Below are 121896 nucleotides of genomic sequence, written 5' to 3' on the forward strand. Positions count from 1 at the left end.
TCGGGAAAGTTTTCATTGGGTGGTTCCTGCTTGGTCAACCTCTCGGCTTAACTTGAGTCACAGAAAACTCGACTGAGTTTCTATCCAGGCGCACGTGCACATTTGAAAAGTGACCACCAAAATAAGATCTGTGTGTTCTTTCTTTTCCCGGCACACACTCGTGAAAAAAAGAGACTACAGTGCCTTGCCCACGGGCCGCATCTTTGACTCCTGTGTTCTATAGGATTGAGGTTATGCAGCCTGCGGGCTGGATCAGGCCTGCCAAGGGTTTTAATCCGGCCCTAAACGCAAAGAAAAGCCCAAGAGAAAAACGAACTGCACTTAAATATGTTCATTTGATGTCGCCAAAGCTAGCCGCCACACAAAAAGCAACTGGAGCTGTGTTTCTCGCTCTCTCGCTTACTCTTTATTTTCCGTTCTCTCTCTCTCTTCCTTTCTATCTTTCTTTCTCTCTTTCCTTTTTTCCTTTTTTTTCTTTTTTTTTGTATCTCTGTCTCGCTTTTTTATCTCCTTTTTCTCGATTCTCTCTCTCTCAATTCATCTTTTATTTATTAATTTATTTATCTCTGTCTCTCTCTCATTTTGTTCCTTTCTTTTCTCTCGTTCTCTTTATTCTCACTTTCTCTCTCTTTCTTACTCTCACTTTCTTTCTATCTCTTTCTTTAACTCTTCTTTTTTGTCTTTCTCTCCCCTTTTTCTTACTCTCTCTCCATCTCTTTTTCTCCTTTGCTCTTTCTTTTTCCTAACTTTCTCTTTCTTTCATTTAAGTCAACATTGGATCATTCACAAATCATCCCGGAGCAGTTGACTGAGCTGAGGCCAATATTTTTGCAACACCTACTTTTCAGTTTTCCGTTGTATATATATTATAGATAGTTCAAATAATTTGGTTCAACTTCACGATTGTGTCTCACGTATTGTTGATTCTTGGAAAACATGTTCACCTTTTTAGCTTCAAATTTTTCGATGTTTAGGAATTTGACGGATCTCGGTATTGGCTTTTTTTGTCAACGAGCCAATTGTTAAGACTCATGCAGCCGAAACTCTCTCTCTCTACTCCTACTGCTCCCCTCCTCTCCTCTATTCTGCTACCCACACCGCACCTTCTTATTGGAGAAGTGACCTGGGGCTGAGCCGCTGAAGCAGAAGAGAGCAGCAACTCGGCTAACTTGTCCCGACATGCCTTTGTCCGTGATAGGAAAGCTTTTTTGCGATTTAAGGATAGCATAAAAAGTGTAGATAACTTGTTTCAGAGAGGTATGCTCAGGTGGAAACTAATAAATTAGCTATTTTCATAACATTAGTTTGTAAATCAAGTGTTTCTGTTTGTGATTGAGAGAGAGAGCATAAAAAGCACACTAATTTTGAAGGCTGACTGATTAGCTGTTACCATAACATTACTTCGTCAATCTGGCTCTAAAACAGGAGTGCCCCAGCTTTTCCATTTACAAGCTCCGTTGAAATGCCGTTGCACTATTTGTTTAAAGTAATTAAAATCACGTTGATTGTATTGTATTTTGTCTACTTGGGGTGTTGTAAAAAGTTTCAGGAAGCTATTTATGTTATTATGTACCTTGATACTAGTTGCTAGTTGCACCGTTAGCTTTTGGTTTAAGAGACAGATTAGTCATGTCAGTTGTGTTAAAATTCGAATTTATTTACTGTTGAAGGTTTCAGAAAGCTATTCAAGTTTTATTTGAATTTATGACAGATGTTTTCTGTTTCTTTTTGCATTAATACAAATTTATTTCGCCAATTGTTAAGCTTTTACAGCAAATGAATGTCGGCGTCAAATATCGGTTATTGGCCTTCTCTTAATACTAATAATCGTTATCGGCCCTGAAAAACCCATATCGGTCGATCCCCATCCAGTTGTTGTAAACCTATTGGCAAATGCTCTCTCCCCCCCCCAAAACGGAACCTCAGCGCTTTCCTTTATGTTTTCCTTTTTGTGCAGCTGCGCCTCCCCGCCACCCCCTTCTCACTGTCAGTTGAAAACACGTGTTTCCTGCTGAAAAATTGGCTGGGGAACCCGTATCGTGCCGTGCAACACACAAACAGGCCTTCATCAGGCGTCAACATATGGGCTTCATGTTTCCACCCTGTTTAGAGTGTGAGGCCTCGCTTGGACTCGCCTCTCCGCCTCCAAATTCGATTTGATCGTTTCCATATCCGAGCAGTCGCGTAAAATTAAATATAGTGTTCCCTAGCTGCTTCACTGTTACGGTATTGTCGGTTTACTTTATTTGAGAATGCAAAATGTATGTTTCTGTATGATTATGTTCCCAAAGTAGCTCACCATCACTCGGTCATTGTGATTTTCTGGTAAAGTTATTTTTTTGGTAGTTGGTTGAGACCCTAATAATCTTGTAGTAACATAGGAAAAACATAGTAATAACATGATAAGTTGTTATATTAGAAATTTAAATAAATAGATTCCAGTTCATGGGCAAAAATAATCTAGTATTGATAATTATTTTCAAGCAAATGATTAAGAGAATAGAATGAAATTCTATGTATTAAACACATGTATTTATTAATGTTTTTATTGATTTTTATTGCAGTACAACAAATTAAATTCCAGTTCATGGGTTTTATGAAGCGGACGAGCAAAAACTGTGCTGTTTTTTTTTACTAGCTATCAGGCTATCGTTTTAGCTTTGTAGCTAGCTATCGTCCTACGCTTTGAGCTATTTAGCAAGCGATCCAGCTAGATTTTTACATTTTTTGCATGCTATCTAGCTAATATTTTACCTTTTTTGTTAGGTCTCACGGTAAATTTGGGCCACATTTCTAGCACGCCATCCAACTTTTTAGCATTCTATCTGGCTATTTAATTGGCTTTTTGCTCTTTTAGCTAGCTATCTAGCTCTATTCTATTTTCAGGTGGCCCGAATCAGTAAGACAATGTCAACTTCAAAATGTTAGCTTTTTTTCAGTATTAGGCTTTTTCATCTAGCCTACATTAGAAACCTACCCTAAATATTATAATCAGGGATGACCAGGGATCTATTCTAAACACAATACATTTAACGACCTGCCAACACTACTGCTTTAAGCCTTACACCAGGGGTTGGGAACCTATTGCTTGTGAGCCATATATGGCTCTTTTCATTAGTACATATAGCTTGGAAAAAAACAGAGACTGTGCAATTCTTTAATTTCTTGTTAGATACAGAGCCGATTGTCACACATGCAAAGCCAAGACAATGCTTAGTGACTTTGTGTTCCGTCCAATATATAGCAGACAATTTTAACTAAAGTTTGAATTCAAGGTGTCACACAAACAGACCCCGTTTTGGCTGTAAATCGCTAAATAATCCTTTATACGCAATATCTTTAAACTAGCTACATAAGAAATTTTAAACACCCAGAAGCTCTAGCAAAGCACCCAGAACAGTTTGATTGAGTGAGCAAAAGAATTGGGTGGGGCTATACAACGGCGCCGTCTGCACTGAAAGTAAACACGTTGTTATCCTCGTTTGCAGTATTTTGTGACATTTTTACAAAATACCTTTGCTCTCACCTTGTTTTGAAAGCATTATTTTGGACACTTTTAACACTTTTAAGTAACTGTGGGATCATTATAAAGGAGATGATTATCTTAAAATCGGGCTATTGCTCAGTACTTTCAACCGCTACAGAATTCCCTTCTTTCCCCATACGGTTCCTTTTCTTTTGTGAATTAGAGGCACTTGAATTTCTCTTCTCAGCTATGTCTTTTGGTTCAATTTGATTTTCCTTGCTATGTAAATAAATCATAGTTTGTTTAGAATTGAACCACAATTGCAAAATCAATAATTTAAAGCGAAAATACGATATGTTTGGAGGATTGCTTCCTTTAGAATAAAATGAGACTGTATTTTGGGTACTAATTCGGGTGGAGAATCATGAACCCCATTTGCTGGTTGACTCTGTAACCACCAAACAGGTTTTATACAAAATAAATAAAATTTAAAGCAATTCTCCCAATACCAAAATAGTTTTTAGAGATATCAGATGATACCACTCTTTGATCGTCAACCAGAACGTTTTCCAATGAGTCTCTTCGGAAATACTGAATAAGCATAAACTTATTATTGATGGAAACTTAGTGTGTTCTGTCATGGTTTTTTTTTTTATTTTATTTTAGTAGGTCAAACATGACATGAGTGGAACAAGTGAAAACATCTTTGGTAGATCAGAATCCAGACACCGAGTAACAAACATTGCCACGGTTGTAGGCCAAACCAGTGTGGCGCATATGACTGTGACACACAGCTGTAGAAATATGACCTCAATTTGCAGTTGTTGTATCTTAAGGGATACCCAAATTCTAAAACATACAAAATGTGAGAGAAAAGTACATGTTTTTTTGCATAATATCCATATATATGTCGTTGGTGTATTCCAATTATTTTCCAAGATAATGAATTTTGAAGACAGTCTGTCTTGTCTTTGACCTCCTCAGCTCTGATGTAATGCACACGAGCACCCTAGAAAGCCAGTCACCCTATTGGTTTACATGTTAACTCGTCGAAAAGGTTTTGAGCGTTTTAAGAAAAGTTTTGGTAGATTTGTGGGGAATGTCTAGAGTTTAAGTCACAGGTGGGTGGAGCAATGGTACAAAAAATGGCCAGCAGCGTAAATGGGGCAAACTGGCAAAAATATCACACAGAGAGTTAATGGTGGCTAAACCAGTCGGGACACCGCTGGCTAGCCAGGATAACCAGGAACCAGCAACAAAAATCTACCACGGCAACAAACACAAACCCAGCCTCAAATATACCAAATGATTACGGCAGACTTGCCGAATGCTTTAGAGGACGAACCAGGTCTGATGTGAAAAAAAAAAACTGGGGTGGTTGACTGAAAACATGCAGTAAGCAGCCAGGAAAACCACGAGCCAACAACAATAAAACTACCACGGCAACAAACACGAACCTAGTGAGGGAAAAACTATGGGCTTGGCAGGCTAGCCAGCTAGCCGACTGCTAATGGGGCTAACCTAGACCAAAAAAAAACTTAAGGCCTTCGGGAGCCCGCACGCTAACAAGAAGCTATCTTGACAATATTATGATAATTGCTAGACAAGAGGCAAAAAACACATTAGGAAAAGTTACAATCACATACTGAAAAGGGGGCACAGCATGCGTTACAAAAGTAACGCATGCTGTGCATAACAGCAGGTAAACTTTTTGTTCCGCTCCCAAGCGGCTTCTCAGATTTTTTGTTTTTAAATTACATATCAGCAATAATATTAAAACAATTGTGCAGCAAATTATTTAGTAATTAGTAATTTCATTTGTTTTGCACAGAATCCCTCGGTAACACATGAAATATGAATTAAGTTAATCTACAAAAAAAAATGTGTAAAATACAACACAATTTCAGTTTTTTTACACACTGAACAGATTTAAGGTCAAACAACAAAACAGAGGCCCTGAAAATACCAAACACTTAAAAAAACTTTTAAATATTTTTTCTTCAGTGCAATGCATAAATGATGAAATGCAATCAAATTAACAATTTAAAATTATATTTCAACCGGTTTGGACACAGATCATCTGAAAGTAACCTAAAAAATGTGATAAAACTAAAGGCAAAAGATCAGCAGTCACTAAGATTGAACGATTAAATGCACTCTGCTTTGGAGCAATCAATATCATTTAAAATTCGTCCAAATTTGGTTCAAATTTCTGCTTTTTATACATACAATACTTTCTTTCTTCTTTTGTCTTGCGCATTGAACTCAATTATTACCTAACACCTATAAAGCCCTTTCCGTGTTTGTAAACAAGTGAGACGTAGCCAAGCTGCGGGTGCATTGTTGAAGGAGAATGGCAGAATTCCTGTCAGTTTATAGCAGCGCCTTGGCACAAAAAGATTGTTAATTCATAGCTGGGAACAGCTTGAAATAGAACAAAGTATTTGCTAGTGACAAGACAGTGATTTATTTTAGTATCAGTCAACACAAAAAAAGGTCTTTTGATTGGCGCTAGATTTCTTACTTTAAATGTACTGAAAAAAATGAAAAATTGGCCTTGAAAGTGCTTGAAAAGTGCTTGAATTTGGCCATGAAAACAGTGTACGAACCCTGTTGTTTTGTCGAATCATTTTTACAAAAAATATTATTCCTTTTTGTATTATGTGTATCATCTTTGTGTAGAGCGGGCCAAAGAGGCGCGGCATCTAAGTTGATGTGGAAAGTGATGCAGTTTAATAATCAGTCAGAATTCAAATTAAGAGTAATCAACTAAGTCCAACAGCTAAAATAGAAAATAATTTCACCTCGGAAACAGAGTCTTTAATGGCCAATTTTTAAAATAAACTCAACGTTTCTACTGGCCTGGAATGTCTGCCAAGACTTGACGTTGGCAAGCAAGTGCAATGATGACGGAGAGCTGAGGTTGTAAGAGATAGAGGTGAGAAATTCTTGCCTTTGCAGTAATGAGAACAAAATGTGGAAATAAAAAAAGAGTGAGAACGTGCATGGAAAATACGTCTCCGTTCAAAAAGTTAGCTCAAGTTATCTCTGTTTTAAGAGCATTTTCATTTAAATGTAATGAAAATAGTGATGGACAATAAGGCCCAAAATAAAAGAAATTTAGAACTAAATCGGTCATTACAATTGTAATAAATTTAAACAGCGAAGTCAAATTAATAGGCATCTCTTTAGGTCGTTTTAAATCGATTTTTATCAGCAACATCAAACCGATGTTTATTTATTTACAGAAAGTTTTATTGGTGAAAAAGCAATCATGCCTAGTAGAATGATCAAGCGATAACTGATTTTAAATTGGATTTTATGCAAAATTAGCACACTTACCCTGTGAACAAAAAAACAACTAGCACCAGCTTTGGGTAATCTAAATGACATTAAATCCTCCCCTTTTCCAATCAAGCGAATTTTCAAATTGTCGATTTTTGAAATGACAAAAAAAAATCAAAATCTTTTGTTCAATTGCTAAGCCCAATATACAAGACACGTTGAAATTAATGGGGCACAACAAGGTAAGAAATGAAGTACCAAGAGCCAAGAAGAGAACCGCAGGTTCGAGTGCGTTCTCCATTCGGGCCCCAATGTTGTGGAATGCTCTGCCCCCTGAGATGCGATCTGCAACCTCAGTGGAAATGTTTAAATCTAGGCTTAAAACACACTTCTATTCTATAGCTTATGAATGCGCTATATTTCCTGTTTGATGATATTGGTATATTATTTGTTATTTCAACATCCATTGCAGCCTGGCCATCCTGGAAGGGGGATTACCTCACGTGCGGTCCCTTCTCAAGGTTTCTTCATTTTCCTCATGTTGAGGTTTTTGAGTTTTTCCCTGCCGTCATGTCGGTTTTACATCAGGGGATGTTGTAATAATAGTCTGTGGTTTGCAATCATCTGTGGTGCCCTTTGATGCTCCTTGTGTTCAAGGGCTCAACAAATAAACATGACTTGACGTAACTTGACTACTAAATTGCATTCCTTCTCACAAATATTTTTTTTCAATGAGTTTTCAAAGATTTACGCTAAAATAGAATTCACATGATCTTTGGACTGTTTTATGGGTTGATTTATTTATTTATACATTTATATTAATATTAATATTAAGTTCTACCCAACCAGTGTTGCATAAAAATAACTAGTGCTCAGTCATAAATTACAGCAATATTGCTAACATATTTGTTACATGTCACATTAGCTTTTCATGTTTTAGGAATGTAAGAAAAGGTTTGCAAGTGTAGAACCTCTGAATGACCTAATAAAATATCAATTTAAATTTTTTTTTTAAAAAAGATATCGCCTACCAACCAACTAAAATGAAGCCTGTTGAGTATTTGTGGCCTTGTTATCTGCACTTGCTTTCCGTCCAACAGATCATAACATGTTTTTCGAACCCGTTCAACCTACCAGGACGACCGAAGCGTCAATTTGACCATTGTTCCTTTATACTCTGCCACAATATGCTATGTCAGAAAGCTACTTAGCAGGCATTATTCACTCTTCACAGTCATCAGGGCATGCTCCACTGCGCCAGCTCTATTAAAGTCCCACGGAACATAAAGCTTCTTTTGTTGAGTTCATGCCTCACCCCACACAGGGCTCAGTTTGAGGCTGACGAAGTGCCAACCTCCAGGTAAACGAGAGAGGGCAGAGAAAATGGGGAGATAGGACATCTGGAGATGAAAGGAGGAGGAACAAGTAAAAGGGGAGAAATGTGCCTTGGAAAGCATTACAAAATTATCTAGAGTCTCAAAATGCCAAAGTCCAGGTTAACAAGAGAGGGCAGAGACAATTGAAAGATAAGATATGAAGAGACAAGAGAGGGAGGAACAACTAAAGGGGAAGAAATGCACTGTGGGAAGAATTAAAAAAAACTCCTCAGATTCACAAAATGCCAACTTAAAGGCAAATGAGAGGGCAGAGAAAATGGGGAAACGGAACAATGAAAGGGAGAGGAACACAAGGGAGAGGAACAAAAATGGGCACAAATAAGATGTTGGTAGCATTAGATAATTCTCCAGAGTCATAAAATGCCACAATGAGGGTAGACAAGAAAGGGTAGTGAAAATTGTGAGACGGGACATCTGGAGATGAAAGGCGGAAAAAAGGAGAAATGCGCTGTGCTAGATTTTTTTTTTTCATCGAACATCCACTATACGTAGTGAATAGATTACAACGTCCAGGTAAACAAGAGGGGAAAGAAAATGGGATAAAAAAGAGAGAGAGGAACGAAAAGGAGAGGAATGAGTGAGAGGGGAGAAATGCTCCGTGGGAAGCATTAAAAAACTCCCCTGAGGTCAGCGTTAATAGGAATGAGTCGCCTTGAGTCATCTCATCTTCCAGAACTGCGCTAAGACAGATGAAGACATTGATGGCTTCAGATAAAAGCGCCGGATGAGCAAACCATCTCCGTTTTTTTTTTCTAGACTCTTAGCAGAATAAAAACAGTTCTTAGGTTTTAACCTGCTGACTTTGTAAATCACACCAATAATTTAAGTGACCATTGCATCTGGAATGCAAATACAAGTTCTACTTTGGCAACGTCAGTGTGTAGCAATGCACGCTATTAGGAAGACATTCATTGAAAAATGCAGGATCCTCAAAACTGATTAACAAAGCTGCAGAAAAAAATGTTTAACATTGAAAAACGAATATAAATGAAAATAAACAATTCCTCTGCTACGGGGGTGATAAACTCATTTGAGCTTGCAGCCACAGAGCAGTAAAAAAGGGAAGAGAAACAAAGAGTTGGAGAAAGAATGAAACAAATAAAGTGTCGGAAAGAGAGAGAAAAAAGCAAGGAAAAGAGAGAAAAATAAAGAGAAAGAAAGGGCGAAAGTGATAGAAAGAAAGAACAACAAAGAGAAGGAGAAAGAGAGAAGAGAAAAAGAGAAAGATAAAGAAATACAGGGTGAAGAGAAAGTGAGATAAGAAAAGGGAGAAAGAAGGGAAGAGAGGAAATAGAAAGCAAGAGACAGAAAGGTACACAAAAAAAAGGTACACAAAAAAAGATACACAAAAAGAAAGACGGATTAGAAGGATACATTTAAGTTAAACGCAATAAACAATCAATAGATAGAGCAATTGATGGAATTTGTTTTTGAGAGTAAAGAAAAACTATTATCCTGCAAATATTGTTTTACATAAAAAGTCAATGATTTAGAGCTTTTATCTGCTTTTAATTCTTTAACTCTGAGTTAAAGCTTTAACTCAAAAGTGTTTGACAGACGGAGGGTATCAACACATATTTAATCCCATTATATCACTACAAATTGTTGCTGTGATGAAAAAATAGCAACTTTTTTTGAGCATGCAAAAGAATATTCCTCCATAGCATTTTTCTTTAACATGAAGGTAATTATACATTTAAAATGAACAGTTTCAGAAAATAATTACTACGTTAATAACTTAAACAAACCTTAAAAGGAGGATTTAGATCAGAGGTCTCCAACGTTGAGCCCGCCGGCACCATGGTGCCCCCTAGGGACAGATGAGGTGCCCACGGACTTGTTCTGAAACTAGCTAACCAGAATTGGGTCATTGTCCTTTTCTAGTAAAACGATTTTTTTAAATGGTCGACATAGTTTACTTAACCCTACTTCCAGTAATTAACTCATCCACTGCCATCAGAGTTGACTACTAATTGTGAAACATGGAGGGTTGACGTCCAGCTCAGTCACTGGCACTGAATTAAAAATTGATTTTTGATTTCTGTCTCCATGATTGGTAGTTAACTAGATAAAAATGTAGTTACAAACTATCTAATTTATTGGGAATGTTATTTATAAGCTAACTAGTTCATTGTGCTATTTAACTCATTCACTGCCAGCTCAATCAACTCATTTCTAGCTTAGTTAAGTAGAAAATAGATGATTGACGTCCATACCATCAATAAAAAATTTAAAATGGATAGTATAAGTCTGTAATCAAAATGGGTAGTTAATGAGTTAAACTGCTAACAAGATAGCAAAGACATGATAAGTTGTTATTTTGGAAATGCCCTAATTAATCACAGAAATTATCTCTTGGCTTCAAAGGAATTGGAGACCCAAGCTTTAGACAATGTTTTTTTCACAAGAAGGTGACAAAATAAGAAATTCTGAATCCACATGTGCTCAAATACTGTTCAAATGGAAGTAAAATAGAGTTTGAATATTAAAATATTTCCATTTTGTTATTCCTTCATTATATATATATATATATATATATATATATATATATATATATATATATATATATATATATATATATATATATATATATATATATATATAAATTAAGATATGGGTGTCTGAACCACATCAAATGAAAGGGTGGGCCAGATCTGACCCTCTGCCCTCGAGTTCAACACCGTATGCAAAAAACTGCTGTTCATGTTGCCTATTCAATTAAATTATTGAATTTATTATTTGTAGCAAATAGCAAATAATTAAACACAGAACCCTTTAATAATCAAGTTATGCAAATAATTGAAAATAAATGTGCATACATAGTTGTGCAAGTGGAAAAAATCAATTGAAAAGAGTTCCCTTACCAGCTAACAGTAGACGATTACGAATGCTGGTTGGATGTCCTGCTGCAAGTGAGCTTACCCATGAGCTTGTTCTCACTTTTGGAGATGTGGGGAGGAGAGAAAAGAAAAAAAGGAGGAGAGGAATGAAAAAAAGCTGCCCAGTTGTGACCTCAGCGGGGGAAACACTGCTGCTCTGCTTGCCGGATGATGACGATGCAGCTGAGAAGGGGGCGGAGCTTACATCTCCACCACGTGATTTGATTGGCCCTCCCCAGAACATCTCCTAGGGTTGTGCAAGACACTTACAAAAAGTATTACTTAATGTTACCTGAGATCCATTCAAGATCGGCTTGCCGTTTTTCAACGATCCATTATAACATAAAAACATTAACTCAATTGCGACTATAGCGACTAAAGAAGTCAAAGGACCTTTCGAGATAGGATGCTGTTGACGACTATGAATGTTCAAGATCTATTTCAAAGTGGCTGTCATAGACATCAAATAACAATTCTAGTTGGGCTTCCGCTTTCTAAGATTCATTCTGGCCAGGCTAAGATTTCATAGTCATTAACTCATTCACTGCAATGGATGGCACTAGGCATCAAAGAACCATTGTTGACAGGCTGCTGTCACTGACTAGAAACGTTTGATATCCATTCTAGATCAGCTGCTGTTTTTTAAGATCCATTCTAGCCAGGTGAGATTTAAAAAACATTGACTCAATCGCTGCTGTAGTGAATAAAGACTTCAAAGAACTTTTCCAGAAGGGTTTCCTTTCTATAATATTGATTCTAGCCTGGTTATGACCTGAAATTCATTGACTCATTCGATACTATTGACAGCAATACACGTCAAAAAACAGTTCTAGATAGGCTGTTGTGGATGGCTGCAAACATCTAAGAACCATTCCATATTGGCTGCCATTTTTCCATGATTCATTCACGATCTGCTGCCATTTTTCCAAGATCCATTCTAGCCAGGCCAAGATTTAAAAGTATTGAACACATTCCCTACCAAAGACGGCTGTAGGTGTTGCAGAACATTTACATATCCATTCCAGATCAGCTGCCATAGACTGCTACAGTTGTCATAGATCTATTTTAGAGAGGCTGTCGCTGCAGTTGTATTAGATAGCTAGGATGCCGTTGACGGCTGTAGACGTCAAAGATTCATTCTTACAAGGACAGTATTTTTCAGCCACTGTGCCGCTGCAACATAATTAATTGTCCTACTGTGACGTGGGAAATTATTGGTTTAGCAAAAGCTAGCTTTCATTTGGATCTACTTTTACCGGAGATGCAAAGGAACTGTCAGGTGGTGTTCAGCGGGATTTTTTTCAATTAAAGAAATATGCCATAGTTCAAAATAGGTTGAAAAACACTGAACTAGGCTGTCATTGATGGTTATACATCAAAGATCCATTTTAGTTAGGCTGCTTTTGATGGCTAAAGACATCAAAGAGCCATTCCATCCAAGCTGCCGCTGATAGATTTGAATGTCTATGATTCATTCTAGATCAGCAGACGCTTCATTATATCAAATCTGCCAATGACGGCTACAGACGTCAACATTCTATTTTAGAGAGGCTGCCACAGACTGTTAAATAAGTCACATACAGGTTACCATTGACTGCTATGAATGTCTAAGATCAACGAATGATCAGCCATCGTTTTTCTAAGATCCATTCTATCCAGGTTGCCATTGACGAGTATAGGCGTCAAATAATATTTTCAGCTATGTTGCTGCTGACAGCTGCAGACGTCAAAGATGATTTTTTTTTGCGAGGCTGGCAGTCAATGAGTTAATATAAGGAGTGTGGTATTTAAACATATTTTCCACTTAATTTGAAGATGATGAAAATGAGCTTACTCCTTTTGTAGCTTCCTCAAAAAGTAAAATTCACTTCCTGGGTAAAAATTGAGATTTGTGGTTACGCTGATATGAACTTAGAATGTTTTAAAGTGATTTCACTGCCTCTACATGATTATTACACGTTTCCTTAGGGAAATCCATCCATCCATTATTTGCACCGATTATCCTCAGAAGGGTCACGGGGGAGCTGGAGCCCATCCCAGCTATCCACTGGGCAGGGGACACCCTCAACTAGTTGCCAGCCAGTCGCAGGCCACATAGAGACAGACAACTCACTCGCTCATTCACACCTAGGGAGAATTTGTACCGGTCAATTAACCTGACATGCATGTTTTTAGAATGTGGGAGGGAACCGGAGTGCCCAGAGGAAAACCACACAAGTACAGAGAGTACATGCAAACTCCTCACAGGAAGGCTCGAGGCTGGGTTTGATCCCATGACCTCAGAACTGTACTGGGGACACGCCAACCACTCTGCCGCCATGCCATCCCCTTCAGGGAATCACTTTTTAATTTTTTTGGGGAGCTCAGTGTATCTGATATGAGACAATACATCATAGCATCACTGTTCCTTTTTCCCACAGTTTCTTAAGTAGTGTCCAATTGTAATATTTGTTGATATTGTATTAATAAATGAATGTATTATTTTCTGTCACTGGGACAAAACATATCTCAACTTTTGCCCTTATTTTATTTATTTATTATTTAATTCTTCTAAAGTAAAGAATGATTTTGATGGTCCGATTTAGTCCCCGAGCATCGAGCTGGAGCGAGGGCCAGTGAACGGCACTGCACAGCGTGGTAGCAGAATGCTGGACAAACATAGCGCCGACATAAGTTGGGTTCCACGATGTAAACACAAATACAAATTTTTTGACCTATTATATTTCAATGAAAATTGGCAAATTGGGAACATTGGCATTAGAGTTCATGTATTATTGCTTAACTTTCAAATCAATGTTTTTTTTTCCTGGATTCAAGTTTTTTGTACCAATTGGAGGCGCTAAATATCTCATCTCATCTCATCTCATTAGCCGTACCGCTTATCCTCATTAGGGTCGCGGGGGGGCTGGAGCCCATCCCAGCCATCTCCGGGCAGTGGGCAGGGGACACCCTGAACTGGTTGCCAGCCAATTGCAGGGCACACAGGGATAGACAACTCATTCGCTCATTCACACCTAGGGACAATTTGGACCGGCCAATTCACCTGAAATGCATGTTTTTGGAATGTGGGAGGAAACCGGAGTGCCCGGAGGAAACCCACGCAAGCACGGGGAGAACATACAAACTCCGCACAGAAAGTCTGGAGCTGGATTTGAACCCACGACAGGTTCCCATGACATGAACTGTGCCGCACAAGCGCTAACCACTGCGCCGCCGTGCTGCCCTGGCGCTAAATATGTACCTCAATATATTTTTTAACACAATTCGCTTGTTCCTGAGGAAGTCCAACTTCAGATGGGCCGACTTCAAAAGTTCGTTTCCATCTGTGTTACATTAGAACTCCCTCTTCAGATTAATGACAGCTGTATTTTTTACATTATATCAGCTGGAATATACACAAGATGTTCTTGCTCCAAGATTGATACCAGGCTGATCTTTTTCGATTTTGTTTAACATGAATTTAAGACTGTAGTCTCAGTTTTGCAATAACGGGCGTGGCTGTTTTTTTTTTTTTTTTTTTACTAGTGACGTCTTCATAGTTGTGGTTTCATTAAGTTCTCATATGACAAGTCGAGGATTTAATGTAGTTATTATGTTGTTTTCTTTTATGCATTCCTGAAGATCATTCAGTCTGAAAATAACGGTCGCCCTGTTTTATTAAGTAAAACGTGTTTAGGATTACTAATAGCAATAAATCGTCACTGTGTTACTGAAGAGGGATAAAAAATATTCCACCCCAAAAAAATAATTCTAGAGATACTTTTCTATATTTTTTTATCCTGAAAGAAGTGAAACATTTAGTATTGACAGACATAGAAAATGATTACTTTATAATTTTTTATATCTTGGATGTCCCGCAAAAATAGGGCACTGCAGCGGACGAGAAAAACATACAGAGAGTAATCAACACAGCCCAAAAGACCATCAGCTACTCTCTGCCCAGTCTTGAGGACTTTGCCGGCTTGCGATACCGAAGTAGAGCCACTGACATTATAAAAGACAATTCCCACCCTGGCCACAACCTCTTTGACCAGTTTCCCTCTGGTAGGCGCTACAGGTCCCTCAAAACTAGGGCAAATGGGCTCAAAGACAGCTTGCTCTCTAGGGCCATCATAACCTTAAACAAACGCACAGAACTGAAAACTTGGTATTACAGAGGCTTGTATGTTTGGGGAGCTTGCGGCTTTATGAATACTGAGTATATCGTGTAATAGCAAATATTGAATATCACACGTTTTTATTTTCTATTCTTTGCATTGGGGACAAAACAAAACCATGTTCGACTGCCTGTTATGTTGAATGATTTTGTCCATCAATAAAAAATAATAAAAAATAAACACCTGAACACATGTCTTGCGACTTACTTTGGGTATTTTCTTTATTTGTTGTTGCTAAATATCAATGTTAAAACAAAAAACTATACGATTCCACGAAAATGAAACTGTGAAAAATCACTGTTGCACGAAACAGAAAATATATACCTTGTGGGTTATATTGTTGTTTTTTTAATTCATGCAGCTTGATGTTATTGCACGTTTCCATTGCACTGTTGTTAAATTGCACTATTCATTTTCATTACATTATAATTATAACACGGGCTGTTTTCTGAGCACTACGTTGTGATTATTATTACTTTGCCTATTTATCCTGATAGAGTTTTCCTTTTTTTCTTCAAAGTCTTAATTATATTTTTTAACCTGGAGTGCCATGTCTAATCTCGCTGCATACAACGCTTCACAACGTTAATATCAATTATGATAGAGATAATTCTATAGTACAACAATCATATAAAAAACATATCAAAACTGGTATCAGAAGAGGAGTCTCAAAAATCTTGATACATAGTTTTTCCATATGACATCCTCTATGTTCAACCCATATTTTGCCTTTGTATTTTTTCCTTTCGCGCGTAATCGCCATCACTCGGTGTTGACATGGCGATCACGTGACCAGTCTCCCCCCCAAGTGGGCGGAGCTTGTATCCATAGAGGAACTCTCAAATCAGGAAGTAAAACTTTCTGTACTGTAAATGAAACTCAAACTGGAAACTCTTTCTTAAATCTTTTTCTGGTTTTCCGGGGAGAAAAACTACCAAAAACAGGTAGGCATCGTTTCTGTCGATATTTAATGACTTTTGTGTACACAAAATGACCGTTGGAGGAGTATTTGCGTTATAACACTGTAACACTCGACGTCGTCTTTTTTATTCAAATCACAAGCTGAGGTTTCTCTGTATTTTTACAACATCCATCAAAAGTGCACCTTTTTTATTTTTACCAGTTTTTTCTTTCTTTTTTTTTGCGGGCTGCCCTTTCTTTTTGGACATGAATTTGAAACCTGATTTTAGGGGGAATTTGATGGAACACTTATTTTGAGGTGCGGAGGTGTGACTGCATGCTTTTGATTTGCATAAACAGCTAAATAAAATGATTATGAAATCAGGACAGTTGAATAGTACAACTAAAATAAACACTTTTAAAATTGTTCATTTCATTTTCACATTTTAGATAATACGATATATATCTATATATATATCTATATATGTATAGATATATATATATATATATACTATCATTATCTCATCTCATTAGCTGCACCGCTTATGCTCAGTAGGGTCGCGGGGGTGCTGGAGCCCATCCCAGCTATCTTCGGGCAGTGGGCAGGGGACACCCTGAACTGGTTGCCAGCCAGCCGCAGGGCACACAGGGACAGACAGCTCATTCACTCCCCGGGACAATTTGGACCGGCCAATTAATCCGACAAGCATGTTTTTGGAATTATGGAGGAAACCGGAGTGCCCGGAGGAAACCCACGCAAGCACGGGGAGAACATGCAAACTCCACACAGGGGGTTTGATCTCACGACCTGAACTTTGCCGCACACACGCTAATGGTTTGTTGTCATTGCAAATTTGACATTCGCATTTGTCAGCTAGTGAAATGTCATTAAATGTTCTAGCTTTTCAAGTTAAAAACACATTTTAGGACATATTTTCTCAAGATTCCATGCAACTCAAAAGTGTTTGGATATGTTATCGTACTTTTTGCTTAGTTTATGCAAGGGACATTTTAATGAACTGGTAATATTTAGTCTCCCTCTTAATGTTAATGTCTTTGCAGGTAAATATCATGAACCGAGTCCCCCTCCATCAGCCACAAAGCTGTGGACCCTGGGAACTGAAGGAGCGCTTGGGGACGGGAGGTTTTGGAAATGTCACCAGGTGGCAAAACAAGGTATGGTAGTATACAGCAACCCCAAGTGGTTGAGAAAAATACTTAATATATTGAAATAAAACACTCTTGATCCAAATGTTAAGCAAAAACATATGAAAGTAACTTTTAGCGCTTTACCGTACACAGCTGAGCTCCAAATGTGATGGTCGCCCAGTTTTGTTATTCTCCCACTTTTTCCTTCTGTTTCCTTCTCCAGCCACTCAAGTTAGCCACTTGGCTGCAGGCTATGGCTCGTCGCTACTGTTATTGTCAACATATATATGTAGATAAAGCCTGTTTCGTTTGTCAAGTCTCACTTGCCTTTCAGAGTCGGTCAAACGAACAGAACAGTGACAAACCTGTGATCTTCCACTTCTTTGGACAGTTTCCATTTCTAGTCACTCATTTTAGCCACCAGGCAACAGACTATGGCCTATTGCTTAATTTCCTTATTCAGAGTCCTGGCGTTTAACAAATTCAATCTTTCACTGGCCTTTTCAATAGCTTCTTCTGCTAGCCGCTGAAGTTACCCACTTACACCATCTAGAATTAATATTAGCATTGAACAAAAATGGTCTATACCTGGGGTCTACAACATGGTGCTCGCGGGCACCAGGGTGTCCCAGACGACAGCTTACGTGCCCACGGACCTGTTCTGAAAATGTTCTCTCTAGTGTTAGGTCATTGTGATATTCTAGTAAAAAATATTTTTGGGCGGCTGACTGAGTTTTTTAATCCTACGTCCAATAATTAACCTGGTAATAACATAGTAACAACATAGTAATAACATGATTTTTAAAATGCAGAACAAACTGGGGGATTTTTGCGCTAATTAGTGACAAAAAGTAGCTCTCAACGTCAAAAAGGTTGGAAACCCCTAGCCTATACATAGTTTACAACGAGATTAGGTGTGGTACTTCCAGCATTAAATGGAATGTAAAGAGAAAAAAAAATAAGATAAATGAAATGTTATGATAAACATTCAAATATTTACCAGGTAGTGTTTTTTTTGTTGGTGGGAATAACACGAGCTTTAATGTCCTTTCACTGGTTTGAAATTCATCCTTGCTCAAGCAATAAAATATGGAGGCTTCTGAAAAAAGAATACAAAATGGATTTTGAAGAATATTAAGTACGGTAATACCTCGGTTATCATGGCTAATGAGGAGTTCAACTCCCTGCGAAAAGTGAAAATCCGCAAAGGAGCATCACACCTTCATAACATTTCCTAGGCTCACACTTATATTGAGATGATGTCCTTACCAACTCAAAGTTTTCGACTGTAACAAAACAACAACTATACAACTACAAATAAATAAGTAGAACACAAAATTACAGTTAAATGAATGGTCTTCATCATCATTATACAAAAGAACAACAAAATTGAAGGGCTTTTTCTTTAAGTTTAAGTAAGCTTCATGCTAGCGCTTCATGCTAACATCAGGTATACTTGGATTGACCAGGTTTATGTGATGTTTAAAATACAACTGTTACAAATATAGGGGTTTCCCAAGTGTTGTAGCTCCAGGTCATCCCTTTCATGGTTAATGGATCTGGCGTTTTATATATATTGCCCTGCGACTGGCTGGCAACCAGTTCAGGGTTTCCCCTTCGCACTGGCCGAGGATGGCTGGGATTGGCACCCTCGCGACTCTACTGAGGATAAGCGGTACAGATAATGGATGGATATATATATATATATATATATATATATATATATATATATATATATATATATATATATATATATATATATATATATATATGTCCATTCTCTTAATGGAAGTTTGGGACCCTGGCAGGGACCAGTGAGACCCTGGCGACCTGCCAGGGTTTTTTTATGGTACGGGAAACACTAGTTGGGCTTCCATGATGCAAGCGGTAGTCATGCCACTCCACTTGAGATTATTTAAAGAAAAAAAAATGTCCGGCAGAAGAAGAACGTTGAGTACCTTAAGAGGGCGCCGCCGATGATCAAACTTCCTCTTCCCCGTATAGATGACGACCTTCTGGCAGGTTGTGTTACGGGCATGATGACGCCGTACGGAACAGGGAATGAGTTACGTTCCCTTCTATTGCTCATCACTTCTCATTGATTATTACATAGCAATGTTCTTTAATGTTGTGTTGCAGTTATTGGATGACTTCTTAACAGATGCGATAATTAATTAATGCTTTTGAATTGTGTCCTGCAGGATTCAGAGGAGCAGATTGCCATCAAACAATGCCGCCAAGAGCTGAGCGAGCGCAACAAAGAGAGATGGTGTTTGGAGATACAGATCATGAAGAGGTCAGTTTGTTCACAAAAGAAAAGACTACATATTTGTAGTTATTTCAATTAAAATGAGCTTGATAGTTTTTTTGTATTTTTTTAGTATTTTTTTGTACTACTTTCCAGTAGATTTTGTACTTTTTATGTTTAATACTTTTCAATACTTTTTAAAACTCTTTAAACAGGGATGTCCAACTTTCTATTCTCCGGTGGGCCGGATCACTAAAAGAATGTGAACTTCAATTTTAGCTTTGTTTTTCAGTATTAAGCTTTTGTGTGTATGTATAATGTGGTGAGTGTGTTCAGGTGTAAAACTGCATTCAGTCAGTTAACACAACCTAAAAATTGTTTTGCCCATATGGAGGACGCATTGCTTTGCTTGTGGCTTTCTTGAAAAACCAACATGGCCATGACGTTACGCCGTTTGCTTTTGTGACATATATAAGGCTCAATGGCACTTTGTCCGGTAAAGGACTTTGCGTTTCGTATATACAGTATTTATATCTACATTCAAATCATTTACAGGATATGTATTTAAATAACGGAATTACTAGATAATTAAGGTCAAAAAGACTCAAGTGGAACACAAGAAAATCATTGTATTTGAAAATCACAATGACCCAGCACTGGTGAGCTATTTTCAGAACAGCTCTGCTGCCACCTCAGCTGTCCTTAGGGGTCACCCTGGTTCCCACGGGCCCCACGTTGGAGATTCCTGAAACTCATTTTGTATTTTTTTACAGTTGACTCTTGTAAACAAAATACTTGAAGTACAGTATGCTATGTCTACTTGACCAGTTGCCTCAGGTTGTGAGAGTTAGACATCTCATCTCATTAGCTGCACCGTTTATCCTCAGTAGGGTCGCGGGGGTGCTGGAGACCATCCCAGCAATCATCGGGCAGTGGGCAGGGGACACCCTGAACTGGTTGCCAGCCAATCACAGGGCACACAGGGACAGACAACTCACTCGCTCATTCACACCTAGGGATAATTTGGACCGGCCAATCCACCTGAAATGCATGTCTTTGGAATGTGGGAGGAAACCGGAGTGCCCGGAGGAAACCCACGCAAGCACGGGGAGAACATACAAACTCCGCACAGTAAGTCCGGTAGCTGGATTTGAACCCACACAGGAGGTTCCCAAGACCTTAGAACTGTGCCGCACGCGCTAACCACTGCATCGCCGTGCTGCAGCATTAGACATAATTGAATAAAATCCCTTTATATTGTTTCCCGCTGATTGTTATTTTATTATTTTGTTTAATGTTTGTTTTTGTTGCAGTCCAAGTGTCGGATAAAACTGATTTTTGTGAGGTGCAATAAATATGGCAAGGTTCTACAACTACCAGTCTGTTCTTCTCTATTGAACCAAATTGAATACTCCTCAGAATATTTCAAACTCTTTGACAAACAACAACTTCTTTTAAAAGTAACGGAAATAGTTACCTTTTCTGGTAACTAGTTACTATGACAGAAGATAAATTTAGTTGATAACTCAGTTACTATTTGGAGGAAGTAGTGAGTAACTATAACTAAATACTTTTTTTACAGTAACCTGCCCAACATTACAACAGAGTAGTCACGTGGTGCTTCATTTTCTACAGGATTTACTGCGTCCAACTTTCATTTGATAGTTGGCTAATATACTATAGATACAAATCGCACGTGTTACGTTCATTATAAGGCTGATATAAGGCTTTTAATCTTTTGGAGCTCCTGGCGAATGTTGAGTTTTTTGGGTCCAATATGGCTATTTCAACATTTTGGGTTGACGATTTCTGGGCTAGGCAGTTAAAGGGTGCGTAAACTGTTAACATTTTCATTCATTGCAGTACCATTTTTTCGGGCTTTTCAGTACTTTTTCATAATTTTTAGTACTAAAAGATTTGATAAATGCTTTTCATTACCTTTTCCGAACATTTTCTGGCTTTTCAGTATTTCTAATTGTTTTTGTTACTTATTTAGGGTTTTTAGATATTTTTTCATAGATTTGGTACTTTTTAAGTCAAGTCATTTTTATTTGTATAGCCCTTAATCACAAAGAGTCTCAAAGGGCTGCACAGGTTATACACAGACTATTTTTCAGACTATTATTATACCATCCCCTGATCTGGAACCAACATGAAGGCAAGGAAAATCTCAAAAACCTCAACATGATGAAAATGAAGAAACCTTAAGAAGGGACCGCAAATGTGGCATCCCCCTTTCAGGATTACCAGAAAGCAAAGGATGTTGCAATCACAAATAATACAGAGATATTGTCCACAAAAAGTATAGGTTATTCATATGCTATAGAGTAGAAGTGTGTTTTAAGCTTAGATTTAAACATTTCCACTGAGGTTGCAGATCGGATCTCAGGGGGAAGAGCATTTCACAGCACCGGTGCCCGGATGGAGGACGCTCTCGAACCAGCGGAACACTTCTTGGCTCTTGGGATAACCAGAAGACCGGCGCTCTCAGAACGAAGGCTTCGGACCTGGACATAGGGGGAAATTAGATCTGAAAGATATGAGGGAGCAAGTCCATGTATGATTTTGTATAATACTAAGAGAACCTTGAAATCACATCTTAGGCTAACAGGGAGCCAATGCAGGTTAGCCAAAATCGGCGTGATGTGATTGGACTTTTTTGTCCTAGTTAAAAGCCTCGCTGCAGCATTTTGTACCAGCTGAAGACTCTTGATTCTGGACTTCGCGCCAGAGTCCATTGCAGTAGGAGATCATTGGTTACCTTAATCAGAGCTGTCTCAGTAGAGTAGTTAGCCCTGAATCCTGATTGCATTGATTCAAAAAGATTGTTCTCGGATATGAAATCATTCAGCTGTTGTGCCACTACTTTTTCAAGTACTTTAGAAAGAAACGGTAGGTTTGACATCAGAGAAACATTAAAACATACTGCAAATTTTGTTTTCATACTTCTCTGTACCCTTTTCGTGCTTTTCAGTACTTTTTCATATTTTTAAGTACTTTTTTTTCTGCTCTTATGTACTTGTTGATACTTTCTCTTCAATTTCAGGAATCGAATATGTTTCAGTACGTTTTAATACTTCAAATATTTTTGATACTTTTAATGACAATTTACTTATTTTCAGGACATTTGAAAACCTTTTAATTCATCTCATTCCTTGCATGTACTGTAATTTAGTAATTTTTTACTGTTTAGTTTTTTTCAGGACCTTACCATACTTTTCAGTTATTTCTTGTACTTCTCAGTGATTTTGTATGTTAATTGGTACCTTTTAAGACATTTTAGTACTCTTTCAGGTTTTTCATACTCTTCAGTTCTTTTAACGCTTTTTACACTCTTCAGTACTTTGTGATACTTTTCAGTATTTTTAAGTACTTTTTATTATTTTTGAATTTTCGATAATTTTACTAATTTTTTTGCGATTTTGAGACATTTTCATACTTTTGTAGTACTTTCAATTGTTTTGTACTTTGGATATTTTTTCAGTATGTTCCAGTTTTTTTAATACTTTTCAGCAATTCTTAGAAGCTTTTTCATACCTTTCAAATATTTTTTTAAATAATTTTCAACATGTTTTCATACTTTTCATTACTTTTCAATACTTTTCAGCATGTTTTCCCAGCATACTTTTTTACTTTTCAATACTTCTCAGTTTTTGGGTAATTTTTAGGACTTTTCATACTTTTCAGTACTTTGTATCCTATTAGTACTTTTCATACTTTTGAATCATTTATAGTACATTTAGAATTAAAATTGTCATTTTTTTAACCTCTCATGGTTTTGTATTTGTACTTTTTAGTACTGTATATTACTTTTCAGTACTTTTTAGTGTTTTTCTATTCTTAAAAAACTTTTAGTACTTTTCATTCCTTTTTATTTCTGTACTTTTTATTATTGTTGAGTGTTTTTAGTACATTTCAGCAGTTGAGAGCTTATTGTACTACACATTTACAAGACATTCTGTGACCGATACCCTGACTTTACCGATCCTCCCCTATGTCGTATCTTTGTGATGTAAACACAGAGGTAATGTTCGTCCCTCCCAAAATCCCTCCAAAGGACTTTTAATTTTTTTCCATTTAAAATGTTTGGCATATTATTTCCTGAGAAGTTCCCTTAGGGATTTTCCTCTATGTTTTTCCCAAGTTTCTTTTTCTGGCCTGTGTTTGACTTTTAACAAAACACTCTGTGACTTTTGCATGACGTTCCTGAGCTCCGCCCCCATCTCTGTTTTCTCCAAAATAAATAAGAAGAATGACTTTTTAATAATAAGAGGTTTGCGTAGGGATATTTGCGGACTGGAGGTGGTTATTTTAGACACGATCTGACACGTCTTCACCGTGGGCGTGTCTTTATATACGAGAACAGAAATGTGTCTGCGAAAACATTTCAATTTAACAAGTGTGTGGTTTTCACTCGACTACAGACTTCTCAGACATATACAGGCTGGGTTATTATATAACAATGTCACAAATGGTCTACATGCAGGGTCCTGCTGATGTTTTTATGTCTTATTTACTGGGTTTTTCTGACATTCTTAATTTTTTTCCAGAACTAAAACATTTTTCCTATAAGAATTAATGTTATTTATTTTTTATAGGTTCCTACAAATGCTAAAATAGCCAAAATTTAAAATAAATGTGCATCTAAACAAGCATAAATACACTAAATATTAACTAATCGTCCTCCTAAACAATGATATTTCCTGTGTTTTTTCACGGCTATAGGGCGCACCATGTTGAAAAGCGCAGTCTCCGTAGCTGGTTCTATTTCTGTATTTAACACATACACAGGATGCACTGCATGCAAAGGCGCGGGGGCCCTCTGCTGCGGTCGCCTTACAACAACACAGGCCAGCATACAAGTGTGCGTATTTACAAATACAGCTGGAGCAAAGCTGACTTGTGGTTGTGGTTTATTTAAGTATTTATTACGAAGTAAAACACACGGATAAAAACTCGAGTTTGCTCATTAGCTTCCACCATTTAGGAACCATCGATTCATAAATCTTCAATTCTCTTGCGGATGCTTCATTTTCATGTTCTTCCGCATAGCTTGGAAATCAACACACTGTGGCGGACGAAAACACAGAAAGCATTCATTAGAGGGAAAGTGAGGTTTTGGATTTTTTTAATATTTGGGGGAACGATTCTGGTGGCATAATCCCCTACGGTGTTAGCATCCACGAATACTTCTGCGAACAATGGACCCATTGCGTTTCATGTCACGTGTCTTCTGCACAAGCGGGACACTTGTCGCATTCACACAAGTAATGCATAGAAGTCACAAGAGATTGAATACAAGTCACATTTATTTTGAAATGTAAACAACCTCACAAAAACATCAGATTTCACCCACGTCTTATTAGGTATGACTTAGCCAAGGCTCAAACCTGTGACCTTCCAGCTCGGGAGCAGACGCCCAATCCTAAGGCTACCAGCCTGGTCTTTGTCCACTGCTTAACATCTCACACAGAGCGAAACGGGACACAAGAATGTGGCTGTGTCACTCGGGTCAGGGTGACACACCTCTGTGTGGAGGAGTGTTGACTCTTCTGTTTAACAGCAGGGCCCAACAGCTTTCACTGGTTTACCCCTGCTGCATCATACAGGTGCCCTGCCCACCTCTTAGAACGTGTCCAAACATTCCACTATCCTTTTCAACACCTCTCCACTCATTCCTATCACCAACAAGAGCTCTAGCTTTCACTACATTGAGACCTCTTTTCTGCAGTGCACTCATAACACCATCCATCCACGTCAATCGCAGCCTTCCTCTTGGTCTCCTTCCATTTACTTCTGCTCTGTAGATCCTTTTTAAGATTCTCTCCCCATCCATCCTCTCCATGTGTCCAAACCAACCGAGTACTCTCTCAGTTATACCGGATTTATAGTTTTATAGTTTTCGGGTACCTTGTTTTAGACCGTGATACTTTTATGATATTTACATTTAAAATCATATCTTGAATCCCAAGAGTTTAAGCTTTCCAATATTTGTGGCATGGCATAGTTCAGTGACTGGTGACATCAACAGACACATATTTGCTTCTCAACAGTCCGCTGGCCAGTTTATGGTTTAGTACATTTACCGTTCGCTCTCAAATTCTGTGTCAAGTTCAAGTCCTCTACTCATTATGTTTTGTTTTGTTTTTCAGAAAATTCTCAAGCTAGATCCAAGTCTGGTTCTTTTCAAGGTTTTCTCTCTGTTAAAAGGGTGATTCTTTGCTGTGGTTGCCAATTGATGACTCACAGGGATTTGCATCTGTCATATGATGATAAAAATGCATGGGAGGGAAGTGTGCCCCATTTGAAACGTGAAAGAGTCTGTATAGCGATTCCATAACATTCAACAAATTAAAAAAAGTGGACGACTTTTGTCTTCAGGTTGGATCACGTCAACGTGGTGGCAGCAAGGGAAGTCCCAGAGGGGATGCAAAAACTCGTTGCCACAAATGATTTGCCGCTGCTTGCCATGGAATACTGCCAAGGCGGAGATCTCAGAAAGGTAAAGATTCTTGTTTATCCTTTCTGGTCTAATTAGAATCAGAACTGTCTTTTTTGTTATTGATTAAAGGTTACACAAATAAACGTGACTTGATTACACCACTGGTGGCCACATGCTAAAAAAACAAATCTCATGGGGGCCGGACTGGAGGATTCAAGAGAAAGAAAAAGAGAGAGGGAGAAAAATGCAAGAGAGAAAGAAAGGGGGACAGAGAAAGAAAGCGAAAGAAAGAGCAAGACACAGAGGGAAAATAGGGAGAGTAGGAGAGAGGAAGGAAAGAAAGAAAGAGAGAGGAAAGAAACGGAGATAAAAGAGAAAAAGACTGAGAAAGAAAAGGAGGGATATCAAAAAGAGAAAAAAGAATGACAGAAAAGGAAAAAAGTAGAGAGCAAATGTAAGAAAGAGAGAGAAGAAAGAGAGAAAAAGACAGGAAGAAAAAGACAGAAGGATAAACAAAAAGAAAGATAGCAGAGAGAGAGAAGCAGAGCAGAAAATGACAGAGAAAGAAAAAGGAAAAAAAGAGAGAATAAGATAAAGTGAGAGAAAGAGAGAGGAAAAGAGAGATAACCATAAAGGGAGAGAGAGAACGATAGTGAAAAAAAGAGAAAGAAACATAGAAAGACGGACAAAGAGATAAAGAGAGCGAAAAAAGTAAGATAAGAAAGAGAGAGAGAAAGAAAGAGAGAGAAAATGACACCTTTCATGCCTGCTCTGGTGGCTTGTCATTATGGTGTTATCATGTGGAGTGTCACCGCCTCCTACAGGCCCCACCCAAGAGGACGGCTCCCAATCGGCTCTTCAGATATAATTTTTAATGATATCTTATCAATGATAATTAAACATTATTTATTAATTATTTAGTAATTATTAATTTCATATATTCTTCACGGGATTTCTGCAAAACACATCAAATATAACTTAATATGCACAGGTTCTCCCCAAAAATTAAGACAATGATCCTCTGAAAAACTTAAGTAAAAAAATAAAAATGGAATAAGACCAGCAGTCTCTAAGATGCAAATATTGAATGCGCTTTGTTTTGGAGTAATTAATATCATTAAAATAAGTCAAAACTTGGCTGTTTTTCTGCTTTTTGTGTTTCTCTTTCTTATTTTGTCTTCCTTACTAAACTCCATTATTGCCTTACACCTATAGAGCCTTTTCCGTGTTCACGAACAAGTGTGACACATTGAAGCTATATTGTTGAAGCAGAATTTATGTCAGTTTATAGCAGCCAATTGACACTAAATAATCATCGAAAGGAACAGCTCAAAATAGCACAAAGTATGGTGTGTGCTAGTAGCAAGTTAGTGACTTTATTTTAGTCATTAAAGTCAACAAAAACAAACGTTCTTTTGATCGCTGCTGGATTTGTTAAAAAAATGAAAAGTTGGCACTGAAAGTGCTTGAAAAGTGCTTGAAATTGGCCATGAAAAAGGTGTAGAAACCCTGCACTCAGTTCCAAATACCCATTTTCACATCATTTACAACCCTATTTTTCGAACAATACATTTTACATTTATTCTTTTATTTATTCATTTATTCCATATTGGAGTTTTTAGGTGTGCCTTTAATTCAGAAAATACGATTAATTAATTAATTTACCAACTGCAAAATAAACAATCAATCAACATGAAAAATAGCATAGAAACAGTGAAAGTTGATCTGCGTTACATTGGGGGATTACCGTAAAGGTAATTTATGAAAACTTTTTCAGAATTAAATGCACTTTTTCATGAATACACTGTCAGCTTGGTCGCTGAATCACTTTCATTAAATGCTGACATGAGTCAAAAAATGTCCACCCTGTCAGAAAACTCACACATTTTTGTCTGCATGCACTTAATTTATTACAAACAAAGTGCCGGGTGTGGCACTAATACATATTTATAAAAGTGTAACGTCGATTTAATATAGTGATTATGATGATGAATGGAAAAGTTCAAAGCCATTTTGGATAAGTTATTCGATATTTGGGAGTTGATTTCAACTTGAATCCGTTCTGAGGTGGGAATTGCAAAGTGAAATTGCCATATAGCAGGCACAGAATCTTATACTATTTAGCTCTGAACCCCAGTACCCCAAATAAAGTCATTAAAATACCATAATGGTAAACAGCAAGTACTACTTAGGTGTAATATAAGTGTCTGGGAATAATATATAATTAATAGATAAACATGTAATTTACCCTTTGTTGTGATGTGACTTGAACCGGTAGAGTAAAGTAGTGGGTGGATGCTTTTGGTCATGTTTATTTGTATAGCCCTTAATCACAAGGAGTCTCAAAGGGCTGCACCAACCATTGATTATTGCAAACTGCAGACTATTATTACACTATCCCCTGATCTAATTGATGAAAAATAAACAGATTTTCAAACTACTGAGGATTATGAAAATGTCCTTGCCTTAATCACCTTATCCTAATGGTCCCGATCATCAATTGGTTATAGTCATACTACTCAGCAAGGTTGCGATTCGTGTGCCTTCTTTGTGTTTCTTGAGAATTGCAAGCTCCATTTCCATGGTTATCATTTTTTTGGTTCTCCCTTCAGCATATTTACAAGGCTTGGGACCCATCCATCCATCCATCCATCCATTATCTGCACCACTTATCCTCAGTAGGGTCGCGGGGAGCTGGAGCCCATCCCAGCCATTTTTGGGCAGTGGGCAGAGGACACCCTGAACTGGTTGCCAGCCAGTCGCATGGCACACAGGGACAGACAAATCGCCCGCTCATTCACACCTAGGGACAATTTGGCCCGGCCAATTAACCTGACATGCATGTTTTTGGAATGTGGGAGGAAACCGGAGTGCCCTGAGGAAACCCACGCAAGCACAGAGAGTACATGCAAACTTCGCACAGGAAGGTTGGTAGCTGGATTTGAACTCATGACCTCAGAACTGTGCTGCACACGCGCTAACCACCGTGCCGCCGTGCTGCCTGGCTTGGGACCCATATGGAATAATACATTAAATAAAGAGCAGTATTGTATCGTGCTAACTCTCAGAGTATTTATAAAGCACACACATTTCTGAACTGAATGAAGAGAAAGTCATTGTGGGTGGTATTTCAGCCAATAGCATATTCTGTCAAGAATCCACTCTGGCTGGCGCAGTAGCAAAGTGCAAAAACACCAATAAGTACAGAAAGAGGAGGGTTTTTTTTGGGCAGGGTTAGGTACACGGGAATGTAGGTAGCGAAGCAACAATCAGGATCCAAACGGCAGGCAAGGGGTCGTGTTTCAGTAAACCCGAGAAGCAGAAGCGACAGCCCAAGAGTTTGTAAGGCAGTTCTCGTGATCTGAAAGGGCATGCAAGTGTTCCGTATACTGGAATAACAAAAGACGTGTGCTTGTGATAAGTCTCGGAAGACAACAAAACAGCACAGAGTTAAGGGGACAGAGAGTTTAAATAGTGACAAGGGAGAGTTGTAATAGGATGGCAATCAGAACAAGCAATTGCAGCTTTGAGGAATAAAATGAATTACAGAAATCTGACAAGTTCAGACTGCTGTAGCGCAAACCAACGCAGACAAGCTTTTTATTCGAGGTCAACCGATAGCAGGCTTCTTAGAGGCGTAACCCGTCATACACATGAACACTGCGAGGTTTTGTTTTGTTTTTTAGTTGTTGTCAGTTTTGGGAAAACTGTCGTTATAAAGAAAAAAAAAGCAGTTACGTAACAGGTAAGAATCTTGGAAGCTAGTGTAAGCAAAAGTAGGGGAGTCAATCCTCAGATTGACTGCGGTTGATGGCTAAAAACCTCCAATAAATTCTTTGCTGATTTACAAGTTTGTTCTCTTTCGCCACAAAACCAAAAATCAACAACTTTAAGGCCAGGATGGGCCGTGTGTTTCACTTTTAACGGATGGAAAATTCTCTAATGGTGACAAGAGCAGGTTGTAAATCTTGAATCCATGCGACACGATTATGACTTGTATAGTGCCTAGCGAAAGTAATGCCCCCCTCCAAGAACTTCCATCATATTGCCACATTTCAGGCTTCAGACTTAGAGCTAAACAACTGAAAATATTTTCCAAAAATCAACAACATGTGGAACACAATAATGAAAAGAACCCACATTTATTCAACATTTTATATTGTGCTAACAAATAATTTTTTTTAGAGTAGGTATTGCAAAAATATAGATTTAACTAAAATATACAACCTCGTTTTGCTGCGAATACGGCCGCAAGTCTTTGCGGCAGAGGTGAATAGAGCAGCAAAAAATGTTACTCTAGTAAAAGTACTGTTACTTTAGAATAATATTACTCAAGTAGAAGTAAAAGTAGTCACCCAAATACTTACTTAAGTAAAAGTAAAAAAGTACTTGGTGAAAAAATTACTCAAGTACCGAGTAACTGTAGCAACGCCGTATTTATTGATTTAAAAACAACCAATCAGATCATCACATTATCAAAGTCCATCTAATCAACAAAAATACATTTAATTTAGAAGTAGTTTAAAATAATCATCGTAAACTGAAGTGCTGTAACAAACAATAAAATAAAAATAGTATAAATCCAATAAATAAATTAGGCACATGTAGCACATTTAAAGCCCTATTACTTATCTTAACAGGCTCTGCAAGCAGTAAAACAAGCTAACTCATAAACCAAGGAGACATCGCATATTGTAGCTGGTGTTTCGCACCCTTTTTAAGGAGAAGGTGCTCCTCCTCTTTTGTGTTTTCATAGTCGGTATTGCTAAGCGACATTTTGGATCTGTTACATCCGTAAACAATTTTTATCTCCGCTGAAGTTGAATAGAGTCACGTGCTGCTACGATTGATTTGTTAAACATTGTAAAGCCTGTCCGAGGTCTCCGTCATAATATATGCGCCTTAGCGGAGATGGACAGACACGTACTTACGTGGAGGGGATTTATCAAGTAACGAAGTGCCTACTTCAATGTTGCCTAACGTAGCGGAGTAAAAGTACTGTTCTTATCTTCACAAATTTACTCAAGTAAAAGTAAAATTCTAGGGATTTAAAAATACTCCTAGTAGTACAAAATGTCCTAAAACTTACTCAAGTAAATCCAACGGAGTAAAAGATCTCGTGTATGTATCTAGAAGTTTTACACAACCTAAACAATAGAAAAGATTGACAATTCTTCCCTACAAAACAGCTCAAGTTCATTTGTTTGATGGTGATTGTTTTTGCACAACAATATTTTTGCAATTTCTGCACCGTATCTCTTTTCTATGCAGTATCTGAACCTTTTGGAGAACTGTTGCGGCATGCGGGAAGGCTCCGTTTTGATTCTGCTGTGCGACATATGTGAGTATCATTTTTGAGAAAGTCGAACGAAGTTTTGACTAACTTTGCATCCGGGTGAGCTGGCAGGATGATGTGTTTCCTGCCATTTAAAAAGAAAACCGGGCTCATTTGTCTGGTCGCATTATGTCATCACTGCATGTCGTCACCACCATGGCGACATCATGTCCAAGCTATCAGTTGTTCTTTGTCTATGGACTTTCAACCTGGAAAACTCCAAAAGATAAACTAATAAACAGACAAACAAATAAAAGTAAAAATTCCATTTAAAATATTACCTCTGAATTAAAATACTATTATATAGAAATAAAAAAGCAATAAATATACGTAAAATAAATTATAAACAAATCTAAACATAAATTCTGGATAAATAAAAAACTAAATATAAATTAAGAAAATGTGAAAATTAAATGTTGCAATTAATTTAAAAAATAAGTATATAAATAAGCAAAGATTTAAATGAATTAAATACAAAATATGAGAAAATGTAAATATAAATGTGGTAATAGATACAAAAAAACGAATATGAGATAAAGGTGGAATTAAATCCAGAAAATAAATAAATAAATAAATAAATATAAATACAACACAATACAAAATTGAAAAAAGTTGAAAAAAATATGAAAATTTGAATTTGCATTCAAACAATAGTCAAATATAAACAAATATGATACATTATAAATACAAAATAAAAATAAACAAATAAAAAATAAAGATAATTATTGAAATAAAATAAATACAGCTGAATAAATAACATTTATAACATTTAATTGCATATTGAAATTAAGTTTAGTGTAGTTTATCGAACTTTAAAAGAAAAATAAATTATTTTAAAATTCTATGACCTACACCTGTAGAGGAAGTTGATTACATTGCACTGCGGACAGGTTAAAATTGAGCATGTATGTCACCAAAAGGTAATCTAAAATGCAAAATATTTGAAATGCGTTTTATTTAAGGTTAAATGATAGCTTACAGTGAATAATATAAGTACTTTGTATAAACATTTTGCAGATTTTAGAGAAAATCAGGGTAAGAGACAGGAAATTTTGCTTTAAACAATGAATCACACGTGTGCATACAGCTGTGATTGGTTGCGTAGTCATCGTCTACTCACTCATTGACGCACAATATTCGCAGATTTTTTGTGTTTCTAAAGCCAAGTCCTTGCTAGTTTTTACCAACAATTGGCAGTTTTTCTATGCAGCTGTGGATGACGACAAGACCATTTCCAGTCTCCACATGCAAAAAGTTATACTACATAACAAAATACGTTTAGGGGTCCATTGGCAGATAATCTTGCTCATTTTACATATGTTTAGGGTTCCTAAGGATGCTTGAAATCCTTGAAAATGCCTGTATTTTATTGTTGTGTTTTCATGGATTGAAAGACGCTTGGAATTTTGGATGAAGAGCTTGTAAATGCTTGGAACTGAAGCCATGTTTCTCTGCCCAAAAATGAGGCCAACACTGCTCTGTGTTGGCTTTGCATTTCTTCTTTCCTTGTGATTAACAGCGGCATTCATTAGTTTGTATAGCATTGTCCTGTGAAGGGTCATCGCCTCCTAGGGGTTGCGCCCAAGAGGACAGATGCATGCCACACCTAAACAGGGCACTATGAAATGGAGATTAGTGTAAGAATAAAGTATCCACTATGGACATTTCTTATGGGCCATGCAAAAAAAAGGAAGGTAGCGTTTCCCACTGGTAAGTTGTAATAGGAAGAACTTCCTGCAATTGAAAGTGTAAGCTAAATATAACTGGCATTTTTTTTCCTAACACTTAAATGGGGAGAGATGTGTCTCTAAACCAGGGGTCGGCAACCTATGGCACGCGTGCCAGGAGGGGTTAACCAGTGGCACGCGAGTGCAATGATTTTTTTTTTAAATGCGCATTTTTACCTGAAATTTAGACATTTTCATTGTGCGCTTTCATTGTTTAACGGCTTTACGGTGAGCGTGTGTCTGCATGGTGCCTCGCAGAGGAGGAGAGATCTGTTTTAACCCTCCCACTGAAACACCGGCACGCGATAAATGAACGAATCATGACAGCCAAACCATGACGGCTCCTCGACCTGAAAAATCTCGTTCTTTCCAGCCAGCGTGGACAGACGAATGGGGCTTTGTGCAAAAAATGACCGTGCTGTTTGTGTATGCCTCGAGGGCGTTGTACCTCGCACGTCAAGTGTTAAACGTCATTACGAGACGAAATATGAACATGAATTCAAGGACGAGTCTGAAAAGGCGGATACATTAAAAGGCGCTGTGTCCAGGTACGGTGCAGTGCCTGAATCCGATTCCCATTCAAAATCCTCCCCCCCTCGCGTGATCGCGCATTCTGCTGCGCACCAACAAAAGCGATCGCATTTTATGTAATAAGTTTATTAAAACAATAAAGCGAGCTAATTAAAACAATTAAGCGACCGTAGTCTATGTAACGCGTTTATTAAAACAATAAAGCGCGGTCGTATTCTACAAAATGCGTTCGTTAACGCAGAAGAAAAAGTCACCAACACTGGAGACGAATCAATGTACGCTATGATATCAATGATCACAACTAATTGTACACAAATAGCCTTTATTTGATGTACTATAATAGCCATATGTAATGTATTTTATTGTGAATGAAACGCTAATTGCATTAGATCCCGAGGTGTAAACAAATCGTTTTTTTTTATTTCTCATTTAAAATCGGACTTCCCTGCCTGTACTGTTTGCAAAGTAAGACGCACTTTAAACCTATTATGTTTTTTTTGGCTTTGGGATCCAACTAAATGCCTGCCAACCCACCCAGTTCATCAAATTATAAAAGATTTTTTTATAAATATAATTTTATGGCCTACACCTCTTGAGTAAAAGAATCACATTCTTCTAAATTGTTTTTCTTTTGACTTGCTTTCAGCCTCGGCTCTGACATACCTCCACAAGAAGCGGATCATCCATCGAGATCTGAAACCTGAAAATATAGTGCTCCAGCAGGGAGAGAAGAGAGTAAGTACAAATCCCTTTTTGTGTCTCAACAAAGACGCCAAAAAAACTCTAAAGTCTGACGTCCTTTGGCATTGTGAACTTTTTGTCCAGGCTTAAGATAAGTTTATGACGGAAAACCAAATCCTGCAGTCTATTTCGGGAGCTTTTAATATCTGGATTTTTTTTTTTAAAAGATTACCTAACAATCTATTCTTGGTCGGATATTTTCTAACACAATTTTTTCAATTTCACTTTCCTTACAGATAATTGTGCTTTTCCATTATTAATCAATTTAAATTTCACTGAAACTTGGTTTAAGCGTAACGTGTTGCTTTATTGTGTGAACAACAAATCCAAATCATGAGAAATGAACAAGTAGAAGACGAAAATGCAGGTTTTATAAAGTGCTACTGACGTGAACGTCGTCTATATGTGACTCTGTCTGAATAAGCTGAACTTCAAGTCTTTTTTTGTATTTTCTATTCTTTAGTAGTGTGCACTATGCCAGTGTTTCCCAACTTTTTTAGAGCCCAGAGACACTTTTTTCATTGAAGAAATCTTATGGTACACCATCCATCAAAAATGTTCAAAAGTTTGTTTATTAAATTTCTGTTATTTTCTTTAAGACTTAAATAATCATGTTGCTAAATTAATAAAGGTTTTTTAATATTCATTTTCTGGTCACCGTGGCTCAGGAGGTAATTGTCAGAACTCGAACAGACAATGGACCCATACGCGTAACATTTTCACACAAGCTTTATTTTACGGGAATGGGGCAGTCATGCGCGTGAACACAAACGCCAGTGATTCGGCGATCGCTGGGCGGAAGAAGTGAGACAGAAGTCCGGTGTGGAAAAACAGGAAGCCAGAGGCAGACAAGATAGAAACCGGACAGGACAGACGGGATCGATAACAGATACAGGATACACGAGCAGATACCAGACAGGACGGGACAGACGGGATCGATACCGGACAGGACAGATGAGATCGATACCGGATACTGGATACAACAGCAAGATACAGGACGGGACAGACAGGATCGATACCGGATACGGTTTACACGAGCAAGATACAGGACAGGACCGATATCGGATATCAGACAGGGCAGGACAGGATCAATACCAGATACACAAGCAAGATACCAGACAGGACGGGACCGATACCTGATACACGAGCAAGATACTGGACAGGACGGGACAGACGGGATCGATACCAGACAGGACAGACAGGATCGATACTGGATACAACAGCAAGATACCAGACAGGACGGGACGGACGGGATCGACACCGGATACTGTTTACACGAGCAAGATACAGGACGAGACCGATATCGGATACTGGACAGGGCAGGACAGGATCAATACCAGATAGACAAGCAAGATACCGGACAGGACGGGACAGACGGGATAGATATCGAATACTGGATACTGGAACAAGATACTGGACAGGACGGGACAGACGTCCTTGGCGGTGTCGGGAACGGAAAAAAAGGGGCAGTAGCCGGGACAGGAGAGCAAAAACGTGGTCGGGTTCGGAAGCGAGTCGTAAGCCACGAAAGGAGAGTAGACGTGAGCAGGATCAAAAAACGGGTCGAAGCCGGAGGACAGACTGGAGCAAAAACAGGTGGGAGTCAGGGTCGAAAAAAAGGTTTGCCTAGGGTTAACTGAGGTTCGCAGACGGACTGACAAAAAGGGACGGATGGGAGTTGGTTTAAATAGGGACAGGGAGCCAATCAGAGTCTGAGGCAGTTGGCGCCAAGGGAGCGGGCACAGGTGAGTCACATCAGTAATCATGACATTTTTAAACTGATGACTGAACTAAATTGAATGTTTTTAAGTCTATTTTTAACAATTGTACCAACTACTTTCTCAAATCAAATTTATTTGTAAAGCACTTTTCAGGCAGTTCCCAGCTTACAGTTTACAAATCATTGTTGTCCTGTAGTTTTTGTACTGTATTAATCAGCCATGGGTCCCTAAATATTCAAGAATGCTAAAGGTAGAAGCAAAAACCATAGAAATGAAGCTTGGGAGTATTAGGAAATACAAAAACAGGAACATAAATCTCTGCCATTGCTAAGTTGCATGGCTGCAACCAATCCTCGATCCGGACTATTGTTAAAAATAAGGAGGCGATTAAAGGCCTTGCATGGCTGACGCCACTATCAGTGTGTGTGCGTGTGTGTGTGTGTGTGAATGGGTAAGTGTGAAGCACGTTGTAAAGCACTTTGGAAGGTCTTCAGCAACTTGATAAGCGCTATATAAATGCAGACCATTTATTTGTCATAAACCCAAACGAAGGCACCCATGATCGGTAACAGTTTCAAGATGTCTGAAGTCAAAGTAAACGTCCGGATGATCAGACATGAGGAATCTGCTCAAGACAGCCAGGCTATTAAAAGGGAAATGAAGACAATGGGGCACAGGTGTGACCAGAAAGGAACTCCACAGGCTGAGAAAGTTAGACTAAACTATTCGCAAAGCAGCACAACACAACCGGATACGTAATTTATGTGCTTGCAATTGTCATGTACGTTTTTTTTCTACTTCTATTAAAGTTGATCCATAAAATAATTGACCTGGGCTACGCTAAGGAGCTGGACCAGAGCAGTCTTTGTACCTCCTTTGTGGGAACTTTACAGTACTTGGTGAGTAGAACAATTCAGATTTGAAGCCCCGTGATTTTCTCTTGAATGTTGTAGTTTTCGATTCCAGGCTCCCGAGCTGATCGAGAGGAAAAAGTACACAGTGGCAGTGGACTATTGGAGTTTCGGGACCTTGGTGTTCGAATGCATCACAGGATTTAGACCTTTTTTGCCGACATGGCAACCGGTTCTCTGGTAAAGTCTCAATTTTAGGGTTTGTACGGGTGCTTGAAATCTTGAAATGTTTGTGTCGTGATTACTGATTCGGGGCACTTGCGGCTGCCCTGGTCGCTGATTGGCTCCTTGCTACTTTTTAAACCCCCCGACTCCCTGTTACCGGCGTCCGATCGTTGCGAACCTTCTGCGCCCCGACAACCCGACCTGCTTTTCCCTTTTCGACACCGCTATCGCTCGCCAGAGAAGTTCCACTTCCGCGTCCCGAGCGACCTGCTCCCCACAATCATCAATCACTGGATCGTGGGTGCCAGCTTGCGTCTCTTTTTAAATAAAACTAAGAAACTAACGCAATTGGGTTCCCGTCTCCGTTCCTGGTTCATGAAATTTTGAATTTTGATGTTTTGTTTTCAAGGGCAGGAAAATGCCTGTATTTTATGTGAAATGCTTTAAAATGCTTGAAATTGTTGCATTGCCGTGGTTCTTGGCAGTCCGACTCTATAGACCGGACAATAACTGAAGAAAAAAATTTAAAAAGTGTGTGAAAATGACGCCGACACGCCTGCTCTGGTGGTTTCTTCATTAGGGTGTTGAGATCTAAAGGGCTTGTTTCATCACCAGTGTTGTGATGTGAAGCTTAACCGCACCTACAACAATAGTAATACTACAAAACTACGGGAAATATCAAATGTTATGCTTAAAACAGGGTCCTTATATATTACTTGCTTTCATTTTCAAGGTTTCATAAGCAAATAGAAATAAAAGTAATTAAACCTGTAGATGTTTGCATGTATTTTTATTGATAAATAAAAACATTTGGATAGGTTTCCAGGATCGGCCTCTTGGCCCCATTTTTTAACACATTGCCCACTCTGTACAAGATGGTGGTCTGCTATTGCTTGGCGTCACTGCATCATGAAAATGCTGCTATGCTATTTTCTGAACTACCTCCAACAATCACTTTCTCTTTGTTCCTTCAGTTCAGAATCTTGTGCGCTTCGTTAAGTGAAGTTTATATTTTTTGTACTGCATTTATTTGCTTCGTGTCACCAGGTTTTCAGTAATGCTCAAGGTAGAAGCGACGGTCAGGACAATTATTTTAAAAAAGGAGGCATTAAAATCATTCAAAAGTAGACATTTTATAATCCGTTTTTTTATTAATCCGCCGTCTGCGCCCAACTGCATCCACTCGGCTCACCCAGCTCAGTTCACGTCCCACCAAAGATAGATAAAATGTCATTTTCCCGTTATATTTATGAGGTTGTATAATGATGTACATGCATATTACATACAAGTCGCACTTAGTATATACTATTTTGTTGGAATGCACTAGCACTCCTAGATCACTGGAGACTAATCAATCTATTTCTTAAATGTATCAATAAATATGTATGCAAACATTTACAAGTTATATTACTATATATTTGTTTTTAAATAGATTAGTTATATCAAATTGGTTTTAAAACACTCACATTTAAAGCAAACAGTTCCTGTTTTAAGCACTAAATTTGGTTTTGTAGTATTATTGTGGTTGTATTTTTATGTATTGTTGTAGTATTTCTGTAGTATTTTTTTGCAGTATTGTTATAGTTTTATTGTGGTAGCATCATTGTGGTATTTCTGCAGTCGTACATCTGTAGTATTTGGGGTTGCGGTGGTTCTGTAGAAGTATCAATGAAGTATTTCCGTAGGAGTATCTAGTAATTCTGTAGTATTTTTGTAGTATCACAGTAGTTTAATTTTTGTAGTATTTCTATGGTATTTCAGATGTAGTAGTTTTATAGTATTTTCATGGTAGGGCTTTTTGGGGGCGGTAAAGCGTTTGTCTTGGGATCAAGAGGTCACAGGTTTGAATCCCTGCTCCTCTGAGTTATATGTCAAAGTGTCCTTGGGCAAGACACTGAATCCCTGATGCCCCCGATAGCAGGCAGTTGCCTTGCATGGCTGACACTGCTAACGGTTAGTTAGTGTGTAAAAAGGAAAAATGTGAACCACATTGTAAAGCGCTTTGGGAGGTCTTCATTAACTTGAAAAGCGCTAAATAAATGCAGACCATTTACATTTAGTATTTATGTGGTATTTTAAAGTATTTCCATAGTAGAATGTTTGTTAGTACATCTATAATATTTTTGTAATATTACTGTAGTGTTTTTTTTTAATATTTTGGTTGTGATATTTTTGTAGTAGTAATTTGGTATTATAGTATTACTGTATTGGTATTTTTGTAGTATTTCAGCAAAAGTGTTTATGAAGCATTTCAATGGGAGTATTTTGTAATATTTCTGTAGTATTTTTGTTGTTTTATTTCTGTAGACGTACTTTTGTATTATAATATTAATGTAGTAGTATTTTTGGAGTATTTTTAATGGTATTTTTTTTTCTTTTCAGAATGAAATGAAAATAATAAAATTAGATATATTTTTTAACACTACATTTTGTATTTGGTTTTGAAGTCATTTTGTAATATTTAGTAGTAGTATTTTTGTTGTAGAAAAACAAACCGACGAGGACAAAGTCGGCAGCAAAAAACATTTTTCGTAGTTGTACTTTATTTTACAATCATATATATTGTCATTTTAATCTGACAATTTTTGTTTTGCGAGCCGGATTAAAAAGCCTGAGAGGGTGCATGTGGCCCGCCGGCTATTGTTTGGCCACCTCTGTCTTAGATGAAGAAGTGCAGGAACTTTTTCGGCAACATGAATGTAATTTACTGGCAACCCTTGAAGACACGTTTGATGAAAAAAACATTAACACGATGGAAACAAAGAAGGATCAAATTGTTTCTTGTGTTATCTACAGGCACAATAAAGTGCGACTGAAACAAGACAGCGACATTGCCGTCTATGAGGACCTCTCCGGGGTGGTCCGTTTCTCCAATCAGCTTCCTCAGCCAAACAACCTCAATGGGTGAGCCACCTAAAAACTGTTGCGCTTGTTCTACAAGCATCATAGAAATATATCAAAAGTGTCTGTTTTTTTGGGATGCACGATAATTATCCTGCCGATAGTTATTAAAATGGCCAAATATGATGTGACAGTTATGGGCCTGATGGAGAAAAATGAGACCTATAATTGTTCATTTGATGCCAAGTTATAATTTTCTATCAGCCCACACTACTTGTAAGAAAGTGTCCAAGCATCTAAATTCCTCCCTAGAATATATTTAGGGTTTTCTCTCATACCTTGGAGGCCTTGGGTTTGGGCGCCCGCCCTCGGACTGGGAGGTCGCAGGCTCAAGCCTCGTCCGAGTCATATTCAAGACTTACAGCATCAGTACCCATTGCCCAGCGAGCACCAGATCGCTGTCTTCCTCTCGCCCTGACTTCCCCAATCCCTCAATAAAGCATTGTGTGAAACGTTACGCATTTGGGTCCACTGCTTGTATCAGTCGTGACAGCATTAGGGGTTGGAATTGGGGCGGCTGGTCATCTATTGATTAAAAATCGGGAAGAATATATATTTTTTATAGAAATAGTAGCACAACATTTCTAGGGCTTATTTCAATTACTGATTAATCAATTGATTATTCAATTAAGCTATGAATCAAAAAAAAATTGTAATACATGTTTATTGTCTTGTAGACAAGACAATAAAGACACACATAGAAGTCATTTGATTTTGGGTGTGTTTTTTTTTTAAGTACTAAATGCAGTAAAAATCAGTTAATCAGTCATCAAAAGCAAGATTTTATCGGTATGGGTAGGGAGATTTCATTTTCGTGAATCCTTGTTTTCCAATCTCCATTGTTGAACCCTGAATTGTTGTTTGTGCATCACTTCCTATGTGTTAGTCTCCTAGCAGAAAAGCTGGAGAGGTGGCTTCGACTAATGCTCAAGTGGTCACCACAGGAAAGGGGCAAAGACCCGGAGGCCACGCCCGTTAACTGTTTTTCACAGCTGGATCTTATTCTGCATCTCAAAGTGGGTTTCTATCACATTGTGTATTTTATTTCAAGCTACTCAAGCAGTTTTAGTCCCTGTCATGTGGAAAACACCATTTCTGAAATGTGCACAAAGCTGGAGGAAATTTTGCTCAAATTATGATTTTAAAAAATCAATGTGAAAATTTCCTACTACAAAATAATAGATACAAAGTGTATAGCAACTTAAAATGTGTGCAGAGCTACCCTTTCCCTCACCTGTATGGATCCAAGCATCCCTGTCTCAGTCTCACCACCAAATACTCCCCCATCTGGACAAAAACAAAGCCTGTGACGAGAACAATCCTAATTCTTTAAGATGTTCACTTTTAGTGCTTTTAAAAGACAATGCTGAAAAGCTTTCACTATGAGTCAAACCTGTTTTACCTCAAGAGCAGAGGTGGGTTTAGGAGCAAAAAAAATTTACTCAAGTAAAAGTACTTCAGAATAATATGACTCAAGTAAAAGTAAAAAGTATTTACAAATAATTACTAGAGTAAAAGTAAAAAAATTACTTGCGGAGGTCCGAGGTTTTGTTCCACCTACCACGGACTCTCTGTGAGGAGTTTGCATGTACTTGCCTATGTGGGTTTCCTTTATGCACTCCGGTTTCCTCTAATATTCCAAAAACATGTATGTCTGCTTGATTGGCCCTAGGTGTAAATTAATAATAATGGTTGTATATCTCCGTGTCCCTTGCCCACTGCCCAAAGACAGCTGGAATGGGCTCCAGCACCCCCGCAACCCTAGTGAGGATAAGTGGTGCAGATGGATGGAACTCTTAAGTGCTAGAAATAAATGATATAAAGCAAAAAATTAACTGTTACCAATTCTATTTGCGTCTCTTTCAGATGGTTCAAGTTTTGAACATGACAAGCGCCAAGATTCTGAGGTACGCGGTGGCGGATGACGAGACGGTGGCCGAGCTGCAAAAGATGATAGAAGAAGACACGGGCATCCCCGCCACCAAGCAGGAGTTGCTCTTAGAAGCTGGTTTAGCCTTGGAGCCTCAGGGACTTGCCACGCAATGCGCTGTGGATTATGCGGTAATGACAAGGATCGGAATAGAAATTATAGTTCCAAGTGAAACTATTGGCCCCCTTTAGGAACTTTTTGTCATATTTCCACATTTCAGGCTTCAAACCTAAATCTAAAATACTATTAAAAAAAAACTCTAAGAATCATCAACATGTGAGACACAATCGTGAAAAGAAACCTAATCTATTCAATGTTTTATATTGTGCTTACATATAAAAAAAAAAATAGGTGTTGCAAAAATATAACCTCCCTTTGGGCTGATACTTTGTACGACCTCCTTTTGCCTAAGTCTTTTTGGTTATGTCTCTATGTGTTTTGCACATCTTGAAACAGACATATTTGCCTATTATTCCTTAAACAACAGCTCAAGTTCCTTAAGGTACGATAATGATCGTTTGTGCACAGCAATGTTTTAGATCTTTGCATAAATGCTCCTTAAGAGTGAGGACTGGACTAATACTGTCTGTTCTGGTGCATTTAAACTGACACTAAATGACACACAGAGGCACTCTGTCTTTGTGATTCAATTAGGTTGACATTGGATCAGAAGTCATCAGTTGGCTGAGCTGAGAAAACAGGCAAAATATTTTTGCAACACTGACTTTTTAGTTTCTTTGTTGTAAATAAAATATCAAATGTTGAAATAATTTGGTTCACCCCCACAATTAGGTCTCACGTGTTTTTGATTCTTTAATATTTGCTGCCTTTTAGATTTAAGTTCGAAGCCTCAATTGTGGCAATATGACAAAAGGTTTTTGGGGGAGGGCCAATACCTTTGCCAGGCGCTGTACCAACGGCGATATTTGATGTTAAAATATCTTTGGGACATGCAGGAGATAGATGGGCATCGAACGGACTTCCCGCTTGTTTTTCTGTTCGACCGCTCGTCTTGTAGCTACGAGCCGCCGTTGACTCCTCGAGCTCTCCCGGAAAACATCTGCTTTGTCCGTGAGTCCTCAAGTTACTGCTTACTATGTCTTCAACATTTGAATTAATTTGCCTTTATTGTAATTCATAACAAAGTAGTGAAATATTGTATGCAATGAGATAAGACATGGCACTCCCTAGATGAACAGGTAAAGGTAACAAAAGGCTTAAAAGATAAATGTCAGGCTAAATAGGCAAAAATGTTTACAGAGTACTGCTTAAATACCGGCTTAAGTTGTAAAATAGTGCAATGACACATGGGCGTAAGCCCTAAAAATGATAGTTTTTTTAAAAACTCTCAATTCATTAACTCCTTTATGTTTCTAGGGCTGGAAGGCGGGCTGTCAGACTGTTGTGCAACAAAGTCGTGCCTGTACGATGTCACCAGTCACTAAAATACGACTTCCGACCATTTAAAAATATACACATCATAGAAACATGATCAGTCTGAAACAAAAACGATATGAAATCAGGATAGCTCACCCAAAAGTGCTGGGAACTTCTACTTACGTCACAATACCACACAAATATGGAGTGGTTACATTCTTGAAAGCCTAGTGAATCCAAACGTGTGAAATATTTACTCCAAAACACACAATAATGCCATCAGATAAAAATAATCTGCCTAAAAACATTCCTGCATCGTTTAACGAGCTTCGTTGTAATCCGGCTGTTTGGCTTCATTAAATAGCAATTACAAAAATATCCAAAATAATAAATACAAATATATTATAAATAAATGAATTTAATATTTTATAAAGATTTTACCTGCTATTCGAAAAGAAACTCCTTATTTATTTAAAGTCATTTTTATTTTTTGCATGAATGGGATATTCACAATTTTAAAAAAGTTTTAAAAAATCCCTCAAACCGAAGTATGTCTTTTTGAAAAATCAGCGACAGAATAATACAAAATAATATTTTATAATATTAGTGAATACATAAATACAACAAATTCTAAAGGCCACAACAACTATTCTGAAATTATTTTTTCTATCAATAAATTGTCACAGACCAAAACGGACACTGGACTCAATTGGATGCGTTTCTCAGATTTTATTGAAAAAAGAGTGAGAGTTAGGCTTGCTTGATTGCCGGATCCGAGGACTGGCGGAGAGCGGGATCGAGCAAGGCGGGGGTGACACTTCCGTGTCAGAAGAAGGCGGGCGGGAATGGCACATCGTTTGATCAGGCCTGGAGATCAGAGGCGATGTCGAGTTCGTAATAGTGATCGTAGGCAGGCGGCAGGCAGAACAGGCGTAGTCAGGTTCAGACATGGGTCGAACACGGGGATCAGGCAGAAAACAGATTTAACAGGGACGGAGTCGGACGGAAACGCTCACTGAGTGAAAACACAACAGCTCGCAACGATCTGACAAAGTTTGAAATAAAGTCGGGGCCTTAAGAAGGGTGTGGCCACCAATCAGCTTGTCCGGGCTGTGGGCGCCAATCAAGCTGCCACAGGTGTTCCAATTATGACATAAATAAAATATACTCTTAGAATATTAAAAGAAATAAAAATAATAATGCAATCATAAAAGGGTAAAAAGGTTTGCTATTAAATTAAAGAATTAGTAAATTTGTTCACAGAACTCTTACAATACATTAGAAATAAACACTAATTAGCCAAATTATATAAAAAAGGTAAATAATTTTTATATGAGTTTACAATTGTACTATATTGTACTAAAAAAATACTGTTCAATGCAGTAAGGACAATGACTACTAGGGAGACCCTACATTCCAGTATTGGTATGATTGATTGGTTGGATCCCTTAACCACGAGGCGCGCAGGGGGACCATTTCCAGTGGTGTGTATTGGGCAAGTAAAGCCTTGTGGCACCCATCCCTCTCAGGGCAATCATATGTTTCCACCCAGTCCCGTGTTAGGAAAATGTCCTAAGCACTGCACTACGGAAACATACCACACAGTATTAATACCAAAGAGAACATTATTCTGTTGAAAATTGTAGTGCAGGTAAAAGACCTATAATAACAAAACTAGGTTAATACAGTTGGGTGTCCTGAAAGGCGCTTTGAAATAAAACATATTATTTCGATTATTATTAACTGACACCCTACTCAATTTGAACTACCTTTTGTGACAGTTACATAATTTAAAATAACCATCATATCCTCTTCTTTATAACTAGAAAAGGACCCAAAGCATGTTCTACCCTATAGCCCACTGAGGCGGACTTGCGGCCAAGCCTGGCACACCATCCGGTCTCTGAAGGAGGACTGGCAAAAACTGCAGCAGGGACAAAAAGCGGCCATGTGGGAAATTTCACAAATACACAAATGTTTGATATTCATAACAGTGAACACACTATTTTCCTTTCAGCATGAGTTTGCTGAGACACAACTCGTCCCTGTCCAAGCAGAAAAACGAGATGGTGTCCATGCACCAGAGACTCATGGCCAAGCTGGACTTCTTCATCATTAGCCTTCATATAGATATGGACAAATACCAGGAGCAGACTGCCACTGGGATCGGTACGTCTTTAACTTTTTTTTTTAACCCGAGCCGGTCGGGAGACTGTTGTACTTCATGCCACATATCATTGGAAAGCTTAAACTCATCACAAAAACATCACGGTCAGTCTGAAACAATGTACCCAAATAATATGAAGCCGGTGCGCTATTATTCCATTAATGAAATGATTCTTCACGAACCTGGTCTCGTTACAATTCGGACAATCCAGTGAATTTGTCAGGCACCAGGAACGGAGACGGGAACCCAATTGCGTTAGTTTCTTAGTTTTTATTGAGAAAGGAGACGTAAGCTGGTACCCACGATCCAGTGATCTTTGATTGTCGGGAGGGGTGGCGAATCAATAATCATGACAGAATTATTCAGTGTAAAACATACGATAATGCTGACAGATTTAAAAAAAAAATCCGCCTAAAGGCATTCTTACATTGTTTGACGATCCTTGTTCTATTCTGTTTGTTGTACCCTTTCATTCCCATTTACAAGGAAACAAGCTCATATGTTTTTTTCAATATAGCTGTAAGCCCCTGACCTTTCGATTGACATCACTCTCGACCAAGTGCAAGCTTTTTTACACGGTCCACAGCCTGCATGACTTACTTCGGCTTCAGAGATGTTCAGCCAGTAGTGACCGATTTAATTGACAATTGACACATATGTTAGTTGATGAAATTCCCAACATAAATACATGCATATTTACGTTGTGCATTCAAATCAGAGCCCAAAATAAACGTGCGTAAAGCAATCGGGATTAATTTGTATGCGCGATTATCATTCACAAGTGTGCACAGTCAGTGATTGACTAAAAATTGCCCAAAGTAAAATACACGGTTGCAAAGGTTTTAGAGCTGTCAACAGTTCGACTCTAAATGGGCCACTTTTGGAAACGCCTTGACTTCCTATTAAAAATGTGTTAAATACAATATATAGTTTTTTATATTATGGTCAAATTTGACCTGGGACCAGGTGGGGCTTCATGCTATCTTCCCAGCTGTTTTCCAGCTAAGATGCCCGTCCTACACTTGTCCGCAAGAATGTGACGATGTGAAAACAATTCTGGCGAGAATAAAAACCTTCTATTTCAGTGTGTTCTTACTAAAAATACAGTGTTTCTAGTTGTTTTTCTTAAATTTAACACATGTCATACATTTAATCAGTCTTTAATTATTAAAAAACATATTTGTAGTTTTTTTTTTCACTCATTCAATGGAAAATTTGTCATTGACGTCTTTAACAGTCAATGGTAGAGAATGTGTTCAAATGTTTGACGTCTGTATCCGTCAATGGCACTGAATGATTTAGGTGCTTCCTCTTTTAAATTTTAGGAGAAAATGTGTAATTTATAAAATATACAATAATAGAAATAATAATAATAATAATAATAATAATAATAACAATAATGTCAGGAACCCACTCGGGGTGGTGCTGAAGCAAGGTGCAGAAATATGGCTTAGTAAAGCAAACAGATGTCATTTATTGGGACAGAGGTCAATTATTACAGAGGGTTTACACAAGTCAAGTAGCTAGGCGATAATCATGTCTGAGGGTACAGGCGAAGGGTCCAAATGGCGAGGGGACAGTCCAAGATTTCATTAGGCAGCACTCGCAATCCGGAAGGGCGGGCAAGGGTTCGGTACACCTGAATGACAAAACACAGGGACAAGAGTGCTTGGGACGTTACATGAAGACAAGATTTAACATCAAGCCAAGGAAACAAAGTGTTTCAATAGTGAAGAGGGAAAGGTGTCATTAGAGGGTAATCAGGACAAATGACACCAGGTGTGGGGTGGAAAATAGAACTAGAAAATGAGTGACTAAATATTGTAAAGCCAGGCAAGAGAGAACAAGAGATCAAGATAGTTGCAGAGAAAGAGAACATACAGATAAGCAAGACTCGCAGATTGTGAAAAATATGATATCATATAGTAATATTTTTGCACATTTATATTCACACCATTAATGTCATGCATCTTTGATCATGAAAAAGTAAATAAATAAATAAAAATGTATAGAGAGAGAGAGAGAGAGAGAGAGAGAGAGAGAGAGAGAGAGAGAGAGAGAGAGAGAGAGAGAGAGAGAGAGAGAGAGAGAGAGAGAATCATATTTGAAGATGTATGATTTTTACACCATACTTTTGTTTTTGTGGTCTAGCTTCAGAGAAACTACTTGGAGTTTGGAGAGAAATGGAGCAGACTGCCAGCAGTTGTGGCCAGGTACAAAACTGTACTTTTTTTTGTACATTTGTGTCTCCTTGCTTTCTAAGGCCAGCGCACAACTGGCACCAATCGTAAGGGGGATTTGGCGTCTTTGGCCTTTGCAGGGTTTGTTCGGGTGTTTGAAATCCTTTAAAACGCTTGAGTTGTAATGTTGTACTTTTAAGGTCAGGGATATGCTTGAATTAGGGGGGAAGTGCTTGAAATTGCTTGATATTGATGCCAAAAGCAAACTTCTTCTCTCCAGTGTGCGCAAGGCTTATTGGACTTTGTTTTAACAGCCCAAAGTGAGCGAACTTGAAGAGGAAATGATGCACTTGCAACAAGACATCCTGGATGTCCAGCGTCAGCCATGGAGGAGCGGAGAAGCTCTGGACACACTGTGGGTGATTTGTCACTGAGGTACTAATCATACCAAAATTAAAACTTGATTGTTTTTTTTCCTTTAGGGAAGGGAAGGCCATGGAGATGCTGCGCAAGTTGAGAGAGAAACCCAAAGGTTGGAATTCTGCACATTCATTAGACCCCAGGATGTGACATGAATCCCTTCTGAGGCTGAAATTGCAAAGTGAAATTGCTGTTATAGTTGGGGTTGGAAACATTTGATCATTAGTAACGCATTCCAAACCCCAGATACCCAAGATAAAATAAAATTACAAACTAGAAAATAGTAAAGATGGCACGACAGTTGAGTGGTGTGCGGTGCATTTTGAGGTCACAGGTTCAAAACCAGCTGCCAGCCTTCCTGTGTAGTTTGCCTGGTTTCCGCTGTGCCTGCACGGGGTTTCTCCTTCATTACAAAAACATGCATGGAAGGTTATTTGGTTAATCCAAATTGTCCCTAGGTATGAGTGTGTGTCTCTGTGAATAAGAGGTAAGATCAGACTTAAAAAATCTAGCCTGACTCGACTCGGACGGACATTGAGGGGAAACCCCAATGGCGCGATAGACTTGTTCTGATGGAAAACCTTGTCGTTACATTTCAGTGCCAAAGTGCTTTCTTCAGCTGAAGTATGTGCAGCGGTGAAATGCAGTTTCAGGTTTACTTCGGGCTGGGTCACTGATATCAAGCGTGTGATGTAGCGCCAAAGAGTGTTACTCAAGTAAAAGTACAGTTGCTTCAAAATAATATCACTCAAGTAGAAGTGAAAAGTAATCATCCAAATAATTTCTTGCATGCTGAGCAAATCCTCCATGAAGAAAAAAAGAAAATGGCAAGAGAGAGAAGCCCGGCCACGGCCAGTATTAATGATTGACATTTGACCTATTCAAATTCAGGGTTCGGGTCCAAGATCTTACCTCTACTGTGTGCTGGCAACCAGTTCAGGGTGTCCCCTGCCCACTGCCCAAACTTAGCTGCGGTGCTCTCCAGCACTCCCACGACCCTAGTGAGAAAGAACGGTGTAGAAAATGGATGGATATAGGAAGTCTTACTTATGTGTAACATGTGAACATGATTAAAAACCATTAAATATACATGTAAAGTAAAAATTTTATGTTATTACCTATGCTGTGACTTGATTTGAGCTGGTATAGTAGGGTATCAGGTAAATGGAAAGGGGGATGGAGATGGCAGATTCAAATTAGAATGGATTTTAAAACAGGGACTGTAAAGCCTTTGGGAGATGTCCTTCCTTAATCGCTGCAGTATTTTTAAATATTGTCTTGATCCCCCATTGGTTACTGTCGTGCAACTTAGCGAGGATAGCGATGCATGCGCCTTTTTTGGTATTTATTCTTAAATTTGTTTCTATGGTTATCATGTTTTTCTTTTCCCTTTATATCACTGCAAGCTTTGGGATCATGGCAAGTAAATTGAGTACACAAAATCTAGTATTGAATTGCTGACTCGCATACTCTTTATGAAGCACGCAAGATTCTGAATTAAATGAAGAGAAAGGCATTGTGGAAGTTAATTCAGCCAATAGCATGTTCAATTTTTTATGGTGACGCAATCCAATAGCAAAAAGGCATTTTACAAATGTAAACTCTTATGCAGCAATGCCAAAAGGTTTGAAATGTGTACGTTTTTGGTGATGCAGAGGATTTTTTGTAGTTGACGTCTTATAATAGGGAAAATGCAGTAAAGAGGGGCTGAAAAAAAAGTTTTTCAATACAATTAAGTGAAGCCAAAATAAAGCGGGGACTCATGTACTTTAGATCTTTTTCCCTCTTCATGAAAGTTATCATTTACTGGTTTCTTAAAGAGCAACGTTGTTCTGGAGATGGTCAAGACATCCTGCGGTTGGTGCTACAAGCGGTGCAGTTCTACGAGAGGAAGCTGAGAGATTTTTACACACATCTCAGGTACTCCCACGTTTTATACCCATGAAAATAATGTCTTAGAACATGTTTTACCATTGATACTCAAGTACTTTAGGGAACGTTGGATCCTATGATTTGCTTCATTGGTGTTGTGGGGTTCGAGTGTTTAAAGGAACCCTCACATGCTACGACAGGAGGCATACTTCCTGTGTTCTTGTGGACGAGTGGTTAAGGCAAATGACTTATTATTCATTGGGGACTCCCATCACAGAAATTCTTCCTGCCAACAACGAAGGTTTGTTTTGTAGCCTTGTTGTACATAATGGAACATCAGAAGCTACAATGTTGAACAACGATATCTGAGACTGTGTGTTGTTGTGGGGGAGTGGTTGACACGATGGACAACAATTTAATTAGGGTCTATCTTCTGAGGTTTGAATTCTATAAACAACGATGATGCCTTGTTGGTACTTTTGGAACCGTCAATGTGCTACGGCAGGGGACAGTTGTTGAAATTTGGACTAAAAATCCATTGGGGTCTCCCCTCGCTGGTCTGAATCCTGCCAACAATGAAGGTTTCCTCTTGTTTTGTATTCTTGGTAGTACAGACACTACAATGTTTTACAGATATATTTTTTTGTGGCTGAGTGGTTAGGGCGATGGACATGAAATCCATTGGGGTCTCCCCTCGCAGGTTAGAATCCTGCCATCACAAGGATTTCCTCTTATTTTATAGTCTATTTGGTACTTAGGGAACATCAGTCGCTACAACGTTCTAGAACAGAGGCAAATAAATACGGTTATATATTTTTGTTAAGGCGATGGACTTGAAATCCATTGGGGTCTCCCCTCGCAGGTCCGAATCCTGCCAACTACGAAGGGTTCCTCTTGTTTTGTATTTTTGGGAGTACTTTGGGGAACATCTGAGGCTACAATGTTCTAGAAGAGAGGCTGATAACAATGATTATATATTGTTGTGGCCGAGTGGTTAAGGCGATGGATTAGAAATCCATTGGGGTCTCCCCTCACAGGTTTGAATCATGCCAGAAACAAAGATTTCCTCTTATTTTATCGCCTTGTTGGTACTTTGGGGAACATCAGACGCTCCAATGAGCTACGACAGGAGCAGTGTTGGGTGGGGTTACTTTAACTTGATTACTTTCAATTTCTTTTGGATTACTCCAATAACAAATATGCTAATAAAAGACAAAATAAACTAAATATGAATAAAATTATTAAATTTTGTGCAGGCTTGGGGAGTAACGGAATACAAGGATAGGGAAAAATGATGTTGGCAAGCTGTTTGGATTCATTTTAATTTTGTATCTGTCGCATTTTATGTTAGTTTTGCTGGAGATCAAAGAGATCAAAGCCAGGAGAGAAAGCTTACCACGTGTTGTGAGTCATAATTTTAAGGCGATGGACTAGAAATCCATTGGGGTCTCCCCTTGCAGGTCCGAATCCTGTCGACATCGAAGGTTTCTTCTTGTTATATATTCTTGGTACTTTTGGGGGATACATCAGACGCTACCATATTTCACAAAAGAGGCTGATATTACTGATACATGTTGTTGTGGCTGAGTGTTTAAGGCGATGGACTAGAAATCCGTTGGGGTTTCCCTTTGCAGGTTTGATTCCTGCCAACAACGAAGGTTTCCTCTTGTTTTATATTCTTTGTAGTATTTGGGGGTACATCAAACGCTACCATATTTTACAAAAGAGGCTGATACCACTGATACATGTTGTTGTGGCCGAGTGGTTAAGGCGATGGACTAGTAATCTATTGGGTTCTCTCCTCGCAGGTTCGAAATCCTGCCAATAATTAAGTTTTCTTCTTGTTATATATTCATGGTAGTATTTGGGGATACATCAGACGCTACCATATTTTACAAACAGGGCTGATGTTACTGACATATGTTGTTGTGGCCGAGTGGTTAAGGCGATGGACTAGAAATTCATTGTGGTCTCCCCTCGTCGGTCCGAATTCTGCCAACAATGAAGTTTTTCTCTTGTTATATATTCTTGGTAGTATTTGGGGGTACATCAGACGCTACCTTATTTTACAAAAGAGGCTGATACCACTGATACATTTTGTTGTGGCCGAGTGGTTAAGGCGATGGACTGGAAATCCATTGGGGTCTCCCCTCGCAGTTCAGAATCCTGCCAGCATCGAAGGTTTCTTCTTGTTATATATTCTTGGTAGTATTTGGGGATACATCATACGCTACCATATTTTACAAAAGAGGCTGATACTACTGATATATGTTTTAGTGGCCGAATGGTTAAGGCGATGGACTTGAAATACATTGGGGTCTCCCCTCGCAGGTTTGATTCCTGCCATCACAAGTACTTGTTCTTATTTTATCGCCTATTTGGTACTTGAGGAACATCAGACGTTATAGTGTTTTACAACAGAGCCTGATTACACCGATATATTTTGTTGTGGTCAAGGCGATGGACTAGAAATCCATTGGGGTCTCCCCTCGCAGGTCTGAATCCTGCCAACAAAGAAGGTTTCTTCTTGTTTAATATTCTTGGTAGTATTTGGGGGAACATCAGATGCCAAAATATTTTACAAAAGAGGCAGATAATACTAATATATGTTGTTGTGGCTGAGTGGTTAAGGCGATAGAGTTAAAATCCATTGTGAGGTCCTCTTGTAGGTTCGAATTCTGACAGCATTCAAGGTTTACTTTTGTTTTATAATCTTGGTAGTACTTTGGGGAATGCAACCAGCTGTTTTCACAGCTTCATTTCTGTTGAGCAAAACCCCTGCGCTATGCGGAGAATTGTTCAAACACTCGACGTTAGCTTTAACAAAAAGGCTTAGACGGTGCATCTGAATTTGCACCTGTTGCAATACTGGTACAGTTCGGAGGCTTTAACGTTTTCCATTGCTTTTACGTCGATTGCAACAAACTCCACAAAGTAAGAGCAAATCTTACTGTACGGTATACTTGGCCAGATCGGCAAACTGTCTTCCCATGCACGCTGTATATCGGGGTGCAGGATTTCACGCCACCTCCAGTCAAAGTAGAACAACCGCGTTCCCATTTTATTCGCAGAGACATGGTGCCATCCAAATGATTCGCTTTGTTTACAAGAAACCGAAACTGAATAACATAACTTCCGATGGGGTTGCGTCCAATGGCGCCGCCCTACAGTTTGGCGTTTAACGTCATATATGACCTCGTTAGTTTTTCGAAAATATGGACAGTATTTATAGCTCTGTGTTGTTGTGGCTGAGTGGTTAAGGCAATAGGCTAGAAGTTCATTGGGGTCTCCGCTCGCAGATACAAATTCTTCCGATAATCAAGGATGCTATGATGTGCTATGATATTTGTAAGGTTGAGTGGTTAAAGTTTTTTGTTTCCAACGTAGCTTACATTCCTGTTAACAATGAGTATACCATTTGGTTTTACAGCCTTTCTTTTTTTAATGTAAATTGAAAGAAGTTCTGAAAAAACTAATTGCAAAGATTTAGTTGCCAATTTAGTTTGTAGAAGAATCACTGCTCCTCATCCAGAAAGAATAGTCTTTGTATTTTCTGTTAAGAATTTTCGAATGATTTCTTCTTAGCATGATTGTTACTTTGCCAGGAATCATTTTGATTCCACCAAACGATTTTGCTTGATTCTCCCCGGCAGTAAGACAGGCCTTTGCCGCCAACGCGTCATGGAGCTGCTCCCCAAAGTGGAAGGTGTGGTGCAAGAGATGGCAGAGAGCGAGCAAGTCCTGATGGGTCTGCAAGAGAAGCGCCAAAGGGAGCTGTGGAACCTCCTTAAAGTAGCCTGCGTAAGGAAATGTTTGCTTATCTACTAATCACTGATGTGATTTTTTTTCCCTAACTCGGTTATTTCCATGACTTCCTTTTAGAGTAAGGTTCAGAGTCCGGTTAGCGGGAGTCCAGAGGGATCTCGAGCACCTTCTTCGGTGCCGCCGCTGATGACTCCTCAACACAGTTTACAACAGTTGTACGTATATTTCAATAAATTGTGTAAAATTCTTGGGAAAATCTCATACTCCAACCTCAAGTTATAACAACGGCACGCTCATGTGATTAAAGTCGCTGGCTGCATCACCAAATAACCTCACTTTGGCGACTAGCTTTAGTTTAGCCACAAGCACCACTTTAGAAGGTGATGCTAAGTAATTAAGAAGCGAATTCCAGTATCACAGACAATAACTACTTATGCTAGAATTGTGGACATGGCCGCTAGCCACATTACCAAATAACCACGCTTTGACGGCTAGCTTCACTTAAGCCACCAGCATCACTTTAGTAGCAAATGCTTAATAACGTAGAAGCTAATGCCAGTGCCAGACTCTTTAGAATTGTGGACACTGCTTTTAGCCTGTGTCCACAATTCTAGCATCGCTTCGGTAGCTAGCTTAGCTTTAGCCGCTAGCATCCTTTTAGCAGTAAATTCTAAATAATTTAGGAACTAATACCTGTGTCAACGACCTTAACTGCTAATGATGGCTTGTAGACATGACTGCTAGCCACACTAGCAAATAGCCTGGATTTGGTGGTTAGCTTCACTTCAGCTACTAGCATCCCTTTAGCAGTAAATTTGAAATAATTTTGTAGTTATTGTCAGTGTCGCAGACAATAATCATCGATAATGCGAATGTAGGCACAGCGCTAGTCGCTCTAGCCAATAGCCTGACCTTGGTTGCTTGCTTCACTTTAGCCACTAGCATCACTTTAGCAGTTATTTCTTAACAATTTCTGAGCTAATACCAGTTTCACATTTTTACCACTAGAACTAAAATTGATGACCAAGTTGGGAGCTGCATTAGAAAATAGCTTCTTGTGGCTAGCTTTGCTCTAGCCACTAGCATCACTTTAGTAGTAAATGCTAAATTTAGAAGATAATGCCAGTGCCACACAACTTCGTCCACCCACTTAGTGGGATTGTGGACACAGCTTTTAGCTGTTGTCTGCGAATCGCATCGCTTTGGTGGCATGCTTTTGTTTAGCTGCTAGCATCGCTTTAGCATCCATCTATTTTCTGCGCCGCATGTCCTCAATAACCTCAATAACCCCGCCACCTACCGTAGCACATTATAGCATCCGACGTTTCCTAAAGAACTAACAAGACTATAAAAAGAAGACCTTGTTCGTTAGCAACATTCGAACGAATTTCATGTCCATCGCCTTAACAACTCAGCCACAACAACACACCAACTTCAATCAACCTCCTATAATAGCACAAGATGGGATTCGATGTTCCCCAAAGAACTAATAAGGCTATTGAAAGAGAACCTTTGCTGTTACCAGCATCCGAACCTATGAAGTTTTAGTTCACCACCTTAACCAGCCGGCCACAACAACACAGCAACTCAGATCCCGCCCTCTGTCGTAGCACATTATAGCGTTCCCTAAAGTACTAACGAGGCTTTAAAAAGAACCTTGGTTTTTGACATGATTCAAACCTGCACAGGGAGATCACAATGCATTTCAAGTCCACCACCTCAATCGTTAGGCCACAACAACACAGAATGTTGAATCTTGTCTCCTATCCAAGCAAATTATAGCATCTGACGTTCCCAGAAGAACTAACAAGGTTATAAGCATAACCTTTGTTGTAGACAGGACTTGACTTTGTGAGAGCATACCCCAATGGATATACAGTACAGTCCATCGCCTAAAGCACTGGACCACAACACTAGGAAATTTGCGAAACGCCCTCTATTGTAGCAAGTTATAGCATCTGACGTTCCCTAAAGAACTAACCAGGCAATAAAAACAGGACCTTCATTGTTAGCATGATTCAAACCTGTGCGAAAATTACAAGGAGTTTCTAGTCCATCACCTTAACCACTCGACTTCAACAACACATCATATAGTGTTACAAAGTCGCACATCATAGCGTGCGACATTCCCCAAAGATCTTTCTATCTACCCTGATCATATCCCTCGGGAGGGGTGACTGACAGCAAGACAAATACAAAAAGAAAGAAAAAATGAGGAAAATTAAAAAAAAGAAAATAAAACACAGGACACTTATGATGTTGTTAAAGTAACCTTCGTTGTTGACAGGATTCAGTCCTGTGTGTGCCGACCTATATGGATTTCCATCCATCGCCTTTACCTTACTGATATGGCCCGCAGAGCTCATGTTTGATATTAATGCACTAGACAACCAGTGGTACAAATGATGAGTTAAAAGGCATTAGATTATATCTCATTGTCACACAGTACCAGAGACAAATGGTAGAAAATGGAGAAAACAGAAAGTGGCCCTGATAGATATCAATAAATGCAAAAAAAGCATGATGAGGGAAACAAATCTTTGGTGTATCTGATAATGAATTGGAGCGCATTAGATACAGATGCTGCCCTACTTATGAACAAAGTTGAATTTGTTCTTAAGTTGCTTCATGGGTATATTTTGTATGTTTAAGGTTTATATAAGTATGTTTAAGGCTAGTATCAGTAAGATGTATTGTTTTCATAAATAATATGCTCTATAAAGATAAATAAAGTCAAGTTTAACTTACTTTTGGAAGATGAGCTTCAAGAGTTAGGTGACTTCCTCCTCCGTGGTAAAAGGTGGCCGAAAAAAAACGATCCAACCATTTTCTCAACAGCAACAAGTTTCCATATTCCACTTTCGTTTTAAATGAAACTGCTCACCTCTCCTTTACACTTTACACCAACCATATTGCTCGAGATATTGAACAATAAAACAGGATAGAATGTTTACACGCAAACTAGAAAGTAGAATCCGTATTTCTTCTTCGGGGGTGGATGCTGGGTGACCTCTCACAGCGCCACACGTTGGTAGCGGCTGAAAGAAGCACTCCAGTAATGTCCTCTACCCGCAAAAAGGTGCACACAATACAAAATCTTACTTACAGCAACGTGTGGATATTTTTCCACATCCCGAAAAAAATGTTCGTATCTACCGTTTTTCGTAAGTCGGATGGTCGTAAGTAGGGGAGCGTTAAATATATTGTAAAACTGATTTTGTCATTGTGTCCATAGTTTATGTTGTCAATAAATAAATGTAATTATTTCCACACATGTTCAACATCTCCTGTGACTTCCAAATCTTAGTTTGAGATGAGAAAAGTAGATTACCGATTTTTAATAAAGAACTAAGCCTTTTACACAAATAGATACGCTACATTTAAGACCAGTTTTTTTGAGAATTTAATTGTTATTGGTGTCCAAGCAGGGACGAGTCTCTAATGGAGGACAGTAGAACCTTTGAGAGTCGACTCCAGCGATTGCTACAGGACACCATCCAGGAGTCTGAGAGCAGCATGGAGGTAGGAGCCTGATTCATTGTGCCTTGCAAAAGTATTGCCCCCCTGTAAACTTTTCGACAAAGTGCCCTAGTTTAGGCTTCAAATTTAATGATAAAACAATTCAAAATATTTTCCAAGAATCAACACGTGAGACAGAATCGTAAAAAGAAACCAAGTTTATCAACATTTTATATGGAGTTATTACTTTGTACTATCTCCTTTTGCTGCGATCACAGTCTTTTTGGTTATGTCTCTAGAAGTTTGGCACATCTTGAAACAAAATATTTGCTCATTGTTATCTTATTTGCGTCTTCTTATGTGGCTTCTTACAAATGCCAAACAGGGCTTTTCATGGTCTTCTTTCAGAAAAGTGTTTTCTTTGACTTATGCTCAGATGTGTATGGCTGCAGCACATTCAATGTTGTTTGTGCTGAAGGTTTAGCAGGACGACTAGATCTGGCTAGGTTTGTAGTGGTTTTATACTCTCTCCATTATTGCTCGCACAGTGCTCTAGGAGATGTTGCGGAATTTTCTTGTATCCCACTTGTGCTTTCAATTTTTCCGTAACTTTATCTTGGACTTCCCTGGTGTGTTCTTTTGTCTTCATAATGCTGTCCGTTCTCCACTACTTTCACAGACCTCTGAGTCCGTCGCAGAGCAGGAGCATTTAACTGAGTCTTAATTAACTTTGTTTTTCATTGTTAGTCTTTCAGGTCGACATTTGATAATTAAGAAGTCATCAGGGAATATCTGTAGTTGGTTGGCTGTCGCAGCACATTGTAGCAACCGACGTTTCCCTAAAGTACCCCCTGAGATTCAATTTGTAATCTCAGTGGAACTGTTTAGATTTAGGCTTAAAACACACTTATATTATATAGCTTATGAATGACCTATATTTCATGTTGACAATATCGGTGTATCATTTTTATTGCAACATCTGTTGCAGCCTAGTCATCCTGGAAGGGGAATTACCTCATGTGCAGTTCCTTCTCAAGGTTTCTTCATTTACCTCATGTTGAGGTTTTGTGTTTTTCCTTGCCCTCATGTAGGTTTTAGATCAGTGGATGGTGTAATAATAGCCTGTAGACCATTATATGTGGTCTGTGCAGCCCTTTGATACTCCTTGTGATAAAGGGCTATACAAGGATGACTTGACTTAACTTGAGCTAAGAGAACAAGGCAGCAATATTTTTGCAACCCTTAATTTTTGTTATTTCCGTTGTAAATATAAAATGTGAAAATAATTTGGTTTCACTTCACGATTGTGTCTCATGTGATGTTGATTCCTAGCAAATATTTTCATTTTTTTAAGCTCAGAGTTTGAAGCCTGAAGTAAGGCAACATTTTGGGGGGGCCAATACTTTCGCTAGGCACTATATTTCCAAAGACAAATGAAAGTCAATGGTTCTCACGCAAATATTTGTGTTCCAGATGTTAAGGGAATGGACGTGGCTACAAGGGAGCAACAATTTCTCCAGGGACCTTTCCTGAATTTGAATTTGATTCCGCCACCTTGAATATCTGTGTGTACAGTAGACCCCCTGGATATGGTGACCCCGCCTTATGATGTTTTTTCAACCCTTTTTGCAGCATTTTCCCCACTATACTCTATCAACAAATTAAGAAATTTAAACATTGCCCTGTCGCTGCGTTTGACGAGTCATGTAGACTTTTTGTTTGCCATTAGTTTGCGTCATGGTATAAAAATGCCAATACGCTATTAGCTGAACTACCTCCCACATTCCCATTCTCTCTTCATTCAGTTTAGAATCTCTTCATAAAGACTCCGTGTTGGCAATACAGTACTGTATTTCATTTTTACTGTATTCATTCGCTATGGGTCCCAATGCTTGCAGTGATGCTAAAGTGACAACTAACAACATAATAACTAAGGACTCATAGGTTGCGATCAGCATCGCTAAATTGCATGGCCCTGACCTAGAGCCTTTAGTGGACATGATAATCAGTTCAAGTGAAAGTTTTAACAATATTTTTCAATTGAATCCCCCATGTACTGCATCCACCCACTACTCCACTATACCAGCTCAATCACACCAAAAGTAAATAACATTTCATGTTATGTTATTTTATATTGTTATTTAATCATGTATTAGTCATAAGGAGTATTTACAATTTCATTTTTTATCATGGGTACAGGGGGGTTCGGAACCTCAATATCAAACTAATAGCTAAAGCTAAAACTATAGGTTTCTATACCCGCAATTTCGGCAATTTCCCTCTGCGATAGCAACCTCAAAACAGATTCATGCGGTATCCTGGGGGTCTACGTTCATTCAAATGTCTTCCATTGTTGTATAAAAGTATGTTGTAGAAAATCCATTTTAAATGGGATGGCAGTGATTGATCAAAGGAAACCCTTTTTATGTTTTTTTTTTAAAGATGTACAACACGAGTACAGTATTACCATTTTTTTATTCCACAGATTAAATAAAAATCAGTCAAAATTGAGACATTTGATTTACAGTGAAGAAAATAAGTACTTGAACACTCTGCTATTTTGTTATTTCTCCCACTTAGATATCATGGAGGGGTCTGAAGTTTATTGTAGGTGCCACTGTGAAATAAATTGTTAAAAAATCATGCATTGTGATAGTAACAGTGGACATGCACCTATGATGAAAATTTCAGACCCCTCCATGATTTCTGAGTGGGAGAAATAGCAAAATAGCAGGGTGTTCAAATTTTCCTCACTGTATGTTAAATACCACACAGAGATCAAGTAAACTGTTTAAAGGCTGGACTGGTTGTGGTCGATAGAAGTTTGAGACATTCTATTTATTATTGCACAGTTTATGACAGTCGTGTATTTGCAGAAAAATATGTAAATTTCCCAAAATCATACACAGTTACCCAACAGAGGAGTTGATCAAGTTCAAAAGAGGATTTCTGAACTTTCAATCCGTCAAAAATGCTATCAATTTAAAACAAGCCCTTTTATTGTTTATGTGATTGTGTGTGCTTCATTCACTTCTTTTTCATGTTTTTACATTCTGAAATCTATTTTTTTTAACTCTCGCCATCTTCAGGCATCCAGTTCAAAGGCGAGACCCATCTTGTGTCCGCCCCCGATGACGTGCTTCCCGTCGATGAACGCAGAGAGCGTTAGCTTAATCCCTGCGGTGAAAAGTACATAACAAAGTATTGAGATGAACTTTTGGTATTGACCAATTATGTTCCACCATGGTTTGCAAATACCATATTTTCATGACCATAGGTCGCACCAAGTTAATAGGCGAAGTCTTTGAATTAGGTTCCATTTCTGTATTTAACACAACGCGCAAAGTATGATAGGAGGTAGCTATGTAATCACAAAACATTTGACTTTAATTCAAATGAGGAAGAAAACCCCTGTAAAAAACGGCCTGGAGAGGGATGGGTGCCACCAGGCTGTAATTGGCCAAGGCACACCACAGGAAGCTGTGCCTCTATGACCCTGGCGGTCAAAGGATCCATGTGCTGTGTGAGAGAGAGGTCACCTGTCTTATTTTATAAAAAAAATTATCTGCTGTGCCGATTTCCCTGCTCCCAAACATACTGTGCTTTTAAGAGATAACTCCTTCAGATATAGAGATAATTCCTTTAGATATTCGGATTGTACATTCTTGAAAGTCATGAAACGAATAGTATTTATCAGACTCATACAGGGACCAGATGTATTATTTGACCTCTATATGTCGCTTTGTTGCATAGTGCGACTGAAAAAAGCACTAGGAAGAATATAAACTATGGAGACTCAAATAGTCCTAACCACACCATTTTTCCCTTATATTTACCTGCCCAGCCCTTTGCCATTTTTTTAAGAGGGGGATAATATCAAGATGGCCAACAATAATGGCAACATGATCTAGACGAGGTTAATTATATGTCAACTAAATGCAGATTTGTCATAACAAAGGCATGTTTGTATTATAGTTTGTTTTTTTGCTTATAACTGAATTCAATATTGTTGGCTTTTTTTAACACATAAAGACACTAAATAATACACAGTATCGCTTTAAGTCTTTGTTTACTTTTATTTATTATAGATTTATTCATTAGATTATATATATATATATATATATATATATATATATATATATATATATATATATATATATATATATATATAATATTCATTTTTAGTTTTTTTTTTTAATCTTTTCCAACCTACCTAATAAACACCAATTTGTGGATGTGTGTTTTTGTATGCGATTTATAGGCTCCGAAACAATATTATTTTTGGGAAAATCTACACTGTTGTACTCTTGGCATAATCAAGAGGACACTCTATTTAGAAAACTGCCTCTTTTGGCTTGGCTCACTGAGAAGCTCCAAAATGGTTTCTCAGATATTTGGTATTTTTAGGTATGTATCAATAATAATACAATATTATGCACCAATTTTTTCTATTAATTTAATATGTTTTGCACGGGATCAGTGCAAAACACATAAAATATAAATAAAACTATTTACAGGTTTACAGAATAATTTGTAAAAATGCATAAAAATTGTAGCTTAACAGAACACTGACCAGATCTAAAGTCGAACAATACAAAATCGTTGGAAATGCAAAATAATTAAAATATATATATATATTAACTCTTCTGTGCTATAAATGAATGATAAAATGCAAAATAATATCTATTTACCATTTTATTTTAACCAATTTAGGAACAGATCCTCTGAAAAACATGCAAAAAACAAAAATTAAAATAAGTAAAACAAAGATTGAATGCACTCTGCTTTGTTGCAATCACTATCACTAAATTGAGTCCAAATATGGCTCCTTTTTCTGCTTTTTATACATACAATTCTTTTTTTAGTCTTCCATATTGAACTCCATTATTGCCCAAAACCTGAGCTTGTAAAGAAATGTGATACCTTTAAGCTTCGCAAGCTTTGTTGAGGCAGACTTTGTCAGTTTATAGCAGCCCATTGACACTAAAATATAGTGGAAAATTGAAATATTGCCCTTGAAAAGTGCTTGATTTTGCAATGAAAAAGGTGTACGAACCCTGTTTTCAGGAAAAGTGTGAAAAAAACCAACCTGGCCTGAGGTTTTGTGTGTATCCCACACCGACAAGACAGCAGTTGTTGACTTTGGCCTGCGTGAAGGAAAAAAAAAGCGCACTTCTTGACTCTCGAATGTCCATGGCAACCATGGACATGATCAAAACGTCCTTACGGAAAGTGAGGCGTCCTTATCCAGCTTGTATTTGGCCCCCACGCCAAAGAGCGTGTTGTTGCTTCCGGACGTCCAGGCAAGGTGGACGGCTGTCTCTGTCTTGCTGTTCACCTTCTGGTAAATCGAGCCAGCGAATTCCGTGCCGTCGTTCCTGCGGAGGGTATACAGTGCCGAGAAAAAGTATTTTTCCCCTTCCTGTTCCCTGTTTCTTTGCATATCTATAATTCACAAAGGTTTCGCATCATCAAACCAATTTTAATATCACACAGAGACAACTCAAGGACATAAAAATGCAGTTTTACGATTTTAATCTCATTTATTAAGGACAAAAAAATCAAAGCCTATCTGGCCCTTTGTGAAAAAGTAATTGCCCCCTGTACATACTAGCGAGTTGGGCCACCACTAGTAGCAATAACAGAATTGAAACGTTTATGCTAATTAGTAATGAGGCTTTCACAACACTGGTGGAATTTTGGCCCACTCTTCTTTGCAAAATTGTTTCGAATCTGCCATATTGGAGGGTATTCTAGCATGAATAGCCTGCTTAAGGTCTCAGCACAGCATCTCACTCAGATTTCAATCCGGACTTTGACTTGGCCACCACAGAACCTAGTTTGTTATGTTTTTGAGCCATTCAGAGGACAAAATGCTGGTGTGATTTGGATCATTGTCCTGCTGCCTTGATCCAAGGGCGCCTGAGTTTGAAGGCACGAACTGACGGCTAGACGTTATCCTTCAGGATTTTCTGGTAAACACCAGAATTCATGTTTCAGCCAACCAGAGCAAGTTGTCCTGGTCCTGAGGCACCCCCAAACCGTCACACTGTCAACACTATGCTTTACTGTTTACTGTTTTTTCTGTCAAATGCTGTGCCATTTTTATGCCAGATGCACCCTTTTCGAAAACTTCCTTTTTCGACTCATCAGTCCAAGGAATGTTTCCTCAAAATTCTTGAGAATAATCGAGAAGCTTTTTGGCAAATGTGAGAAGATTCTTTGTGTTCTCATGTGACAGCAGTGGTTTTTGCCAGGGAACTCTCCCATGGATGTCATTTTTGGCCAGTGTCTTTTTCTCAAAGTTGAGTCGTGAACATGACCAAACTGACGCCAGTGGGTGAGGGTCCACCCGGTCTACTGCAGCTAGAGGGCGCTGTAGTGCTTATTGACCACACCGGCTGCTCATTAACTCAAGCAGTTAAAAGCAGCTAGCACTGACTGTCGTATTGTCTGCTTTGATCAGTAGCGATTGCCATACCTCCCTAACCCAACCCAACCTGAATTCGTAAGACTTTACTTTTTTACCAGGGGCCTATTTTTAGACTGTGATTTTCTGTTTTTGACTTGATCCTTCCTCCATCTGAGCGCTTTGTGTTTAATTCCCCTTTCCCAATTAAAAACTCAAATTTCCGCTTGTGCTAGAACCTGTATCCTGCCTCGCCATACAACATGGTGAGGCCTGCAGTTCTTTGGATGTTTTTCTGAGGCTCTTTTGTAACCATTTCCTTTTTCACATAGGGCCACATTTAATCAACAATTCAAAACCACATTTTGTGTTTCCTTGCGTGGTTTCTGTGTGATATTATAATTGGTTTGATGATCTGAAACCTTTTGTGAGTAATAAATATGCAGAAACACAGATTTCGGGAAGTGGACAAATGTTTCCATGGCAACAACGAAAATATGCATAATTGCTGCTTTTGCATGCTGCACTGCCACCTCTGACAAAAATGGAAATGCGCTTTGCCAGTGCTATATTAAAAGCTAATTTTAAATGCTTTAAATAATGAAAAAACATGGAGATATTTTCTTTTCAGTTGACAGTTTCTGTAAAATTTTAATTTTTGTAAATGATAACATTTTTGAACGAGAGGCACTTTTTCAACGACAGTCATTTTTTATGAAATTAAAAATGGACAGTTTTTCATGCATCTTTTTTTCCAGTGGCCCATTTGAAAAAAGAAACGGGGCCACAAACTGCCCCCATGCTGTCCTTTGGACACATTTGAAAATTCTAGGCATAATTTTAAAAAGAAAATTGCGACACTACTCACACGCTGGTGTGCAACTGGAAATCGTTGGCCTTGTATCCCAAAGCGAAGTTGTTGGCGAAGAGCTCAGATTTAGCTATGTCGAAGGCTAGCTGGTAGCCTGCTAGCCAGCCTTGGTAGCCTAGCACGGCCGTGCCGTGCACGGTAAGGCCGACCATGTCACAAACCAGACCGCAGCCCACGTTCACAAAGTCTCGCTTGTAGGACGACATCAGTGTGGCGCTTTTTTTACTGCCGGGCGAAAACAAATGCAAACATTTTAAAATATCAAATACATCTAAATATAAAATACTTACCCCGTGCTTGGTACAATAGATGTGTCCAGGCCAAACTCTAAACCTTTCACCAGCTGCAGACAAGAAAAAATCATATTTTATCATTTTTAACATCAATTTCCATTATTAAATGTATATTTGTGGCAGGTAGCCACATTAGCATTGCTTATTAGGAAAGAGAAGCAACTGATGCGGGTAAATATGAGGCTGAAAATACAAAGAAAATAAATAATGGATTGAGTATGTGTTTGAGGCAGCTAGCCACATTTGAAACTGATAACATAAGCAGCTAACTTATTTCATCCTAGTGATAGCAGCACAGCTATTTTTTTAATCTAAAATTGAATTGCAGTCAGTTAATCACAAATCACAACATATTTCCCTGACGCATTGTACAGGGAGTGCAGAATTATTAGGCAAATGAGTATTTTGACCACATCATCCTCTTTATACATGTTGTCTTACCTCAAGCTGTATAGGCTCGAAAGCCTACTACCAATTAAGCATATCAGGTGATGTGCATCTCTGTAATGAGAAGGGGTGTGGTCTAATGACATCAACACCCTATATCAGGTGTGCATAATTATTAGGCAACTTCCTTTCCTTTGGCAAAATGGGTCAGAAGAGGGACTTGACAGGCTCTGAAAAGTCAAAAATAGTGAGATATCTTGCAGAGGGATGCAGCACTCTTAAAATTGCCAAGCTTCCGTAGCGTGATCATCGAACAATCAAGCGTTGCATTCAAAATAGTCAACAGGGTCGCAAGAAGCGTGTAGAAAAACCAAGGCGCAAAATAACTGCCCGTGAACTGAGAAAAGTCAAGCGTACAGCTGCCAAGATGCCACTTGCCACCAGTTTTGCCATATTTCAGAGCTGCAACATCACTGGAGTGCCCAAAAGCACAAGGTGTGCAATACTCAGAGACATGGCCAAGGTAAGAAAGGCTGAAAAACGACCACCACTGAACAAGACACACAAGCTGAAACGTCAAGACTGGGCCAAGAAAAATCTCAAGACGGATTTTTCTAAGGTTTTATGGACTGATGAAATGAGAGTGAGTCTTGATAGGCCAGATGGATGGGCCCGTGGCTGGATTGGTAAAGAGCAGAGAGCTCCAGTCCGCCTCAGACGCCAGCAAGGTGGAGGTGGGGTACTGGTATGGGCTGGTATCATCAAAGATGAGCTTGTGGGGCCTTTTCGGGTTGAGGATGGACTCAAGCTCAACTCCCAGTCCTACTGCCAGTTTCTGGAAGACACCTTCTTCAAGCAGTGGTACAGGAAGAAGTCCGCATCCTTCAAGAAAAACATGATTTTCATGCAGGACAACGCTCCATCACACGCATCCAAGTACTCCACGGCGTGGCTGGCAAGAAAGGGTCTAAAAGAAGAAAAACTAATGACATGGCCTCCTTGTTCACCTGATCTGAACCCCATAGAGAACCTGTGGTCCCTCATCAAATGTGAGATTTACAAGGAGGGAAAACAGTACACCTCTCTGAACAGTGTCTGGGAGGCTGTGGTTGCTGCTGCACGCAATGTTGATCGTGAACAGATCAAAGCACTGACAGAATCCATGGATGGCAGGCTTTTGAGTGTCCTTGCAAAGAAAGGTGGCTATATTGGTCACTGATTTGTTTTTGTTTTGTTTTTGAATGTCAGAAATGTATATTTGTGAATGCTGATCTCTTATATTGGTTTCCCTGATGAAAATAAATAATTGAAATGGGTATACATTTGTTTTTTGTTAAGTTGCCTAATAATTATGCACAGTAATAGTCACCTGCACACACAGATATCCTCCTAAAATAGCTAAAACTAAAAAAGCCCCACGCCAACTTCCAAAATATTCAGCTTTGATATTAATGAGACTTTTGGGTTCATTAAGAACATGGTTGTTGTTCAATAATAAAATTTATCCTCAAAAATACAACTTGCCTAATAATTCTGCACTCCCTGTATTTGTGTTCCTAGCAACCACGTTATATGCTAGCATTAGCGGCTAGCTTTGTTGAAGCGCAAGTTTCTCTTCGCAGTGTTAGGGTCTGGCACGCTTCTGTCCACGAGAGAGCGCCTAATCAGTTTGTAATTGGGACAGGTGTGTCCAACCATCCCACACCTGTCCCTAATTGCTGTGTTGCTGTGTTTTACGGAAACATGGCGCACGTCTAGCATCCCGGACGCTAACGTGGAGCTACCCGGAGCTGTCCAAAGCTACCTGGCCTTAGCGCTGTTAGACAGAGACACAAACGCCTGCGGGAAGCGGCGAGGAGGTGGACTCGCTATATACGTGAACACAAGGTGGTGTGACCCTGGGCACAAAGATTTCCATCTGCTGCAGGGACGTCGAACTTTTGAACCAGCGTGTGTCGTCATCCACTCTGCTGTGGCTAAACTACAACACAGCACCCCGAGATCATCCTGTTAATCTGTTAATAAACAACAAAAGGATACTGCTGGGAGTGTGAATTTCCCTACGGGAATGAATAAAGTATCCATCTATCTATCTACCTACCTACCTACCTATTTTTTTCACTTGATACCGTAATCCCTCATTTATTACGACTAACGGAGACCAGAACACTACGCAGCCTCAGTGTATTATGGACTAAAAACGATTCCTTGATCCATTATCTCCAATCGCATATTGCTGCGGATAGGGACTGGTGGAGGGACTTTTTCTCAGGCCAGCAGCTCATTTTTGCCATTCTGTCCACTAAAAATGAACTACACTTCTGCGGACACAATCCATCTCCAATTGCATATTACTGCAAGCAGGGACCGGCAAAGAAGATTTTTATCGAGCCTGATGGCTCTTTCTTGCCGTTCGTCCACCAAAAAGTGAACCGCACCCGTGCAATCATTATCCATTATCACCGATCGCATATTAATGTGAGCAGGAACCGCCACTGCAAATTTTTCTCAGACCTGGCAACTCTTTTTAGCTTTTCTTTCCACCAGAGTGGATTGCACCCGTGTGGTCATGATCTATTATCTCTGATCGCATATTAATGTGAGCAGGAACCAGCAGTGCAAATTTTTCTCAGCCCTCGCGGCTGTTTTTAACTTTTCTATCCACTAAAAAGTGGACCGCACCCGTGTGGTCATCATCCATTATCCCCAATCAGATATTGCTTGGACCTGGCTGCTCTTTCTTACTTTTCTATCCAACCTAAAGGGAACTGCATTCTAAGGCAATTATCTATTATCCCCAATCGCATATTGCTGTGAGCGAGGACCAGCAGTGCAGATTTTTATCGAACTCTGCGACTATTTTTTGCTGTCTTTTCCACCAAAAAGTGAACTGCACCTGGTCTTCGACTGTGATTTCCGTGGCCAGAGTGTTGTTGGTCTTCCATTTCTGGTTGAGGCTGAGGCCCAAATTTGCCATTTTGTATTTGGTTTCCAGGTAGCCTCCCGACTTGCCCGTGTCTGTGTTGCTGGAGCCGGAGAAGGCCATCTCCTGTCAGACAAAAATAAGGACAAGTGAATGCATGAAGATAAAGGGAGCTCCATGCTAAAAGTGAAATTGATAAAAACACAATGCATTGTTTCTCTGCTGGGAAAAAGGAGGAGGCAAATGTTTGAGGAGATGATTTAGTGAAGGTACAAGCTGCAAACTTTAGCTAGCACATGCAGTGGTTCATTGAAATGCAGTAGACCTCCGGGATACGGCATGAATCCCTTCTAAAATAGGGATTGTCATACGGCAGGGAATAGAAACCATTGCTAATTAGCTAAACTCTCGCGCCCCCTTCCAAGGCAACTGTTTTTACACACTGAAAAGATTCAAAGTAGAACAACACACAAAATCCCTGAAAATGCAAAACAATAAAATATAAATTCAAAATATCAACTCTTCAGTGCTATAAATTATCATGAAGACTGATGAACTTCACCTGTGCCCTCTCGTTTGGCGCCAGCCGCTGCAGGCTTCCTGATTGGTTCCCTGTCCTACTTAAGCTCAGTCCTTTCACTCGACTGTTGTCAGTCCGTCAGCGAACCTGTGTATCTACAAGACAAGCACTTCGGTCCCGCTTTTTGCACGCGTTTTCCACCCGTCCGTTCTTGATTTCCCTGTTTTGCCTCCGGCTGCGACACATTTTTGATCCCAACCACGTTTTTGCTCCCATATCCCGGCTATCAAACCTGTTTTTTCTGTCCCCGACACCACGATCTCCTGCTCCGGAAGATCCACTTCCGCATTCGTACACGTTCCGACTCTGTGAGCGGCTTGCTCCCCGCGTCCACAAGCACAGGATCGCGGGCGCTGCCTTCCGTCTTTATCTCAATAAGCTTGTGAGAAACGTTACTCGATTGAGTCTACCCTTTGTTCTGGTCGTGACATAAATAAATGATAAATGGCAAAAAAATAACTATTTACAATTCTACTTTAACCGATTTAGAAACAGAAATTCTGAAAAACACGCAAAAATATAAATTATATTAAGTTAAACAAAAAGCAAAAGATCAGCAGTCAATTGAAAGATTGAATGCACTCTGCTTCGGCGCAATCAATATCATCAAATGAGTCCAAATTTGGCTCATTTTTCTGTTTTTATCCATCCAGGACATTCTTTCTTCTATTTCAAACTCAATTATTAGCCAACACGTATTAAGCCCTTTCTATGTTTGTAAACAAGTGTGACGTAGCCAAGTTGAACAAATGATGAGGCAGAATTCCTGTCAGTTTATTGCAGCCGATTGACACAAAAAGATCGTAGATAGGAACAGCTCAAAATAGAAAATATGTGCTATCAGAAAGATAACGATCTAATTTTGGTCATCCAAGTCAACAGAAATAAAACTTTCTGTAGATCGGGCTAGATATTGGAAAACTTGAAAAATAAGCCCTGAAAGTGCTTGATTTTGGCCATGAAAAAGGTCTACAAACCCTGAATATTGGTGGGCACAAAACAATGATAGCTCGACACTGGTGATGAAATGTCACCTCCATCCGTGCTGAATCAACACATTGGTTGGGGATGTTAAAAAATTAAAACGTAAAAAAATTTGAGCGTCACAGCGTGAATTGGGCCGTACTGGCCTTAAATAATGTCGAATTGATGAAATGAAATGAAATGATCTGCATTTATATAGCGCTTTTCAAGTCAATGACTTCCCAAAGTGCTTTACAGTGTGCTTCATATTTCCCGATAGCGACCTTGTATTGCAGCCATGTAAGACACTAACCTGCTTATTGGGGGTATTAGGGGTTCAGTGTCTTACACAAGGACACTTCGACATGTAACACGGACAAGCCAGGATTCGAACTGGGATCCCTTGATCCCAAGACGAGCGCTCTACCTCCTGAGCTACTGCCGCCCATAAATTTGGCTCCGTTCTCTCTACTGCCAAAATTTTTAGGAACTGTATGTTGCCCATATTTTCCTCATCCATACTCAAGCTTTGTCATATTTTCTCAGCTTTTGGGAGACTTTTGTTTGTCTCTTTATCTCTGTTTATTTACGCCTGTGTTCTCATCCCTGTTCAATATTTTTTCAAAGTTTCGCTTGAGGGTCTGCTACACTTCACGCTCTGAGCGCTAATGCTCAATCTAAACAAACTTATTCACCACCAGCGCACACTGCCAATAAGAGTGTTCTGGTCCCCGAGAGTAGTGGGGGCGCAATTGCACGTTATTCGAGCACAGTAATCAAAAACTAAAAATCTTCGGGGTCACACGAGCCCCCCTTGACACAGTCCTACTATTTGAGAACCACAGCATTACAATAAGTACAACGTGTGTGTAATATACATGCATAGGTTGGTTAGATGGGTTGGATCCCATAAGCACTTGCGTCGTAGGGGCAACAATTCCTGTGATGTTCCTTTTGTACAGCCTGGTGGTGCCCATCTCGATCCATGCCAAAAAATGTTTCCAAGGAAAAATTACATTTGATTGACCTTTGGCGTTACATGACTTGAGCTGGTAAGGTGGAGTAGCAAGTGGATGCAATGGAGGAAGGAGACGACGGATACAAATTATACAAGGATTGTTATGCCCTAAGAATATTTTTTGCTTTAACAGCCCTTTATTCTTAATAATTGTCCCAATTGTTGAATATTCCATGTGCCTTCTTCTTATTTTTTTATAATCTCGAGCTTTGTTTCCACGGTTATTATGCTTTTCCATTTAGCATCACCACAAGTCTTGGGACCCATATCTAAACTAATTGAAGGTTGTTTTTTTTTTTTTTTACATTACATTATGAATTGAATGAGGAGAGAAAAAGGCATTGAGGGAGGAAGTTCAGCCAACAGCCTTTTGGCATTTTCATGATGCCGCGATGCAAACTAAAAGCAATAAGCAATGACAATAACAGCCATGCCATCTTAGAGACGTTAATTGTCACACACACACGCAGACCCTGAAAATTTTTATTTAGTTTTTTGGGGGCCACACAAAATAGTTTGTTATTGATGTGTAGTGGGGAAAAAGCCATTAAGAGGGGCAGACAAATGATCTTATTTCACACTGTAGCTGATGTTGTATAGTGGGGAAAATGTTGTAAAGAGGGGTTGAAAATGCGTCTTTAGCCACACAGTAGTTGATGTCGTATAGTGGGGATAATGCTGTAAAGAGGGGCATAATAATTATTGTATTTCACACATTGACTGATGTCGTATATTGGAGAAAATGTTCTAAAGAGGGGTTGAAAAAATTATCTTAATCCAAACAGTACTTGATGTCATATAGTGGGGACAATGCCGTAAAGCGAGGCGAAAAAAATCATCTTATTCCACATTGTAGTTGATGTCGTTTAGTGGGGAAAATGTCACCAAGAGGGGTTGACAAATTATTTTATCCCACACTGTAGTTGATGTTGAAATCGGGGGGAAAATGCCATGAAGTGGGGTTCAAAAATGATCTTATTCCACACCGCAGTCGGTGTCGTTTTATGGGGAAAATGTCGTAAAGAGGGGTTAAAAAATCATCTTAATCCACACAGTTGTTGGTGTTGTATTGTGGAGAAAATGCTGTGAACAGTCTGGAAAATTATCTTTTCCCACAACGTTTCTGATGTCGTAGAGTGGGGATAATACCATTAAGTGGGGTTTCAAAAGTATCTTATTACACTCCGCAATTGATGTTGTATAGTGGGGAATATTTAAAGAGAGGCAGGAAAATTGTTTTATTCTACACAGTAGATGATGTCGTATAGTGGGGAAAATGCCATAAAGAGGGGGAGAACCTTATCTTATTCCAAACCATAAAGTGAAAACGTCGTAAGGTGGGTTTCTGTTTCCTGGGGATCTACGGTACTACAAGAGACCCCACTTTCTGGTTTATAAGTTTGCAATGTACACAAAATATAAATCGCAAGGCACCATTGTCCACTTATGGTTAATCTTGATACAGGAGCACACTTTCTTACCATCTGAAATCCAAAAGGGAAAAAGAAAAAAATACAAAAAGGAAAGAACAACATTACAAGAAAGAAAAACAAACTCCATATTATCATTCATTCTAAAGTGAAGCAAATGGCACAATATAAGATCATGACAATACAGTTTCATGCAGAGTTGTACGGTTTGAAAGAAAAAAAACATAATGGAAAAAACTCAAACCCTAATCTAGATCTATTTATCTAAATTTAATCTAAATTTATATATTGAAGGATTTTATATTTTATTTATTTGACTATAAGGGATTTTTTACAATCAAATACAAATTACATTTAAATACAAAAGATATTCACTGGCTGAGCTGTGGGGCGAGGTCATTGTAGCCTAGGCAAGAATGATGTTTACAGAAAAACAATAGGACGCTGATAAGCTTTGTTGGTGTGAGTCCTTTAGACATGGCGGCGCCTTTCGGCGAGAAGGTGGTGAAGCTGGTTCCTGGCCCACCCATGGGGGGTGGCCGACGCCCCGACGTGTAAAAAGACGGAAGACGGAAGGAGAGACGAGAGATGGGAGATCGTGAGAGGGAGGCTTGACGAAGACTAATTAGACTAATTCAACAATAATTCGGCTGAATTCGATGGAATTCACTTAGTTAAATACTTTAAGAAAATAAATCTGCCCCCGTGTGAAAATACCGGCTATCTTTATTCATTTTCCTATTAAGAAACGAGCATGCATTGTTAGGAGAAGGAAGTTTGTGTTTGGTTAATGGAGTCAGATACCTAATTTGAACAATTTGGTAAACGCCACATTTGTAATATAGTTTTTTTCCCTAACAATTTACAAATCCTGATTCGGGTGTGAGTGCGTGTGTGTGTTTGTATGTTGCTTATAGTCTCCAAAACAGCTGAACTGATTTTTGTGAAAATTTTCACAGTGGTACTTTAGATCATCAAGTTGGGGAAGAGAGAGCACCAGTGCCTCCAAAACTCTGTGGTGAGCAGACAGTAGCCAAATCATTTTTGGTAAAGTAAGAAGAGGAGTTCTGATTTTTTTTTCCTTTGGGAGTGAAGAGAAGTTAGGACTAAACTGAACCCTGAACTTTCGGGGAGCGCTGGAAGCCTTATCTGATCGTGACTGTTGGCTGTCGCTGCCACCTAGTGAGGAAGCCTACCTCCGATCAGTGAAGAACCTTTTCTAGACCTTGGATGTTCTAGTGATCGGCAAAGTGAAGCCTCGTGAAGCAATGAGATTTAGGCTGACGTGTCACACATTTGTTCATTAACTCGATGTTTCATTCAATTCTTACTGACCTCTGCTGTAAGTAGTGATGTATTGCAGGTGTGTTATTGTGATGTTGCAATGGAGTCCTAAAGAAACAATAGTGAATCTGAATGGTCAATATGCATTTGTTTCCATTGGTTCTGCGTTATTGAATTTAAAATTAATATAGTATATAAAATGTTAAAGTTATTTTCTTTTGTAGATCAGAAACTATTTTATTTCCTGTGGGTTTCTCATACTATGTCATAGAGATAACGTGTTTCACCATTAGCTTTTTTTTACATTACATGTTCTGTGTTTTCATGTATTTCATAGTTTATCTGTTGTTGCACTGAAAGGTACATAGATTTCATTTACACTATGTTAATGTGTGTTTTTTAGAGATTGAGTTGCTTAGTATTAAAAGCTTGAAAGTGAAAAAAAACCCACTATTATAATTTAGACTACTAATTTGTTTAAATTGCTTTTGTGCATAATGTAATGTTATTGGTACGGGCAGCATGGCGGATGAGTGGATAGCGCGTCTGATGCACAGTTCTGAGGGTTCAAATTCAGCTACCAGCCTTCCTGTGCAGGGTTTGCATGTTCTCTCCGTGTTTGCGTGGGTTTCCTCGAGGCACTCCGGTTTCCGCCCACATTCCAAAAACATGCATGTCAGGGGAATTGGCCGGACCAAATTAAGTGCGCGAGTGAGTTGTCTGTTTCAGTGTGCCCCGCGACTGGCTGGCAAACAGTCCAGGGTGTTGTCCCCTGCCCAATGACCAGAGATAGCTGAGATGGGCTCCAGCACCCCCGTAGCCCTACTGGGAATAAGCAGTGCAGATAATGGATGTTTTTGGTACTATACCGATGAAAAGAGCTCCCAAAAGCCCCCTTAGCTTATTTAATCTTTTCTTGCTGTTTCTTTTGTATCATTTGTATTTCTCTTTTTTTCTTCATTTTTCGTTGTTTGGGGCATAATATCACATAATAATTGGTAATATATGGATTAAAGCATCCAAAAATATGTGTTTGGGAGCTGGCTCTTTTTAGTGCTCCGAGCTGGAATTTCCATCTCTACTCTCTCGGCGTTAGCACCGGGTGCAAGCCCTTTTGTTTCACGTGAGCAAGATCGAGCGATGGGTCAGGGCTGGTCACCTGACTGAATCTGCTCGGCCGAAAACGAGGCTTCATTTTCCCTTTCACGTGATGATGCGTCACCGACACAGGCTTCCTGCAGGGCTTCATTTTGCCCATAACTACTCATCCCCATTTTCCCCGAACAATTTTGTAGTAGTCAATAAACTTTCCTTTGTTCATATCTGGAAAGCTGATTCTTGGCTGTGCGTTTCCAACTTGCCTTTGATTCCCTGGGTCTCCACATCAGGTACAAACAACTCTGGAGGTGCATGCGGCCATGTGGCTGTTTGGCTCTCCCAAGTGGCTACCTGGCGCTTTATTTAACAAACCACAGCCCCAACAACCTCACCCCCAACAACCTCACCCGAGGAGAATGCCCAGCAACGCTGAGCAATTCTTGTAAATTAATAATTCAAAGACGAGGTTGAAAAAGTACTTACGACACCATTCTGGGACTTTGTCTTTATGTCCAGCTTCAGAAGTCCATAACCTTGCAGGGAAACAACATATATTTTAAATTTACATATGTGTATGTATACATGTATGTATGTGTGTATGTATATATATAAAAATTACCATATCCTTTGTCTAAGATGTCTTTGGCTGACTTTCCTAACTCTGCATATGTCGGAGGGACAGACATTTCGTCTGGGAAAAAAAAACAACTTATGCAGTAAAACAATAACAACACAATATACACACACTCTATATGTGTATGGATGTATATATATATATATATATATATATATATATATATATATATAAATATATATATATATATATATATATATATATATATACATACAAATATATATTTTGTATATTGCCATCCATAAATGAACAGTGTGTATTATTTGACCTCTAGATGTCACTGCATTGTGTCTAGCCACTGAAAACAAGTGCTAAAAGCTGAAGGGCGAATACAAACTATGGAGACTCAAATTGATCAAACTGCACCACTCTTCTTCTCGTTTTTGCGAGGCTTGGATATTGGATGTACCTTTGGCAGTAAGATGGCGAACATTCATGTCAGCTCCCACTAGGCGAGCCTCGTGTTATGTATGTAAAAATAAATGAAAATGTTTTCCACTGACGAGTATTTTTTTTAAATGGGTGTTTATGTGACCGTTCATGTGTTTTAGCTTTTTTTTTTAAATCAGTATATACATTTTAATAATAATGTTTTTTCTTAACAGTACAAGGCGCTAAATAATACACACTGTTCCTTCGTGAATCAAAAATTGGGGATTGGCATCCAAAGCCGTCATTGGAACTGAATTTAAAATGTATCTTTTGTGTCATTGGTGGTGAATGAGTCCAGACTCTCAACGTTTGTTGTTTAGTATTGTTGAGCTGCACTGTTATTTCAGTTAGACAAAGAATACATTTATTTTTGGTGAAGAAGCCTTTCCTTCCGCTCAATCTTTTCAGAGCAGGCATGTCAAACTCAGTTTGGCTCTGGGGCCGGATTCAGACTTTCTGTTGCGAGGCGGGCCGGATCAGTAAACAGTGTTTACTGTAGTTTTTCAGTATTATAATTGATCATTCAGCCTGCATTAGTAACCTTCCCTACATATTATAATTAAGTATGAAAGGGGATCTTTTCTAAACACAAACACATTTATTCAACAACAAAGGGGAAAAAAGATTGTCATGTTTGTGATTGAATGTGCTAACTGGTTTATTTTAAAAGTTGACTGAATGCAGTTTTTAGTTGATAGGAAGCCCATGAGGCCCAAGATCACGTTGGATGACCTGGAGGCATACACAGCTCAGGTGGGACAATCCGTGCATAAGAAAATTATTAGTCGTACTCTGAATAAATCTGCCCTTCATGGAAGAATAATATAAAAAGGCCTGTTTGGCATTTGCAAGAAGCCACATATACAAATAACATGTGGAATAAGTGGTCTGGTCAGATTAAACCAAACTACAGCTTTTTGGGCTGAATGCAAAGCGTAACATAAGAGTAAATAACACCATCTCCACTGTCAAACATGGTGGTGGCAGGATCATGCTCTGGGGTAGCATTTCTTCAGCGGGGACTGAGGAGATGGTAAGAGTTGGTGAAAAGATGAATGATTTTGGCTGGAAATGCGTTGGGAGCCTGCAAGAGACCTGAAAATAAGGTGCAGTGTCGCCTTCCAACAGGACAACATAAAGCAACATTTACATTGGATCAATACAAAGGTCAAGAATGGTCAAGCCAAAATCCAGACCTCAATCCTTTGGAAAGATCTGAAAAAATGTTGTGCACAAATGTTTACCATTACACCTTAAGAAACTTGGGCTGTTTAGTCAGGAAGAATGAACAAATATTTTTGTTTCAAGATGTGCAAACATATCCAAAAAGGCTTGTGGCTGTGATCACAAAGTAGAAGTGTTAACTCAAAGGGGGGGAGTATTTCTAGAACGCCTACTTTTTTCAATTCTTTTTATTCGTTAGCACAAAATAAAATGTTGAATGAATTAGGTGTCTTTTCACAATTGTGTCAAACATGTTGTTGATTCATAGAAAAATAGACTCGCTTTTCTTTTTGAAGAGTGTATGACGGGCCGGATTAAACCATCCGATGGGCTGAATCCGGCCCTCAAGCCGTATGATTGACATGCCTGTTTTTGAGCTTCCTAGCCTGCACTCACCGTGTCCCTTGGGTGCATGCTGACCCTTGGCGACATTGCGCTCTTTGTTTGCTGCCTTTTCCTGCTGCTGCTTTCCTCGGCCCTTTCCTCTCTTTCCTTTCTCCGACATTGCCTCTTACATGGAACAACAAACACCAAGCACTCTCCTTCTCTCTTTCTTCTCACACTGTCATATGCAAGCTTGAGGACTAATGGGATACATGTTACGTCATTAGGATACCCAAAAAATTGTATTTCGTTACAGTTACAAGAGAAAAAAGACGTCATCAAATTACTGGTATATTTGGTAAAAATAAGGATTACAGAGACTCCTGGCTGCTTTAGGTATCGCTGGTTCACTCCTTCGCAAATTTTGAACTCAATTGATTTTGTTTTTGTTGTCATTGATATTGTAGAGTGCATTGTGTTCTGACAGATTAGGGAGGGTGCTCTGTGTTGAGTGGGTGTGACTGTGTGTGCAACTGTGACAGGCTGGTGTATGCTGTCAGTCAAACAGCAGGTGGGCAGGGCCTCTGTAAACAAATTAGTAAGCACATTTAAGAAAAAAATCAGTGATTCCGTCAGACTATAAAGAAAGTGAATAGAGCGCAATGAAATTGTGATCTCCAGCGAGTGCTCTGTGGATTATTATCGGCTTCCAGAAGCAACTTGAGCAACATCAGGGAGAAAGTAAGAATGGTGCTGCTGATCCGGCCTACTGCTAACAGCTAGGCTAACAACTCTTCGAAGCCACCGCTGGGGACCCTGTAATTTGCCAACACTAGGTCCATTAACCATAAAATGGATGACCCTGAGCAACAACTCATGGGAAATCGCTACATTCGAGACGGTTTTATTTTTATCATTGCGAGATCTGTCTCCAATCGAGGACATCCAATGCTCGCACGCAACACACTAAATGACTTTTTTTACACTGAAAGGAGAAGCCGTCGAATTTTGTTTTACTTTTGTATAATGACAATAAAATCATTAATTCAACTGCAATTATGTGTTGTGTGTTATTATTTGTAGATGGATAATTGTTATTTTGGTATAGTCGTTCATCGGTCAATGATGACGTCATCTCGAAGTAAGTTTAACCCCTTGGGGCCTTTTGTGTACTGGACTGTCTCAGGTCTGGTGTCTTTCATCTTCTTCTTAACTATACCCCACAAATTGTCGATGGGGTTCAGGTCAGGGGAATTAGCAGGCCAATCAAGGACAGTGATGCCATGGTCAGTGCACCAGTTACTGGTGGTTTTGGCACTGTGGGCAGGTGCCAGATCATGCGTCTGAAAAGAGGACTTAGGACCACTCTGCAACCGTCCAGTGCTTCTTCTCCATAGCCCAAGTCAGACGCTTCTTCCGTTGTCTTGAGTTCAGAAGTGGCTTGACCATGGGAATACGGCTATTGTAGCCCATTTCCCGGACACGTCTGTGAACTGTGGCTTTTGATACCTGGACTCCAGCTTCAGCCCACTGTCTTTGAAGCTCCCTCAAATTCTGGAAGCGGCTCTTCTTCACAATTTTGTTAAGGCTGCGGTCATCTCTCTTGGTTGTGTAGCGTTTCCGGCCACATTTTTCCCTTCCAACAGACTTTTTGTGGATATGCTTTGAAACTGCACTCTGTGAACAGCCTGCTCTTTGAGAAATTTCTTTTTGTGTCTTACCCTCCTGATGGAGGGTATCAATGATGGTCCTCTGGACAGCAGTCAGATCAGCAGTGATTTAGTTTACTGAACCAAGCTGAGTGTTTTTAAGGCTCAGGAAACCCTCGCAAGGTGTTTCGAGTTAATTAGATGATTCAGGTGATTAGTTGAATAGCCTACTTGTATACTTTTTCATGATATTCTAATATTTTGAGATAGGATTTTTGAGTTTTCTTAAGCTGTAAGCCAAATTCAGCAATATTCAAATAATAAAAGGCTTGAAATAGTTCAGTTGATGTGTAATGAATCCAGAATGTATGACATTTTTGTTTTTTTAATTGCATTACAGAAAATAAAGAACTTTATCACAATATTCTAATTTTCTGAGACAGTCCAGTATGTGCGATTTCACAAATTTATCACAAGTATGAACATATGGTAAATTGACTGCATTTGTGATACCATCATAAGTGTGACAACTTTAATTTGAAAAGTTTTAACACAATTTGGGCAGCACGGCGGCGCAGTGGTTAGCGCGTGTCCTGCACAGTTCTGGTGTCATGAGATCAAACCTCCTGTGTGAAGTTTGCATGTTCTCTGCATAGTTGCATGGGTTTCCTCCGGGCACTCCGGTTTGCTCCCACATTCCAAAAACATGCATGTTAGGTTAATTGTCCGGTCCAAATTGTCCCTGGGTGTGATGAGCGAGTGAGTCTCTGTCTTTGTGTGCCCTGCGACTGGCTGGCAACCACTTCAGGGTGTCCCCTGCCCACTGCCTGAAGATTGCTGGGATGGGCTCCAGCACCCCCGCGACCCTACTGAAGATAAGCGGTGCAGATATTGGATGGATGGATGGATGGATGAACACAATATCTATTGAATTATTTATCAATCTATAAGGTTGAAAATTTACAGTATTGCTGCAGTGTGTTGTCTGTCATAAGGGTAGGAATCTTTGTGAGGTATCTGTTCAACAGTGTGCTTCACAGCGTGAGTCACTTCTGCCCAAATCAGATCAGTGAATGAATTCAAGAAGAATGGTTCACGCAGCCTCATTCTAACACACAATTTCTTTAGTTCACAGAAACCCTGTGGGTGAGGCCAAGGCCAATCTAAATCAATATTGTTTTGTGATACAGGGTTAGTCTGGGACCCATTACACATTCATATTCAATCACTGACACAGTTGAGGGAAAGAAGTTCGTTTTAGGTGGGCCATATCGGCCCGTTTGAGCGGCCTTTATTGAGGAAAAAAAAAGAAAAAAAGAGTTCTTCTGGCAATGCTCTCAGCACTAGTCGACCAGGGAAAATTGATTGTGGCCTCAACCATGCATTCCATTTTGAGTGGGCAAGAACTCAAGTGTCTTCTGCCAGTCCCAGCTTGCAGAAATATGTGACCGGGGATAATTCTTTTGCTGCCACTTGAGCGCAGTTTACTGTCAAAATCGCCGCCAGACCCGACAAAATTGTGCTCTGCCAACTGCGTTTCACAGCAATGTGTGTTTTAGGATAATGGATTATGGCCGCATGAAAGCGGTTTATACAGTAATGGTAAAATAATAGACACCAGGCCTGACAGAAATGTGCTTGCAGTAATATGGGATCAGGGATAATGGATTGCGGCATCCTGAGTGCAGTTCACTTTTTGGTGGACTGACTGGGAAAAAACTGCCAAGCCCAATGAAAGTATGCTCTGCCAGGCCTCTGCTTACAGCAATATGCAATTGGGGATAATGGATAGCGGCCACACAAAAGTACTTTTATTTTAGGCCGAAATAACAGCAATATGCGGGCAGCACGGCGGGGCAGTGGTTAGCGCTTGTGCGGCACAGTTCATGTCATGGGAACCTGTCGTGAGTTCAAATCCAGCTCCAGACTTCCTGTGCGGAGTTTGTATGTTCTCCCCGTGCTTGCGTGGGTTTCCTCCGGGCACTCCGGTTTCCTCCCACGTTCCAAAAACATGCATTTCAGGTGGATTGGCCGGTCCAAATTGTCCCTAGGTGTGAATGAGCGAATGAGTTGTCTGTCCCTGTGTGCCCTGCGATTGGCTGGCAACCAGTTCAGGGTGTCCCCTGCCCACTGCCCGGAGATGGCTGGGATGGGCTCCAGCCCCCCCGCGACCCTAATGAGGATAAGCGGTACGGCTAATGAGATGAGATGAGATGAGATAACAGCAATATGCAGATAATGGAAAGTGGCCACAACCGTGTATTCTATTTTAAGAGCGCCATAATTGTGTGCCTCCCGACGAGTGCAGTTTAGAGATGACAAAATATCCCAGAGTTTGTTGCAAATTTATAAAGTGAAAACTTAATGTGTTTAAAACTATATTGGGCTTTTAATGTAAACAACCAGAGAATAACTTGTCTGCCATGTGAAGGAGAAAGAATTATTTTGCTCATTACACTACACCAAGTGGTCAAAATGTGAGCACTTTTTGTTGGACTACGGGCAACTACTGATCTTGGTTTCCTCTATTTCTTTTTCAAGGTTACATTGTTCATTTATCTTAAACACAATTTAGTCATTTAGTCACATTTGGTTTATTTTGTCCTTTATTAGCATATTTGGTATTGGAGTAATTGAAAGTGATCATAATACATTACTGCAGTGCTTCTCAACTGTTTTCTGTCACGCCCTCCCTCGGAAGAAGAAATCCTTTTGCACCCCACTAAGATACATCATTTTTTGTAAGTGATCACATTATATTGGTGGGGACAAAACAACAAATGCTCACGTCACACGTCACATTCGTCCATGCCAAATCTACGGTTATTGGAACAATTTTGCAGAAAGAGAAATTTACGCTTTTTATCAGCATGATTGCGTTGTAATGTCTTTAAATCCCTAGTGTGGAATATCCGACCACTGGATGGCACTGTTGTCTAATGCGAATGAAAAAAACAGTTCATATGTGCACAGCGTAGCTGAAAGTTGCTAGACAAACATGGCGGGGACCTTAGGTATGGATTCCACTATGTAAAAAATTGACTTTGGTATGATAGTTGATGTATTTTTGCCTAGTATTGGAATCAATGTTTCTTTCATTAGGAGGAACTAAATATTACACAGTGTCCCTTTAAGTGACAGCTTAATTTATTTTCCTTCGTGCTGACTGCTGCCAGCAGTTTCAACAAAGCAAAAACACTGGTCTTTCCTTGTCGTTATCCATTATCCCTAAACCTGTATAACTACAGAGCACATTTCTGTCAGACTTGGAGGCTTTTTACCATTGCTTTTTTTCTGCTTAAAACAAAATGCACTTATGCAGACATCATCCATTATCCCAGAACACACATTGCTTTGTCTGGTTTGGCGGCTCTTGTTGCCGTTCTGTCTATCAAATAGTGAACTGGACTCGTACGGTAGACAAACCATTATCTGGGTCACACAATCCAGCAAACTGGGACTAGCAGAACACACTTTAGTTGGGAGCAATGTTCCCTCTAAGCTGCGTGTGTGCGCAATTGCACACTACCCAGAGCTTTTCCGCGCACAAGAAAATCTAGCCAGCTCACAAAAATCAGGGCTCGATGCATGAAGGTAAAAATACACGGGTTCCCCTGACGCTGTGTTCTAAATGCGGTATTTTGAAGTCAAGGTCGAAGTAGAACGAAGTTGAGTAAAGTTAGTAGAGTTTTTTGAGAACCGGCTTCTTCGGCTCGGCTCACTAAAAAAAACAACGTCTCTTTCGGGTCCCAAACGGCTGTTTTTGCTTCTTTAATCCCTACACGACCAAATATTAAGTAAAATTGTGCACAAAATGACTAAAACAAAGGGGGGGAATAGATCAAAGAAGAAAAAAAAGACCAAAATGAAAAAGCAGTGAAAAGCTGAGGGAAAAAAAACAAAAGGAGAGAAGAAGAGAAAAAAAGAGCAGGAAAAATTCAGAAAAAAGCCGGAAAAAAAAAAGAAGCGAATAAAGGGAAAAAACCTAATAGAGACCAAAAAAGCAAGAAAAAGAGTAACAGCTAGGAAAAAATAAACACAATGAGATTTTAAAAAAAAAGGAATTTTAAAGAAAGGAGGAAAAAAAGGGAAAACGAGGAAAAAGTTTGTGTTGCATTCAAATAATTTCCAATTAAATCAAGTTCATCTTGTTGCCAAAATTGTACTTCCACTAAAAAAATGTACCGTAATTAAATCCAGTTGTGTATCGTGCAACCGACTAAATAAGCCCCCCAAAATGTTAGTATTATGCGACAAAAGATACCAGGAATAAAATAAATGGAAATCTTGTGAAAGAATTGTAAAAGCAAATGACGTTGCAACATTTGCAATCGTACATGAGTCAATTCATTCAAAAGTGAAAAATAATTTTGCACTGCCGGAAACTCAGCAAAATGTAACGTGATGTCAAGTTTTGGACATGTTTGATAATGATTTAGTTGCCACACTTGGGATTACTGTTGCTCACTGTTGTTTCAAGCGTTGCTCACCGACTTTGTGTGAATGCTCAGACCCGTGGAATATTACAGGGAACACTGGTTGGGAGACGTGCTATTCAGGCCCATTTGAAATGAAATACATGGTTGTGGCCTCAATCCATTATCCCCAGCCGACTATTGCTGATAGCAGGGCCAGTAAAACTCTTTTTTTCCTTCTTTAAGGGCCACTCAAACCTGCCAGTATGGCCTTAAATGAACTACACTATTGTTGCAACATTATCCTTGGTTGTATATTGCTGATAGTGGAGGCCAAGAAAGCAAAATTGTGTCATGACTAACAGTTCCTAGGGGCTTTACAAATAAACATGACTTGACTTCCATTCTTTTTGCCTGAAATAAACAGCGCCCGTGCAGCCATAATGCTTTATCCCCGGTGGACAATTGCTGAGAGCAGGGTCCGGCAGATCTCATTGATTTTCCTTCGCTTGTCTCAGCATCTGTGTTAAATATTTTTCTCATGGGCTCACTCGAGGGTGTGCTAAACTTCGTGTCATAGTCAATGCTTATGCTCTGTGCTCAATGCACTCCGTGGAGGTTATATGTAAACAAACGCTGCCACTGAGAACACCACTGCCCCTATTGTAGTGGAGAAGCAATAACACTTTATTCTGGGAAAATTAAAAAAAATAAAATCTGAAATCAAATGAGCCAGGGCCCCCTTGACGGAGACACCCCACAGGGGGCCCGTCCCACTATTGGAGAACCACTTCATTACTGTGATAGTATGGTACTTGGACTACGTTACTAATGACATTTTTCAACAGTTGACAGGTATCTGTATTAGATTACATTTTTAAATTAACCCCTTCAAACCCTGACCATATGAACAAATGAGATCAGTTTCTGTGAGTGTTCTGCTTATCAGAGGAAAACCTGTTGCATAACTCTCTCTGTACTTTGTGCACAACACAAATACGATAAAACTGTAATAGATTACCAAGAATATAATCAAAAGAACCTTTCAGGTTTTAATGGTGGGCAAGTAATATATTAATTGTGTAAAAGAGGGTGTTCAAACTATGGCTTAAAGGCCATTTGTGGCCCACTGATGATTTTTCTGGGTCAATATCTTGAAAAAAGCATTTCCAGTTTTGTCTTTTTTTTCACATATTGTCTTTATGGAACATTTACAATATGAATTGGGTCATGTTGTGCAAAAAAATGTTTATTTTAGTCAAACCAAACTATAAAAATAAGGCATTACATTAAAAAGCCCTAAAATTGTTCCTGGAAGGGGTCCCTTCTCAAGGTTTCTTCATTTTCCTCATGTTGAGGTTTTTGAGTTTTTCCTTGCCCTCATGTAGGTTTTAGATCAGGGGATAATGTAATAATAGTCTGTAGTTTGCAAAAATCTGTGCAGCCCTTTGAGACTCCTTGTGATTAAAGACTATACAAATAAACATAACATACATCAAAGAAGTTACAAAAAATGACAACATTTGAAATGCTTTTTTCACAGACAGCCCTGATTCTATAATTCCTTGTGCATCATAATAAATAGGGACCAAGACCCCCCTGCCTGGCGGCTAATAGTTTACCATTACTGTATTTACGCCTTTGATAAACTGCACTCGTGTGGCCATAATCTAATATCCCAAAGCACACATAGCTGTGTAGGGCGACTGGCAGAGCGCAATTTTCTCGGGTCTGGCAGCTCTTTTTTGCTGTTCTTTTCACCAAGCGCTGAACTGCACTCATCCTCTGTCACATATGGCTGCAAGCTGGCAAGCTGGGACACTTTATTTGGCCCACTTAAAATCATATGCGTCCTTGTGGCCACGATCTTTTATCCCCGGTCGACTATTGCTGAGAGCAGGGCGAACAGAACACTTTTTTTTTCCTTTTAGTAAGGGCCGCTCAAACGTGCTGATATCACCTGCCTAGATTGAACTACACTGTTTTTGCAACGATCCATTATCTTTAATTGTATATTGCTGAGAGTGCGGGGCAAGAAAGAAAATTTGTGTCATGCATAATGGTTCTTTTTTTTCTCCGTTCTTTCTGCCTAAAATGAACAGGCCCCATGCAGCTGCAAGCCATTATCCATTAACGCTGTAAGCGGGAGGCGGTCAGAAAGAATGTTCAAAATGTTGGGGTTAATTCGCCAATTTTTGCATATCGCAGGGGTTCTGGTCCACATTAACCACGATAAACGACAGATTGAAGTTCTTTATCTATAGCCACCTCCGCCAACACTTTAATTCAAGCTACTCTAAATTTATCCCTAAGAGAACCTGACACTGGCATGCATGTGACTCGGTTTTAAAAAATCAACAAGCTGCCACAGCTAAGAGATTTAAATGTCCTTCAGTGTATTTATTTTCAAGGGCCAATCTCATTTTTGTCTCAATGACTGCCTCCACCTTTCGGTTCAAAGGTCAACAAAACGGAGATAAATAAAGACGCAAGACGGCAAAAAAAAAAAAAAACTTGGATGGCCAACATTGCTAACTTGATACTTTGTGGGCTTTTAAAAATGTTGTTACATCTCTATGGAACTTCTCACTTTGCATCATTAAATTAAAATTAGTATTGTCTTTATTTTCATTGGGCAAGACACTGAATCTGTCATGTCCAGCATGGTCGCCGTGGCGACCGGCTGGCCCCGCCCCCTGGGCACCAGCTGTAGCAGATCATCTAATTTGCGTGTGTGCTTCTTAAAGGCGGGTTTTGGGTATTGCCGGTTGCTGGTTCAATGCATTTTCTGTTCTGCATTAATCTGTTCTGTGTGACTTGAGGAAACCTGTGTTTGCCCGTTCTGAGTAAAAGCCTGTCTTGTGAGTATTCCTAGTCTGAGTTCCTGTTTGCCTGTAAGCCTGTTTTTGTTTTTGTCCCTGAGTGTTGGACGACTTTTATTTCCTTAATAAGAGTAACTGATCGTTTACGCGATTGAGTTCATCCTTCCTGCCTCCTGCCTCTGATTCGGTCCGGTCTCGTGACAGAATCCCTAATGCCCCCAATAAGCAGGTAGGCGCCTTGCATGGCTGCATGGCCGCTATTGGTGTGTGAGTGTGTGTGAATGGGTAAGTGTGAAGCACATTGTAAAGCGTTTTGGGAGGTCTTCAAATAAAACGTATATATATATATATATATATATATATATATATAAATGCAGACCATTTACCATATCAACTTTGTGAAGCATTGTATGCAAAGAGATTAGGATCAAAAGAAAAAGAATTGTTACAACATAGTGCTTAAAAAATGCCCTGTTATTATATTAATAATAATAATAATAATAGTGAAGAATAGTGCATGCATATAGCAATGCAAATAAGTGCAATAATTTTTGCAGCAATTTAAAAAATATATATAAATATAATACTATATTTTCCAATATATATAATAATGTTAGTCATAATAATAATCATTTACTACAACATATTTATTACAAATTACAATAAATTATTTTTTTTTATAATCCAATTGTAAAAATATATAAAAATATAATTTATAATGTTTTAAATAATTTTTCGCGTTTTTTAAATTTGGATTGAAATTTAACAAATATTGTATATACTATCACACAAACAAATATATAAAATGTATGGTAAATCTAATTGTGATATATTTCTTCAATAATATCACCATTATTCCCAGTGTTAGTGTAGTAGTAGATAGAGCAGTCTAATATAATTTCTGCAAAGGTTAATAATTATGTAATATAATATCTTTAACAATTAGCAATTAATGTATGCATACAATCATAAAGTATATTAAAGGTAAATTTTAAAAATATTTTAAAATATTGTCTGTGTCTTTTATTTCTGTTGGTAAAGAAAAAACAAAACTAGCATAGACTATACGACACAACTAAATAAAATGTATACAAAATCTAATTGCAGTCAATAACTTATTTTTTATGAAGATCCTTATTATTGCCATAAATAGTATTATTATTCGTAGAAGTAATAACAGTGAAGTCAAATACAAAATAATTAAAATACATTTGAAAAATAATCAAGAAATGTATATATCAAACTTATTCTAGGCAAATATAAAACAATTTAAAAGTAAAAATAAATACTAAAACAGTAACACAAAGGTAAAAACATTAATCGCAAAGATAATAACAATGAATAACATAATTTTGATTAGTTAACCACCATTGCCGTTAAAATGGTTATTACTCGAATGAGTAATAGTATCAGTTTAGTCTGATATAAGTAATGAACATGCACTTTGTATCAAAAATAAAAATATAATCTTCTCCATGAGTATTTATTCCGCATGAATTACTATAAAAATGATTTAATGATATATTGTACTCTAAAATGGTTTATAGGTCGATATAAGTTAAGTTACACTTAACACTTTGTAATAACATTGTAATAATTCAGTTATGACAATGGCCACTTCTTCTCTGCCAATGACAAGTGTAATTTATGTGTTTTTCCTCCTTCAGCAGCCATCCCATAAACAAATGCACTTGTCTCCTTATAGCTGCCGTGAGAGTGCCGAAAGATAACAAAATCTGCACCGTGCACGTCGCCATTAACCTTTTGTGAACACATCAAGCGAGTTCACCATTGATTATTAAATACACAACAATACAATTGTCGACACTATCAATAAACATGAGTGAGATCATCGATAAAGCAGCAGCTGTATGCATTAACATGTAATAAAAACTACACAAAAGTCGAACCATATTAATCTCGTCGATGTCAAAGCAAAAAAAGAGTTGTGCTCACGACTTTAAATGTTTATTGTTTGATTTTTTTTCTTACCGTTATGTGCAGTTTGACTTGAAAGCATTGGACAAGGAGAAAGCCCAAGGGAAACGCGCATGCGCATTACACAGTCCCCACAACTGGGGGCGGGACCATCGTGTAGTTAACGTTTGATAAATAGATATTCATGTTGATTTGGTGAGGACATTTTAAATTTCGAACATGTTTTAAGTACAAAGTTGACTTGAGTTGAATACAATTGTATTCATTTGTTTGATATTTTATAGCGGCTTGTAAAACGAAAACAATCCAGTTTGACGAAAAATATCTGTGACGTGATATTTATTGTGACCTATTATGGCGTCATGATGCTATTAAAGTGTAAAATATGTTTAAACTTCGTTTTTGTCTTAAAGTTTAGTCTTTTTCTTTTATTTTTTAATTGTTCCATATTTGATTGTGGGACAAGAAGAAAGCGCAGGGGGAATGAACATGCACACTGAGTCGCACTCCAGAGGGCGGAATATTAACGTGGGAGAAATTTTAATTTGGGTTGTTTTGTTTGTTTTTTTTACACTTTGAATATATTCTAAGTGAGGATTAACGTGACTTTTAGTTAATAGTAATATGAAATACATGATTAATTTCTGTTTCTTTTTCAATTCCTAAAACGACGCAAAATCCTTATGACGTCATGTTTATTATGACTTTGAATGGCGTCAGTGATGGAATTAAAATGAAAAATATCATTCGTAAACTTGTTTTCCTTTTTTGTATTTTTTTCATAATTTAATATTTCACTGTGAGACAAAAAGAAAACCCAGGATAAACACGCATGCACACTACGGGGGCTTCTCGAGGGCAGGATATTAACGTAGGAATAAATTTCATGTTTGTCCTTTTAAAATTTGAAAATAGTTTGATTTAGAGGGTAGCATGACTTTCAACCAATATGAATATCAAGGTTGTTTTTTAAAGCAACTTGTCCAACTAAAAAGAACAAGTTTGACAAAATGTATATTTATTTGTTACATCATATTGAAAAATAGACCTCGTAAGAGAAGCGTTGTTTTAAAATTATTTTTTCCTCTTTTGAAACGTTTACAGTAATTTGCCTTTTTTAATCTGCCTGAGTTACTCCTATTTCACCGCTGGAGAACGCTATATGTCATTTCGTGTTATAGGATAAAGTTGTATTTTGATTGACAATAAACAACAAATACTTTACAAAAAATGAATATATTACGTTGTAAGTAAAATATAACTAATTGTAAAACAATAATACTATTTCGCCACTTTTATAACAGCCAGACATGGATACATAACAGTAATAATAAACAATGTAAAAAGTACTAAAATAACATGCAAGAAATATATTTTGAAGACACAGTTCGATTAATAAACGTTTACTCAACGTTGTCAGAAACATTAATAAAAACATATGCCAGCGTTTGAACGCCGTTGTCATGGCAACGAAAGGCTCAAACACACGTCATCAATCTGCGTGGTAAATAATCCTCTCTACTCCACAACATCGAGGTAAAGGCGCTAATCTTTATACCTTCGCGTAACAAAATTATCTTTACGTTTTTAATGGCTTTTTGGCGTCGATTGTTTGTATTGTTTACCTTAAGTCACGCGCATGCGCTTGTAAAGTGTAAATCTCGTCTCCAGACGTCACAATGAGATATATAATCGCTCCTCGAGTTCCTTTGAATGTGTTCTTCTGTTTTCACGTGTTTTATTTCCTTTAAAACTGTTTTTCTTCGTGAAATCACATATTTGTCAATGATGTGACTTTCCTTATGTCTAGATTGGCTTTTCAATGTGCGAGGGGCCCTCATCAATATGTGGCCCCATCCCACCGGACCCCTCCCTGTTCCCCCAGTACTACAAAAGACCAGCATCAGGTTTGTGGCCCCCGACCACTGATTTATATTAAACGCTAATGGAACTTTTGCTCTTACAGCCCAGGGATGTTTAGAGGGAAAGCAACGAGGGCCCTTGGCGTTCCTCTCGGGGCCCCTGGTCCCGGATCCTGAGGGAAGACCCCCGGTACAGCATCCTCGGATCGGTGCCGAGGCTCGCCATATTCTGGAACGGGGGCAGAGAGGCGTCATGAGGGAGCTCCTCAAAGTGGATTTTTCTTCTGATGTGGAGATAAACAAATCCAGTAAGATCATACTGACTGGCACACATGCCTTGGCTGAGAAATACACGTTCCACATTCTTATCAGGTGGCACTATTTTAGCTCCTGGTCGGAAACCCGCGGCCCAGGAGCCTCATGCGGTTCTTTAGCGCTGCGGAGCCGCTTCCTGGCACGTTTCGAAAAATGTTTACAAATTGAAAAAATGGAGGAGGGAAATATATTTTCTTTTAATATGTTTTTTTTTGTAGGAGGACAACTATGACACAAACTAACGTTTTCCAATTGTGTGAAAACCTGTAGAAAAAAACCTTAGATTTCAACGACGCGTGTAACTCCGGAACTATGAGTCGATAGTGAAATTAACTTATTGATTGTTTTCCTCCGGTCTTTCCTGTTAGTGCCTGGCAGAGCGCAAGCTTGGCCGTTTTTGAAGAGGCAGCGTCACAATTTAACGCTGCAATACTTATTTCCAACACGGAAGTCGCATTAGGAGCAGGGAAATATGCACAGTAAACGACAGAATTGAATGATAAATGAAAATTTAGAATATGATCTTATTTATTTTTTTGAGGGGGAAAAAGCATATAGACTATGGCAAAATAGAGTGACTGGTTGGATGGATCCCTTTTTCAAGGACGTTTTTTCACTGAATGTCCACAGGAGCTTACAGAAAGGCAGAAATTCCTTTTTTTCTTTTCAAGAAAATCACACAGAACTATTAGATGAAGAACTAGCATATTTCCAGAGTGAACTACGCACAACAAAAGAGTTAAAGCTGAGAGTCTGAGACATTATGTGGCACCTGTGTCACAATTTCTGCAAGACGAAATAATTGTCTTTTAAAGGCACAGCATGTCTAAGAGCAGGAAAATCTGCACGGAAATATAATTTATGTCAAATGAAAATTGTGTATAAGATCGTATTAAAGTATTTTAACAAACACAATGCATGAAAATATATTAACAAGTGAATACTTGGACTTTTGGGTTGAATGGATCCCCATTTCCTTTTTTTGCTCGGCTTCTACAGGGGAACTAGGGTTCAATTTCTGCAAAGAGAACATCCGGCGACTGCGTGAAATCCAGAGACGATGTAAAGAAATGGATGCCGAGAGAGCTCGTTCCGCTCCGGTCAAAGCTTTGTGGACGTCCACTAAATATCACAACGTCCAATCCAAATTCAGGGAAGATTTACAGGTAATATTAGATCATAGCTTTACGTTTTGCGTATGAGAGAAAAAGGGGTGGGATTTAATAGGTATTCTTCGTCCTTTTCATTTACAGGCATTCCGTCAAAATTTACGTTATATTTACATGTGTATACAAAGAACGTAACTGAAAAGAATTAATAAATGTAATGAATAAATGATTAGCCCAAAAATTATTTCATTTTTTGCATCTACCGCTATAGAGTCCTCAGCCAATACCTTGGCAGTGCATGAGGAAAAAAATACATCCTATTTTTATGAATAAATATACATGTAGACATTTATATTTTCATCCAATGATTTTGGTCAATAATTGGACCATACCATTCAATTCGAAATACTCAAAAATGAATACATTTAATATATTCTTCCGCTTTTTAAAAGGGCATTGTATATTATGTAGCGCCTCCTAGTGTTTAACAAACTCTTACTGAAAAAAAAAAACAATATTGATTTGGATAATAAGCAAAAATAATGACCTGTTATATTAACATGGATTTGAAAACAAATAGATTACTATACATTTTTATTTATTTGACCTAACTTGAGGCTCACCGTGAGAGCGCTAAGATAATTGTCCGCCATCTTCGTTCTACGGGTACCCGGAAGACCAAAAACCTTGCGAATGGCTGGGGGGGAAAAAATCAGACGAAAAATGTTGCGGTATGGTCACCTTGAGTCTCCGTAGTTTGTTGTCTTCTTTATGATTTTTAGCACTTGTCTTCGGTAGCACTACACAATACTGCTACATCTCGTGGTAAAATATTACCTCGTGTTTCTTTAAGCTTGAAATTTGCTATTATGCATAAAAAAAGGTCAAAATGCACACCAAATTGTCTGGACTGTAGACGCAGTCGCAAAAATATTCCTGTGTGTAAGATCTCTAATATATAAGTTGCATTGGACTATAAGGTACATAACATTAAAACTACAGTAGGAGCGAATTTTGCATAAAAAAAAATCATAGACCATACATTTTGGGAAATCTAGTTTTTTATGCATTTCCAAATTTTATTTACTGTATTTCCGGTCATAAGGCACACCAGGTTATGAGACGTACTTTTTTAAATCTAGCAAATTTGGAGTTATTAGGTGTGCTATAAAGTCTGAAAAATGATCCAATTGTTTTATTTTGCTTAAAATAAAAATACTTATGAATAAAATAAATACAGCCCTGCGACTGTCTGGCAAACAGTTCAGGGTGTCCCCTGCCCACTCCCCGAAGATAGCTGGGATGGGTTCCAGCACCCCCGCGACCCTACTGAGGATAAGTGGTGCAGATAATGGATGGATGGAAAATAAATACATGATTTAACTCGAACCCTAAATGACATCAAAAAGTGGACTTCTTTATTGCATTTCTTTAATTTTACCTAACATACCCTAATTCGTTAATATTGTAATGATGTTAAACTTGAGGAGGTATCCTTTAATAGAGTAATCACGTGGTGCATCACTCTACCCAGGATGCACTGTATTAAAATTGGTCATTTTGATTATAAGCTGATATGGCTAGCATAAAAACACAAGGTATGTTTTATTCCTTATAAGGCTTATATAATATATATATATATATATATATATATATATATATATATATATATATATATATATATATATATATATATAAATTATATTGTATATATTATCATTTTTTGTGGGTCCAAACAAATTTGTTTTTCTTTTTGTTTGGTCCATTACGGCCTTTTCAACATTCTGGGTTGCCGACCTCTGGCCTAGCCTGATGATAGATTATTGTGAGAGCAATTCGAGGTTGTATATTTTTTCTGAAATATAACCAGACTCCTCAAAAAACGTTTATTTTTTCTGGTGCAGGCTCGCAGCCCAGCGGTCAAACCGCAGTGCCTAAACTTTTTGAGGGCTTACTCCAAAAATAAAGTACCGCCGAGGCCACACTCCAGCCCCGCTAACATCCGTTCCCGTCTTTCTTGTATGCCGGAACAAGACAACAATTTGCAGGTAAGAAATGAAAATTGTTTGTACACTCTCAAAAAACTACACATGATACATTGTGTATGGACCCAAATAACAAAATAATGAAGGATTAATTTGATTTTGATTATTTCCATTGGCTCAACTGACATAATTCAGCCCTTGAAATTTTTTTCAGATAAAATGTAAATTCTTTATATTTATATAGCGCTCCGAAAGCCCTTTACAATCTGCTTCACACTTACCCATAGCAGCATCAGCCATGCAAGGCAACTATCTGCTCATAGGGGGCATTAAGGATTCAGTGTCTTGCCCAAGGACACTTCGTCATATAACACTACGGCCGTCCAGGGGTCATTTGGTGCCCGCTGACCAGTTTTAAGCAGCCTAAGGTGTAAGTGTCACTCTATCTATTGGGCGCCATTTCAGCATGGTAACCTTCACTCAAAACATGTAAAATTTTAAATAATTTCAACATTTCATCTGAAAAAGGGACTTTCAAACTATAAAAGAAACGTATCGGTCCAGCCCAGGATATAATTTTGTAGCATTTTTTCATAGGCCAACTGTCTATTTCTTTCTCTGTGCTTTATGTCCTCTTTCACAGAGATCTGCCACTTTCTTTTTTTCTTTCACTCTTTCCTTTCTCTACCTCCCTCTCTTTTTTAAGATAAGCTTGTCTTCTCTCGGGGTCAGCATCACAGTGTGCCTTGTAGCGTCGCTGCTTTTCAGTGGCAGACAATGGTGCCTTTCCCTGACAAATAGATGCGAGGCCAGCAGATCACACTTTCATTGGGCCTGGCGACTCTTTTTTTTGCCATTCGATCCACCAAAAATTGAACTGCAGTCATGCGGCCACAATCGCTCTTTCCCGATTGCATATTGCAGCAAGCACGACCAGTAGAGTGCACTTTTGACAGGCCTGGCCACTCTGATCCATTATCCCTAATCCCATATTGCTACGAGCGGCGCCGCCAGAAGGCAACTTTGTAGTGAGGCATTTCGTTATGGCCCGCTTGTTGCTGTGATCCATTATCTCTGGTCGACTAATGCTGAGAATGGTCCTGAGCAGGTCCTCTCACATTATAACTTTCTCACAGATGCCTACCATGTCATTGGGCTGCCCTAAAAGTTCCTGTTGAGCTTTTCCTGTACTCAGGTTGCATGTGAGCGCAAATTCTCTTCTTTAAAATGTGTGAAAACTAGACTAAGAAGCTCACTGTCTTAATGATGATTTAAACTACAAAGGAAATTCTCATGTCTATTGACAAACAAACTTGTAAGCACCAGTGTTTTGCTTAGGAGTAGCCCACTTAAAATGGGTGCCCATGATCTATTCAAGGTAGCTGTCACAGTTGTATCCATCCATATGTAGTGTAAGTCTGTGCTTCTAGCAACCAATATACGACCACATCTCATTCTATGTTTGCAGGTAAAAGGCCAAAGCATCGATTTTATCAAATATAACGCACGGGCAGCAGGAAAGACCATGCAGAGGTCTCAGTCCCTGACAAGCCTGCGCGAAAAACCGGTGCCCTGCGCTGTTATCGGCAGGGTGCCTCACTAGTGAGTCATACTCGAAAGATCACGATAGTAATCTCTGTTATGAAATGTGTTAATTTTGTTCCGCGCAGCATCAAGGAGAGGAAAAAACAGTGGCGTGAAGAAGAAGAGGAGAAAAAGAAGAAACTTAATTCGTCGGTTCCTCCTGGTCACACTTTAATGGCTGACGAGGACAGGTTGGAAACTCTCAAGACGCTCAAAGAGAGTGAGTTCGAATTTGTTTTACAGAAATTCAAATATGGACAGATGAATCAGGAGTAGGGAGGGGGCAATATTTCCGGAGCCAAAAATGCATTTTCGGCTTTCGGCTACAAAGGGCACAATTTTCAACTCCAGTTTATGTCCAAGGAATCACACCAATAATTGTCATTTTGGCTGTACATCACTAAGAAATCCTTTATATGGAAGTTCATTAAACAATTAGGGTTCACCGTTGAGACACTTTATAATAAAACCCCACAGAACAAACTGCAATTACCCCAAAACGCTAGCCAAGCATGCAGAACAATTTTATTGGGTGAGCGGTAGGGGTAGGCGCAGCTATGCACACACAGCATGCTCCTTCTCTCTCTCTCTCTCACACGTGCCCACTGCGCTAAAAGAAGATGCTGGATATCCATAAACTCTTTGTTTTCTGTTTTTGTGACATTTCTATAAAAGAACTCTGCTGGCACCTTGTTGTGAAATCATTATTTACGAAAAAAGTAAGGTCAAAATGAGCCTCAATGATCTTGAGTAACTATGGGAAGGAGAAAAGGTTATAGTGATACATTTGTTGATGTGGGACACAAGCTCTGGCATTATTATTACTCCATACCTTTTTTCAAATCATCTGACATCACTTAACTAAATAAAATGTACTTAGTGGGTTTGGCGGTTTTGCTGAAATTTGTCTTAAAATTCTTTATGAAAAATATATAGTTTGCTATTATGGCTCTTTAGAGCTAACTAACTACACTTGGGCACTTTTGATAGGTAAACACGTCGTTCCTGTCGTATAGTGGGAAAAATGCCATGAAGATGGACTGAGTTAACATCTTATTCCACGCCGTAAAGCGAAACGTCGTAAGGCTGTATCCCGGGGGTGTACTGTACTTGACTCGAGAATCTTTTTTTTGCCAGATCATCGTTCGCTGGTGACGGAGCTTCTCCTGCTCCCTCTCAAAGCCGATCACCTGAGCGTCCGCCTGCGCCGTGCTCACCTGGACAGGAAACTTTCCGAAATCGAGGAAGCCATTAAAATATTTTCCAGGGATAAAGTTTACATTAAAACAATTTCTTAACATAAGATTTTACGTTTTAAAACTGTTTTTCGTATTGTACCGTATTCCACAGTATCATGTGATTTATGGAATATGTATTGTGTTTGATAAGTTGTTTTTTGATTCTAGAAAAGCCACAGAAAGACCCACTCCTTATTCATTGTACAGTACTGTCGTTTATTTTATTTTCATTTGAAACTCAACGGCACAACAGCAATTTTTCAGACCAGTTTGGGCAAATGTTTTTAGAGCGGAACTTAAAGACACAATGTGTTTTATTTAAAGCCTCCTAGTGGTGGAAAAAAATATTTGAAAAAAAACATGTATGAATTATCATGAAACAAGATTTTAAAAAAATATTTGGTGGTCAAGAAATGAGCATTTGTTTGACATGATGATCCTCACCTACAGCTGACACGAGAAGCCTTTGTCTGGCTAACCAGGCTACCCTCAAAACTCTTTTTTTTCTTCTTTTCCTTCTTTTGCCCATAATTGTATTTATTTTTTTCATAAAGAAAGAGCTAAAACATTTTAGAACATAGTGAAAAAAATGTTGCACTGTTACATGATTTTAAGCTCATGTTAAGTATTACTTATGTTATTTGTCCTTGTTTTTCTTTTATTTTTCTTTTATTTTTCATTTTTACCTCTTTTCATGTATTTTATTTATTTTTTCCCTTTTCTCTTTTTTGAGCTTTTTTTCCTCCTTAACTTTTGATTTGTTTTCATATTTTTATTTATTCCCCTTTTTCTTGTTTCCCCTTTCTTTCCTTTCCTTTTTCCTTTTACATTTTCTCTTTCTTCGGAAAAAGACATGCAAAAAGTGAGGGTGAATTCTATTGTTTTAATCACTTTGAGTCTCTGTAGTTTGTATTCGTCCTTGTGCTATTACCACTCGTTTTTGGTTGCACAACACTTATCAAATATTACACACTCTACCTTTAAATACTAAATAATTGCAGCTTGCAAAAGTCTTAAAAGCACGTGTACAAAATAGTGTTTGTAAGTAATAGAAACTGACTTTTGTAATGTGAACATATTATGATTTCGCATTCGGACCAATGCTGACTCTGCGACTGGCAGTGACATCATCATGTAATACTGTACAATTTTGTAGACTTAGTGTCATAAACGTAAACATAATAAAAATCATTTCAGAATGTAATCTTTTGGTGAATGTTGTACCATGCTCAAAACACATTCCATCGAGAAAAATAATAAAATCATCACTTCATTATCGTCTTTCCAATTACGTCATTGCTTGAACGCCAATCTCCCATTTCCGACACGGGCTCTGACGTCATCAGACTAGGTACGTTAAAACCTAAAAATTATTATTTAATATTTTAAAGACAGTTTGTGACTGTTGAACTGGGTTAGAAACATTTTAGAAATGTTTTTTACTCTACTCTAATCACGTCAGCGTCCTATTTGTACGACGCTGTGACGTCATCAAGAAAGGTCTAGCGTCGCAGTGTGTCTCCGCCCCCTAAATATAGCTCATTGTCTGGTTAGCTTGCATGCTAGTTAGAAAATATCAAGAGGTTTAAATTTGTTTAAACTTTAACCAGCCGTTTACAAATAATTAACTTGACCATGAGCAAGAGAAAAGCCCCTCAAGAGTCTTTGAATGAGGGCATAACGGACTTTCTCGTGGGTAGGTGGCGGTGAAGTTATTTTGGAACTATGCTAACATTAGCTACGTTGACATTTGCGTGTTTCTCCGGTAATTTTTAATTTACAACCAATGATTTAATTGGTCTAGATTAAGTTGTATATTAGTGTATTGTAAAGTTCAAAATATATTTTAAACGGATCTAGTTACCTCCCCCCAAAATATTTAAACGCATATTTGTCTGGTCCCTTTAATTTAGCGATTTAAAGGGACAGAAAATATGCATCTTTATTCATATCTTGTGTTTTTAGAGCTGGCCAACTACGAGAAAAACGTCAACAGGGCAATTCACAAGTACAATGCTTACAGGTAATCGAACAAGTCATATCTCTTAGTGATGTTATGGAAGAACAATAGGTGATATTTGGGGTTCCTCTCGGTAACTAAATTGATATGTTTCCTTTTTTAGAAAAGCAGCCTCAACCATCGCCAAATACCCGCAAAAGATAAAAAATGGGGAAGAAGCCAAGAAATTGGTATGTGGAGAAGTGCAGCGTTTGTGGTGTTCAAATAGATTTTACAGTAGACGCCCGCCATACGGATTGAATCTGTTTTGAGTTTGTGATTGCAGAGTGAATTTGCTGTATAGCGGGGGATCTAAACCTATGGTAATCAGTTCTGTACCCCTCGCATAAACACTTAAATAACAGAATAGTATCTAGTAAGTAACGCTGATGTGTAATATACGTGTGTATGATTAATAATCGTTATAAATGTTAATGTACATTTAAATGAAATTGTATGTACCTTTCAGACAGAAAATTCAAATTAAAACTGATTTTAAAATTAGGGTATGTTCACACTGCAGAGCTTAATGCTCAATTCCTATTTTTTGTCAGATCGTTTTACATTACCAACTAAATGCGACCTGAATGCGACTTAAGCTTCCCATATGTAAACGTGCCACAACTCTCACGCACATGCAAACAAGATGACACGCGACGTCACACGCAATGCACTCATGTTTGAGGAAGCACTCATTAATGTAAACAGGGGAAAGTTGTCACCCAAACATTAATTAAATCCAAACCTTGCTTTCCCCCATTGACTACTGTCTGTGAGGTTGGATTTGAGCGATAATATTGTTAACTACCACTGGAGGATATTATCGCTTTAAGAACTAACTCGAGCGACATGTTATTTCGTGATGCGTCAGTTACAAAATAAATAAGTGTTCATATTCCATGAATGTGTGATTTAATGACCCTCTCGTTTCCTCCGCTTTCTCCCGGCTGGTTGGAGGCAGAATAGTGACGTCTGCTGTGTATTAATGCCTGCAGTCGCATTCCAAAAGGTCGGATACTTATCGGATTTGGGATAACATATAAAAGTGGCTTGAATCTGAAAAAAGCAGTTATGGCCTGTTCAGACAGACTAACAGATCGGATATAGCTCGTGTCTGTGCAAAAAAAAAAAAAAAAACAGATTTCCCTGTAGTGTGAACCTAGCCTAAGTGAGGGTAGCCATTCATGATTGCTAGCTTTGTTTCCATTGTTATCAAGTTTTTGCTTCTTCCTTTAGCATCAATATACGTCTTCGGACCTTAATGAAGAATTACTGTACAAACACTACAGTATTGTAGAACCGACTTGCAAAATCTTTATGAAGCACGAGATTCTGAAATGTAGTGAGAGAGAGGCATTGTAGGAGGGAGTTCAGACAAAACCACATCAGCATTTTCATGATGCAATGACATAAACCAATAGCAGACCAGCATTTTGTATGACATGGTCCAGTAGCAGACAGCCATCTCAGAAATGTAACTGCAATACGCACAAATACTGCAAAGTTGCCATGAAGAGGGGGGCGAAATGCCATAGAGGGGGCGAAGAATATCTTATTCCACACAGTAATCTGAAAAATAATTGTAGAACTGGGAACGCTATTTCCAGGTGATCAACTGTACTAGACGTTTCTTTTTTAAAGTGGGACATTTCCACTAAAATTGTCATTTTCACCATAAATATATTTACAGGATGGCGTTGGTGCAAAAATAGCTGAAAAGATTGACGAGTATCTCCAGACAGGGACGCTACGTAAACTAGAAAAGGTGACATCTTTGTTGCCAAATTTTGTTTGTAGTAAATATTGCAAAAATATAACAACCTTTTTTTTTCCCCCTCTTTTTTTTAAGATTCGAAACGATGACACCAGCTCTTCCATCAATTTTCTCACCAGAGTAACCGGGATTGGGTATGTGTGCAAAAAAAGAACTCCGGTGCCTCAGCTTTATAATGCCTCTGCTCTGTCCTTGACCAACTTGACCCTCAATCCAGATATCTGGGAAAAGTTGTCTTTGCTTTCAACTGACGTTTTTATTCCATTTTTTATTCAAAGAGGCCATGAAGAAGTCCAGTGTTGAAAAGGGAATTTAGGTGATTAGTAAATAATGGCCTCAAATACAGGATGAAATAGAAAATTGCTGCTTATATTTATTGAGAAAAAAGAGTTGGCTGGACGGCCTTGCTGATGCGTAATATTATTGTTTTAGTCGGGCCATTCTAAATTCCATTGACTGGTTGTTCCGATTTGCCCTTCTGTAGTCTTAATAAATTAAATACAAACTTAAGGAGTGTATGCCTTTGTTGTCTAATTTAGCCCTGCCGCTGCCAGGAAGTTTTTTGAAGAAGGCGTGAAAAGTCTGGAAGGTATGTCAAACCGTGTCTTGCTCAATGTCAGATTTATATTTGACGTGTGCTTGATTTAATTATTTAGATTTGAAAAAGATCGAACACAAGCTGAACCATCATCAACAGATCGGACTCAAGTGAGTTTGAGATTTGGTACGAGTCATATAACCTTCATGCGGGATGATGTCTGATTTTTCCCTGTTAAGATACTTTGAGGAATTTGAGAAGAGGATTCCTCGAGCTGAAATGGAAAAAATGGAAGTCAGTATGGAATATGATCATAAATCAAATAAAAGTAATGTTTTACTATTTGTATCCAAAACTGTCCTCTGGTGCAGACGCTCATTCTCGGGGAGTTAACAACGATCAGCAGCGAATACATCGGAACAATCTGCGGGAGTTACAGAAGAGGTCAGTGTGTCTCTGTGGTTTCTCTTACAAAGGTTTTGCTGAGTCTCTTTAGTGAAGTTTTTGTTTGAAATTGGCAGGTGCTGCATCGAGCGGTGATATTGATATTTTGCTGACCCACCCTGGCTTCACCTCTCAGACTGAGAAGCAAGTAAGTCCAGAGAGTAGGCAATTACAATAATCAAAAAACTAGAGATAAAAGTATGCATCAGAACCTCTGTATTTGCTTGATAAAAAAAATGGTCAGACTCTGGTTTTTTTATACAAATAACGAAAAAGAAATCGCTTGTGATGTGATTTTTGGGGAGTCGGGAGAGCAGAGAATTACTATAACTTAAATGAGAGGACCAACGTACCACTCTGCCTGAGAGAGAAATGGGCAGAATTTGGTGATGTTATTCAAATGATAATAGCATTTTTATCTTGTGTTTAGAAATATTTGTAGTATTCCTGAATTCTGATTGCAATTACTTCAGATTTCCAAAAGACGACACCAAATGTTCACGATATGAAAATAACGATCAGTCTCATACTTTTGAATTATTTCATAATTTTGCAGTCATTTGTTTGATAGCAAATTACTTATTCAATCAAATGCGCACACATATTAAAAAACAACTGAAGTAGCAAGGGTAAAATATAATATATAATATAATAAAATATAAATGAAAAATTGTTGTGGATAGTATTTCTAGGAAGTCCAGAGAGCAGGAAATTACAGTAATTGAAACAAAGGGAAATGAAAGTATGCATCAGCGCCTCTGTTTGCTCGAGAGAGAAATGGGTGGGGTCTGCCTAAATTTTTCAAATTATATTCAATTATTTTATATATTTTGGGGAGTCCTCTAAAACAGAAAATGAAAGGAGATTAAAGCATGCCTCAGCATCTTCATGTTTGCTTGAGAAAGAAATGTGTGGAGTGACTGTAATCTTCAAATGATAAAAAAAATCTATTGGATATTGTCTCAGGGAAGTCCCGACAGCAGTCAATTCCAGTATTGTTTTTTCACGACATTAGGGAGCACCGTGCTTAGAGTCACTGTTCAGCCTCCAGTCGTACAAACACTTTCAAATTGCAAGATACGCTACGGCGTCAGCATCCATGAGTACTTCCGCAAACAATTGGCGCATTGCTTGTGACGACTCGTGTCCTACTCTGTGCTTGCGGTAGCCTTTAGGCAATCACACAGGAGTTGCTTCGAAGTCACGGGAAACAACATACAAGTCGCATTTAGTTGGAAATGTGAACGATTTCACAAAAACATCACATTTCACCCAGAAATCAGAACTGAGCATTAAGCTCTGCAGTGTGAACCTAGCCTTGCATACACGCCTACTCTTCTTCCTTTACCAGCGCCATGGTGTCCTCATCTACATCCGCAGCCTTGCATCACACACAAGGCGCACTGCACGATAGGGTGCGCCACACTATTTGAAGAAAATCTGAGACTTTTATGTACTTGTTGTGGTTGTGAAAATACTGCAATCCAAACTAAAAATTGGAAGCATGCATCATCTGTGTTTGCATGATAAAAATTAGGGCGCACTTTGGCTTGATTCTTTAAATGATAAAGACATTCTATTGGATATTGTTTCAGGGGAGTCTGAAGAGCAGCAAATTACAATAATCTAAACTAGAGGAGATAAGAGATTGCGTAAGAACTGTTTGAGAAATGGGCGGAGTCTGTCAATATAACTTCATTGATATGACACCGAGCTAAACCCCCAAAGAAGGAACACGATGACAGTTGTCATTTAACTGAAGTCCAATTCCTACCCGCAATGCTAAAAACTGCATGTACAATAAAATGCATTGAAAACGTGCGCAAACTCCCAAAAATAACATACATAAACTTTAGATCTGTGCAAACTATAGCAAGATATAAATGCCTAAACATCATACAAAACACCCCTAGAAACTCACAATCTTGCCTTGTCAATCCCTTGACACAGTGGAGACAGAAAAGGGGCACTCGTCCTAAAAGCCTGTCCGTAGCAACCGACGATGACCGAAACCAAACGCCGAAAACCGGGTGCAGAATTATTTCACATTTATTAACCTAAAGCTCGAATAAACACAAAAAATTCACGTAGAACACTTCTTAGTGAACCCACATCCTTTTCCAGCATGGTATTACATTTTAAACACAGCATTTGAATTTGTTAAAAAAAACAGTTGTTGTAAGGACAAGATCTGTATTTTTTACATGATAAAAAAAAAAGTACTTTGGATATTGTTTCTGAGAAATGCGGAACGTAGGGAATTACACTAATCTAAATGAAAGGAGATGAAAGCATGCTTCAGAACCTCCTTGTCAGCTTGAGAGAGAAATGGACGGACTGGCTCTATTCTTCAAATTCAAGAAAAACCAATCACTTGTGACATTATTTTGGGTAATCGGGGGAGCAGGGAATCCCAGTGAATGAAAAAGAAATTGTCTGACTTCCAGGGCCTCTAATTAATCTTGGTTCAACCATTTTTATTTCAGCCAAAGCTCCTCCACGCAGTGGTAGAACATCTCGAGGACATCGGATTTATCACTGACACTCTTTCCAAAGGAGACTCTAAATTCATGGTGAGGTTAGCCGACTGCTAATGTGGTTAGCACTGATGGTGTGCATAAAGCCGACTCTTTATTTTTTCCCCAGGGAGTTTGTCAGCTGCAGCAAGGAGATGAAGATGAGGAGGAATACCTTCACAGGCGCATTGATATCAGGTCATTATACATTTCACCTGCTGCTATTTAAAGGGACAGTGTGTAATGTTTGACTGTAAAATATAGCTGTATTGAATAGTGAAACGAAAACGAGTGCTAAAAACACAAACTCCTGAGACTAAATGTGAACAAAATGCCCCATTTTCCCTTTTATTTTTTGGCCAAGATGGCTGACAAATATGTCAGCTCCCTGTAGGTTATCATCATCTCATGTTTAATAAATACATATTTCTCCCCCTATGAGCGTTATTAAAAAAATGTAAAATTTATGATTGTTAATGTATTTATACTTATGATTTAAATGAGAATAGTTTTCTTTTAAATGTTTTTTTACCCCTAGGAGGCACTTAATAATACACACTGTCCCTTTAAGAAAAAAAACCTTCATTTTCTATGCTAACATGTTCCTTGATTGGCTATTTGAAGGTTGATCCCTAAGGACCAGTACTACTGCGGCGTTCTCTATTTCACCGGTAGCGATATCTTCAATAAAAATATGAGAACTCACGCTTTGGAGAAGGGATTCACCCTCAATGAGTACACTATACGACCACTAGGGGTCACTGGTAAGTCTCTTTAGCCCCGCTTGTCTTTTTTATTTTACTGAAGATTTCTACAACTACAGTATTGACCCTTTGCACACACGTCACCCAACTACGTGAAAACACAATGACAGACGGCAGTAGACCGTACTACACATTTTGCCCGGTGGACAATGACAACAAAAACAGCTATACTGTTCAATGACTAGACAAACCAATATTGTGAAGCTGTCTGATGAGGTGGCTTACGTTGTCGGAAAGCACAAAGACCCCTGTTTAGAGAAACTGAGGATAGCATTAGCAGGGCTAGCTACCGACCCATACAGTCTTCCACCTGACATATTTACAAATGTAACCGAATCGTCCAGCCAGCTGACTTCATTCTACACTATTGGTACCACTTTGTTGTAAATGGAGTATCCCAATATACCGTTGCTGATCTAAAAGCTTATTAGTCTGGATGCTTATCAATACTCCTCAGTGTTGAGTCCAAAAATGCATTCCCGGCATGAAATATGTCCCACCCCCCCAAAGGTTAATTATATGACTTTGTATGTTTATATTTGGGGAATGTAATAGAACGGTAAAGCATAGGGTATTTGCACCTTGTTTAGAAATCCCTTTTGAGCATGTTGAAAATATTTACTTTGGCGAAGTGACGCTTTATCTTCTGAACGTTCATAATTTGACAGTTCATGTCAGCCTTATAAGCTTTATGGTAGACTACATAACGGTTTTCAATACATGTCATATTTGGAAGATTACTGTTTTGAATCCCTGGTTAATTGCAATAAAAGCAGCTTGTTTCCGTATCCGTTAATTGGTAAGAAATGGCAATGGTAAAACTTGTTAGCTGTGTATTTGTTTGTTTTCTTTTCAGTCATTTTGCAAATAACATCACATTAGAATGAACAAATCACCTGAAAAGAAAATCAAATAAACAAATGATCATATATTTTATCATTATAACAGTCATTTTTTTAATCCATTTAAAAATGATCACATTTTGAATCACAATTTATACAGTATTTTACTGAATCTTTTCTTCTCAGATCCTTCTAACTCTCTAACCACAATATAACGTGTAAAACCTGAGACAAATAGGCATATTCTTGTGCAAAATTTGAAGTGTGATTGAACGTGCAGCAAGAGTGACCTACAAAAGCCGGATGAGACTAGGTGAGAACCTGTGTCCATCCCCCACTTCCATTGCTTTTTTGCAGCTCAGAAATGTGTATGCTAATGTTTTATCCAGGGTGCCATCTAATCTCAAATCAACTGTAACTGAAAGCTCCTTAGTTATCATTTATGTTCATTTTGAATAGGCCAATGCGTTTATCCACAGCAGATGTCAGACACACTCAGTTACATTAGTACCAGCTGACAATTTGGTAGCTACATTGACTCAGAAATGTATAAACGGTACCTTATTAAAAATGATCGCTGCAATTCCTGGAATACTTTGAGGGATGGCAGTCTCTCTGATTGATTTGAGATATTCATCGCCGTCTTCTGTCCTTATCAAAAGGGATACGATAAAATGCCAAATCAGCGTAGAGCCATGCCGGTTCGCAGAGCCCACCGCAAAGCAATAAATCACCGTCATAAAAAGTGGTGTATATATTTTTCTGTCGTTTTTATTGATATTTGTTTCAACTCAAATGCTCATTCAAGTGCTGTCTGCTCGGGTTCTTCTTGCCGTTCGTCATGGCTTTTATTCTGCCAGGGAAGGCAACGTGTTGTCACGTGCAAAGGGTCAATATTTCAATTGTAATGTTATTATTGCATTTGAACAATGAAAGTAATGTATTTATCAAATAAAATATGAATTTATAAATAAAATGTGGTTAAATCAAATATTATTGAATATAATAAATGTTATTGAGTTTATTTTCATTTATAAGAACGTTGTGAAAACGTTGTATGCAACAAGATTAAACATGATACTCCAGGTTAAACATGTAATAAAGACTTAAAGGAGAAAAGGATAAAGGCAGAAAAGAATATGAACAGTGTTTAGAGGTTGTTTGGTTCGCTTAACCACTTGTGTTGTAGGGGCGTCATTTCCTGTGGTGTGTTTTGGGAAAGTAGAACCTGGTGGCGCCATCCTTCTCCAGGCCAACAAATATCTTCACCTGGTCTCGAACCTGAGACCTTTCGTGTGTCAGGCAAATGTGCCGACCACTGCACTACAGAAACATCAGTGTCTAAAGCCTGGCCTGAATTATAATAAGAGTGCATGTGAATGACAAAGAATAGTGAAATGAAAAGAAGTGCAGTAACATTTAGCAACAACAAAATACAATATATTACAACATGTACTAAATGCATAAAAATATAATAAAACCAAAATAAGAAAAAGAAATACTGAATAAAATCCGCCAATGGGGTTATTTATTTTTGCAGTTTAGAAAAAAGGTAAAATATTAAAAATTTAAGCAAAATTAGTTGTGAATAAGTTTGTTCTTTTATAATCATACAAATTCTTAAAAATATCCAAATAATTGACAAATTTCTATCTAGAAATATATGGCTTATTTTCCCATGTACTGATAATTATTAACTGGTAATACAATATTAATTATATATATATATATATATATATATATATATATATATATTGAATATATATATATATACCGCAGCCATATCCCCCAAGTGGGAGGTGGCTAGAGTCATTTCTGACTCTTTTTGGGAGATTGATACAGAGGAGAGGATTCCCAGCCCCCCTCGCTCAACCCAACTGAGGTGTTGGGAGTCATTAGGTGACCAAACCCCCAAATTCCAACCCCTAATGCTGAACGCCAAGCAGGGAGGCAACGCGTACTAATGTTTAAGTCTTAGGTATGACTCGGCCGAGGCTTGAACCACAACGTCCCAGTCTCGGGGCGGGCGCCCTACCCTCAAGGCCACCGAGCTGGTTATTACAATAGTAATAATAAGTAATTTTAGAAATGCATATCAAAATACTAATCAGTAAACTAAAAAAAAAACAAAAAAAGTAGACAAAACAAAGAAGTATCTCTCAATTTTGAATGAATGAAAACTTTTATTTCGAACATAAAAATAAAAACAGGACAAAAACAATGAGTCAACAACAAAATAATGTCACATAACATGTTCGAAAAGGGGTAGTCAGAAGCAGATGCTTATTTTTCCTACCCCTTTATCTTCCCTATTAAATACATTTTATAGATAGATCCTCTTGTGTCCAATACAACAAAATCTCATGGATATACTTATTACATAGGTCAGATATCAATAATTATAATAGTTACTATAATTTACTCATCATCTCATCTCATCAGCCGTACCGCTTATCCTCATTAGGGTCGCGGGGGGGCTGGAGCCCATCCCAGCCATCTCCGGGCAGTGGGCAGGGGACACCCTGAACTGGTTGCCAGCCAATCGCAGGGCACACAGGGACAGACAACTCATTCGCTCATTCACACCTAGGGACAATTTGGACCGGCCAATTCAGTTAATTTAAAAATGTACTGTTTAGCATTTGGCTAACAATGGTTCCTTCCTCTTTATTGCAGGGGTGGCAGGCGAACCTCTATTGGTGGATAGCGAAAAAGATATATTTGACTACATCCAATACAAATACAAGGAGCCCAAAGATCGCAGTGAATAAGCACAAGGGACACTTTCAAGTCAGACTTTTTTTTTTTTTTTTTTTTTAATCTTTTCTTTTCTAATATCTGTTGTTGTTTTTCCTAGATGGCTTTTTTCTGTTTTCAAAATTGATCTCTATCATGTCAATTTGTGTGCAGAGCCAATGCACAGGACATTTTATTTCTCTTTTATTGTGTCATCCTTAGAATCGAATTTGCCAATCCAGTAGAGTCCTTCAACAAAATGAGTCACCAGTCCTTATGTAGGCAGTCAAATGTTACCTGTCCAGCTTTTTTTTAAACTGCAAGCATGTTATGAAACACAATAGTTTATCGTTTTTGGGGGCTTTTAAAAAGAATGCTATTGAGGCAAAAATATTGAAATCCAAAACTTGAATTGGAGGGGGATCTACCATTGCCACAAAATAGACACTTTTTAGGGAATAAACACTCTCCTTATTGTGTACAACAACAAATATAGTTCACTCTTGGGATATGAAAACCCCCGCTTTATGACGTTTTCACTTTAGGGTTTGGAATAGTGTTTTTTCAGCACCTCTTTACGGCATTTCCTCCACTATACAACATCGAGAACAAACGAGTTACGTCACTGAGGCGTTTGTCTGCTATTGGTCCACAACATACAAAATGTTGGTCTGCTATTGGTCACGGCATCATGAAAATTCTGATGTGCTATTTGCTGAATTGCCCCCTGCAATGCTTTTTCTCTCTCTTTATTCAGCTCAGAATTTTGTGTGCTTTAAGACATTACGTGTCGGCGATATACCGTATTTTTTTTGTACTCTTAAGACTGACGGTGATGCTAAATAAAGGAAGAAGCAAAACATGTTAACCGTGCAAACAAAGCTCACATCAGTGTAACTAATGGACACTTGGGACTGTTGTGAAAAAAAGAGGAAGCAATCAAAGCAAGGAAATCTTTTTAATCAGTTTCGTTGTTGATGCGCTGTTGGCATAATTATGTTCATGATGGGCATAAAACAACGTTAAAAATGTTTTGTTTTTTTTTGTCTAAAAAGATCTTGCTTTATGTCCTTGAAAATATTATATTTGTGTGACTAATTTTGAACAAGGTAAACACTGTTTTTTTGTAATGACCAACAATCCCCAAGGTATCAACCGCAGAGAGATTGACCCTGTCAGCAAATTTGAATATCTTGGAACTGTCCTATCAGGAGAGGGGTCAGAACCAGAAATCATGGCTAGGATAGCTCAAACCACAGCCGCACTTGCTAGAATCAAAACCATCTGGAGGGACAAGAACATAGCAGTGAAATCAAAGATCAGACTCATGCAAGCGCCGGTGACTTCCACCTTCCTCTACGCTTGCAAAACATGGGCTCTCACAGAAAATCTGGGAAAGAAAACCCAGGCCGTGGATATACGATGCTACAGGAAACCAACAGCCATCAGCTACTTAGACCATGTGACAAACGAAACATCAAAGGGCACATTGGAACCTTCGAAAACTGTAAACATTGGGCAGACAGAAACTTCAGTGGTATGGTTACTTCATAAGATCATCAGGACTGGTCAAGATAATCCTCAGGGGCACAGTCCAAGGGGAGAGGAGGAGAGGAAGACCCAAAAAGAACTGGGCTGACAACATAAAAGAGTGGACTGGTGCCAACTGTGCCACGACCTAAGAACAGACCAGGAACCGTCAACAGTGCGCCCTCATCGGTGTCCTATAAGCCTAGGTGGTTAAAGGAGCTGTGAAACACGATTTTTTTTAAACTAAATTTGGTCCACCTTGGATAGCCTAAAAACCACTGTTGGGAATTAAATATCAAAATGTGGCGTTTACCAAATTGTTCGAATTAGTTATCGGACTCCATTTACCAAACACAAGCTACATTCACCCAACAATTTATGCGCGCTCGTTTCTTGAGGGAAAAGATGAACAGGAAGCCGACAGGGGCAGATTTATTTTCTCTAAAAATTTAACTAAGTGTACTCCATCGAATACGGCCAAATTAGTAACGTTGACGTCTGTGGGAAGCCTTTTTCTCAAGTCCTTTAGCTTTCTCCTATTGGCCATCTTTTCCCCGCATTATGGTGTGCCGACTCCTCCCAAGAAAGCCCCCTGGGCTTCACCATCTCGTAGAAGAGCGTCCCGATGTCTGGGATACCCAAAACGACACAGAACGTTTCTACGTCATCATGGCCTTTCTTTGCAACAGCGTATGGATATGCTGATTATTTTATCAGCCATTTGCCTGTTCCCGCCGTTTTTGTTAACATTTTCCACCTGGGTGCCCTGACCTCGCACCACAGCCCAGTCAGTGAATATCTTTTGCGTTAAATGAAATTTGTATTCAATCGTATAAAATCCTATATAGTCAAATGTATAAAATCCTTCACTTAATTTCAGACGTCCGTTTTTGGACTAAAGCACCTTCATGAAGACCTTAATAATACGTCATCATTTGAGTGATAAATAAAATCCCTGTCTTATGACGGCGCTGTAAAGACGACTTTTGAGTGACTGAATTTGACGAAGTAACATTATTTTTGGCTTCATTTGGCCACAATGAATAGGCTAAAAACTACCCAATGTGGGACAAAATTACGTTCATGATGGGCATAAAGATTGAAAAAATTTCATATTTTGACTAAAAATATATATAAAGGTGTGGAAAAGACGACAATTTTGTGACGGAATTTGGAGAAAGTTTGACAAGGAAAGCAATACTTTTGATGCAATTTCGTCCAGATCAAGTAGGCTCAACACAACCAAAACTCACAACTACAGACGTTGACGGCATTGAAATATTTTAAAAGTAATGACATTACATTTTTAACTGACTTTGTATACGTCTATTTCATGTACCTTTATATGGATAATATCACAAAAATCGTAGTACAATTCACGGCTAGTGAAGAGCTTAGACATTGTTGGCAGGGAATGATTTGACGTCAATGAGTCCAAAAAGAACTCCTTTTTTTTGTTTTACCTTCTTAAATCATTTTACAACTGAACCGGATTAAGCCCGAAATTGAGACGTTTCGACTCATTCAAATCACCCTGATACAGAGCTCTAACAATGACGTCATTCGATTTAAACATGACGTCAATCGTTCACAAGACCTATTCAAAGGTAACTTGGTCCTTTGTCTGAGACTGACTCGTGGTTTCCGTGACAACGGCTCGCAAGGAACGGCGGTCCGAAATAAAATGCGGAGGGAAAAAGCTGAGAGAACGCTTGCCTTCAACCAATCAGGGGGGACTGTTCGTAGACGTCAGCCAATGAAATGCGAGTAGCCTCGGCGCCCTAGCGCTTCACAACACACCCACATTACTCCGGTGTGCAAGAGTTGGACTCCGCTGGACGGCTAAAACCAGGACCGACACACAATTCAAAACTAGTAAGTCCATTTCAAAATCGATTTAGATTATTAGTAATGCTAATTGAGTAGGAATAATGGGATGCATGCACTGCTTGATATCGCCGCGCAATCAACAGCTCGCCCATTTTTAGCATGTAGCAATGTAATGCTAGCTACATGAAAATGTTAAAATATTGGATTCCAAGGCAAATATATGAATACATATGAGTATATCATTAGATTTGATGCGTGACGTCAACGAGGTCAGCTACGTCATTTATATATTTTTTTTAGCGGGGGGCGAAAACTAGTTAAAATTCGCTCCCCGCGTCTCCATAGCAACACGGCAGCGCGCGCATCCACTCATCCACCGATGCGAGTTATGCAACCCCGGAGTAGAAAATAGCTCTTATGTAACGAGGAATAGTAAAGTAACGCGTATGTGTTGTTGATGTGGTTTCCAAGGTGACCATGGGGGACAGGAAAGCAGTCATCAAGAATGCTGACATGTCCGATGACATGCAGCAGGACGCCGTGGAATGCGCCACACAAGCGCTCGAAAAGTACAATATCGAAAAGGACATCGCGGCTTATATCAAGAAGGTAAGACTTCAAACGAAGTGCATTCGTTTTCTACTCGCAGTACTTGTAACCTTCAAAGATGGTTGAATTTCACGGTTTGTCCACATGTTTTATAGCCAAAGTCGAGCACTTTTTAAACATTTTCAAAGCCGCTTTTACAATTTCTCCAGTACCCAGCATCTTGGGCTCTTCACCAGTAGGGCTGTCACGACGCTTGAATTTCATGTTAATTTTTCAAGGTTTTTTAAAGTGCTTGAATTTGAGGTGAAACACTTTTAAATGCATCGAATAAGGTAAGGGGTAAGGAATTAGGGTTTGAGCTCTATGTTGGGGTTCTAAACCAGTTGTAGGTTTCCAAAATAGGTTTAAAGCAAGGGCTACGATTTGAAATTAGGTTAGAGCTAGTGTTAGCTCAGATGTAGACATAGGATTTGGGCTGCAAGTTAGGGTTTTAATTTGAAGGTTCCAATTTAAGGTTGTGGCTATTTTCGAGGTCTAAACCTGAGGTTTAGGCTCTCGTTCTGTCGATCAGCGCTGGATTTCTTTTTTTAATGATACTGGGGAGAAATGGAAAATTGTCTTTAACGTCAAGTCTGGCCTGGTTGTTATGACCTTTGCTCACATTTTGACTGGCCTGCTTCTGTCACAAAACTAACATGTGGACCACCAGTAATGTTAGCGCAGTATAAAAATGTTATAAAATGACGTCTGTATGAAAAAGACTAAGGTTGAATGTGAACTACTCATGACAAATTTTTGCAGCTGTTCTCTGGCATGACCCATAGGGAGATGACGCTTCATAGACAATGCTATTACTAATGTGAGATACGGACAGTCATGAGGGAAGAACTGCAATGGCAAAGTGAAGCCATGAGAGCAGGCGTACTTGATTTTTCTATCTGTAAAGGTGGGACACTATATCCTGGGATCCACTTATTATTCTGAGGAAAAGTTAGCCTATGCTTTATGATAACTACTTGAAAATTGAAAAACCGCACTATGGAGATTTCCTTAGTTTTTGATTTTTTTCAAAGATCAAAAGGACATTCTCCATGGGCCATTTACTTTGCCAAGCCAGTCTCTTTTGATAACATTTTAAGAAGCCTCATATAAAGCTTGACTATGGTATATCATCTTAAGAGTGTTTCTTCTACTTTCCAACGATACCCCAAACCGGTTTTGAATTTTGGCAGGTCACGCGCGCCATCGTCTCGAATCTAAAATGTCTTCTCTCCGTTTGTCCGGCAGGAGTTTGACAAGAAATACAACCCGACCTGGCACTGCATCGTGGGGAGGAATTTTGGCAGCTACGTGACTCACGAGACCAAACATTTTATCTACTTCTACTTGGGTCAGGTGGCCATCCTGCTCTTCAAATCGGGTTAACACGCTCAAGTTACTAGCGCACGCATAACTGACTTGACTAATTCCGAGGTGGGTTGGGGGGGACACTGCCGCCTTTTTGTGCTTTATTTTGTGTTCTGAGGATTAAAACAATGTGGCCATCCCAAATCCAATCCAACATGTATTTATTTTTGTCTGTTACATGTCTTTTTTAAAATTAAAGCTGTCACACCATAAATCATCCTTTTGCCCATTTTTTTTTTGTTGAATCACATCCAGAGACTGAAGGACCTTGTTAGATGAACCTTTTTATTGAAAGCTTAGAAAACCAGCTTGTGGGGGTATACACCATTAGTCAGGAAGAAGCTCCCACGCAGGTAACCTTTCATCTGAGGAACTTTCTTGATGAGCTGCAGGAGCTGGGAGTCCACCGCTCTCTGGTCCTCCTTCCTCTGCTCAGTCACCTGGTACTTCTACAAAAGCCACAAGCAATCGGTTATCCTAAATCCAAGGCAGAAAGCCGGGCCTACGCCGTACCTCCTTCTCCGTGTCAAAGATCTCCCCCTCTTGGTGGCGAGGTCTCCTCAGCCTCTTCTTCTTGAAGTAGACATCGTTGAGGGTTTTGGGGAGCTTCATGGTGGTGATGTCCACTTTGGTGCTGGTGGCAATGACAAACTTTTGGTGGGCCCTACGTAGGGGGACTCTGTTCAAGGCGAGGGGGCCTAAAACAAAATCAAACGTAATTGTTCACATGTTCATTAGAGAACGGCATATACAAAGGACGCAGAAGTATATTTCTCAATCTAGGATTACTTGAAATACATTTAGTGGTAAGTCTTATAATTCAGATCAGGGGTCTCCAACACGATACCCACAAACCTGTTAAATCAATTCACAGATGCTGGGTCATTGATTTTTCTTTTAGCCTTACTTCCAACACTACAACCTTTTGTGTACAATGTAATAATCTAACTACTCCCCCCCTCATTTAGTAATGGTATTGTCACACACCACTGCCAGTCAAAGCAATGTTCAGCCTACTAAGAGCGGCATTCCGTAGAACATTGACACAAGATGAAGGTGCTGTATCCGAGTAGGATCAAGCTACTGCAAGTAGGAACCGGTCCATAACGGTGTTACTCTGCAACCCCCTATTCAAAAAAATGGCCTGGGCACCACCAGGCTTGTACTTGCCCAAGACATCACTTGAATTGATGCAGATAGAATCATCCCCTCACTGAACAGTAAAATGACACGGTAACAAAGCTGGATCATCAAATTGTTAGTGTAAGAATACATAACCCTTTATGCTACTTAGTGTCAAGAAGCAGAGTTTAAAGATGAATGTTGGCCATCCATGGTGAAATGAAGTTTTTATTGAATAGTTTTTTTTCTGCCACCAAGAGGCGCAAAATACACTTTCCTTTTTGAAGGGTAGTAAAAAAAGCCGCTTAGTGTTTTAGCGACAGCAGTAAGCACCGAAATACCAAAGAAGCGTCCTGAGAACCTACTTTCAAGGTGACAGTGTAAGGAGCTCACACACGTTAATGGGTTGTTTCACAGTTCATTGCTAGTGCAATGCCACCATACAATGCAGTTGGACAAGGCAGCATCCAGGACATGCTATTAACGTTACGCCAGGTTGACATGAAGAGAAGCAAAGGGACATGAACTGCTGCTACAGTGTTCACTGTGTTGAAACGTGTTCTCATGTGTTCCCCATTTTTGCACTTAATTACTGAAAAGTTGAGCTTACGCCCGTTACATCGACCGGGGCATTTGTTCCATAAAATGTTTTAAACTTACAAGCTGATTTCGTGCAATGTGGCATTGTTTTCTGTTTTTGTTTAAAGAAACAAATTGTTAAGGAAACCATGTAACGATCCAGTACAAATCACCTAAAATTCCAATCCAAGACGTTATAAAACAAACATGAATGCTGCTCTTAAACCATTCAGAGAATATGGACAGGTTTTGTCTCTTTCCAAAGGTAACACACTGAAGTTGTGTAAATAATCACTACAAGTGCTACTGACATTGAGTAATCTAGGTTGGAACACTACTTATTTTATTCAGCCTGAATTTTTTTTTGCAAGTAATCGCCTGCAAAAGAGTAGTATGGTCATCTTAGCTGAATAACAGATGAAACACCATATTGGGATTAGTTCTACAAGTGTTTATTTGTAAACATAAATAATGTGATGAAAGAAAAGAATTACAAGAACCAACGCCCAAAGAAGCAGAAATTTTAAGGCTCTCGATTCAACCATTTATCGACGTTAACGTGTGTTTTGGAGGACATATTTTTACATTCAAGCTTTCCAATGATATGTGGCATTACCAATTTCAGTGACTGGTGACATCATACAGACGCATTTTTCTTTATGAAAAGGCTGGAATTTTTTTTTATCAATACCTGTGTTACATTTCTGTTCTTTATCAAGGTGTTCACCATTAATATTAAGCAGATATTATAATAAGCATATAATACAGAGGGAACTTTTTTTCACCAATTCTGAGCGATGAAAACTAAGGGCGTCACCCATACATTTTAAATCCAAAGTGTGGACTCACTTTGGCTTTGATACAGTTCCCTGGAAGACGGAGGTCGACATGACCAGTCTGCAAACTTTGTTGCTGACCCATAATCCACTGCTGTTGTGTTTCAGTTCATGAAATTTTGTGGCTGTAAACCTGTTGCACAATCTACATACCATGTTCTCATTGTCTCAGTTGAAATAAATAAGCTTACGGACTAACTATGTTTGATGTGCATTGTTTGAACATCATTCATGGTTTATAATCCCAGAAGGGTATGGTTTAAGTCGCTTTTTTGTTAGGAAAGAAAATTCCATTTCAATCGCCGATTATATCGACCCGCAATCCTTTTGGAATCGGTTATCGAGAAACATGATATAAATCGAATCGGCACCTCAATGTTGATACTATCAAATCATGACCAAAGCATATCTTCCCACCCCTAATGATTGTATTAATCATACACCAGGAATTGTGGAGTCATTTTTTGCTGTACAATACCTCACCATGAAAAAAAAGTGTTTTGGGTAAGTTTTTACTTCTTTGCACTTAGTTGTATTTAAATCGAACTTTATAGTTCAGTTGCATTCCAAAAACATGCATGTTAGGTTAATTGGCCGGTCCAAAGTGTCACTAGGTGTGAATGAGCGAGTGAGTTGTCCGTGCGTGTGTGCCCCGCGACTGGCTGGCTGGGTGTCCCGCTGCTGGGATGGTCTCCTACCCCCCCCCCGCAACCCTACTCAGAAATGACGGCTTTCTCTCTTTGCCATGTCAATTGGGCCCACTTCTAGAATAAAACTGAAGGCTACTGATGATACCTTAATATTAAACGGCTAACTCGCTGGAAAATACACCACAAAAATAATTTTATATTAGATAGTGAGATATTTTTTTTTAGCATTGCTCCAGGGCTGACTAGCACGACCGTCGAATCGAGCATTGCTTTAGCAGCTGACATCTCAGATACCCTCACAAGCTTTAGTTGTTAGCCAAGATTAGTACAATTATAGCAACTAGCATTAACAACTTATTCAATTTAATGTTCATGTTAATTTTGAAATTTTTCCTTGCCACAGTTGCAAATTCACAATCGCGCCTTGTCAGTAGCTTCAATTAGCTTTACTAGGCAGCATTTGAAAAGTCCGGCGCTCATGCTGCATTTCAGAAAAGTGGAAAGTCGGGATTTCCAACCTCCGACCAGGAGAAAGGATATGCACCTGGACCTCCCACTTCAAATGTCAGTCCAATGACATTTTTTTAGTTCCAATTTTCTGGAATGCAGCACCAGATAGTAGTCAAATGTTTGAATGGGCCCTGTATCCATTTGAATTAGACAGCCCTGCTTTAAACATTTAAAATACAAACATACCAGTGACTAGCAGGAGACCACTTGACAACTGCTTCAGGAAAACAACGCGCTAAAAGGAGGAAGACAGCCATCAATTAACACTTTTATCCAACTCTTCATGCGCTCTCATTTGAAATGTGTGTTGTATACCTTCCCACGGTGGCGTCCTTTGAGCAGGATAAGCACAGTGCCGGGCGTGATGCTTTTGCGCAGTTTCCTCCTGTGCTGGCAGAACGGTTTCTTGCCGTGGCTCTTCAGCTTGCGGGGGACGTCCTCTGTGGGGTAGTAACGGGGCTGCAAATACAAGAAAAAAAAAACCTCATACACGAGTCACACAAAAACTAGTCCAGGGGTGGGGCAAACTATGGGCCACATAAGACCACCAGGCATCTTTATCCTGCTTGCAAAACAATATAGAATAGTAAATTAAATACTAATAAAAGGTTTTCTTGGTGCCAACTTTGTCAATGGGAATGCTACAAAAATGTCACTGCAGAAATATCACATTTAGTTCTTAAGACAAACCAAATATATAATATTGCCTAAATTGTCAGTGTTTGAAAAGGAATTTAATGAAACTAATCTAGTTAAAAAAAAAAAATGAAGGAAACAATATGTAGATGTCTCCATGTATATTTATTCGTAAATTAAGGACGATTAACCCTCGTGGCATGAATTAGTTTTGTTACACAAAGTGTGCAAATGTACATTAGGATGTGAACTTTAAGTGTAATAACTGCCAATTATTTTTTAAAGAGGTCATGATCCAATCGGATTCAAACAGCTGACCAATAGTTGAGAGTTGAACAAGTTTTTATTTGAATTATTTACTATTTTAATGGGAATCATTCAGACATTTATCTTTCGCCGGCAATCAGGTGTTTATCCTTTGAAGCAGCCCACAAATGATTTGGCTGTGCCAAGAGGCACACAAGCAAATGTACATAGTCTGCATTTATATAGCGCTTTTCAAGTCAATGAAAAATATTAAAGAGCAAAAATTATTCGAGGCAGTCCAAGAACTTCACATACTTGCACGTGGCAACTAAAAGGAACTGCAATGATGATTTCAGCCACAATGTGTCAGCAGGTAATTATTTAGAAGTAACATACATCACCTTAAGGTAATGAAGCTTATTTTTGATGAGAAAAAAAAAATAAATAAACCTCCAATATTAAAACAGCAACGAGTTAATGAGAACCATTGTGTGGCAGCAAAAGCCAACATGGTGTCCTTACCATCTTTCGCAGCTTGACGACACGAGAACCTCCATTCTTGTCTCCACCAACAGTTTTGACGACTGTAGTCTTGGGCTTTACTTTAACCTTCAGCTTGATCTCCGCCTGTCACAACAACACAATCTTCGTCATTCATTCGGTATCATCAGTTTCTACTAACAAGGAAAGTGCACCGCACCTTTGTCTCTGTGAGCTTAGTCTTCCTCTTGTACAGCGCACGGCGACCGTACATGGCCGAACGCGAGTAGCGTTCGATTCCCCGGGCCAACCTGGGGTTGCGGCTTATGTGTGGCCGGCGAGGTTTCTTGGCACCTTCATCCTTCTTGGCGCCCGCTCCGGCTTTCTTCGGGTCTTTCTTCGCGTCACCCTCTGCCATCTGGGTAACACCCAATTTAAGGTAATACACAGGGATTATGACCAACATGACTAGTCAATGGGTAAGCTCACATTCAGGCAAAAATCCAGTTTCGAAACTGACTACTGCAAATGTTCCAACTATCAGTTTAAGGTTTTAGACAGACTGCATATTCCAATTGCAATAGTTGGTTTAGTCCTTTCATTTTCTGATTAGTCATGTACGTAACGTATACAAATTAGAGTAACCAGTTTCCATCACTAGAAATAGGTTTATTCCAAAGAAGCACTGTGGGACGTGTAGTGACAAGTGATGCACTAATACGCGCGTTAATTTGCTAAAAATGCCTTGTGAGTACTGGTTGATTCCTCCAGGACTTTTTCCATTTTATTTGTTGCCCCCTAACGACAGTGACAAGTGTAACCATCTATATATAGTGGATTCCACAGTCCTATCCCTCCACATAGTGCAAGTCTATGCTTTTTGCTAGTCGTGTGTGCCAAAACAAGTACATTACTTTAAGATGACTCACAAATTAAATCATCCTTTCCTTGAGGTGAAAAGTAAAATAAAAAAAACAGGGTTGGAAGCTTGTGCGGCATGTGAATGATTTAGATTTGAGAAATCCAATATTTAAGTTTCCAATCAGATTATAACCTGCATGTAAATGTAGTCACTTCTGATTACGTACAGTAGTATTCTGAATTTAAAACTAAATTCTAAATTACAGATTTTAAAATTAAGCCTCACAGACAAATAGTTTGAGACTAAAGCTATCAATGCTTTGGAAGTTACTTTTAGCAGGTAATAACAGAACTATATATTTCATAATGGATGAAGAAAACTTTCAGATATGGACTTTCCCCAAAAAGCATTATGGCCACCACATTTAAAGGTGGGTTGCGTAATTTCAGAGACCCTTAAAAAGTTGAAAGTTAAAACATTTTCTCTATTGACAATGTGTTAATGTCCAACTGAGTTCAAAGAGCCCTTGAGATTTATTTTTCCATTGCGTCTATCTGCTTTTATCAATGTGTTCAGGGCAGACAGACCCCCCCTGAAAGATGAATATAAGTTTAAGTGCATAGACATGCCATGTACTAGCATGCAAATCACGTGTCACTCTGCCCCCATTTCCTGGCTTAACTAAAGTCATGGTTCCAGCCATAAGTGTTCAAATTGTGCACCCCCACCATTAAGGTTGAAGGTGGTTCTCATCACTTAAGGAATAAAAAAAAAAACAATTAAGTAGCCATCATGTACAAAGAAAGTATCTACAGAAATTACTTTTGGGCCTAGTCATGGTTTCAGCAATAAGTTTTCAAATCGCGCACTGCGCCTCCAAGTTTGAAGGTGGTTCTTATCAGTTGCAAACAGCCAAGTAGCCATCATTTACATAATAAAACATTTAATCGGCTTTAACTTTTTGGTAAAGTAATAAATATTTTATTTAAAAAATTAACATTGCTCCATTCATTCTGATATTTAGTTTTTTTCATTTAAAATGGCATCGTAAACTATGGAACTTTCTTTGCATTTGATACCTCTAACTAACTTTTATGCTTTCATTTTACCAACTACAAATGTGTTTACAGCAAACCCTTATTTATAGTGATGATTAAGTTCCATAAAGAACCGGTGACAGGCGAAATCAACACAGTAGAAACCTTACATCACCAATTATACAACTGTATCCTTTTATACACTAAAGGCAAACGGATAAAAAAACATTCCACGGGCTCAAGCATTCTCGTAACAAACGTACAGAGTTAACGATTTAGGGGGAAAACTACTTTATTGTCTAGGATAAACTGGTAGACGGGAAGCACAGTTCTCGGGTCATGTGATCGAACCTCCTGTGTGGAGTTTGCATGTTCTCCCCGTGCTTGCGCGAGTTTCCTCCCACATTCCAAAAAAAAGGCATGTCAGGTTAGGTGGCCAGTCCAAATTGTCCCTTGGTGTGAATGAGTGAGTTGTCAGTCTTTGTGTGCCCTATGACTGGCTAGCAACCGGTTCAGGGTGTCCCCTGCCCACTGCCTGAAAATAGCTGTGATGGGCACCCACAACACTGAGGATAAGCGGTACAGATAATGGATGGTTTTTGGTTTGAACAATTTTATTGACACGTTTAAAAGCAAATTAACAATGTGCGGTTTGTACAATTTTCCTCGACACTTTCAGCAGCGATTAAGCAGATTCACAATTTCGTTATATCATTTTCTAACAATATGACGTTTGAGGATATTGCTAGACTGTTTAGCTAATCAGAATGCACGTCCGCGTTAACGAGGGTTCACTTCACATTCAAGACGACTTAAATTGGCCTTGAGACATCATTCATTGTCAGAAGACGAAGCACACGAGACATGCCAGTGGTAACAAACGTGACGAAAAAAAGTCAAGGATTAGGTGAACGAAATCTTTTCAATTGAAAATGATCAGTTTATGAAACTGTAAACATGATACACGCAAACCACGACCGCTAGCCTAACTGTCGCATGCAAATTGGCTTAATATCAGATGTAAGCAGCAATTAAGCCACAAAAACGAGTTTTAATGAATTCGGAGCAACATCAATTAATAATTTAATGACAAACGGATTGTGAAAAATAAATATTGAATCGCACTAAATGCTGCCAACACGTTACCAATAGCCACCTAGCTAACATTTAGTGATAGCCGGCCGCCTCTCCCTACCGACATGTTAAGCTAAATATTCACATCATAATGGCGTACAAACGAGTTATACAGACGTATGCGATATCCTCGGAACTTAAATATATATTTGGGTGTATTTCAAGCACTTTGCATCGCGTCTAAAACGCCGATTACGATGGATTTAGATCACAAGTTTACATGAATGTAAGGGAGCCTTACCTTGGCTAAAAAGAAAAGGAAGACAGACGGGGAAGTGACGCATATAAGGACGCAGGGTGATGGCGTCACACGGCATGCGTTGTGGTTCTTGTAGTCTGGTTTGAGGAGTAAAACACAGTAAAGACAATTTGGAGGGGAAAGTATTCGGGATTAAAAGATAATCGTGGCAATTGTGTTTGAATTTCCATTCCTTAGACATTTTTAAGGAGGAATAACCATTGTTGGAACCCTTTCTTATCCTAATTTGTAAACAAGACTGCAGGAAATCTGAACGAAAATGGCCCGCTACCAAACTTGAGGTTTTCCGTCAAACCTGTTGTGACAGCTTGTTGAAGCGTAAAACAGACCTCGCCTCTGCAAAATCCGCCTATTTTTAGAAGGTGATTTTGGCACAAAACAATAACCCCAAATCTTCTTCGACTCTGTAGCATCGCAACAAGGCAACAGATTATTCTAGATAGTTCCAACCATTCAGCCCATGACTTTGTTTTTTTTTTTTAATAAGAAGATTCAACGCATAAGGGAAGAAATTTCTAACGACCATGTAAATTTGTCCCATGTCAATGGTCCGAAAATTATAAATGCACGAGATGATGGCTGTCTGGGGATTTTTTTCCAGATTTTTCGATCTGTCCATTGATACGGCCAAACCGACTACTTGCCTGTTTGACCCATTTCCGGGTTTGCTGACTAAAGATCTTTTTGGGGTCCTTGAACCTTCA

General features: G+C 38.8%; 7 protein-coding genes and 1 long non-coding RNA gene across 14 annotated transcripts in view; 4 read left to right on the forward strand and 4 right to left on the reverse strand.

Moving 5' to 3' along the window:
- The window catches only part of plat (plasminogen activator, tissue), a 110360-nt gene extending 99201 nt beyond the window's left edge, over positions 1-11159 (reverse strand). For both annotated transcript variants that reach the window (XM_088335720.1, XM_088335719.1), the window contains exon 1: positions 11013-11159. The gene's annotated coding sequence lies outside the window, so the exon portion shown is untranslated. The remainder of the gene's footprint in view (positions 1-11012) is intronic.
- Positions 11160-16002: 4843 nt separating this feature from the next.
- On the forward strand, positions 16003-72687 carry ikbkb (inhibitor of nuclear factor kappa B kinase subunit beta). Of its 2 annotated transcripts, XM_088335749.1 has the most exons (23): positions 16003-16128; positions 17147-17260; positions 19435-19529; positions 25863-25983; positions 31195-31264; positions 34163-34251; positions 36788-36877; positions 36945-37069; positions 39851-39958; positions 40842-40971; positions 41822-42016; positions 42842-42956; positions 45089-45212; positions 45280-45431; positions 47581-47642; positions 47924-48024; positions 48092-48141; positions 49850-49949; positions 53555-53702; positions 53784-53881; positions 57095-57188; positions 58599-58690; positions 72475-72687. In XM_088335749.1, the coding sequence occupies exons 2-22, from the start codon at positions 17156-17158 to the stop codon at positions 58656-58658; spliced, it is 2232 nt and encodes a 743-aa protein (XP_088191875.1). In that variant the 5' UTR covers positions 16003-16128; positions 17147-17155; the 3' UTR covers positions 58659-58690; positions 72475-72687. The 2 variants fall into 2 exon arrangements, with proteins under 2 accessions (XP_088191875.1, XP_088191874.1); XM_088335748.1 differs by lacking the exon at positions 72475-72687 and having other exon boundaries at positions 58599-58812.
- LOC148365435 (uncharacterized) lies at positions 46915-56632 on the reverse strand. The gene is made up of 3 exons (XR_015850485.1): positions 56415-56632; positions 48942-49027; positions 46915-47068 (listed from the first exon to the last, which is right to left on the reverse strand). It is a non-coding gene; the product is annotated as an uncharacterized LOC148365435 (long non-coding RNA).
- On the reverse strand, positions 59945-88118 carry vdac3 (voltage-dependent anion channel 3). 3 transcript variants are annotated; one of them, XM_088335754.1, is made up of 10 exons: positions 87874-88118; positions 77068-77181; positions 75001-75072; positions 74865-74914; positions 67982-68134; positions 64696-64748; positions 64403-64630; positions 62353-62503; positions 62215-62272; positions 59945-60302 (listed from the first exon to the last, which is right to left on the reverse strand). In XM_088335754.1, the coding sequence occupies exons 1-10, from the start codon at positions 87938-87940 to the stop codon at positions 60211-60213; spliced, it is 1038 nt and encodes a 345-aa protein (XP_088191880.1). In that variant the 5' UTR covers positions 87941-88118; the 3' UTR covers positions 59945-60210. The 3 variants fall into 3 exon arrangements, with proteins under 3 accessions (XP_088191880.1, XP_088191881.1, XP_088191882.1); XM_088335755.1 differs by having other exon boundaries at positions 77068-77255; XM_088335756.1 differs by lacking the exon at positions 77068-77181.
- On the forward strand, positions 86079-97116 carry enkd1 (enkurin domain containing 1). 3 transcript variants are annotated; one of them, XM_088335751.1, is made up of 8 exons: positions 86079-86110; positions 89630-89730; positions 89786-89989; positions 90996-91162; positions 93010-93153; positions 94559-94692; positions 94761-94894; positions 95812-97116. In XM_088335751.1, exons 1-8 carry the CDS (start codon positions 86094-86096, stop codon positions 95970-95972), a joined length of 1062 nt encoding a protein of 353 aa, XP_088191877.1. In that variant the 5' UTR covers positions 86079-86093; the 3' UTR covers positions 95973-97116. The 3 variants fall into 3 exon arrangements, with proteins under 3 accessions (XP_088191877.1, XP_088191876.1, XP_088191878.1); XM_088335750.1 differs by lacking the exon at positions 86079-86110 and adding an exon at positions 88582-88690 and having other exon boundaries at positions 89630-89726; XM_088335752.1 differs by lacking the exon at positions 86079-86110 and adding an exon at positions 89285-89355 and having other exon boundaries at positions 89630-89726.
- A 304-nt stretch (positions 97117-97420) lies between these two features.
- Positions 97421-108556, forward strand: polb (polymerase (DNA directed), beta). The gene is made up of 14 exons (XM_088335757.1): positions 97421-97608; positions 97878-97935; positions 98036-98102; positions 99602-99676; positions 99761-99819; positions 100225-100274; positions 100342-100393; positions 100463-100517; positions 100595-100667; positions 100745-100815; positions 103154-103240; positions 103314-103381; positions 103808-103947; positions 107466-108556. Exons 1-14 carry the CDS (start codon positions 97548-97550, stop codon positions 107558-107560), a joined length of 1011 nt encoding a protein of 336 aa, XP_088191883.1. The 5' UTR covers positions 97421-97547; the 3' UTR covers positions 107561-108556.
- Positions 108557-110766: 2210 nt separating this feature from the next.
- Positions 110767-113058, forward strand: LOC148365439 (dynein light chain 1, cytoplasmic-like). Its single transcript, XM_088335759.1, has 3 exons — positions 110767-110930; positions 111357-111494; positions 112722-113058. The coding sequence occupies exons 2-3, from the start codon at positions 111363-111365 to the stop codon at positions 112857-112859; spliced, it is 270 nt and encodes an 89-aa protein (XP_088191885.1). The 5' UTR covers positions 110767-110930; positions 111357-111362; the 3' UTR covers positions 112860-113058.
- Positions 113059-113105: 47 nt separating this feature from the next.
- rpl6 (ribosomal protein L6) lies at positions 113106-121264 on the reverse strand. The gene is made up of 7 exons (XM_088335758.1): positions 121175-121264; positions 118121-118318; positions 117943-118047; positions 116854-116997; positions 116725-116773; positions 113355-113539; positions 113106-113290 (listed from the first exon to the last, which is right to left on the reverse strand). Exons 2-7 carry the CDS (start codon positions 118316-118318, stop codon positions 113138-113140), a joined length of 834 nt encoding a protein of 277 aa, XP_088191884.1. The 5' UTR covers positions 121175-121264; the 3' UTR covers positions 113106-113137.
- Positions 121265-121896: the final 632 nt, after the last annotated feature.

This window comes from Urocampus carinirostris, chromosome 5 (assembly GCF_059441175.1).
Source record: "Urocampus carinirostris isolate Australia breed hairy pipefish chromosome 5, RoL_Ucar_1.0, whole genome shotgun sequence".
Taxonomy (NCBI): Eukaryota; Metazoa; Chordata; class Actinopteri; order Syngnathiformes; family Syngnathidae; genus Urocampus; species Urocampus carinirostris.

What these genes read in the sequence shown, in the direction of transcription:
- rpl6 (XM_088335758.1), bottom strand. Translation starts at nt 118,318, where the DNA reads ATGGCAGAGGGTGACGCGAAGAAAGACCCGAAGAAAGCCGGAGCGGGC. An exon ending in CTAAGCTCACAGAGACAAAG is followed by an intron (nt 118,048 to 118,120) that starts GTGCGGTGCACT and finishes TTGTTGTGACAG; the next exon opens with GCGGAGATCAAGCTGAAGGT. An exon ending in TGGTCTCCTGCTAGTCACTG is followed by an intron (nt 113,540 to 116,724) that starts GTATGTTTGTAT and finishes ATTTTGTTTTAG; the next exon opens with GCCCCCTCGCCTTGAACAGA.
- ikbkb (XM_088335749.1), top strand. Translation starts at nt 17,156, where the DNA reads ATGAACCGAGTCCCCCTCCATCAGCCACAAAGCTGTGGACCCTGGGAA. An exon ending in AATGCGCTGTGGATTATGCG is followed by an intron (nt 42,017 to 42,841) that starts GTAATGACAAGG and finishes TGGGACATGCAG; the next exon opens with GAGATAGATGGGCATCGAAC. An exon ending in GCAGACTGCCACTGGGATCG is followed by an intron (nt 45,432 to 47,580) that starts GTACGTCTTTAA and finishes TTTGTGGTCTAG; the next exon opens with CTTCAGAGAAACTACTTGGA.
- enkd1 (XM_088335750.1), top strand. Translation starts at nt 88,652, where the DNA reads ATGCACACTACGGGGGCTTCTCGAGGGCAGGATATTAAC. An exon ending in TGTGGAGATAAACAAATCCA is followed by an intron (nt 89,990 to 90,995) that starts GTAAGATCATAC and finishes CGGCTTCTACAG; the next exon opens with GGGAACTAGGGTTCAATTTC. An exon ending in ATCGGCAGGGTGCCTCACTA is followed by an intron (nt 94,693 to 94,760) that starts GTGAGTCATACT and finishes TGTTCCGCGCAG; the next exon opens with CATCAAGGAGAGGAAAAAAC.
- LOC148365439 (XM_088335759.1), top strand. Translation starts at nt 111,363, where the DNA reads ATGGGGGACAGGAAAGCAGTCATCAAGAATGCTGACATGTCCGATGAC. An exon ending in TCGCGGCTTATATCAAGAAG is followed by an intron (nt 111,495 to 112,721) that starts GTAAGACTTCAA and finishes TTTGTCCGGCAG; the next exon opens with GAGTTTGACAAGAAATACAA.
- vdac3 (XM_088335754.1), bottom strand. Translation starts at nt 87,940, where the DNA reads ATGCGCATGCGCGTTTCCCTTGGGCTTTCTCCTTGTCCAATGCTTTCA. An exon ending in AAGTCAAACTGCACATAACG is followed by an intron (nt 77,182 to 87,873) that starts GTAAGAAAAAAA and finishes GTTCCATGTAAG; the next exon opens with AGGCAATGTCGGAGAAAGGA. An exon ending in TCTATTGTACCAAGCACGGG is followed by an intron (nt 64,631 to 64,695) that starts GTAAGTATTTTA and finishes TTCGCCCGGCAG; the next exon opens with TAAAAAAAGCGCCACACTGA.
- polb (XM_088335757.1), top strand. Translation starts at nt 97,548, where the DNA reads ATGAGCAAGAGAAAAGCCCCTCAAGAGTCTTTGAATGAGGGCATAACG. An exon ending in ACCAGAGTAACCGGGATTGG is followed by an intron (nt 99,820 to 100,224) that starts GTATGTGTGCAA and finishes TGTCTAATTTAG; the next exon opens with CCCTGCCGCTGCCAGGAAGT. An exon ending in CTGAAATGGAAAAAATGGAA is followed by an intron (nt 100,518 to 100,594) that starts GTCAGTATGGAA and finishes CCTCTGGTGCAG; the next exon opens with ACGCTCATTCTCGGGGAGTT.